A 134765-nucleotide genomic window follows, 5' to 3' on the forward strand; every position below is an offset into this window, starting at 1 on the left:
GCGATGCCATGATCCCATCCCCAACGACCGCGGGGCCCTATCTAATAATGGCCTTTAATGGCCGCTGATTAATGCACACAATGAAAGGCCATCAATAGCAATAACGTGCGCGGGGTTGACCGGTGGACGCGGTCCGGTCATTCCACCTACAGCTCGTCAGCAAAAAGTGAACCCGTGACACCTTTTTATTTACACCTCAAACACATCATTTGCCTCCCCGGCCTGCTGTTGGTAAATTCCCCCTCTCTCCTTTTCCAGCCAAAATGTATTGCCATTTAAACATGACAAAGAGGGCATTGAGGTGGTCATTACAATAATCCATCATGTCTACCAGTGGTTGGATCCAGCCTTGCGGTAAATCCAATCTAAGCAGGGTCAACACTGTTTTTTCTTCTTTCCCCTCCTCAGTATGGCTGACTGCTGTGTCTGCTCGGCTGTCATCAGTCAGCTTTTGTCAACGTGAGGCCACCAGAGACACATTAATGCTGCAGACCTGACACACACACACACACACACACACACACACACACACACACACATGCACACACTCATGTTCACATTTTGCAGCTTTGCTTCAGCTAAACTTCATCCAACATGATTTACATAGATTTATGTGCGCTTTGGTTCATATCTGCAAAAACTGGCCAATGACAACAGGAGGTTCGCCTCCATCGACGGGAACAAAAAAGGACGTGTTGATGGCAGGGTGACGTGTGACTTTTAAAGGGTGGTCGATTATGTTCAGGAATCCTTCACACACTTGGCTCCGACAGGTGAGAAACGTTGCAGTTGCTATTGCCCAAGAAGCTGATAGAGAGCGTGCCCAGTGTCCCCTCTCGCTCAGGCTGGTTTCCAGCTGCCATATCTGCAGTCTCTTCTCACCGCTCAGCAATTAAATGTGTGACTCTCAGCACAGCCTTATCATTAGCGGGGCTGTCTGAGACGCTGTGAACCCACCCAAAGAAAAACCCTCTTCCAACACCAGGAGGACTGACATGGTTGCTGGCTGGTTTAAAATGCTTTTCCTTTGTAGTAACATTTCATTTCATTGATTTCTTAGATTTCTAGGGTTAGATTGCTGCAGCTGGTTGCTTTGGTACATATCGTTTTGCCCCCACACGTCATTGCTGCCATTATATATGTGATATATTCCTCATCCAGAACCTGCACTTCAGCTCAACAGGAGAGGGCTGAAGAGTTTTCTTCAGAGGCGACGCCACTGGATGACAGCGGAACGGAGTGAACAGGACAGGTTCATCTATTTGGAGATAGACAAAGCTCCCACACGGGGGCAAACAGTCTATAAGAGAATGTAAATGAAGTAGCCTGTGCCAACAAACTAGTACTTTCTCTCTATCATGAATAAATATTAGTGGTTCCCGCTCGCCAGGCTAGCGCGCTTGTTCTCTCGCATTCCTCGCGTCCTGTTGCTACACAGTGGAGCTTCGCCTCCGTCGTCTTCGTCGTCCTCGGACACGGAGACACGGAGGCCGGCTGGTTATCAAAGAGCCTGTTGGAGGGTAAACATAAAGTCATTAACCTGCGACCTGCCGGACGGAGGCGGGCAGTCTGGGGCGGCCCGGCTGGACTGTTTGGAGAGGAGATTCCCTGGAGTCTCTGGAAGGTGTCAGGAGGAAATGGGCTCTTCCAATTGGCTTTACCACCAAAGTGATAGTGACTCTGGTTAACCTGCAGGTATTCATGTCTGAAAAGCCCTCTGAAGACAGATAAAATGTAAAATATAGTTCAGCTAAGAGGATGATGCCATTTAATATGAGGTCTTCAACACTCCCACAATCCCATACAGTAAAACAGGATATCAAATATTCATGTTTCCCACAGTGGCGCCAGAAATTCCCAGTTTTGGGATGAATATAGTCTTTGATGTGATGGGGGGGACCACCCTCTACTATGCTAAGAAATAAAAGAGAAATGTTCTATATTATTTCTCCTTTTGTTGTTGTTGTTTTGTATTCATGGTCATCTCTCCAGATATTCCTTTACTCTTCCTACTTTCTTTGGCTCTCCAAAAAAATTCTGGTAACTCAGGAATCAAACCCGCAGATGTTTACAGTGAAACGTGCTGACATTCCCTTAAAGACTGACCAGTAAAGCGACCAGCGTGGTGCCTTGAGGGCCTGCTGATGGTTCACATGCATCCTCCCCAGGCCTCTTCTGAGTCCTCCAAAATTCCGCTCTGTCGTGGAATAATCGAGGACTGTATGAGAAATAATTTTGGCGTTTTTTCCCCCCTTTGCAACTGTTTTTTTTATTTTTTAACGTGCATATTGAAAATGTGCGCCCAAACGGACCATCGGCAAACACACCTCGTCCGGTTCCACATGAATTTGGCAGTGGTGTGCGTGTGTGGAGGGTTTCCTGGCAGGAAGGGGGGGGATAATCATGCTGATGTGAAGCAGAAAGTTGGAGCAGCAGCATGTGAAGAGTTGATTTGAACGCTGTCTCTGGTGACAGACTGCTGTCTCCTCTGCGCTGAGCTTTAAATTGTTTCTCTGTCAGGGAGAATGGAGGGGATAAACTGCAGCCTCCAATCCCCAGACCCATTTAGGGAGCAGATGAAAAGGCGGACGGACAGGCTATACATGTTCCTCCACTTTTATTCAGCGGCAGCCAGCTGATAAACAAAACAGCAAATATCCACTGCATTTTTTGACAGCCACTTTTCACCTGCCACTGCACATGAAGATGCCAGACTCTCCCTCTTCCTTTCCGCTCTCCCGCTGACATCCATTCAAATTGCAATCTGAGAATAATTATCGCATTATGGGAACAGAAGTCATTATTCAGAACATGATTAAATGTTTCCGTGTCTATTGACTCTCAGCTGTGTGATTTATACATTTGTTTAGTCAATAGTGTAGTTGAAACGATGCCATTAATTATGTATGGAGAGTCTAGAGGCTGCCTCCTCCTCCTCCTCCTCCTCCTCCTCCTCCTCCTCCTCCTGACAGATGTAAGAGCTGGAATCATCAGAGTTTAGGGAATTGAACAGTCCCCCAATCTATCTCAAGCTCCATCTTTACACTCTTTATCTCCCTTTTACAACATCCCTGCCTCCCTCCCTCACCCATCCCTCCCTCTGCCTCCCTCTCAGCTAATGAACTGTAAGTCCTTAAAGCTTCATGCTGCAGCTGAACAGTTTCTTTAAAAAGGTATATACAGTAAATGATTGGATTGATTTATATTTGACATACTTGTCCAACTACGTCACTATTTTCTCCCTTGAACGGCATCGGTGCAGTTTTTTTGCTCTCCTTCGACACAACACGGAAACAGGGTTTCGATTCATTGACCGAGGTGCGATACGTCCACCTGTAGCATTTCCAGGGTGACTGAAGGTAGCTAGCAACAATATTGGTTACATTTTAAATGGTCAGGGGTCATACTGTCATACTGGGCATCAAAACCAGCTTCTCTGCGCAGCAGTAGCGGTGGTATCAATCTAGCATCGGCCGTCTTCTCCAATTTAGGAGAAATACGCACAATTTAGGAGTTTCAGTCATTTATATCAACTGAATGACAACTAATGGAAGACGGTGGAACAAAATTTTAAAAAAGAAAAATGAAAATACACAGAAGATTCTCAGATGACGAGACAAATGTGTTTTCTATCCTTTAGTCCTTTTATCTGAGCTCCAGCTCTAACCTGCAGGCCTACATGTCACAATCCTGAGCTGCGATAAAAGACGGCGGGTAAATCCATTATAACTCAGAAAAATGACCCATTATTCTCCATTGTTAATGTAGCAGGATCTCTGGTCTCTGCTGTCTGTCGCTGAGAGATGTCTGTGGTCTTACTCAGAGGTCAGAGGTTGTCACTTTGTCAAGTCTCCCCTGAGTAATTTCCATTTTAATGTCACACTTCCAATCCATCAAAGATGTGACGGACATCAAACAGCAGCTTTAAGTCTTCTTCCCCAGGGCTCTGTCCCTTTAATCAGGTGATATTTCTCTGTTTCTGCCCTGACAGCCGCTCTGCAGCGCTCGTTCCATCAGCGCTTCTTTAGCCTGTCCTACACTTAAACACTGAGGAGATGGAAATGCCAGAAGATAAACTACTTATATTTGGGTATCCCCCCCCCCCCTGCGTAGCAACGTCTGAATGTACATGTATACCCGAAGACTATCTGCATCATGGGATAAAAAATGACAAGTGAATTTGAATCTGTTTACTGATTTGCTATGAAAGAACGGAGCCTCGGTGGTGACTGAGGACCATTATTGGTGTGTAGAGCTTTGACAATCAATCAGGTGAATGAAATAACACATCAGAACACTTAATAGGCAGCAGCCTGTATGGTTGTTGAAGACATTTTTGTTGTTTATATGGAGAAAAACCAGGATATTACTTGGACATTAGGAACAACTCCACATAGTGTTTTTTGTAATTTAATTGAATTAAATGAGGTTTAGCTTTGAGGGTCTTCCGTGAGAACTACAACTGAAAGAACAGCTATATTTACATATATTTATATTTAAAGAGTCACAGTTGGAACAAGTAATACTTTAGGATAATGGAGCACATCTTCAGGGTCCCCCAAGGCCACAAATTGTCCACCTAGTAGGACAGAAATTCCGGCTGGATTACGACCTGGATTACACTGGGAGTCAAACTCATTTGAGCATTAAAGCTGGTGTTGCTGCGTCATGATCGTCATGATTGAAGATTTGTTTTTGTTTTTTCACTTTGGGACAAAGGTGTGCGGCGTATGTGTGTGTGTGTGTGTGTGGCTGTTGACCTGCTGACTGGGGATCTGCCGCTTCACGCACCATCATTCTCCCTGTCAGTGTCAGCGGCGGAGGAGCACCACATCACGCCACTATTTCACAAACAAAATGATGTTTTCGGCGCTGTGAGCGATGGCCAGTTCCAGTCGCTGCGTCCCCCCTCATGCCTGACTCGGGATATTAATGCGCTCCAGTAACTGTTAATTTCACTTTGCAGAAGTGATTTATGGGTAGACAGAGAGGAGAGGCATAATCTAATTGAGATCAGAATGGCTGTTTCTCACACAGTGGCTGCTGCACATTCCAGATGGGACGCCATGATTAATGCATAATGAGCAAATAATCCATGAAATTAATAACAACAACAAAAAGCAGCAATGATTCTGGAGCTCTTTGTGGAAAGGAGAATAAATATAAATAGGAATCAGAGTTGTTGGTTTTTTTATTATTGTAGCTGTGTTTCACTCTGAGTGTATTTCTGTGTGGCGCACACTTGAAGGGAGAGCAGCAGGCAGCACAATCAATGGAGAGGAGCAGCATAATCAATCTGAGATTGGACTGTCTGTCTGCTCGCTTTATAAAACAACAAACAGCCGGGCGGGGGGGTGGGGGTGTGTGCAGCCTTCAGTCATGTGACAGGAAGGAGCCTCTCCACACCAACTGAGTGCAGCGGTGCTGATTTTAGACTGTGAGATGATTGAGGAACCTTAACAGGGGGAAAAACTGGAGCTCTGATCAATAAAGAGGTTCGCAGCAGAAAAGCAGAGGAGGAAATCGGAATAAAAACACAGTATGAATCCAACCAAAGAGCTGAAACCATTTTAAATAACTGATGACATTATTCTGATGCTGCTTGATCAAAGGTGAAGGCATCCGTCTTCATTTTATTGGAAACCGACTTTCAGGTTTTCACCATTTTCTGACATTTTACAGCTGAAAAGGATGAACGGCCTGAACATAAGCGGGTCCTTTTAAGCCTATGAATCGCCTCGGATTGCCTTGATCAGCAATAAATGGATAAACGTGATTTAAAATCTTCATTAGAATATCTCGGCGCTGGGCATTAGCCATCTAAGTGTACTTGAGAAGATGAACGCCGCGCGAAAAAGGGAAGATGGTAAAAGAAGTGGGCCGTTAATCGATTGACAAAACTATAATGTTTGCGGCTTAAAGCAGCAGCTGCCTCTTCTGTCACAAAGGATCCATAACGCTAAACGCTGACACCTTTCTGGAGAATTTGCTCTATTGATTTTTACATAAGAATTCATCTTTCTGCATTAGAACACACCGCAGAGCCATCAGCCATATTTATCAGCATTTGATTGATGCGTTGTCGTGCAGATGAGAATGCGAGGTTAAAGTGTCTCAGAGGTAATGCACTGTGTGTTTAATACAGAGGTGAGGGGTGGCCGGGGTATTACATCGCCGCATTTATTTGCCTGCCGTGACTTCTGGCTGCACTGACCTGCATAGCTCACATTTCTCACACAGCCCATTTGCACAGCTGGAGCGGAGAGGCGCGGAGCTGCTGGCCGCCGTCAACTCCTGAAACCAACAGTCGAGGTTGGACTGTGGGATTTTCTGAGGTTCCGCTTCCATCCGTTACAAGGAGGAAATCTGAATGATTGGTATTTACACCCAGACTGACCTCCAACATTACAGGCGCTCAAACTAAAGGGGAGAGATTTTCCCACGACTTCACTGTTTCCTTACCACAGAGAACATTTTTCATTAAATCTAATTCTTTAACTCTGCCTTTTTAAATCATTGAGAGAGGAGCATCTTTACCACTTATGTGTAAGCCGACACACTTGAGATGACGACTGGTTGCTCTGTTCAGCTCGACTTTATTTATGTGGCGCACGTTAAAATCAAGTTTGTCTCTATCGGCTTTACAGAAACCTCTTTTAAATGGAGGAAACTTTGAGCAGCTGCAACTAAACATGTTAAATATTGAATAAATGAAATAAACGTGGAGTTAAGGAGTACGAAACAAGCTTAAAACGGTGAAATTGTCTCATGCTTCCTCCTGGAGTCCACGCGGGTCGTCCATTATGATCCTGGACCCGGGCGGAGATGAAGTCCCAAAGGAGGGCAGCGATTTCACCTTAAGTAGAGAGCAGGCGCACGTTTCTCTCTCAATAAATACCTGAGGATTGGATTGGACACACTTAGAGTCATTGGCTGTAAATGAGAGAGAGCCTGAGGTCACCAGGCTTTATAGACCCATTATAATCTGCCTGGGAGGGACCAGTAGGGATCCACCTCAGCACCAGTTATCACATGCAGGGAACCCGTTATTGACCCATCGCTGGCTGCCACCGGGCTGTGATAGTTGCTAGAGTTTCTTATTTATAATTAAGGTAAACGAACCTACTATACTTTTAACAATATGAACTCAGAATTGTTTTAATTCCTCTCTTTTTTTTACAAGGGATTAGGAAAAGTGTTTTCATTTACTTTAATGTTTTCTTATTCACAAATTAGATCCACATTAAAGTCCTCCCTCCGCCGCCACAGTGGCAGTTTGTGCTTCCGACCTGCCGTTTGACCCTTCCAGCGGCTCCTATCTGATTTCCCAGAGCCTCTTTGTCCGACCGACCCCTCCCTCATTCTCTGCTCCTGCCCCATGGAGATGCCCCACAGGGGCCTCTTTGTAATCCTGTAATGTGGAAAAATACCAATTTGTAACAATTTGTCTCACAGCAGTGTTAAAGTGCGCCGCAGTCACTCCCCTCTTTAACCAGCCTCCGGGACCTGGCGGCTACCCAGCATGCACTGCGGCTGCAGCTTTCAATAGACCGTGGTCAATTAAAATAAACAAACGGTTTGGTTGTAAGTCAATCATCCGTGAATACGGATCAGTGGAAGGGGAAAAAATATGGATCAGAAAAGAAAAATGTTTTAAAACCTATAGAAACAAAAATAGTCTTTTAGGAGACGTCTCGTTGTAGACTTAATCAGACTGTGCACTAAATCCAGAGCTGGCGCAACATAAAAGCAGGTTAGGAGCCACATAAAATAAAGAGTGATAGATGGAGTATGCCCGGCAGGACTTCTCCTGAAGGATTACAAATTGAATTACTGCATCATCTTAAGAACAGATGAAGAATTTATAATTTAATGATAAACAGATTCTAATGATAATGGCAGGGAGAGCAACAAGATGGACATTCTTAAAGGTAACCTTCATTCAATTAAATACTTAAAAGTCAATCCAGTTTCCGAGAGGAAGCCGGGTTAATGCACGCAAATCCTTCCAGAAGAACTCCTCCGGGGTGGTTGCAGCAGGAAAGATCTATTCTAAGATGCCAGATAACAATATATAACTTTATAATTTTCTGCTGCGACAGGGAAGAGGTTTATTTAGTCTATAAGTTTTTTTATCAGCTTCTTTTAGAAGAGCAGGAAGTGTGGAGGACTTTGGGCTGGATTTTACTGCCCTCCTAATCACCCAGGATTTGGCTTTAATGGGGTCTGAGGAACGTCCACGCTGCTCTGCCTAAAAGAGCTCCAGTCGGGGCTGACGTATCGGTGTGAATGTGAGCGATCTGCACCCCTCTCACTCTTGAGGTGACGGGCGGGGTTAACGAGACAGAGGCGCCTCCTCAACTTCTGGGGGGGCGACATAACTAAAGAGGCATTAACGCCCAGTTGCGACATCACTGAACAAACGGCGGGGCCTCGGCGAGCATGGGAAAACAGCATTATGGTCCCGTGGTGAATCGACGGGGGAAAACAAGGCACAATCTGAGCCTTGTGTTGAGCGGCGCGTCTCCACCTAGGTCTGCACCGAGCTGACAACTTTCTATCACGTCCACCAACTTTCCCAGGCGGTGTCAAACCCCCATGAATGGAGCCGTTCCTGACGCTCAGCTCGTAAATCAGACTCCCACCCAGGAGACGCAACGTGTTGACACGGGTGCGGTTTCGCCACGGCGCGGTAAACGCGGCGCCGCGTCTCAGCCCTCACCTCCGGAATCAATGAAGATCCTTCAGTTTTCATTATAGAAATTCACGGAAGCCGTTTTATCAGAGCCTTGAATATCCCAGAGCCATTCCGAAAGTGAAATAAGGCACCTTTGGCTCGTTCGATTCCGTCGGGGCCAACTGCAAACACGTGCTAACCGTGCTAGCAAAGGAAAACCATGCACGCGACGGTTTGGGTAGCTGAGGGACACCGGTTCCAGGTCTTTGATCGGAATCCCCCCACATTTGAGAGTACGAGGACGGAATGCTACAACTGGACGCCATTACTCAGTCACAAACAAACAATTGTGATCGTCTGCGGCTGAATTTGAGAAACTACTGTAACCCCAAAGAGCAGCTTCGTGATTTGTGAGCCGTCACACTGGCCGCTACAACAGAGGCGTTTAATTACTTACATCCATTAAAAGGCAGTGCTGACGCTCTGATAACCGGCGGGGCCGCCGTTAACGTCGCAGATGCGGGAGGAGTCATCAATATCCGCCCGTATTGACGGAAGTGTCCGGATAAGATGTGCGTTTGGTTTTAGTGCGGATTTCCTCTTTGAGCCCGAGACGGCGCCGTGAACTCGCTTCACCCAGCGCTAATATCCCAAATGCTTCTTATGACCTACTTATGAAGTCAACCTCTGAGAAACTATTGATCCGAACGCCACATGATGCGACGTGTCTGTGCCAAGTCATGCTGGAACAGAAAGGGGCTTAAGTGCAAGGAGGGTTGCAACCCCCCCCCCCCATACCACCACCTTCATTTTCCTTATGACCAGACGCTCCTGCGGGTCAAAGGGCAGAGGTCATTCTCCCGCCCAAGGTCGTCCCGTATTAACATTGCGTTGGAGTTAATTCAATTTCAAAACAACAGCCATTAAAGACAAATATGAAATCCTTTTGAGCAGTGGCGGGGGTGGATGGGGGTCGGGGGGGGGGTGATCGAATGCCCGTCTGATTTAACTGCCAAAGTATTTTCCTCTGCATATTTAATCAATGCTTACGACTCATAATAGCCCGGGTCAGCGGCGTGGAGATTTCCATAATCGATGAGAAGAGGTTCCGGGGTTCAGCGGGTTATTGCGCCCCCCCCCCCCCACCTCATTTTTCATTGAGTTATTTATTGCCGGGGTGTCTGTCAGATGGCAGAAAGTGTGCCGGAGCTCAGAAGGGCTGTTTTCCTGGCCGAGGCACTTACTGAGGCAGCCAGCCCACCTGAGGTCACCGGCTGTCTGTCTGAGGACTCTGCTGCTCTGCTCCCACTCAGACGTGACTTGTGTCCTCGTCTGTCTCGCGTTTAGACTCTTGTCCATGTCCCAGCACATGCAATAGTGGGCGATATGCCCCTTTTACCTTATTTCTACAGGGGTTTTTCCAGTTGTCCAACACAAAACTTCTGCCTGAAGCTGTAATTGGACCTCTGGTTTGCAGTGGAGTTCCTCCTGTAGTTTTCAGCCTGATTTGCCTCTAATTTAACAACTAATCAGTGGTTTTACTGTTTACGACAGTGCTAGTGACCGTTGTCAGCCCCAAAAATGAACCGAGCAACATATACGATATTATTTTGCTTGGTTCAGTCTTTTGGGGGGGTTGAGAGGGACCTAAAACTGGCGTTGTGAGTCCAATTGATTTGATTTGATCCTGTTTGTGTCGGGACTGTCCAGTGTCCAGTGTCCAGTGTCTTGTCCTCGCCACATCGCGTTTTATTTTGAAGTCTGGCGTCTTCCTCGTCTTCCTGTCAAGTTTCCCACCTGTGTGATTGCCCATCCAAATGTGTTCCACCTGTGTCTCATTGTGGTCCATCTGTGTCTCATTGTGGTCCACCTGTGTCCTCGTTGTGGTCCACCTGTGTCTCATTGTGGTCCACCTGTGTCCTCGTTGTGGTCCACCTGTGTCTCGTTGTGGTCCACCTGTGTCTCGTGGTCCACCTGTGTCTCGTTGTGGACCTTTGTGAAACCTGTTCCTTCCCTTCTTGACCTTCAAGCTGCAGGTGTTTGACCTCTTGATAATTGACCACTTCTTAATAAATAGCCTCTGATTTCGCCCTGACGTCCTCGGTGGTTCTGATGCCTTTGAGCTCCCGACAGTTTGATTTTTACCGCAGCTTGTGAAACAGCTCCTGATGCTGCGGAGGCGTAAAGAGCCTCCACAAATCAGCAGCCTGCCAATAAAGGAAAAAATGAGAACCTGTTTAAGCCGGTGGAGGTGCAGCGGTGCCTCCGCGGTCGGTCAATAAACCAAACAACAGGCCGGCAGGTTGGATCAGCCCGGTCTGGCCACAAGGTCAGCGAAGACGTGCGAGCGAACGCTTCAACAGACACCGAGAACGGGCCGATTTAAATATCAATAACTGGCTGCTAATTGTCACGACTGTGACCTCTGCGTGACGACGGCTTCATTTGGTTTAAATTTTTTAAAACTCTCTTCCTGACCGACTGTGCTGAAGATCGGGGGGGTTTCATATGGTTCGGACGCGGGTGCATGGCTGCTATCACCGTTTTAGCACCACGCCAAGATGTTATCTGTGGTCACCGCCTAATTATTCGGCCCGAACGCGGGAGTTCCTCTGAACTTTGTGACACACAAATCAGGTGTACAGACGAAGAGGGAGCAGGGAGGCAGCCGACCTCCAACTGCGAGAGGGCGGGAGCCATCGTCGCTGATTAAACCTGTCTCACCCTCCGGTTTAATTAAAGTCCCCTCAGTCAAAACCAGAAACTTTGAATTTCCTCCCCTACCCTCAGTTCTTGTATCGTGTTATTTTTGTGTGTTTATTCGAAACGTGCACACCGATTGTTCAGGAACACCGAGAAGGATGATTTCTTCCTGCCTTTAGGGGCTTCGAAGTGATTTATTCTGGGGCTTGTTCATTAATGTGGGCCAGCGATTGATCTTCTCCTCGCCGTGGTTTATTGTTTGCTCTAAAAGACCATCGAAAGTTTCACATTTTTTCCAATAAACGCCTCTTAAATCTCACTTCTCCCGGCAACATACTGTAATTCGGTGTCCTGCTGAGCATTTCCTGTGAATGATGTCGAGCGGCTCTTCATTTTTCATCCGGGAACTTTACGTTTAATGTTGTGCCCCCCCCCCCCAAAATAGTCACACAGAAAAGCTTGTCAATGCTCATGTGTCACCCACATATGAGCCCTCCCTCCTGTAATGGAGTGATGAACACCCCCCCTTCCCCAAACATTTGGTTAATGCAATGGGACCCCCTCCTTGTTTATCATGTGAAGCATTCAGTCTTGGACTGGGGGGGGGCACATTGTGCGGAGCTGCATTCGTCAAAACAGAGATCTGTGCGGGGGGCTAATGATCCCTGTGAAATTAATGAGTCCATAAAGTCGAAAAATCCACAGTTCACGCGGGCGTGACGAGATCCTCTGACTTTGATAAACCGTCAAATGGCGGATAATCAGCTGGGAGGCGGCTCGTCGGGCCCCCGCAGCCCCTCAGCCGTGGGAGAAGGTGACATCTCCCTTCGCTCCCTCCACAGGACCGAACATCAGAGGGCAACATTCCACCGCCGTTGCACAGTTGTGCTGCATTCACGCAGTAAATTATTGGGTGATCGGATAATATGAGCTTCAAATGTATTTAATTGTTGTTATTCGCAGTAGTAGTAGTAGCAGCAGCATGGAGCCGGTCACTGGCTCTTACCATTGTTTTACTAAACTAGATGGGGGGGGTGTTTGTTTTGCTTTTGTTCAACTCCACTTTGAATCCATCAAAACACTAAAAATGATGTTTTGTTTTCCTGATTTCAGTCCTCGAGTCAGTCGTGACACGTGCTCAAATGCTCCGCTCCTCCTTCAACTTTCCAACCGCAGTGATGAAATACCAAAAAATGCTCCTCCTGCAAAATAGAGCCCAAATATGTGTGTGTTTTGGGTTTGTTTTATTAAATTTGTGTCAGTGTTTTCCAAAGTAGTTCCACTTTGGTGAACCAAAGCCTGACAGGTGACAGTAGAAGGGGACAGAGCACGCGCGCCGATACTGTAATTATAGCAGGATGCCGAACACATTCCACTTTATATTCAACTTTATTTACGCTGCATCTGTTACAATCAAGAAACCCAACACGTGACCCCTGGAGCGAGCCCGGAGTGACTCTGCGTTTGTGTATCCAAGGATTAATAACACTTGAGTCGTCATAAAACCGCCGGCGAGCGTGATGAGGCCCCCCAGTGTTCATCAGCGTCGGCCTCCATTGCTTTAATTCCATTTAAGGCCGATTCCGTTTATTACCTGATGAGTGTCATCAGAGAACCACTCTGCACTGGCAGAGGTGCCAACAAGGAGAGGCTAAAGGAGGTGTGTGTGTGGGGGGGGGTATACCAGAAAAGCCCCCCCAGTCCCACCTCCACCTGCCGAGATGAATGGATAATCAGGCTTTGATTTTGTGGTCGGCGTCCGACAGACAGGAGGGATCTATTACTTCACTGCCATCTCCTAAGTGTTTGCCCCCCCCAGCCTGACCCTGCCACTTTATCTGTTGCTTTTTATTTGCAGAGTGCATGGTGTCCATATGTTACGTTAATAGTTGCTATAATTCTTGTGCAACAGGGATCGTGTTTTATAAGAGCAGAGTAGGAAGAGAGCGGCAAAGAATGCATTTTAATAAAAACCCCGCGGCGACACGCTAATGGGCCGACCCCCAGATATTTGCATAGAGATGAATTACGGCGGGACGCCTTGACGTGACTTTTAAAATATGATTGAGGAGGTTATTATTGCTGCACAGTGATACACGTTAGCAGGTTATTTTAGCGTGGCTAGTGCTAATAAAATTCCGAACAAAAGACTCGGGTGATGAGGGCGGGTTTTTTATTGCCAGAGTCTGCTGAAGGTGCTCATTGTGTCATTACTTCATCCTCCCCTCCCCCCCACAAACCTCATTCCCACAGCATGAGGAATATTTGCAACTTCCTCCTCAAAGGAGGCCGTGAAAGAGCGGAGTAGCGACTTCACACACGGCCGGTTAGCAGTCTGGACGTTTAAAAAGGTCACTTTCATAAGTTACTGTTTCTTAATTTTGCTGAAATGAGTTGAAGGCCAGTGTGGGAGTTCTGAGGGCTGTGGCAATAATTGGGATATTTACTGAGCCTCCGCGAGGAGAGATCGTTGCTATAATTACCCACAATGCACTGCCACAAGGACATTAGTAGTTTTGAAAAATATGCTCATCATGGAAAACAAATTACAAAAACGTCCTCTTAAACCACCCAAAATCATTTTCAACTCCATCATGGTGCACAAATGTGTTTATTGGGATCTTGAAATTGATTCAATAAGCCCAAGACAGAGTTTACCTGAGTGTGTGTGTGTGTGTGTGTGTGTGTGTGTGCGTGTGTGTAGATGTTAACCGATGGTCTGTCAGAACAAACATGTGGTTTCTGTTGGTGGGTCTCATCGTGTGAGGACACCTGCTCACAAACCAGCACGCAGGAGAAGAGGTGAAACATCATTAAAGCAGATTATCCCCGAATAAAGACTAAATGAGGTTAGCACCCAGAGCTGAGGGACCTGCTGATAACAGATTATATCTCCTCCATCAGTTGATCCACGGCAGCCAGCAGGTGAGCTCCTCCTCTGGAGGAGCACCTGCTATTAAAGCCCACATCAGCCCTGGATTCCCTTAATGACTCAGATAAGTTGTCATTTAATTGCCGGAGCAAACACAGCAATTAACAGTGATTTTACTGGCGGAAGCCTCTGGGCTGCTGATCGTGGCACCGGGGGAGCGGGAATGATTTAATTCTGTAAGAACGCGGCTCCACAATGTTTTCGCTGAAGCGTGGACGTGTGTTTAAAGGGAGCCGTGTGAGGGGATGCTGCTGCCGGGCCTGTTAGCTTCTCATAATGGAGGATCCCAAGGCACTCCTTATCACAGGACTCCAGGCGGCACCGGGAGATAAGAGCAGCATTCATGACTGTGGGATCTGCAGCCCACCGCGACACATGTCCTTGTGTGTAATCTCTTGTACTACACGGTCAACCGAGAGCCCGTCAATGGGCTCTTTATAAAGATCGGCCAACGCTAACACATTAGTCATGCCGGCAAACAGGAGAAGATTTAGTGCAGAGTCAACAGGTAGCGCAGCGGGCGGCTAACAGGTCGGCTGTTTATCACAACAGGTTGTCCCACTCCCACGCTGGAGGTCTAATCTGAGTTCCAAACCAGACAGCGGGTTCGGATTTACATTTGTTTTATGGTCAATGTAATTCAAGAAAGAACCAAGGGGATCAGGGCCCAGCCCCAGTGATCCAGGTCATGTGATCCACAAACGCGGGATGAAGCGTTGGCGCGCGGAGAGAAAAGCTAGCGATGGCACAGGAAGTGGCGGAACAGATGGCGCGGTGGGTGACCGTGGGGCTGGGGACGTGCTGGTCACACCTGGAACACATAAAAGTGATGTTCGCCCGCAGCTGGAGTCAACAGAGAGCTTGTTAACTCCGCCTGGAGACGCACAGTGCCGACGGCGTCAACGTTAGCGCCTCGGAAACGACTTTGGCAGCACCGGCACGCATAAAGTTAAATGATGCGTCTCCGCCGTCTCACAAAAGTGAATCCGAAACATCCAACACGCCGCCGTCGCCCTCTAAAATGGCGGCTGGAATGGCGCTCTGACTGACGCTCCCTAATTCTTAGCATTAGCCACAGCGCCTTCGCTAAAAGTTGGACATTTAAACACGAGGTTTACTCAAGAGTGTATCATTTTATGTCCTTTCAAAGGAGCACTTCCTGTTTAGGTTCTGCTGGAGGTTGTCAGTAATATAAAAACATTTATACGATCATTTCTTTTTTATTGTCTCGCTGACCAACCCTGGCTTTAATGACTTCAATTAAAGTGAGTTTTTTTAGATTATTTGAGATTTAAGAAAAGACCGAGCTTGAATCTGCCATTTCAGGGTTGTTGTTGTTTTAAAATCAAACATAAAATTCGGTGAAGCAAAGAAAAAACTGATTTTGGCTTTAAAAACACAAACCTCAGCAGCAACATTCTTTTATGTTTTTAGAAATTTTGGCCGAATCTGTAAAAGCTGTTTGTTTGAAGAAAAAAAAGTCAATGTAAAATATTAAATGCTAGAAAACATTAACATTTAAATAAATAATTTTATTTACAAAAAAGAAGCAAATATATTCATACACTTATGAGAGAATAAAAGATTCAGATTAATGAGATTAATGGGCTAAAATATTTAAATAACAGTTGTTATTATTCATTTAGATGGAGATTAGTCGAGTTTGTTGTGTATCCAAATAAACGGAAGCTGTTGAAGTTCTTCTGTGCTCTTCATCCTCAGAGACACACGTTAATAACCGTCACCATGGAAACGTCTGCACGTTCTTAATGGGATTTTTGATTTAAATATATTAACCATTATATATAGATACTTTATTTCCTGTGTCCTTTTTTTAAAAGAAAAGACCTAAAATATATTTTATATTATATTATTTATATTATAATATAATATTTATTATTTTAATATTTCTTTCGACGAAAGCTGAAAAACAAAATAAGTGGGTGAATTAACCGAACTTTTAACTTGAATTAAGGAGAAGCTGAGAATAACCTCGATGTACTTTGATAGAATCATCAATGATTTAGCAAATTGGTATTTTTATACAAAATAATTTGTGTTTGCCACAAAAAAAACTCAAATCCTAATTTTTAGTGGACACCAGCCTTCACGAAGCTTCTCCAGCTTTTGTGGCCTTTCAGATTTTGACCAAAAACAAAAAAGCTGGAGCTGGAACAAGATAAATCACGAAAGATCAGCATCAGTTGGTTGGAAGCGACTCAGCTGGAGAATCATTTAATTATAGTGAGGTCAAAGGGAATTTATTACAAATTATGTTCGTGTTTAACTCACTGAACTCTGTCCTACTGGTCGACAGATCAGGGTTTTAGGTTCGAATATATTCCATCAGTAAGATACCAATAGCATCTTTTTAGATCTTAAAATGACGTTTAGAAGATCGGAACTTTGTTTGAAATCAGAAAAATACAATTTAGCAACAACTATCCCTTCAAAATCTGATTAAAATCAGATAAATTCAAATAAAACGACTGTCTTCTTTAAAATACCAACGTCCTTCAGAGAAGAAAATTGCACCTCCTAACAAACAAATGTGCTGTTTTTCTGGGATAAAAAGCTTTTTTGTTTGTTTGTGGTCAATTTCTGAGTGTTTTTGTTCACGTCCTTTAATAAAATCGAAATGCTTCAAATCTGTCCTGCGTGTTCTGCGGCAAAAGCCCGCAAACGTGCACCGATCTGCGGCTGAGGCCCGCCGGGAACGCGCCACAAACATCTGTCTGTCCCTCAAAACGGCTTTTACGCGCTGGTTTATGCTGGCACACGTGACCTGCGGCTGCAGCCACATCTGGATCCGCGTGTGATCGACTGGGAATGAGATCACCGACCTAACAACATCTGTCATGTTCACTGGCTTCAATTTCTCGAGGAAAATAGAAGCTAAAATCACGCACGGGCCGATTTTAGATGATCATCTTGTAAAGATATTTTAAAAGCCTGTGGGTAGTGAGATATGACACTTAAAACCAATAATAATAATAATAATAATAATAATAATAATCAGGATTAATTACAGCCAAGCGAATGAGAGCTGTGCTTATTTTAGCCCGCAGATAATTAATTCATTAATCAATCTGTCACCAATTAATTCTATACCTGCATTAATTAACATTTACGGGCTGGAAACAACAAGCAGACCTTTCAGTTTTTATTAAATAAAAGTGCATTACATTAACCTGCCAATATACACAAGTGCGCAGGCGTCGGTCACAACTGAAAACATATAAATAAAAATGCGGGAATTATCTGCGTGTACAGGTGCGTTGCGGTGCGTTCAGGGTCCGAGATTGGTGCGTCGAGAGGCCTTCGCTGGCCCACGAAAACAAGACTTCGGAAAGAAGACTTGCGGTTATTTACGAAGAAAAATAATAATAACTGAAGGTACAGAAAAAAAGAAACATAAGTTATTCACAGCCGATCGTTTCTATGGATACGACTCGCGTTTTATATTTACAAGTTTCGTCCTCAGTCCGCGTTTTCAGAACGAAACCACAAAATCTTGGTTCGTCTCCTCACCTTGTCCGGATACATTAGCGTTCCCGTCAACGTGCAAAAAAAAAAATAATAATAATAACAATAAAAATTGAATTCTAGGGTGAAAGCCAGAAGCGTCCCGCTCCGAGAGTCCGTCTCGTTTCCACCACGAAATATAAAAACGTCGCCGTGAATTAGGAGCTGTCGTTCTCCGACGTGTGCAGCAGCAGCGCCGAGCCCGGTTTGTGTTTCTTCAGCAGCTGTGTGATCTTCTCGTCGTCCGAGTTGGGATCCAGAGGCTTGTTGTAGTCGTCGTCCTCGTCCTCGTTGTCCGAGCTGCCCTTCAGCCTCTCGGTCTCCGAGTCCTGCTTCTTCTTGGCCGTGGCCATCTCGGCTGCGTGCTTTTTCCTCCATTTGGTTCTTCTGTTCTGAAACCAAACCTGCGCACACACACACACACACACACACGCATCATCGTTTTTTCCATGTCACATCAAAGGGAGACAGTTGAAAAACGTAGAAAATGGGAAATAAAACGTCCCGATCACATGGAAGCGCGGAGGCCTCCTGCGTAAAATGGCATTTTAATTAAAGGAACGACGTTGTGCGTTTGGATGATTGTGGGGATATTCGGGAAATGACGACAGAAATCATCAGGAATCTTCCTTCTACCTTGACTTGGCTCTCGGTCATTCCCAGGGAATAAGCCAGCCGCGCTCTCTCGGGCCCCGCCAGATATTTCGTCTGCTCAAAAGTCTTTTCCAGCGCAAATATCTGCTGTCCAGAAAACGTGGGCCGCGTGTGTTTCCTTTTGCCGTCTTTGTCCAGTAACACGGAATTCTGATCTGAAATCACACACAAGATGCTGCATCAGATAGAAGTTCCACCGATTCACAACTTTTATATTAAGTTTACTATATTAAGACAAAATAAAAGGATGCAAGGGGGGGTGAGAATATCCTGATAGAAATATCATCTCGTTTAATCTGGTTTTAATTTACCACATTCATTTATGAGAAGCTCGGGAATGTGTTTCAGCCAACACACACACTCACGGGGCGAACACGCAAATCTGGCGTCCCTCCAGTGCGGACTCTGCATGACTCCCGGCCAGAAGATCGGCGTCCTCCCCGGGAGGTCCGCCAACGGCTTCGGGTACCGGGCCACCGCCACCGCCGCCGCGCCGGGGCTGAAGTAAAGTCCGGGAGGAGGCGGCGGGCTGAGGCTGCTGAACCGCGGGAGCCCCGATAGAATCCCCGTCGAGGAGGAGGCGGCGGCGACGGCGGCCGCCGCGGCCCCGGCGATGGTGGCCGCGGGCCGGTTGAGGATGTCATTGATCCCGTGAGGGGTGGCGGAGGAGGACTGCTGCGGAGAAGCGAGCCCCGAGGACAGCACCGCGGAGCTTTTGATTCCGGGGGAGGACACCGCCATGCCGCCAGGGTTTGGGGAGGTGGTGGCCGGCGAGGTGGAGGAGAGCGGGTACGCCGGGTACAGCGGGGTCTTCATCTCGGTCATGCTGTGCAGAGCTGCCAAAGGAGGGGTGCTGAGGAGGAAGGCGCTCTGTCGGGACCCGTCCATCTGACCCACCGCTAACATTACCACTACGGGATCCGGGAGCTCTGGAGCAGCTTTCTCTGGCTCTTTAGGGCCCTGAAAGTGTCCAGACTAAACAAAGACCAGATCCTCTCTAGAGTCGCTCTCAAAGCCCATGTCAAGATCAAACTGACAGCCCGATCACAAATATTCAACGCGCAAACCCCAGAAGCCGAAAGAGGTGATGGGTGAGGGTCCTCCGCAGGGCCAGGCGGCTCCGGGTCCACTTTACAAGGGGGCGAGAAAACACACTTTGTCTGCTCAGCTGAACAAGTTGTGTGAGATAATAAAACATGATCATCTGCTCCTTCTGTCTATTACCTCCAAGTCCAAACTTTCAGAGGAGGAAGCGCGGAGCACAAGGGCTCCCTCTGCTCCTATTGGCTGAGAGGGCGGTGACGTCAGGCCCTGCGAGCCCGCTGATTGGCTGAGCCGATCGGCCCGGACACTCGAAGGTGAAATAATCTTTAAGATTTCATGGACTTGTGGGTCTTTTTTAAAGGTCAGCGCAGAACCGTGATGATGTTTGAATGAGCATCATTAGCTGTTATGTGTAAGGAGACAGCAAACTACTTAATGATCATGATCAAGCCGATTTATATGATTACTAAAACACTTAAGTTACGTTAAATCATCGGTGTTCTATCTTTAGATTTCTAGGGCACTCAAATGTAAAGTATTTGCAATACGAAATAAAGAACTAAAGAATTAATTCTACATTGACACATATTTTGTCGAGAAACGGAGAGAGAGCATAAATGATAAGGCCTTTTTGTCCTTTTACTGCAATATAGAGAATTACTCCACCGTGAAGACAGATTATTAGTCAGTTTTCTGGAATTCAATAATATATCTTCTAATTATTTGACAAAGCTATGATTTGTCCAACTAAAACATGTTAGCCTAAAGATCATGTCACCTGTGTGCTGCACATGAAATAGTTTAAGGGAATTTAAAATTTAAAAAAAACGTGGACAAATATCCTTTAAGTTGGTTGGGTTTTTATTCGAATGTATACGTAACTGTAACTATTGCACATTCAGGTAATTTATCCATGTCTCATAGCTCCTAATTGCCTGAAGTCTTGAAATTCATATTTTTATTGCGTGTAAAGTAAAATCTACCACCAAACAGAAATGTTTGTACTGTATTTCTAAGTGCAAAAAAGGCACTTTCAATACACTTTTAACGCAGTTTAATTCAAAAGCTTTTGACATTGCTATTTATCACCTAATGATTTAAGCGTCCCTTTGTTAAGGTTAAAACGGTTAAGAGGGAAAAATCAACGTCGCTATCTTAGTTCAGCTGATCGTGTCGTATCAATTATTTTACTGTGATAAAAAATAGTGTAATTGTGACAATCTCTCACTATCAGTGGGAGATCGTGTTGTTCTCTCCATGAGAAAAGCGCGTTGCCCCAGTAAAGGCCAAACGTTGGAACAATGGCGACCCCCCGTGGTGATTTGAAGGATTGCAACGCCAAGAAAACCATCAATTAACGATCTAATTGAGGTGTCGCGGACAATTCCAATCTATTTATTTTAATCTCCAACCGAATCCGCCCAGATTTCCTGAATCATTCTCAAAAATTCAAACTTTGAGATATTGCAAAGTGGGTTCTTTTGTGGAATGTGGGGCAACACATGACCACGAAGCACCGTAAAACTGTAGTAACCAACATTTAATATTTTAACTTATTTGCAATACGTGAAAAGCAATTTTTACCAGGGGACATATCCAAGACTAGCACATTACTTTTAAACAGGGCTGTCAGAACCAGCGTTTTTTGACCTTCCAGGAATATTCACCTGTGTTCCCACCTGCGTTGGTCAAACCTATTTCCTGTATAAAAATTATGGCCAACGAGGGCCGTTTTTTAATGAGCATTTACTCCAAGTGGGTGAACAGTGCATTGAAATTCTGATCATAAATTTAGGACAATGAAAAACCCAGTGGTCAATTTTATTCTAAACAGAAAGAAACATTGTGGATATTATTCACCTCTAAATTTGCCCATTATTGTGAGCGTTTGATATTAAAGTTCACTCAAGATCTCAGCAGCCGAGTTGGTCAAAAGGCGTAAAAATAAGAAGCCCGACGCTCAACTGTTATTAACAAGTGTTGACTTTTATTCAGATTCACTCCCGTGCCATCAGTTTCTGCTTCTTCAGCTTCTTCTGTGAAACCTGCGGAGCAAACGCAGCGTTAGTGGCCACACGGGCAGAAACGGCGCCCGTTCAAAGCGCAGGCGTGCTGCTCAGGTTCAACGGTTTGTTTTCATGGTTCATCCAAAGGTGTCCTAAGTGGTCATCAGTGCAACATCTGTGGGACACGGCCCGTCTGGACGCCCTGGTCGCCCACGCACTCGTACCTTTTTCTTCTGGGCGATCTCCTCCTCTGGTTTGGGGACGATCTGCTCCTTTTCGGTCAGGATCATCTCGATGTGGCAGGGAGAGCTCATGTAGGGGTTGATGCGGCCGTGAGCGCGATACGTGCGTCTCCTCATCTTGGGGGCCTTGTTGACCTGGATGTGTTCGATGACCAGAGAGTCCACATCCAGGCCCTGGAAACAAACCCGTCCAGAAAACCCGTGAGAACCAGAGTGGGCCAAATATGCCTCGCAACAGCAAAAAGTTAAACACTTCCCGTTTCCTCGAGATTCACAACCTTAGAATAAGAAACGTGTTGCCGTACCTTCAGCTCAGCGTTGCTCTCAGCATTTTTAAGCATGTGCAGAAGGAACTCGGCACTCTTCTTGGGCCAGCGCCCCTGAGTCCAACCGAACTGTTTGGCCTTGAGAAGAAAACAAATGTCAGCAGCCATTTCTGTGTGACAGGAAGAGTCAGCGTGTCCTCAGAAGGAGCTCAGACAAATGATTAGTTTCATCTTTTATCCAAAGGTGTCCTAAGATGGTCATCACTGCAGCTTCCTCAAACACCAATAACCTGTCTTAAAGAGAACTCCTTGAACCCACCTGGGCACACCTGCCGACGCCGCCATTGTAGCGACGGAAGGGGACGCACTGGTGTTTGACGACGACGTCCCTCAGGTATTTGTTAGCCTTGCGGATGTGCATGCCCTTGATGGCCTGGGCTGTCTCACGGGTGTTCTGGTGGGTCAAAACAAGCAAACATCAGCTACAGCTGCACAGAGAAAAGGCAGGAGGTGAGGAATTCTGATGGAAAGGGGACATTCTCAGAATCTGCTGTGATGAGTTTTAAATGAATGGTAATGATACAGTACATAGAATACACACAACAGCTGGCTCACATTCTAGCAACTGACATGTAGTTTAAATGGATACTTGAAAACATCGTTTTAAATACCTGAACCTGAGGTTTAGTAACCTAATAGGACCAAATGTCAAAAAAATCTTACCTTGAAGTGAACCCGGAGGTTGGAGCCCCTCGACTTGCATGCTGAAATACATGTGAAGTATTAGAAGGAGCTCTAATAACATACAAATATTCTTGCAACACGTGTTTGCTCAGGTTATTCGGTTTTATTTTCATGGATCATCCAAAGGTGTCCTAAGAAGTCATCACGGCATCCGCGCAAAGGTTTTAGCAAATGAATCTCAACATTTACTCACATTTCGTCGGGTTCTCGGGGTCGAGAGAGTAGCGGACCATTTTCAGATATCTGCGGGGAGAGAAACATGTGGTCAGTACTCAAGGAAAACTCCCAAGGTTGGTATATATGTTAGCCACGTTAGCATTAGCTTGAGTTGGCAGCGCAACCCAAATGTCGCGATTGCCACCGAGACGATTGATTTTATGAGCAGACGTAACACCATAGAACCCGGGTTAAACAGTAAAGAAGTCTTAATTTAGTTAATTTATCATCTAATCGTGCCAACATGGCGGATCCATGACGCGCAAACCGGCATCCTCACAAAAACCCAGTTAAAACTGAAACGCCGGCTCTATATCGAAACATCTAACATCTTTTGATGCGTCTAACACTGATGTATAGATCAGCAACGCCGTGAAAGCAGGATGGTAAAGATTTAGTAAAGATTAAACATAGATTCTTGTCTTCATATGCTGGACTAGTCTCCTACCTCTGAGGCCGCAGAAGGAAGAGGAAGAAGCGAGGGCAACGCTGCGGTTATTCTGATTCTCGTGGGGTTGACTGCCCCCTGCAGGATGGGAGGGGAAATGTAAAAAGCATGTAATGACGCTATTTGGACACTAGATGGCGACATCTGCACTATAAAACGACTTTATATTTAGCGTTTGTGAAGCCTGCAGCCTGCGTAAATAAGTATTAGTAAATACTGGAGGGTCCGGTAAAGTTGAAGAGGAAAAAGCTGGGAAATAATTACCAGTAGACAGTAATAGCAACGCAGTATTAATAAATAATATTAATAAACACTCTAGAGTGGTACTAAAGCATTTATTGGTTTATTTTTATTTGGTATTTCATGTTGCACTGTGAAATGTTGGATTTAGCTACATTACAAAAAAACAAAAAAAAACAACCTTATGTGCACTCTCACCGTGAGTCAGGCACAACATTGCACTGTAAATAATGTCCAAGCTGGAGGGGGTCAACATACAAAAATAAAGATATTATTTACATCAGACAAAAAAAGTCCTCCCAACAGAGTTCAGCATTTGTGAGATACATCCAGAAATATAATTAAAAGAAAAACAGCCTGGAAAAAGACCTGATGCAGTTTTCCACCTCTTCCCACGGTTTCAGGATCGAAGCTCCTAGAGGACCGTGTCAATAAGTGTCTGTACAAATTCCTCATCTTTTGCATAAAAGATTTTTTTAATTTTACATCATTTTTCAGGGAACAGCTGATCACATGCTCGACCAAGCAACAGTGCAGCAGAGTGAATGACTGTAGTTGTGAATCAATGTATGTGTGGTGAGGGACAGTTGCCCCCGTCGTCCCAGAGGGGAGACGTAGCCGTGTCAGTCCACGTCCACCTTCGTCTGCCTCAAGAATTCAGCAGAGGTGAAACAAAGGTCAACCCAGTATGCAACTACATAGTTATGTCCACCTATTGATTTTAGCTGCAATCAGGATCATGAATTTTCTGTCCTTCTCTAAGCTAGGCTAAGCTAACTAGGCTACATTGGCTCCATGCTTCTTTGACAGCTGGAATGATTCCTGCAGCTGCATTTAAGTGAATACAGACACAATAACAGCCCCAGTCTGTCTTCAAATGTGAGCATGGACAAGATATGTACACGTGGAAGCAGCAGAGGATCTCCTTGATAACTGAAACTCAGCACGTTTGCACATTTTCCTGCTTTGTTCAGAATCGGCCATGAAGTTGACGTTGACGTTGCAGATATTGCGACGTTTCTCAGCCGGGAGGCGCCAGGAAAGTCCAGTCAGCTCCTTCTAAGTTTCCCAACGCTCAAAACAACTGAAAATCCATAAAGTGTTTACAGATATTTTTTTTTCAAAATGTTCAAGCTACATTTTTCAAATGCAAAATAGTCGAGGCAGCAGGTTCAGGTCCGAAAACAGGAGCTGGTGGGTCACGGTGGGTCAGTGACGGGACTACAGCCCAGCTCAAGCTGCACTTTGTGCTTGTTGGGTTCGGCGTCGCCAGCGTGAGGCACCCGACGGAACCTGGAAACAGAGCAAAACGTCCACTTAATATCGACCTCCAATTTGTAACTGAAGCCACTAGAGCTGCTTTAAATATCGATTCCATTTTTCCGACTGTAGTTTCCTACACAATCACAGGTGAACTCACATTTTTAGGAACTAGCCAGCGTTGCTGTGCAGCCTTCAGCATTAAGGGTGGGGGGAGGGGTTGTTGAAGGTGCATGAAGCAGTCTAATAAAGAAGGCTTAGAAGAATACACTGAAGTGGAAGCGGAGGCAGAGGCCCTGGTGATTGGGGAGGCCCATAAGCCACAGTCCGGACATTCGGGTCATTTCGGTGAGGGGCTAAGCGCGGTTGGCATCGGTGGGTAAACCAGAGCCACGTTGACGCGTTCGGAGCCGTTCTTTGGACAAACGATCTCGGTCAGCCCTTCGGGCCGCGGCTGGCTCAGCAGCTCACCTGCAACATAGAAGACACGGTTACAATGAGCGGGCAGGACAGACACGAGCATTTCCCAAAGCTATCGACCTGTTTACAAACGTGCGCGCGTCCCGACATTTCCCAGTAGGGGGCGCTGCGTCGCCCTATGTCTGTAGAGACTGTTCCTAGCTGGTCGTTACACAGATGTTGGGCAGAGTTGAGGAGCAAACCCTCATTTATTTACCCTCTTCTCAGACTTGCAGGCAGAAAATTAGCTTCTACAAGCTCTGCTAACCAACCACAGAAGAGCACAGATGATTTGACAGCTGCACACCTGCATATTTGGACCATAATTCCTTCAAACCCTTTTTTTTTATTCTGCAGCATATCAGCTTTTACATGTATGCTAACAAAAACAAGTAAAAGAGTATTTTTAAAAAAGACAATCAATCTAAATGAGGATCAAATATTTCGCCCTGATGTAGAAAGATGACATCTAAGATGACAGCCTGAGTCGTCTGTGTGCCTCATCTCTAGTTTCCTGTGCACAGAGTCCAGAGTTGTCACAGCAGATATCCATTATTTAGACATTCCTGCTCCATTTAAGTTTGAAATAAGATAAAATATGAGAAAGTTTACACCAGTATAAACTAAAGCACATCCCCTAATTCTTGGTGCTTCCTGGGGCTTTTCCTTGAGCTACAATACCCAGACAGCTTCTGTCAACAGAGGCTGAGACACACACACACACACACGCCCTGGCCTATTTTCTTCTTCCTTTAGCGGTCCGTGTTATCAAACAAGAGGGCTGTCCCGGCTTAATGACCTTAATCTGCCCTTGTCTCAGACGGCTACATCTGCCCATGTACCTCCTGCATCAGGAACCAGGCTGAATCCTCCATCACACGCAACCTAGCATCAAAGCTTCAGGAGCTAATGAAGCTAACGAAGGCAATTTAATCAGGTGCTACGCGTACCTGCTGTTTAAAGGTGTTTTAGTTTCATTGCACTTTATTGCAAAGTGCAGTTTATTTACTAATCTGACTGTCACGCAGAGAGCGGCTCAATACCAGAGGTTATTCTTCACAGCCTGGATTATATTTACATTAATACCTTGATTTTCCAGGACATGTGCAGCTCAGTGACAAAATCAACAGGACTCATTCTGATCGGGGTTTATCAAACACACACACACACACACACACACACACACACACACACACACACACACACACACACACACATGCACTGACCTGCTTTCTTAACCAAAATCATACACACATTCTAATCCAGCCTCTGACTCTCCTCCAGTTTGTCTGCAGAGCCAAAAGCACAGATCATTATAACCCGGATTTATTCCAGGAGTTATTAAAAATTGGAATAAAATCCAAGGCAAAAAGGATACGAAATAAGAATTGAATTGCATTAAACGGGTCGGTACCACCGCCCACCACTAGAGGACGCGACCGCCAGTGACCTTCAGAAATGAGGAGTTGTTTTTTTTCTCTGAATTTTTCAAACCACGTGGCTTATTCTCCTCAAGACTGATAAGGATCATATTACTAATCACTAGTGTTACCAGTATGGATCATATCCATAAATCTATCAGTCATTTAAACTGCAAGATGCTTCTTAAACATCATGAAATTCAGAGAAAAACATGTGGCACTTTTCTTCACTTTTGAATTATTTGTTGTAATTTGAGCTTTAATTTAGGGAAAAGCAAGTACATTTTACACACAGACATTCAACACGGAGAAGTCTGCCTGTATAAATATGCAACACCATTAAAATCGAACTGTCTGGCTGTTATATCCTGATGAGTAACACTTCCTGATGGAATAAACCACACTCTGGAGGAGTCATCTCTCACACACAGACACAGACACACACGCACACACACACACACACAGTGAGAGTCTGCAGCAGCATTTATACCATTAGCGTTATTGATCGTTTCAGCTCCCTCTGGCTTCACTTGTGCAGTTACTGTAAATGTTCCAGTCCACATCGTCAGAGCTTCAGCCTGGAAAGAAAGTTTCTACGAAGGTGGAAAACATACGACAAACAGCGCTCACCCCAAACAACCCCGACGGAGGTTTTCACCTGAAAGCACAGAGGAATGCGATGAGGATTTTTGAGCCCTGAGTTAACGTCTGCAGGTGTTCTTCACAGGAAACAACCTCCAGAAAGAATTTAGATGAACCTGTTCACCAGGGTGATTTCAGACTTTGACACCTGATGAATTCACCCTGGGTGGGGTCGATCTTTCACCACCGGCGGAGGATCCGCTCCTGCGGCGCCGCGAGTCAAACGTGTTTTTCATTAGTGGAAGCAGCTGACAGCTCACACATCCAGCTGTGTGTCCTGAACTGGGTCACATCCTCCAAACTGCTTCCTCCTCCCCACCTCGTCTGCCTTTCAGTGACTGACAATAACCTGACAGGACCAAGCAGGAATGCACACTTCTCACATCATTTACACTACCCCCCCCACCCCCCCACCCCCACCCGCCCACGCCACCCCCGGCTCCCCTTTTCCTGCCTCCAGGAAACTCCCACTGGGACGCTGGATAGTTGGAAAAGAAAAACAGCGAAAGAATCACATTGAGCTTCATTCATAAACGGAGCCGAGGCATCCCAGCGAACTTCCTGCTCTATTGTGACGGGTCTGGCGTGGAGGAACCGAAGGATTTTAAGGAATTCTGAGCTAAAAAAACATCCAACCAACCTCCCTGCTTTAGAGGTTGGGGGCTCACATCCCCAACATGCTCTTCAAAAGCATCAGAGGGTTAAAAAAGAGGTGCTGGGGGGGTAAATCTCAACTTCTGTGAATTTAAATGAAAAAACCCTGGTGTAGTATCACGCCTGCAGCCCCTGTTGGTGTTTAAATATTTACTCTTTGACTTAAAATAGCGATCCATCTGAAGGAGGAGGAAGCCTGAGTGTGGTGACAACGTCGGCCTCTGCCGGGTCCTCCGTTCTGATGGAAACATCCTGTTAGGCAGGTGGCCACAAGAACAAAAAATAGAAAAATCATATGTGTTTAATCGGCTTAGAGAAAAATCTGATCCAACTTAGTGGACTTGATTTTTTTCTGGCCTCATCTAGGATGGAACTAATAAAAGTAATCTGCGGGATATCTTTTTGTTTCCATGGTTACACGGTGAAACGAAGGCGAGCTGCTGACGGCTATCTCAGCGTGCCTTTAACAGCACAGCTGCATCATACATGATGAATACCTCCAGGATATGTGGTATTTTCCTTTACTTGAGTAACTAAAGTATAACAGTTCTGTCCAATGTTGAAAGCTGAACCTGGTTGACCTCCCTGACACACGCGAGTTCACCTCCACCAGATTGACCCCAGTCAAACCCGACCTGACAGTCAGTAATCAGTCGCCACCCAGTCGCTCCACAAATAGTCCGCAGCTCCGGTTGCAGACGCACAAACGGCGCAGAGAATCCGGACCGTTCGGAATCTTTGATTTGGTTTGGGTCTGTTTATACGTGTCAGTTTGCGGCGCGACAGACGGACGGACGGAGGAGCGGAGGGCGCAGCAGCTGCCGGGAGACGGTCAGAGGCCGAGGGCTCAGCTGGAGGATTAACGCTGTAATGTGTTGAAACAGGATCAAACCCAGCACACAATCAACGCCGTGCAAAAAAAGGCTAACGTGCTCAGATGGCAGTTCTTTGTACGCCTTTTTACAGCTTGTGGAACATCCAACGGCGAGCAGTCGCCTCTCCACCACCAGCCACGATGCTCACAAGTCGTTTGGGCTCATCCGCTCGCTTACAGGACGGTTCTGTGGAAACCCGAGACAGAGACTAACAGGAGAGGCTCCCGCACACCCCGGCGGGGCTCCGGGAGCGCCGATGAAATGATATCTTTCACACATCTCCTGGAGCTTTGCTGTGGCCTTTTACTGCAGCTCCACAACTCAAATAACAGGGAGCAACAGGAGCTCGGCGCCCCCAGTGTGCACCCGCACTCAAATCAACGAAAACAGGGTCAACATTACACAGAAACCAGTCGACCGGACACCTTTTTAATAATGGCCGAGCGCCACTTTACATCAAATATTTGCCGACTCTCGCCGAACCCAGGGTGAACGTGAATGTGTCGACACAGCTGAGATCTCAGGCTGGAGCGAGGGGGGAAAAAAAGAAGACGGGATATGTGAAATGGAGCAGAATCAGTCGCCTGGATTAGGCTCAGAGACTCGGCCTCGGTCAGTGTCTAACAGACTACAGTTGATAATCCCCTGTGATCAGCAGCTGTACAGCCACAGATCCTCAGGAATGCGCGGCCTCCTTCCACTGCGTGGAAAGCCGACCAGAAATATCTCAAACCAGTCGCTCAAGGGTCCCAGAGGCCAGCCTACCTGCGTGTGCGCTGTCTTTTATCAGGATTGAGCCTTTAAATTACAGCCTTTTATCTGAGAGGCTGCGAAAATGACAAAGAATTCAAGGAATTTCTCAGGCTTTCAAAGGGGAACTGAAATTTGAGGAGGGTTTTTTTGGCGCTCATGACTAATAACCCGCTTGTTGACATTCCAAAGACTCACAGTTTGACCACAAACACGAGTTTTAGTCTGATGCACGTCTGTCCGTCCCCACAAAGCTCCAGGTTGCTCTGTAAAACCGTGTGTGTGCTCCGTTGTTTAGAACATCTGTGCTGTAATAGGATAAACGGCATCGTGGTGGTTAGCCGGGATCTGTGAGTCACTCTCCGCTCGAGTAGCTTCACGGCAAAATAAATGCAGGTTTGTGGACTCGTCATTGTATTCACGGTTTTTCTTTAGCCGCGAGGCTGCCTTTAGCGGCAGAGCCGTCATTACAGCACTTTTCACTGTCCAAGTTCCAAATAAACGAGCATCATCGGTCCACAGGGTCTTCAAACTCCATCTGCAGAACTTCTTAGAATAGAACCTTGACCTCTGGACCCTGCAGCCTGTGTTCACATGAGCTCGCAGGGGTGTTACATAATCACATCCAGGGATTTAAACAAGTCCCACTTGCAAATTGTCCAATAAATGAGATGCAAATGCTTTAATTTGCCAAGTCATCTAACTTCTGGACACTTGATTATCAGGTTGCTCCGTTCAACATGTCACCTGACCGGGCTGCACGCCGCTGCGAGAGGACAGATCGTTCGGCCGGTGGCAGCTGAACGGCTTCAGGCCTGTTGACAGGGACGACACATCCGTCCTCACGTCCACGAGGACTCCCTCATAAGAATAGAAACTGTGATTTGAAACCACTGAAGATGGTGTTAAACTCAGGCCAAAAAGGTCAGCAGCAGAGTAAAGCCGACAACTTAATCTTGCATCGAATAAACTGTAATCAAAGGTTCTCCAGTCGGTGTATTTATTATTATTTATTATCATTAAAATGGACAAAACAAACCTCTTTTATTTGGACGCACATATCGAGTCGTGCTGAAACAGCATGTTAGCATGTGTGTCTTAGCACTGCTGCACACTGTTTCTCTGTGGGTCACCCTGACAACAGCAATATTGTCCAGTTCACACGTTATAAAAACCACGTTGTTCGAGCACAACTGTGCACATTGTTCACAGTAGCTCTGCAGTGACAATGACCGCAAGACACTGACAGCCTGGTCAACGTCCTCATAAACTGCATTTCCCCCGTTCAGTTAAAAAAACAACAAGCAACGAGCGTTAATGATGTACAACGCACAAAAGGTTTGTTGTTTGACGAGCGGAGGAAGAGGAGGAGGATGTTGACTGGTCGTTACAGACTCAACCATGCAACGTATGGTGCATAGCACAGAACTGGTGGCACTAATTACTTCCATTGTAGTAGAGGGTTTTTCCCCCTCAAATATTTCGCATTGTTTTCCCTTTTCATTGACTGCTGAGCCCTCTGGCATTGCGAAATTGTGTCTCAGGTCTCAAAGGGGTACATTCGATATGCAGCAGCAGCCTCCTTTCCTCAATATATATGGGATATATCCCATAGTCCCAGAAATATGTGTCTATTTGCAGACCAAAACAAACGGGGAAGCTTGTGTTTCTCTGACATCACAGCTCAGGTGAAGTCGGCGGAGGTGTTTAGCAACTAACCGCCATGACGGACCCACCCATTGATCCGGTGTCTCCTGTCACGTGGCTGAGGGAAGACAACGGCCTCAGCGCGGGGTGATGTAACAGGATTCTGATCCTCTCTACAAGATTACCCCTCAGCACATTACGCTCGGACAACTAAGCTAAGCAAAGGCTACGGCGCACAGCGATCTGGCTCTTTTACCCTAAGGTTTAGCTAGCGTCATGTCTATTATTAGGTCCACACCTATGCACGGATTAATTCTGTTTACCTGTCAATCATGACCTTTCACGCATATATCCAGATAAACCGCAACATAATGACTACTGACGAGGACGGAAAACAAAATTGGAGATGTTTAAAATATGGGAGGAGGGCGGAGCCTATTCCACTACGGCAGTCAGCCACCAGAGGGCGGTCAAAGATGCTTTGACCCCCCTTTTGAGATGATATAAGTCCACTTTTCCACATGTATCTTATTAAACTTTCTTGGGCCGTCCGTTAATACTTAGAGTAAAAGGACCTTGGCAGTATTTGTGACGTTATACTGCGAAGGAAGATTAGCACCTCAGCTGATCCACAAACTGTTGTTTTTTTCCCCAGGACTTTGTTTCCGTAACAACAGCTCCTTTATGCCCGTGGCCACGAGTTACTAATGCAAAGTCATCCAGCCAAAGAACTCACTTTACACAATTCTGCTAAATTCAGAGCACAATTTCCTTGTGCTCTACACCCCCCCCCCCCCCCATACAGGGTTTACAAATCTTTCATCTATGAAACCTTGTGTGAGATGGTCCCTCATCCCCTCTCACCATGTGTTATATTTTACACCTTAATCTGAGTTTATGTGCTCAAAGGACAAAGCAGTGACCATGACAAGAAAGGATGCTTCAACCTTTGTCTTTGTCTCCTTATTTTGACTCCTGCTCTCCTCTCAGTTTGCATCATCGCCACTGTTACCTCGGGTTTCCTCTAAGTCGGTACCGGACAACGTATCCATATGGGCCCAGATTTACCACCAACCTGCACATGTGTGGCTGAAAACAACACAGCGCCTGGGGTTGAGGCCAGTCCTCTAAACTGCTGTGAGTTCAATCCGCTCTGGCTTGCTGTTCATCCACTGAAGCTGCGGCTCGCTTTAATCCCGACTGATCTGGCAAACAGAGTTAAGAGGCGCAGCGGAGAGTCGACCAGAGATCCACCGAGAAAGTGCTGACTAAGTTTGGGATCTGGTAGTTAGATGACATCACGTGTCACCACATCAGTATTAGATAGACAGATTTGAGAGTTGTTACTGGATGCTGTACACCTGCTTTGTTCTGCATGTACGGATGAACAGAGCGAAAGAGTAAAAGATCTGAAAAAGCCCAGGTTGCTGAAACACATTAGAATTAAATCAGATATACATATAGGTCGGCTTTGGTGCCTTTCCTCAGGTTCACCAGCGCTTTGCACCATCACACACAGAGGAGCAAGGCTGAGAAAGCCCGAAGGAAGGAAACACATAAATAAGATAAAACGGATAGAAAAAATCAAAGGTTTGATAGAAGAATCTAGAAACTCCAACAGGAGACGACCTGTGTTTGGTCTGTTGGAAGCCAGGGAGCCAAACTCTGCATCAGCGGGCAGCACACAAAGATCTTGTCCATAAAAGGCCAAGTTAAACACTCTGCACGTTACAGAAGTGTGTGTGTGTGTGTGTGTGTGTGTGTGTGTGTGTGTGTGTGAGAGAGAGAGAGAGAGTCAGAGGATACACGTGTACAGTAACCGGTACATATTAAAACATTGGGCCTGACTTTAAAAATAGGAACTATTTGAATGGGAACTATTTGAACGCTAGTGTGATTCATGAGGCGTAAGTATACGGAATTGAATGTGTCGCCCCACCCGTGCATACAAATAGCGTCTGTGTTGTGTGGTGGTGATTAGAGGAGAGAAATACAGATAAATCTTATCATTGTGTGTCAATAATTAATAAAGGTGGTGTCATTGTCATCGCCTCTGAAATCACACATCAAAGGATGGCGTGATGAGACCTTCCACATCAACTGACTCGACCTCACAGTCCTTATTTCCACGCAGCAGGTCTCCTTGAGCTAATCGGTGAGGTTTCTACTGAATTAAGATCTAATCCATCACATGACACTGTGAGGAAATTCCTGCACAGCTGCCTGCAAACAATCTGTGATTAAATGCTGAGCTGTTTCCTTTCTTCAGCCCCTACGAGAAGAACTATAAAGGATTCTCGTTCACTGCCTGAGCGGGAAGAAAAAGAAATCTCTCTGATCCAGACTCTTATCAGTTCCAGAGAACACTGCAGCTATGAAGCGATTCATTAAACCTCACTGCTCTTATCACTGCGTGTTTATAGTGAAACTGTTTTACCACATCCGGGGTCAGACGCCACAATAGAGAAACATTTCTTTGTCATGTTGACAGACATGGGCCCCTTCTGCCGAGCTAACACTTTTGTTAAAGCTATAAAACATTAACGGCCTGTTCGTAAAATCCCCAGTTCCAAAGAGTCCATCATGACCCTTTAGAAAAGCAGAACGGAACGGAAGAGTTCTGCTTAAGGACTTCAGAAAAAGTCCAACTGAGGATCCGCAGCAGTGTGAACACCTCTGAGGAGAGACTCTCCAATGTTAAGGGAGCTAAAGAAAGCTAAGCTAGGAAATTATCCTAACATCATGACATAAAAGACCATAGCCATGTGATTTTATTTTTTGAGGAAGAAGGCATTTTATTGTTGCCTAGCAACAGCTCTGGTGCAGTAAAAACCATAGCTGAGCAAACAATGTCGTCGTTGTGCTGTATTGTTGACTTTACACATCAGCTTTAAACAAGACGCAACATGTTAATCTGCGATCTTTGGAGAAACAGTTGGGTGGATTCTGTTGGAGCCGAACTGGAAATGTTTGGAATCGCAGAACCAGCATAAGACTGACGTGTTTTTATTGAGTTCAGCGATGAACATGTCAACTCATTAAGGTCTTCCTTGTTTTAATGAAATAAAACCACATTTGCCTGGTCCATGACTGGTCTGAGATCAACACTGGGGTCAGGTTAAAGCCATGACATCATAACCCAGGCTCATTTTAACCATGCAGTAAAAACAGGCCAGCCCATCATGATGACCTAATCCATTACCACACCAGGATTATCTCTGCCCCTGTACCCCCACCCCCACCCCCTCCTCTAACCCAACATCCCTAGCCTGCCTTTCTAACGCCCCCACTCACAATGATGGCTTCCCAGAAGAGTTTATCATCATCAAAATTCTTATGCGAAACTACTTAACTTACACACACGGACCAGTGTGAGCGCCACTCCAGACAAGAGTGTAGTCTGGAGTTGTAATCAAGAATCACATATGAAACACTTTCATCATTTTTGGGAATTTACAGAAACTACGCCTAGGCTACTGACATGACGTCTTCCCCGTCAAGTTAGGATAATCTACTTACCTGGAAAGGCATGTGGGCTGGTCGACCCTCTCTTGAGGCACTTGGAACACAGAATCTGTACAGTGTAATACAGGCCAGGCCACTCCTGCAGCAGCGTGTTCAGCTCCTCCACCAGTGGAGTAATGGCCTGCCACGCAGTCCAGATGTTGGGCAGCGAGGCTTGGCTGGCGATGGACAGAGTCTCCGCCTGTAGTTTCCCTTTGGAGGGCATGTGGCTGATCACCACAGGGACTTTACCTCGATAGGCAAAGATCTGATACCTGCCGTCTGACCTCTGAACCACGTGGCTGTTGATCTGCACACTGAAGCGTGCAAACAGTCCAGGAGGAAACAGGAAAGGGAAGCTGTACTGAATGTGCAGCTGCTCTACAGAGAAAAAGTGGCACAGAGGCAGCGAGCCAGCACTGGAGGCCTCCACTTCGGGCTCATCGTTGCTGATGTAGCTGGGGAACTTGTACCAGGCTGTGGATCCATTCAGGGGTTTGCTGCGTGGTTTATTGATGCAGTAGCAGATCCCCATCTTCTCCAGCAGCTCCATGATTAGGTGGAGATCCTGCTGGGTCTGAATGAGTGGTCTGAGGAGCAGTCGGATGATGTTGGATGGTAAAAGCCCCTGCTGGAGGAAGCCTTCCACAAGATGCTGCAGATGGGTCACCCTGAGGTTCTCCCCCTTCTCATCCTCTATAACTAAACTGACCCTCCCCTTGTCCCCCCTCTCTCCCTCAGAGAGGAGCCTATCTAACAGAGTTGACTCATCCCTCTGGAAGAAAACATTGAGAATTTCAATGAACCTTGGAAGATTATGAAATACATAGTCCTTTAGGGTGAGGCTGTCCTCAAAATAGAGCAACTTCCCACTCTCGTGCAGGTAGGATAAGGCGCTCTGAAGGCGGTCCTCTGTGAGACCTGACTGGAGGCCCAACCGGGCCGAGTCCCACCATGACAGCCACAGGTCTTTGGACTTAAAGTGCAACTCCTCCAGCATCTGCCAGGACTTTGGCAGGACGCGATGCAAATTAGGAAAGATCTCCCTGTTCTCCACCATAGACATGAGTTTTTCCTTTAACCTCTGAATGTTTCTCTGGGTCTCGGTGCAGCTGACACCAAGTAAAGGGGACAAAATCTGCAGCCGGTGGTTCAGCATGTACTGAAGCTGGGACTTCCTTCGCCTCAGATTCCTGTCAGAGACTCCATAGAAAAGGACATGAGGGCTAGATGAACGGACACTGTAGCCCTGCTCCAGAGCCTGATCAACTAGCAGGGCCAGACTCTTCAAACTCTGGATGTCCCTCTGCTCCTGTAGGCCGATCTGTCTGTGAATGTCCAGAGTCTTCTCCTCTACTTCCTCCTCTGCACACAGGTCTGTGTGGGTTCCCACGAGGCACACTACTGCATGGGGTACTTTTGCATTCAGGAGGTGGAGGAAATACCCAACATGAGCATAAAAGTTCCTGGGAGAATATGCTTTAAGATTCACCACAAGAGTGTACAGAGCACCGGCAGAGAGGAAGAAGGGTTTAATGAGGTCATAGTTTTGCTTCCCTGACAGATCATATACTAGAAATGTAAGCTGGCTATCAGTGTCTGCCACCCAGTTAGTGACTTCAATGCCTTTGTTTCCCTGGATTCTTTTCGGGTCTTGTTGTGTGCTCACCAAGCTCTGTCTGAGCTGGGATTTCCCAGCACTTTTCGTCCCCATCAAGACCAGTTTCAGCCGTGGCTTTACAGCGAGTTGGGAATTTGCGAGTTCCTTCTGATAGGCTGCAATGTAAGGGATACCCTTCATACAGACCTCATATGGTGGTTGAATGAGTGGATTATCTTTCACCTTCCAGATATTCACTCTGGACAGCTTCCCAAAATTATCTGGAAGTATGGCTATTTGATTACCCTGTAAAACAAGTTCCTCCAACATTTCCAGATCCACAATGGAATCTGGAAGATATGTGATGTTGTTGTTGTCCAGCCAAAGATTGTCCAATTTCTCCAGGTGTCCGATTTCCTCGGGAATATGAGAAAGTTTATTCCTGCTCAGGTAAAGCTCCTCTAATCCGGTGATGCTCAGAATGACATCCGGGAAACTCTCAAACTTGTTGGAGGACAAATTGAGCATCTTCAAACTTTGCAGTTGACCAAAATTGACAGGCAGTGCAGAAAGGTTATTTCCATCCAGCATCAGGCTCTCTAGGTTTTGGAGTTGGCAGAACGTGTCAGGTAGGATTGGAATGTGAAGGCTACTGAGCCAGAGGATTTTAAGGAATTTTAACTTCATGATGTCAGCCGGTAAGCTTTCAAACTTGTTCCCAGAGCAGTCGAGCTCCTCCAGGCTACCGAGGGCTAGGATTTCAGGAGGGAACTGGTTCAACTTGTTGTGATCGGCGTCCAGGGTCCGCAGGTTGACGAGACTGGAGAAGAACCTGGGGATATCATGCAGGTCATTGAAGCTGATGTCGAGCTCCTCCAAAAGCTGAAGCGCTGCGATCTGAAGCGGTAGATGTTGGATTTTGTTGTGACTGATGCACAGCTTCTTCAGCCCTTTCAGCTGACCCACGTCTTCAGACAGGCTTCTCAGACAGTTATGGCTCATGTCTAATTCCACCAGCTGGCCCAATTCAAACACCGCACGGGGAACCGCTGTGAACCTGTTCCTGCGGAGGACAAGGATGCGCAGGTTGTTGAGGGTGGATCCCAACCCATCTGGCAGCTCGTGGAGAGAGTTGTTGCCCAGGTTGAGCAGCTCTATCTCAGCTATGTCCTCCGGCAGAACGATCTGGTCATCTTTGGAGCACAGTGTGAGCTGCCGCAGGTTGCTCCTCAGCTTCCTGGAGCGGAGGGCGGCATCCCTCCACAACCTGACCGTTTTCAGTTTGTTCTCCTTATCCTCCATGGCGCTGCAGCCGAAACCCTCCGCCTCCTCCTCCTTGTTTTCATTGAGAGTTTTCATGGATGCTGAGCTGGCGGCATGTCGGACGGTGTGCCTCGAATATCAGCGCGCTCCCGAACAATAAAGCCTCCAGCGCAGAGGAGATAGTAGTCGATCTGGGTCGAGAAATCGGCGAGCTTTCAGTCGCGGACGGGAGGAGGGTCCGAGGCTGTGGAGACATCCTTTCTCCTGCGCAACTCAGCACACAATGAAAACAATCCACCGCCGTTGAAGCTCCGGGTCATATCCACGGGGCGATGGCGCGCATCCGCTCCCTCTGACCCTGGACTCCACGTCGCAAAAACATGCCCCCTTCTCGGATCTGTGCGCTATGGCGCGTAGCACGGTGTTCCCGACCAGCCGAACCTTGCTGGGAACAGGGAATGAAAGCGAGGCGGGAGCAGCCGCTCACCCACACTGCGTCAGACAGCCGAACACTCCCTTTCTCCTCCCTCCTGCCGTGCGGAGAGGGGGGAGATAGTGTGGCCCCCCTCACGCAGTTAAAACTGCCTCTGCAACGACACAATGGTGATAAATATAGGAAAATAATGCAAAATATCTGTCGATTGCTGACATTTGATACTTTGTATTAGTTCCAAACAAGAGCATGTGCGAAATCATCTGAAAAAAATCATCTGAGAGGGAACTTTAACGCACAATGTACCGCTTTTACTCATGTAAAAAGTTGTTTAGATCTTGTTATAATACGGGACAGTTATACAAAGTTCATGAATGTAACAATGTTTGTTTTGGGTTTTTAAAAAAAAATACATGTATAGATTTTGGATATAAATATCCACATCTTCCATGATAAGTTGCATGTATTTTGATCTTGAATTATTTATTTTATGTTCCACCCATCAAGACAGCATTTCTTGTTTCACGAGGTTAATATTTTTTCGTGCATTGTCCCGTTTTAAATAAATAATCTGGCCACCATCAGTGGTTAGCCTGCCACCTGCTGATTAACAGAAAGATTGACAAGTCTAACTAGTGGCTCCTAAAACAATATTCCGGCAAAATAACATAACAAAATTTAAAGATCTGGGTTTTTTTAAATTTGTTTCTAGTCATGATGCTTTTAATTGAACGGAAATGGCTCATAAAACTCTCATGTATTACTTATTACAACCAAGTATAAAGCGATAATAACTAAGTATGTGATTGTAGTAATGCACTGAGTGCGTTTTTTTCTTTAATTTACACATGTGAGTGGTTGCTTTGCAACATTTCTTAAATACTTTGGAGTATTTCCTCTCTAAAGTGTGGATCTGGTGGAGCATCCTATTTACCTTGCTCCATAAGGAGGAGCGATTCAGTCTCCACAGGAAGGAATGTAAGTGGCCAGAAATGCATCATCCATTAGTGACGGACCTGCACAGAAGGGAAGATGCAAGAAATATTTAAACGTAATAGCTGTTATTAATTCATTTGTTATGGCAGATCAATAAAATACAGTCACAAAAATCTACGTTTGACAGGATCTCGTGATCTTCCCGTTATATAATAGTTAATTGATTTTTTTGGGGAGGCTTATGCAACTTCTCTCGATCCGTTTGATGCATTTGTTGAGTGGAAGTCTGCGCTCAGCGCCCCCTACCGGCAGAGACGTCAACAGACGCCAAACTGATGACGTGGTTCGGTCCTTCGACCACTGAGCAGCAGTATGGCCGATCAGAGCAGGCAAATTAAACTCGCAGCAGCAAAGAAAAAGGTAAAATATATGTATATTTCTTTCAAAGTAGTGATCCGTTGTTTTACGGAATAATGGGTCACATTCCCACTGTGTTGGTGGATTGTTTCTGCTAATTGTGTCTGTTTCTTCGCTATAAATCTATTGACGTTGCCGGGGTGTTGTCATTACACGTCGACCGGCCACTGAGCTGTTGCCAGCGCCGCCTCCTTCGCTCCCATGTAGGCCTCGAGATTTACTGGAGACCGGTGCTTTCTCCGGGCCTTTGTTGTTAGCATTAACTTTTCTTGATACGGGGGACTATTTGCGGCACCTAAATGCTCGTAATGTTTGGTATTCCGTTTAACTACTTGCTAACTGACCCAAGTCATTCATTTGGTCAAAACTATCATGTGTCGTTATTGGCGTAATTGTTAAAAATGGGGAAAAACCTCAGCATGCTAAGAGGCAACTTGACGTTAGCAGCTTTTGGCTAACTACTGAAGTTGGCTGTGTGAGTGTCAGGAATGGGAGCCTATATTTAGGTGGCTCTCTGATTGATCTGATCGGTGGCTCAAAATCTACCAAAATGCGCAACCAGAAGCAGTTTTCCACAAGCCCCGGGCTCACATTTGAGCCTTCAGCTCGGGGGAATGACGGAGCCTGTTTTGACAGCTGGCATCCCCTCTTCCCTGTCCTGCTGTGTCCTTTAGCAAGAGGCTAATTCGAAACATGGCCCGATCAGCTGTGAAACAATGCTTTAGCAAGAGGTTAGCAACGGTTCCGGCTGCTTTAGTTTGCAATTATCCTACACAGTGGTCGTGGGCATAACATTGGAGGTCCTCAGCTGTTCTCCTTTGGTCCCCAACGACAGCTGACAGGCCCCATCCCCATGCATACAGAAACTGGAGGTTTCCTATAATAAGCTAAACTTTATCACCGCACTGTGATTTGCCAGAAGGTCATCCTGTTTGTGCAAGAACAGGAGGCTTTTATGCAAACATGCCAGATGGGGTGATTGTATTTTAAGGTTTGGAAGATGCACATTTGTATTAGATGGCGTATCAACTGTTCATCTGGGAAAAATATGATCAGGCATGCAATTCTTATATATCGACTGTTTCTGTGTGTCGGTCAGCTGAAAGAGTTTCAGCAGAAGAGCTCCCCTGCTAGCATGGTGGGGGAAAGGGGGAGCAGTACGGGGGGAGCAGGAGCCAAGAAGAAGAGGAAGGTCAAGGGGCAAAGCCAGACTGATGCACCTTCAACGGACAGAAGCTCTCCGGACAATGTAAGTCCCAGTCTTTTGGGGGGGGGGGGGGGGGGGTACTTTTTACTGTATTTCAGCCCTTTGTCAGGCAGCCAGTCAACTGCCCTTCTGGTTTATCTATTGACATTTTAGTCTTTATGTTGATTTTTACCCATTGCTTTTATGCTCTAAGTCTGCGTCAGACACTGGAGAACTGACGGGTTAATCGAGAGTTGGTAACAATGAATTAAGCAAGGAATGTTGTGGTGTTTATGTCTGAAAACTGATTGGTAGCTCCAGTGGGATGAAATTAGGCATTTGATTACGTCACACATTTGGTTTATAGCATCCATCTGTTGGTTTTTTTGTGCGGAATCTGTAACCTAACCCTGATTTATTTAGTTTTTCTGGATAACCACTTAGTGCGAAGTAGGGTCCATCGATAGACACAGATGAGTACCGTAATTCCTTAAAATGTGATGTGCACGGCCCCTTTGTACTAGTGCCTCATTGTGAGCCTCCTCATTTCATTATTCCACACCTTGATCATGTTTTAGCTCCTTCCTTCCTGCTTGGTTCTCTTTCCCTGTGTGTTTATGTCTGTCACTTTCTAATTTCCTTCTCCTTGCTTTTTTCATCTCCCTTAGTTTGACAATATTCTGAAAGCACTTAGAAAAAGCAATGGAGTAGCCCTGCCTCCTTATAGCAACAGTCAGGTGAGCTTTCTCTTTCTCTCTGTCGTCTTAAACACCACGTTCCACTGCTCCTCATGTGCTTTTAATACTCTTCCTTCTTCCTTCATCACTAGTTCCTTCGTCAGTGCGTTTTAGGTCATCAAATTTACCATTTTATTAGCTGGCTGTATTGACAGAAGTGTTTTTACTGCGCTGTGACTGCCCGTTCATTTAATATATTCCATAATACTGCAAGAAATCCTCTTTGATTAGATCAGGTGCAGTCATTTCTCTTGAGTTCTAAGTAATGTGAGGGATACATTTTTTTGGTTTTCAAGCAAAATAGTGCAAAAATGTCACTAATTTTGATGAGACTGAACTGAAACACAGCCCCTGAGCTGATGAGGGTTTGAGGGTTTGCTCAAAGGTGATTTGCTCTCCAGAATTACAGCATTTGCAGTTTGCTCTGTGGGAGGAGAAAGAGCTGTTTAAATGATTTATTTATTTATTTATTTATTTATTTATCTATCGAAATGCAGATCTCTGTGTGTTCAGATTTTCGGACCTAGGCTGGTTCGTTCCACTGTTGTGTACTGGCGGATTTTTGCTCATCTTCCAGATCAAACAATCTCCTTTCGAAACGTTGACTCTGAATAAACAGCATGCACATTTTCAACCTCGCCTGCGTGCATGAACACCGTGTTGTGCATTGCCGTGTGATCAATGAGCCAAACTGAAGAATACTTCTGTTCCCTTTTTTTTTTTTTTTTAGTAACTTTGTGGTGTTTGTTGGTTTTGTGTTTGATTCACATCCAAAGCCTTTTGTTGCTCCTCCATTGGAACAGCTCTGCTTCCTGGCACTCAACCAGTGTGCATTTTTGTTGTGTCACCTCAGACGTTGGCAGAAGCAGCCACCATCGGGTCGTCTGTTTCCCAGATGCTGGAGGAGCCAAAGAGCGAGCCCGAGTCTAACCCTGCTAATACTAACACAGCTACTAACCCTGAGCCTGTCAGTCCACACACTGAACCACAGGTGTGTCCTTCACACTCTTTATGCAGCTTGTGTTGGAAAAGCAATAATACATGTTCAGAAATATCCCGGCCCGACAATCAGTGTTTTTTTGTACGTGTGTGACACATGAGTGTTTGAAAACAGCAGAGTTCCCTGTTTGTAGAAGTGAGCTCAGACATTAAATCTGTTTACGCTGGATTTTATCTTCTTTCATTTTGAGCTTCCTCTCTTTTTGCTTTGTCATGACTTCCTCTGCAGGACTATCATGATACCAATGGTGGTGACAACTCCATGGAAGAAAATAGGTGCGTTGACACGCATGCGTGTTTCAAAGGAAGGTGCACGTGTTATTCTAAATTCAATGGAATGAGACAGGATGTTAATGCGATTGCGTGTCATCCTGCAGACCGCTGTCGTCCACCGAGAGCCTGCGGCAGCTCTCCCAGCAGCTGAACGGCCTGGTCTCTGGGGTATTTACCAGCACCACTTTCAACTCTGTCAAATTTCATTCCTCTGGTCAAATCGCGCTTTGTCATATAGCCACTGGTGTGTTCTTCAACTGGGGGTGTGTCGCATCTATTTTGGGCAGGAATTCACTTGAGGCATTTTCAGATTTGCCAGTTGTTGCGAGTGGCCACAAGTGTCTCGACATCATCCTACTGGTCCAGCAGACTAGATAACCTAGTTTGGTTGTGATGCTTTTGGGATTGTGAGACACTCCTCGTTATATCAGTTACTCCATTAAACACATCTAAAATACAGTTTCATGAACAAGAAACATTCGTTTGACTCAGCGCAGCAGTTTCTTCAGGTTTTGAGGTGAAGACTTGTCTGTTTATTCAAAAAGGGATTTTTCAAAATGATGTTTTTCTCTTTCAGTCGTCTGTTGCTTATGTGAACGGTGACAGTGGATCTTCTGGCAACGAGAGGGAGCTAGAGGTAAGTTAGAAATCTCATTGTGTCTCGATAACACCTGTTTGGTCTATACAATATCAAGCTAGTTGCTGCTATAAATGCTGCTGTAACCTGCCTGGTGTTGATCAGGATTTGTTATCAGCTCTGGGCTCTTCTGTAATATTTCACACATCCGGGAGTGACCGTTTCCCAATTGTGGGTTGTGTGGAACTAAATAAATATTTCAAGCTCAAGTGTTTCGATATTCAATAAATAATTGGTATATAATATCTGGTATATCTATGTTAAGTTATAAATGGCATGTGTATGTTTTCAATCTGAAATCTAGTAATCGTATGAAATTGAGATCCTGAGGATCCCACCTTTGTAATCATTCGCCTCTCAGCTCTCGTGAAAGTTTAGCTCCACTTTGTTCCAGTGTTGTTGCTTGCCATCATATCGAAGAGTCATTTTTGATTTGTTTTCTTTATTCTTGTCCTTCTCCTTGTGTTTTTTTGGCATTTACCATTTCACCGTATGCACTCTCTCCTATATTTCCCCCTTTTTTGTGATGCATGTGTGCACGTGATAGACTCGGAACCAGGAGCTGGCAGCCGCCCTGGACTCCAGCAACCTTACAAACTCTCAGCTCAATACCAAGCTTGACCAGCTGGTAAGAAGCTGCGTGTCTCTTAGTTTTTGTGTACAGAATCTGACGTTTTCTTCCTCGGTTCATTGAACGGTTGCATTCTGCATGGTCTGTTTATCCTCCCACTATACTTGGCTGCACATCTAAGTTGGAGTCCTAATCGGGTTGTTGATGCCTGATTGTTCTGACATTTCCTCACTCGCCTTCAATACTTTCAAAACTTTAAACAGACACACAAGGTTCATTAAAATTAATAACTAGAGCATGTCCACTCATTAAACACCTCTGTCCTCTCAGGCGTGCAGAGGAGGCTTGATGTGCCAGATTTTCATTTTCATTTTCTCCACAAGCAGAATTGTGTAACACTGTCAAGGTCCGGAAACAGTTGTTGCTCTGAAACTATTTTCCTTCTTTGCAGACGCAGCAAACTCGAGGACTGACAGAACAGTTACAAAAGGTATATCGATGCTGATCTTTGTCATTTTCAAACCATGCATTTTTTTCTTACATTTCTGTGCTCATTACTTCAGGAACGCAAAGAATTTGAAGATAAACATTCCAAAGAACATGGAGCCATGCGGGAGCAATTGCAGGTAAGACGAGCAGCTGAGTTCAATTGGATGAATGTGAGAATCATCCCAGAAAGAAATGAAGCTCAATTATATTACCTTCCATGCTAACCTCCAGCCTGTTGACAACTAAAGGTTATAATTTGTCCATCTGATGGGTGACCTGATATAAAACAAGTTGACTCTCTTCTCCCAAGGTTCACATTCAGACTATTGGTATACTAGTGTCAGAGAAATCCGAGCTGCAAACAGCGCTGCAGTACACACAACAGGCTGCTCGACAGAAATCAGGTAAATGTGCACTTCTTTTAATGCCTTCATTCATGTACAGGAGAAGAGGTCAACATGTCCCCTCGTCTCTGTCTTTCTGTGCAGCCGAGGCCGAGGAGTTAAATAATCGTCTGCAGTCGTCAAAGCAGAGAGTGTCGGAGCTGGAGAGAACGCTTTCCTCTGTGTCAACACAGCAGAAACAGTTTGAGAAGGTGAGACACCCTCATATTTAGCAATCCCCTCAAATGAAAAAAAACACTGACGGATGAATGTTGACACAGGCGTAAATCATCATTTGTTATTGTTCACGTCATTTTAGTCACCTTATTTTACTTTTTGTACCCAGCACAACAAAGAACTGGAAAAGGAGAGAGACTCCCTGAGACTGGAGCTGTTTAGACTAAAGTGAGTCACTTACCCAAACCCTGCCATACAGTAGACGTGCACACCTTCCAATTCCTAAATGTCTTCACGCTTCTCCATTCACAGCAATGTAAGCGAGGAAACCAAGCAGCAGAACTCTGAGCTGTCAGAGCAGATAAAGCTGAGCAATGAGGAGAAAGGAGCAATGAAATTTGAGGTGGAGGACCTTCGCAAGCGTCTTGAGTTAGCCGATCTCATGTTGCAACAGGTGCAGTAATACAAAGATGCAGATTTGCAGACTGTTCGGCCATTTTTTCCCCCCATTTATTAAAGTCAACCTTGATTATTCTTTTCTGTCAGTGCTCCAGTCAGTCTGATCCCACCAGTGCCACCCAACAGGCCCAGTTGCTGCTTGAAGAGAAGCAGCAGCTAGAAATGCACAATCATCAGGTCTGTACACATGAATGCCAAGCAGCCGCCATCCGCAAGTGCTGTTTTGATCCCATTCTTTATACGTTTCCCTGTCGTAGCTGTTGGAGTCCATAGGCCATCTGCAGAAAGAGAGGGATCGTTATGCAGAACAGATCCAGGTGGAGGGTCGTGTCTGGAAGGACAAAACAGAACAGTTGCTTACACAGGTAGACTACGCTCACATCAGCGGAGTCACTGGTGTTGGCCAGCTCTGAAGCCAAACGCGTCATCTCTGTATCTATACAGGTGGCTTTGGTGGCAGAAGAGAGGGACCAAAACATTAGCCGAGTTCAGGAACTAGAGGCTGCCATCACAGAGCTGAAAAGTGCTGCAGGTAAAACATTTAAATGGTCTTGTTGACTTTCTCCACATGGATAGCCAGGATACTGGAATAATAGTCTTGTTACATATTTACCGTGTGTTTAATTCATTTCTGAACCCATTTGTGCAGCACTGTTGTCTCAGGAGAGAGAGGCCCAGAACAAAGCAGAACCTCAGTCCTCGGAGCCATCGGAGCGCGAGCTGGCTCTGGAAGAGGTGCTCAACACTTTACAACAGGACAAAGATGCTGTTACTGCACAGTTCCAGGCCCAGGTAGCCATTAAAGTACTTCATGCTTAATCACTCCTGATTTACTCATTAACAAGAAACTGATTTTAGTTTGTTTCAAACGATTAAAATAGAACTTTGAAATGTCAGTTTGCAGCGTCTATAATGGGCTTTTGCCATCTTTCTTCCAGCTGCGAGATAACGAGCAGTTGAGCCGCCTGTGTGCAGAGCAGGAGACGCGTCTGGGAGAACTGGAGCGACGGGTGGAGAACCAAGTTCAGGAGGAGGAGGATCGCCGGCGCATGTTGGAAGATGTTCAGTCTGACAAGGCCACAATCAGCCGCGCTCTCACCCAGAACAGAACATTAAAAGACCAGTTGGCAGAGTTACAGAACGGGTTTGTGAAAGTGGTAAGGCGGCCTTTTTTCCCTGTATGACTCGTTTAGTGGATAAATATATCCACATGTTTTAATAATGTGGGTTAATAGTAGATAAGTGAAAGTAAATCCTTTTTATGCAGACTAATGAGAACATGGAGCTGACTAATGCCATCCAGTCAGAGCTGCACGTGAAAAAGGAGCTGGCACGTCGGATGGGTGAGCTGCAGGAGGAGCTGCACAACATCAAAGAGCAGGTGGAGTCATTTATAGGCAATTACCAAAGGGATCACAGACAAAATAAAATGCATTCCAGAGAATTCAGGATATACTGTACATTCAAACATTTCTTTATGCCTGAGCCAAACAAAATTCCCTTCATGGAAACAGTAGATTCTCATCTGTTTATTGGTCTTAGTTGGAAGTGAAAAGTCAAGAGTCGCAGGGCCTCCTGGCACAGAGGGAGCAGCTTGTGGCCCACCTGCAGCAGTATTCTGCTGGTTACCAGGCTCTTGCTTCAGAGCGGGAACAGCTTCATCACCAGTATCTGCAGCAGGTCCAGCTCATGGACAGGTTGCATCATGATGAGAGCCAAGGCCGGGTAGAGCTGGAGATCAGTCACAGTCAGCTCAATCAAGCACAGGTGAGGTTTTCACGAGCGTCTCAGTCCTCCAATATGTTCCTTGAGCATTCCAGGGTAAAATTGATCCTTTTCTCTGTACGTATCATTCCTCATGTATCATGGCTCTCGTCACTGTCTCCTGCAGGAGCAGTTGGAGCTGTTGGTTCGAGACAATGAGCAGCTGAAGAGTGAAGTGAGAGAGCTGCTCAACAGCTCTGCTCTTGCCTCATCGTCCTTAGACCATGGTAGGATGGAAAACGGTTTTCTTTCCAGGCAAAATAACACTCAACTTCCCTTCATCCCTAAGGATCTAAATCAAATGTCACATTCGGAGAACTAATCACTCGCTTTCATGGAAATATCTACATATATTTTCACGAAGACTAACAGACTTCATATGTCCTCAGGAGAAGGCAGAGAAAGCCCTCAGCAAGAGGACTCAATATCAGCTTCCATCATCATCCCAGAAGACTTTGAGAACCAGAAGGAGATGGTGAGAATTATTCCTCCAAATGTTCTTTTCTTGAAACAGTTTGGTCCATCTTAAATTAGATTCATGCTGCACTAGTGTAAATCATTAATTTAATTAGGACATTAGCCCTCAAAAATGTGCTATTACCTGGGTTTATGGAGTGTCTTCTTTTATCCCACCTCAGGAGCAGTTTATTCGAGGAGCTTTGGCTCAGGTGGAAGCAGAGAGGGACGAGGCCCGGAGACAACTGGAGGAAGAACATCGGCTTCACCTGGCAGCCAGGTACCAGGCGGCCGTGGCCCTCAGACTGGAGCAGCAGCACCAAAGCCACAAAGCTGATCACGACCAGCACGATCACGCTCACGCTCACGACCAGCACGCTCACTGTGACCACGACCACGATCATTCTGGTGAGGACGCTGCAAAGTTTTGTTTGTTCAGAAGTTTCAAAATGAAAATCTTGTTTTTGACTCTGTCCGCTGGCTGCTGGTGTTGTAATCCTATGAGTAATGATAGATGGTGATGATTTATTCTTCAGAAGGAGGAGTGCCGGTGGAAGTTCACCAGGCCTTGCAGGTTGCCATGGAGAAGCTCCAGCACCGTTTCACCTCTCTCATGCAAGAGAAGGCTGACCTGAAGGAGCGGGTGGAGGAGTTGGAGCATCGCTGCATCCAGCTCTCCGGAGAGACCGACACTATAGGTGAGACGGGAATCCTGTCGTATACCAACCACAATGCAACTGTTCCCCCATTTTTGTAATAACTTCTGGTACTTTCACTGTCTCCAGGGGAGTATATAGCACTGTACCAGAGTCAGCGCGCCATCATGAAGCAGAAGCACCACGAGAAGGAGCAGTACATTAACATGTTGGCCCAGGACAAGGAGGAGATGAAGGTACTGCAAAGATTTGGATTATTATGAAAACATTATATTGATGCACCTCATTTTATGGCTCCCAATCACTATTAGGGTGATTTCATTCATGTTTTGTTTCCTCTGTCCTCTCAGATGAAGCTGGCAGAACTGCAGGATTTGGTGATGAGACTGGTGGCAGAGAGGAACGACTGGTACAGCCGGTACACCGGCGCCGTGGCCGGCTCGGGCACAGTCAACCCCGACCTGCTTCCTGTCGGGCAGGACCACGTTGGGTCTGAGTACCAGGCGCACTTTCAGACAGAGCCCAATGCTGTGGGTGGAGCAGGTACAGGAACAGCTTCAACCTGAACGTTTCTGTAACAGAAATGAAGAGGTTTTTCATGGCGGCTCTCTCTCTCTACTCTCTCTGCAGAAGCCATGGAGATCATCCCCCTGTCGGAGCCCGCAACAGGTTCGGAACCGTCTCAGCTGTTTCCATCTGGATCGGCCAACCCTGATACCAAATCCCTGGGGCCAAAAGAGGGCGGCACAGCTCAACAGATCATGCAGCTGCTCCACGAGATCCAAAACCCCCAGGGAACAGCAAGATCACCCCCTTTCCTTGGAGAGAACCCCTGCATCCCTTTTTTCTACAGGCCTGATGAACAGGATGAAGTGAAGATCCTTGTCGTTTGAGGTGTGTGTGTGTCCGTGTGTGAAAGGACTGAATTGTGGGAGATATTAAACTCTAGCTTTAGCTATAAGCATATAATATCCAGAAACACTTACAGAATTGGCTCAGAGTTGTCTGGGTTTGTTCCTGTGACATTAGGACGGCCGTTCTGTTCATTTGTCGACGTTACCGTGTGTAAAAATGACTGACTTGACCTGCAAAAGAGAAGAATTCCTCTCCTTAACACATACAAAATGTGTGATTTCCATCCTTCCTCTCATGTCCTGTCTTACATTTAAGTGCAATAAATGGGCCTTCTGACCCCCCCCACTGATTAAAAGTACTAACAACGTTGAACAGTTAGCAGCATGCTATGTGCAACTTTGGTTTAAACTCAGTTCACTGTTCAAATGCCAAAAAGAAAGAGCATCGCGTCTGAATGTAATAAATTATTTATCCGTATGTGTGTCATGAGAAAATGTGAGCAAAAAGAGGTGAAGACAGGAGGAAGGAGGTGGAAAATCGGTGCACATAACTTTGAATTGATCGCTCTCTATTGACACGGGGGACGGAGGAACTGTCGATTGGTTTAAAAAAAACAGCTATTTTTTTTCTTCCAAACACTGAAAATTCTGTTTATACGCCGTGAAATGTTAATATATGTGAAATGCTTGTGTCGTTACCAAGTCCTTGGCGGGAGAGATGCAATTGAAAGACCACGTGAAGAGAAAGTTACCAGGGCATTACTTCCTCATCTGATGCTCAGTGTCCTCAGTCCTCGTCCCCTCACTCGCGCTGTCCAACATTAAAGTCCAGTAAGAACCAGTTCTGTTACACGTCTGATCCTGTACGACTGGACGGGATGTGTGGCTCAGTTTCTGCTGTTTTTTCTAGAGTTCTATCATATCCTATAAATAAGATTGCACTAAACTTGTACAAATCCCGTCATTCGGAATAGGGGAACCCGGTGAAGCCGCTCCGTGAGGCTGAGAGTTCCGTTTCTGACCTTTGTGTGTCGTGTTGCACTCGGAGGGTAAAAAGGTGTAAATAAGAGGGTGAAGGAGGTGAAGCTGAGGCTTCAGGGGGGCTTTTTAGTCCCAGAAGTGGAGGACCAAAACCCAAATCAGATTTTTTTTTATTTTTGGGGGGCGCAAAAAAGCGCTAACAAGAACGCGATGTGGAAAAAAAAAAGTTTTGTTCTGTTTAAGTAGTGCAGCTTGAGGATTTAGCATTACAGCAGGAAGGAGTGTTATTTAAGAGTATATTTGGAAAGAAAAGCAGAAAAATACATAATTAGAATTGAAGTTTTTTACAGCGAAGTTTTGCCAACCTTTTCTGTCTTCAGTCGTTGCACTTGGTTGATCTTTTTTTTTCTTTTTCTTTTTTTAAGTCCATGTTTCTTCCTTTCTTTTGAGTTTACTAGGAGTGGGCTAAAAAAATCACTAAAATATCTGGTCACAGAAAAGTCCTTTTGTTTCTGCTGTTTTCAAAGCTATGAAACGATGATGGATGTGATGACCTCCGAGCTTCACTGTAACACGATTGACCTGGAAACGTATCATCTTTGCTATAAAAGGTGGTGTATATACTGTAACTCTGTAACATATTGTATATTCATTATACCGGATGCGTGTGCGAGCATGTGTGTGTGTGGGAGTGGAGGGGGGTGACATCGGTTCACTATAATGATTTATTTATTTGACTACGTTAGCATCTCTACTAATCAGTTTTAATGTAAATTGGGTGTGGTTGATGGAAATGAAGGATTATTCTCAGAATTGATTTATTTGGGGGCTGCTTCTGACAGAAGCTTGCTGATTTATTTTTTTGGGTTCCTTGAATTGATTTTTTCTCCCCTTTTTCCTGAATAAAACACAGTAAGCAGCTTAAAAAATGTTGTCTCGATCACATTTCCTTAAAGGGATTTGTACTGGCACAAATCAAAGCCTCAGATGATCAAAGCCTAATCTTAGATGTCGGCCGCTTTCGTCCGTCTTGTAGATGCTTTTAGGGAAATCTTCCACGAGCTGCTCTGATCACATTGGCAAAGACGAAGCAAAAACCACAGCTGGATTCTCATACACAGACTTTTAATGTGACGTCAAAGCACAGCGGTCCTGCACAACAAAGACTCGGTTCTGGTTCCGTCTGTGGTCTTGGCCGCTGCAGGACTTCCACACATCCGACCCTCTCTGCCGCCGACCACCAACAGCCTACCAGCGTCCACACGCATCAGTGCGTCACAGACAGCTTTTATCACAGATTTTTCACATATACTCATTTATTCATAGTTTAAATATTCATAGATTCCGTACGTTTCGCACTATAATCTCTAGACAGTGAAAGGATGCACCACACATATACATAATAACACATATAGATCCACTTTTTTAAATAACCTTTTATGGTGTGTGTGTTTTTTTTATTTAGCTTTTAGATGAATTAAGATGCACAAGGGTTTATGGAAAAGGGCTTTTTCAAAGCTTGGATGACAACTGAGGTACAAGAGGTGTTATTTGTTTAATGGCTTTGATGGGGGGGGCCAAGGAGCACATCACACTGACAGCAGAATTCTGTGGCACAAAAATGTCGCTGGGGGGGGATCGGTTGAAATCACAGGCTCGGGGGAGACGGGAGTGACACAGGAGGAGCGTCTGATAGTTCTGTGCATAGACTGACACGTTTTTGTGTTCTCACTCACCCCCGTGACCGCTGAGAGATAAAGAGAAGAAGAAAACAGAGGATGAAATGCAGATTCTGGACAGGCGGGTGGAGTTATTGCACCTTTCCCTGCGTGGGAAAAGTGCAATAAGAGGCACCTTTTTAAGCCGGTAAATAGCAGGAAACCCTTAGAGTTGTTGCATAGGTCCTCTCGAAGCGACACTGAGACCAGCTTTATAATTATGCGAACCTGTGTGCGTCTAAGAAGCTACAACAAGGTCGGAACGTCCAGAAAAAAGTCCTCCTGCGGTCCTGATCCGAGAGGAGGAAGAAGAGGAGGGAGGGAAACAAGGAGAGGATGAAGAGCGGCGAGTCTGTCTGTGTCGGGGGGGTTCAGAGCGTGTTGCAGCCTTCCTCCTGGGAGGGATTGATGAATGGTGGAGGTGAAAAGGATGATGGGAGGTTTCCATTAAGAGTCAAACGGCGGCAGGGGGCTCTCGGGGCGAGGAGACCCGCCTCTGCTCGGCCTGCTGTTTGGTGAAAAGCGTAAACGGAAATGACCATAATGAAGAAACTCCGGAAAAATAACTCCACCTGATTCTTTCATGACCAGTGGAAACGTGATTCGACGCACTCTCAGCGTCGGGGGGCCACCGCTAGGTTACCATGACGCTGCTTCAAGAGCATTTGGACGTTTAACGCATCTACCACGGCGGTGGAAACGACACGATTTTAAAAAACCAAAATCAAAATCCCATTTGAATTTAACCTCCAAGTTCCAGTCTGAGCATATAGCCGGAGGCTAAAAGAGGAAAAGCAACTCGCGGCCCAGTTAGAAACAGACGGGAACTCTTCTGATTTTACGCTTCATTTAAACGTTTTTAACGCCACCTCTTCTACTTCCTGGGAGCTCTAATGTCATGTGTTTTTAATTAGAAGCAGTAAAATAACCCAGAAACTGCTTATATTTATGCTAAATTTGCACATATGCCTCGCTTTTATTCTTCAATAGCAGGAATAAATAGTCGGTATGGATTCCCTCCATATGTGCAGAAATTAAACCCCCTTTGTCTTCAAGGTTTATTTGGATTCTAAAGTGTGCTATAAGTTTGAAATTCTCTCATGCAGGTGTGTCTCAGTGGGGTGGAGGGGGTCGTTAAATGCAAGAGATGGAGGGGCTTCTTCCAGTTCAGGTGAGGTGTGGCAGGGAACGGCAGGTAGGCGGCGCTGTTGCCCTCTTATCCAGGGGTGGGGTGGAGGAGAGAGGAAAGGAGGAAGGAGCTCAGAAGTCTTAGTGGGTTGGAGAAGGCGGGGGTCTCCGACTGCCGGGGACACACAGACACAGAGACGGGATCAGGGGTCAGATTAGAAAATTCCGAGCTCTTTTTTATGCGCGCATGTTATTCATGTTCCAGGGCCCCGTGTGTGAACTCATGCACATCCACAGAAATACGGTTCAGACAACCACCGACGACATACGACACATGGAGGGTCCTCAGCCGCTCAGGTCACATGACCTGACCACACGCGCACGCACACACACACACACACACACAGAGGTGTGTTCCCATTCCAGTTCACACACGGAACATTGAATTTGTCTTGCAAGGCCCGTGTTAGAGTAACATGCACTTTTATGGGTTTATATACGGAACATCTGGGCTCGAGCTATAGAAATTTAGCTGTGTTTACATTAGGGCACTGAAAGTGTCGTCTTTAGCAGGTTTGGAGGTGTTTTCCTGGGAAAACGGTTCAGTTGAGAGACAGTAGCTGCGTTATAACCTCTGATACCAGAAGATCAGTGCGATAAAAACAACAGATAAAGTTTGGAATGAGAGGTGGGATGTGACACCAAATACTGGCACACGCACACACACGCGCACACACACACACAACACAACATTACACATGTGTGTTTTGAGCTGAATCCTGTCACGAATCTCCTTCAGATCACACAGAGACACATGAGCGACACCATTCCTAACACAGATGCAAACACACACACGCCATCTGAAGTGGGTGTGTGTTTTTATTTCCCCATGCAGCATTTTGGGAAGAGAAAATGAGAGATGCCAGGATGAGAAAGGAGGAGAGTGGCGATGCCGATGATGGCGGACTGCCCACAACATACCGGAAACGTTACTCCTCATTGGTCAGTGATAGTGATTCTGTAAGAGGAACGGTAATCGTGTGCGGGGCGGAGGTGAGGTGAGGAAGAGAGGGATGAGGAGTGTGGGGGAGAGAGAGAGAGAAAAGAGAGGGAGGGCAAACAAGTTAGAGCGCCGGTCAGGTGTGGCTGCGCGACTTCCAGGGCGGAGAGAGGGAATGTGATGGGGAAGGTCAACATCCAGGACGTGGACGGGTGGCTTTCCGGAGCATTTCTACACATCCAGGGTTTGCTCTGGAAAGCTCTATCCCGACTTGCTTACAGCACATAGATTAGTTATTTAGATGTAACAACAGGTGTTGGAGTCCATCAGGCGCCGTCTCTACGTCTAAACAGGGATCTACTCCTCTATCACTGTTGTTTACCTCCTTGATCCCCTCATCCAGGTGTCTTCACATCCCCCTTAGTGACACAGAGGAGCCACACTTAAGGATGAGCTTTGCATTCACAGCTTTTATCCTACCTGTGGTGTTACTTATCGGCCAGGTCGGAATATTCATGTAATCTTAAAGATTTTTGTGTCCAATATCTCCCCCCAAAAAGAACAACCTGGCTCAAGCTGGACGGTGTAGCCGGATGAATAACACGACAGGTAATGCGCACGCGCGCGTGCCAGGAAGGTTTCGCTCACCTCGGCACGCTGGGGGGCGCACGGTTAGGCCGGGAGGGCACGTTGGGCGGCTGGCCGCTGTAAGGGTCTGGAGAAGCGCCCGGGCGAGACGGTACGGGGGGTCCCCCGGCCGGAGGAGGTCCTGGTGGGGGCCCGCGAGAGACTGGGCGTGCCGGAGGTCCTGGTGGAGCCCTGCGGTTTGGAGTGGGGCTGGTGGCCGGAGATCTGGAGGAGGAGAGGACGTCTTTCTCCTTTAATTCCTTTTTTTTTTTACTTTATACGGATTGATTTCATTTCCATAGGTGCCTGTGTGTGTTTACGCTGGATATATGTTATATGGGGGCATCTTAACGCATCAACTACCATCATTAGGCTTTAGTGTTTACCCCAGGAAGCTTGTTGTTGTTATTTCTTATTCCAGAGGGGTGGAAGCTTATAAGAGTACTTCTCACTGTTTTTTGGATATATTTATGTCTTGTGTTGAATGTTTTTTGTCTTAATTTATTTTACTTTTGTCTTTCATATTCAAAATAAACTTGAATCCATCCATGTTTAGCCATCATTTCTGCCACAATCAGTTCCACCTGTAGCTCCCGGTCATCAGCCCAATCGCACACACCTGTTCTCCCAGTATTTAAACCCCTGATTCACACACACATTCTGGCACAGTGTTTTTCATGCCTTACTAACCAGCACTCGTCCCTGGACTGATTTCTGTCTTCTGTCCCAGCCCCTGTAACCTCCTGAGTCTCTGTCTGCCCCCCGCCCGGTTCCCCTCTTACCTTCCCCCGGAGCCGCCCCGCTGCACCTGCAGCCAGGAGTCATCCACCGGCGGCGGCATGGAGGTGCTGACGGTGGTGGTGCTGATATCGCCGATGATGCTGAGGGCCTCCTTCAGGGCGAAATACATCCTCAGCATCTCGTCGCGGTGCTGCGCCTGCTCCTGAGACTCCTCCATCAGCGTGTTCTGGTCGCCACAGGAGTACAGCTGAGCCAGCAGCTCGGCGTTGATGAAGTCTTTCGTCTGTCACAAAAAGGTAAACACAAATGTGAAATTATGGGGAGGAACTCCCCACCAAATACCGGCGGTTGTGGACCCACGTTGTTAATCATGAGGTGCATGATGGTCTTGGGCATCAGGTCGCGCACGGTCTTGTTGACGATGGCCATGTAGGAGTCGACCAGGTTGCGGATGGTCTCCACCTGACGCTCCAGCTGAGGGTCCATGCTGTGCATCAAACCATCAGTGCTGTGCTCGTCACCGCCGTCGCTCTGAAGGGGAGAAAATGAGCGTCAAACAACAGTCGCTTTTTCTCCCATGTATTTTTAGCCAGTTGAAATTTTAATTCTACCCTCCTTGGCTGTAGATACTAAACTGTCGTCTACAATTAAGACTCACAAGAAACTACTATTGAGTCAAGCTTAAATGTGATCATGATGTGGGACAGTAACATACCTTTCCTTCCTTCTCCTTTAGTGTCAAACAGCAATGAAGAAAACATTGAAAAAGGACAAACGCAGAGTCACAAGAGAGACTTGACAACGGCGGACAGACAACAGGTAAACATCACAACAGCCTGCCAGTAGTTTTAAAGCTTGTAAGACACGGCAGCGGGCGCACGTAAAATCTCACCGTGACCCTTTCGGGATAAACTCCGGCTCTGAGGAAAGACGCCTTCCAGGCATCCACATCTTCCTGACTCTCACAGGCCAACTCCAGCTGACGATAGTCCTTGTAAACATTCCTGTCAGGCCAAAATCAAAGCGCTTGGTGATTTTTATTTATTTATTTTTTCCCATGAAATAAAACCAGTCAGTCTACAACTGCAGTAATTATTTCCCTTTTAGGTTTATTGCTATTTTATTCCCTGTGTTTGCATATTTATACCTAACTATGGAATCTATGTAGGTATACCTCTGTTCAGTGTTGAAGAGGGCAAATATATGCTTGCTGGACATGAAACCCTTCTCCACGTCACGCAGCTTCAGGTTGTCCACTTGTAGCATGTACTTCTTCTCCTTCTCCTGCAGGGGGCGACAGACCAACACAATTATTGTAACGCTCGAAAAGAGGCGATTTATAAAAGCTGATTTTGTTCTCCCAAGTAAAAAAAGTGATCTTAACAACATTTGTGGTTCCAAGTAAAACAAGCCATAATCAGAGAGATCAGGGTTGCCACGTGATTATGTGTCTATTTCAGCATATTACGGCATTAAGTCGAATGACAAAACAATTAAATTGTCCAGGGTAAACGGGAGTAGATTCTGAAGTTTTAAATCGACAATATATGAGAAAGAAAGAAGCAACACAAAAGACAAAGAGGGGATGAATGGAAAATTCATGCTGTAGTGCATTCAGCCCCCATCTGTGGTTTTGATTACAGTTATGCAGAATAAAAAAAAAAAAAAAAAAAAAAAAAAGCCAGTAAATGAGAAACACACACACAGAAAGACGGAACCTGCATTCCACCGTTGAAAGGTTTTGCACTCCAGACTTGCAACTATTTATGAATCAGTGAACCTCAAAGTAAGTCAACTCATTCTGACACACGCCAGCACCGTCCCTCCTCTGTCCCGGTGTCTCGCACGCACGCGTACACACACGCACACACACACACACACACACGCAGGCACGAGTGGTTCAGTCTCTGGACGTCTGTTCTTACAGAAGATCCTGCATTTGAATGTTGTGAAAATTCTGACAGTAAAGTTTCTTTTTATTATAATAAAGACGAAACACCAATTTTAGAGTTGATTTAAACATTAAAGCGCACACACACGTGCACACGCGTGCATGGCTTGCTTTAGCTGCAAACACCTTTGAGTGAAGTCTCTAACTAACCTCAAAACCATCTGGATAGAAAACCACAGACCTGCCCTGCCCAACCAAGTGTGTGTGTGTGTATGTATATATATATCTTGTGTGTGTGTGTGTGTGTATAAGAGTGAGAGAAATAGGAAGGATCTGGTCCTGTGTGACCTCTTATCAAAGGATTTATGAGCTGCACTGCCAAATGGACTCATCATAAAATCACACACACACACACACACGCACACACACACACACACACACACACACACACACACACACACACACACACACACACACACACACACACACACACACACACACACACCCTCTTTACAGAACAAAATGAACCCGAACAAGCAGTCTGCGCGCTGACACGGTCTTTTATTGCAGCGCCATCTCTGCTCAGCGTTTCTTCATCTTTCCCCTTGTCCTTTCTCTCACTCCCCCCCCCCCCCCCCCCTCCCCCCCCATACCACCCCAACCCCCCCATCCCCTTCTGTCTGGCTTTCCCCTCTCACTGTGAGTGAGCAACCTTGGACCAATTCTTACATTTTCCTCTCCGCTTGCCAGTAAATCCAGTAATTTTTTTTATTTAATTTTTTTGAAGGGGGGGGGGGGCTTATGTGTGATTGCGTGCATGATGTGAGAAAAGTAGAGACAAAATCAAGACTGAGTGCACCGACAGGAAAGAGACAAATATTGATATCATGCACAGGTCACATTTCTGGAAAGTTGCTCTCTGTCCTGTGTGTGTGTGTGTGTGTGTGTGTGTGTGTGTGTGTGTGTGTGTGTGTGAGAGAGAGAGAGAGTGATAGAGAGAGAGAGAATTTAAGTACTTTGCCATATGCTCCCATAAAAGCTGTCTGCAAGAAGTGGGCAAACATGTATGTTAGGGCACACACACACACACACACACACACACACACACACACACACACACACACACACACACACACACACACACAGACCTAGGCATGCATGTTGATGCACACCTGATATGCTCCACGTCATGCATGTGCATGAGCATTTATACACACAGGGAAGGGTGTTCCTGAACACACCGCCGGTGCGGTATGGACCCGTGATGGCTAAACCACTCCTGGTTTGTGAGGAAACTTCCTCTCCGGTCGTAACGGCGTGCGCTACAAGTGGGAAGGGGAGGTTTGGAAATGTGGAACAAATCCTGTCAACATAAAGGAGCTGGATTTTGAGGGAAGGAAGCAGTTGACCCGAGCTGGAGCGAAGAGACTTTGTGGTATTTTGACGGTGCATGTTTGGCCCGTTGACGTTCGCAGTATTAATCCAGTGAGTTTAAATGAGCGATACCTGCGTTTAATTTCCACTCTGTGGGCGGAGTTTGATGGTTGGGTCCAAGATCTCGGTCCGGTTACACATCCTGGGTTTGTCCCCCATGCACTCGCACTCCGTGTTCAACCTGTGGCGTTTGGGGCTGCGTGCGAGGCGAGTTTCCATGGTTTTGTTTTGTTAGTGAGTAATGGCGGGCTCATTATGAAGAAGAAAAAAAAAAAAAAGGTAAAGGAAGTTCACTCCTGGATTCATGAAGCCACTTCACCATCCAGCACCCCATCCAAGAAAAATCTGAGTCTCAAACATGATTCCAAAGTGCAGATGAAATATGGCCTCCTTTCCTCCCTCCACACACACACACACACACACACACACACACATAGAAGGAAACACTACAAAACATAAACACACACCTGTGGTGATCTTATTCAAACTGTATCCAGTTAACACTGAAATAAATCAGATTTCTCTGCTGGGGGAAACCAAAAAAAAGGGTCATTCGAATGTTGGTGTGTTGGTACATGTGTGTGTGCGTGCGTGTGTGTGTGTGTGTGTGGTTCTGTGTATCTTGATGGGAGGCTGATAGAAAAGTCCTGGTGACTTGGGCCGTGCATCAAAGGGCTGCAGAGAAGCCGCACGGCATCTGGGAGCAATAACGCTGCCTCTAACCCTTCATTACCACAAAGAACGGGCCCTGGGTGGCAGCCAACGGCAATTTTCACAACCCTCCTCCTCCTTGCCTCCCTCCGTCTTTCTTTCCCTCCATCCTCCTGCCGTTTCCCCATTGAGATCTCGCTCTTAAACGCAGACGTGAAAAAGAAAAGCTGGAACTCTTACGGGGAAATGTTTGTCCTAGCGTCCACATTCTAATCTGCACCAAATTAAATTAAGTGATATCTTCAGCGCACGTTATGAGACGTCTGGGAAACTGTATCTAAAGGCCCCGAATTTGACTTTGGGTTTACTTGGTTTTATTTATGGAACCATTTAACAGCGAGAATAACGACGGCCAGATTGGAGCCATTTCAGGGAGGGGAAAGCTGCTAATGACTCACATATAAAGTTACGGGGTCGAGCGATAGCGCTGGTAACAAATCACGGGTGTCGGCGTGGTTCACATGTGGCGGGGAAGAGACACGAGATAACGCCGCGCACGCACACGCGCTCCTCTCGCTGCGGACCAACGTTCCGGGAAAATAAACCGGCTCTGAAATATGAAGTTTCGCGAAGGATAGAAAACAAATGTCACATTTTCGTCCTCTGAGAAATATTCGGGTTGACATATTTAGCTTGGCTGCTTTTTCGCTGCTTCGCCGTCCTCCCTCCCAGACGTTTAATCCCAGCCGACTACGCTGATGCTACAAAAAAAAAAAAAAAAATGGAAACGACAGCCGTGGCGAGCGCAGACGGAGGCCCGATGGTCAAACCCGAGCTGGCGTTGCGCTGACACCTTCCTGTTTTAGAGGCTAATTGGCGGCCGGTTAATGATCCGCTCTGTGGACGCTCAGTCTTACAACCCGGGGGCTCCGCAGGACGTGTGATCAATCACCCTGTGACCACCAAAGAGTGAAGGACGGAGGGGAAACGGACCGTAGCCCGCTAACCACATAAACATGTGAAAATCCCCACATGTCCACTGATGAGTGCAAAAAAACCCCCCCAATACCTCTGTGCTGTTTGGGATCTTTGACGGTGGCTCGAAACACACAGAAGATCTCAAAGTCCTTCGTAGAAAAGGGTGAAAGCCGTTAAAAGTGGAGGCAACCTGCAGCGGGGGAGGGGTAAACCTGGAGAACCTGGGACACATCTGAGGTGTGATGATGTCAGAATGCATGAGCTAAAGCGTTAGCATGTGGTGCGCGGTTCCAGGCAGATAAATGCACGGAAACACAGATGCAGCCGCCACCGCCGCTCAAAGCTGAATCGAATTTGGGCAGAAAAACTAGAAAACGAATCAAAGGAGGAGAAAGGTTGTTTGGAATAAATACAGAAGAAGTAGCCGCACGTTTGAGTTCACTGCCCAGGCTAGAAAGCACTGCGGCAGTTTGCTGAACACCCTGTAAAACAAATGCAGCCGCCTGTCAAACATTCCTCCTGTGGGCCTGCAGAGTCTCACGTGCGCGCGCCAAAATTGCAAACCAAACACACGCACGCGCTCGCGGGCTTTGTTTGTCTAATGATTTTTGTATTGACGTTATGCTCTGGAAAATTTGGGGAACAATCAAGGTGGGGGGGGGGGACAATTTACAGAAAACAAAACATGCATTAGTCATTTAACTCATCTGGGCAGAGGGATCAAATGAAGGATCCACAGATGACCTCCGCAGCTCTCGCTTCCCTTTTACCAGCTCTTCACCCTCTTTTCCAGCCCCCCCACTAGACTCTTCCTCTTTTGCCCTCTTCCTCTCTCTTCTTCTTTGAAGAGGAATAAAGACGAGATAAGAGGATTTTATCTCCGACTCTGATATTTGCATTTTAAAGACAGCGGAGATAGACGCCTGTTATCTGTGTGTGTGTGTGTGTGTGTGTGTGTGTGCGTGTGTGCGTGTGTGCGTGTGCGTGTGTGCGTGTGTGTGTGTGTGATGCCTAAAGCTCTTTGAGGTTTCTCCAGTCTTTCTATGGCCTCAGATTTATCGTCACGCGTCCGTCAGTCAAACGTTGAAGATAATGTAAATGTCTGCCTATGTGCTGAGTGGCGCTCTGTGACATTTATGTGTCGTCTGACAAGAAAAACACGATAAATTGTGGCCTTCGGGTGTGACAGCTGACGGGTGTGAACTCGGGGGATCGCGTTCTGGGTGTTGAAATTGATGGATTTGGCTGGTGTGTCACACACTCGTAAATAAATCTATAGGCTTCAGTGATGACTTAGCATATAAAACTCTTAATCCTGAGCTAATTCTCACTTTTCCTACACTTTCATGTTACATTTCAGCCCCTGTTTTTGGGGGGATTTGCTTCCCCCCTCCTCTGCTCCCACTCTCCCTCCAGCTCTCCCAGTTCCTGCTGACTGGTCTCTCCTGGGATTGGGCCTGCTTTGATTTGGAGCTCAGAAACCGTAGCTAAAATAAACAGGCGGCCTCGGCTACCTCTGCTCACGCACACGTTCACCTGGAATCAGTAGAGGAACGTAGCTGCCTTCACTGAAGGACAATTTGAGGTATTTGTATTAGAAGATCATTTTTCTGCCACTTCAAACGTCCACTTTGCTACATTTTGCGAGACACTCGATATTTATTTACCCTGTTACTCATTTAAGGCCTTTAGTTGGAGGCTTGCTCTGCAGAGCCCATGAAACACCGGAGAGCACTTTTAGGCCCCTTTATAGGATTTGACTGCTTGGATCATATGAAATAAACCTTTTTTTTTTTTTAGAAAATACAATATTCACAATCTTCTAATCCGCGTTCAAAGCAAAAAAAAAAAATCTACTTGAATTTGCTTATATTACATTTATGACTGACTTTTATGTTTTACCAGGTAATTTTACAACTCTTTTTTTTTTTTTACTTTTAGTCTTTGAATAAGAGTTGAGGTGGTTTTTACGACATTTCATGGAGGCACTGATTACCCCCGTCTGGATGTGAACGTTTATGAGCGAGGGAAACAAAGAGGGTGAAAGAGGAAAACTCCGACTACTTTATGTTTCAGCTATGAATCACACACACACACACACACACACACACATCTTTTTTCGCTCTGGTTCTGATTTACCAGTAGTATGTCACCCTTCACCGGCACCCCCCCCCCCCCCCCCCCCCCCCTCGGTGTGTTGGGAAGGCTGCGGAGCTGCATAAAGGGCCCTTTATTCGAGCCGGACAGGGAGAGGAAATCAGCTTTAGAAGTAAAAACAGAGGGAGCAGGAGAGAGATGGAGACCACAGGGCTGCACATCTGGAGTTATTACAAGGCTTCCTCCTGCTCGCCAAGAAAACGCAGACATTCCTGCCCTCGCTACAAAGGCCATTGAGCCTCTTCTCCCGACCAGCCCCACTCCTACACGCACATCCATCACTGATAAACCGCCTGTACCAGAAGCAGGGATGTGCGAAAGTGCCGGGCGGGAGGCGTGCACGGCCTCCCCGGGAGCGCACGCGGGCCGATGCGCGCCCCTTCGCCGGGGCAGCCGAACGTTACGACGCGCAAGAGCGAGGCGTCACACTTCCTGTTCAACTCTGACCTGCCACTTTCTCCAAGAAAGACAGCGAGGAAAAAAACATAAGAGGGGGGGGGGGGCAGAGAGAGGGAAGGAGGGAGAGGAGAGGAAAAAATGGGGGGCCGGCGGGCTCCTCCTCCTCCTCGCTCCATATCTCCTCTCTCTCTCCCTTTACTTTTCTCCTTCTGCTTCTCCAAGGGGGGAAACTTGATGGCCAGTCCTTTGCCACGTCGCGCCTCCAGCCGGTCCATTTTGCTCACGTCCAGGAGCGACGTTTTCGGCTGTCTCAGAAGCCGGTCCGAACGCCGCCGCCCGGTTCCCCCGTCGGAACGACGACGGCGGCGGTCTGGATTTGGGGAGATGAACTGAGGGCAGCTGGGCCAGACGGGAAGACGGCAAACATCATCGGAGATGTGCCAAAGAGATGTCGTCTTCCAGGTATTCCCTCCAGCTCCTTTCCTGTTTAGCATGTGAAGAGTTTGGGTTTTCAGGGGCCTCTGCGGGAGGTGTTGTGTATACTCGGAGTATTCCGGAGCGTCTGGTTTGAAATGTAGTGTTTTTAGATTAAATCTGGCAACTTACATGATCGTATGCTCTGCCTGACAGCGGGTGGGAGCAGGTTGTACTAAACGGGACGTTTGGCGCGGTGATCTTTTCAAAACGGTTGTACACGAACGCCTCAAAAGAGGCGATCAGAGCTGATTCAATCAAGGATTTGGTTCATGGAACGGATGCGTTTCAACACCTCTGCACCGTTCCCAAAAACTGCCTGGTGTTTTTCCTGCGGGCTGGAATGCAGATTCTCACAGCAGGAAACAGGAGGGAATGTCATTGAATCTGCCTGTCAGTGGCTAACACATCTGTCTAACCTCTCCTCCTTCCCCTTCACTCCCCCCCTCCCCCCTCAGCCATCCTCCAGCCCTGCGCGGATCATCCCCCATCAGCACTTTGTAGCGTGACTCTGGAGTCCCAAACTGAAGTGAGTATGAAACCCGTGATTGAATCTGAAGGGACGGTTGGCGCCGAGCTGACCCGCGACGCCACCGAGGACAAAGGTTCTCCACCCAGCCCGCCTGCCCAGTGTTCAGACTACCTGTTCAGGAAGTAGTGGTTGTACAGTAGTCTGCACATTGGTTAGGCTGGCCCGGGTAAGCGCAGGACGAGCTGGGAGGTTCCTCTGAGAGGTCCAGAGGCACAAGAGCGTCAGGACGCGGGAACATGCAGCACCACCCTTGTTCCGGTCCAAAAAAAAAAAAAAAAACCACCACAGATGCCCGGCACCTGGATTTATTAATGAAAAAACTAATTGTTAATTGTTGTTATCGTACTGTACCTTGATTTATTGTAAAAAGAAAAAAAAAAACAAAGCAAACTCTGAAACGGTTGGAATAAAAGGGATGGAAGTGTGGTTGATGTCGTGGTTTCTGTTAGAAAGGAATTTAAAACGTCCACTGCCACCTAAAAATAGGAAAAATGCTCCATTCTCCTAGAAAACACTGCTTTTATCTGAGCCCCCCCCCCCACCCATCACATACCAAAGTGTGCAATTATGCTTCTGCCTTCGCTGCAACAACTTGTGGCCGCTTCACCTCAAATGACCAGATAATTTGCAGAAAGGCAGGAAGCCGCCATGCAAAAATATTGAAGGAGCAGCTGCGTCGCCGTCCCAGAAAAAGGCAGAAAGCGGCTTGTGGCTAAAGTGTTTGCAGGTGACGTCATGTGAAAAAGTTACAAGTTTAGCCCCGTTCCCCCAGCCCCCCCCCCCCCCCCCTGCCGCCGCTGATCGTCTTTTCCATTATGTTTTCTTTTCTACCTGCGGCAGGGCCACGGTTTGTTTCCGAGCCCGGCTGTCTTTGATAAAAGCAGACCGCAGCGTGCCATTTTAAACTCCTCCTCGACTGCAGCAACTCTTCCCATCACACAGCATCGTCTGAAAAAAAAAAAACCCGCAAAACCATCCTGTTTCCATTTACAGCCCTACCATCGTGTCACAGCCCCGGGATCACGGGTACGCGCAGGGTGGGGGGGAGGGCAGGCGTGCGCGGACACAAGCGCTTCTGGTGAGCACGTTGAAAAGCGGCGGTCTGCTGTTTCTCCCCAGGATGTTTACAGCTGGGATCACCAGGCAAGTCTGGCTTTCTGGCAGCTTTACAACAGGAGGAGGGAAACCCAGACACACACGGATCACTCAAGATAGCAAAGGTCTACCTGTGTGCATACATGAACTTCTGAACACGCGTGTGGTTGAAGTCTCTAAAGTCCTGGTTCGGCGGGTCTCTCTGATTGACCCTTTTACCCTCCCTTTCTCCCAGCCTCTGACAAACACACACCCACACCCCAATCTTTTCATGAGCAACTCAAACCTTAATGGAACCTCAATTTACACCTCATCCGTTGCCATGAGCCTTAACTCTGAAATCCAGTGGAAAAGTCATGGGGTTCAAAATTCTGGCTCCAGAAAGTTGGTTGGAATTCCCCCGAGTTGTGCCCCACATGTGTAGGAAAGCACACGCACACACACGCGCACACACATGCACTAACCAAAACATCCTGGCAACCTAAGTTAGGCTGAAAGTTATTATTAGTCAAGGGTGGTGTGTGTGTGTGTATGTGTGTGTGTGTGTGGGTGTGTGGGTGTGCGCTGCGGCAAGGGTTTTCCCCAGGACGGGAGGCAGTCAATAAAACTGTGTTGGACTATTTTGCAAGTTGGTGTAAGTTTCTGGCTAAAATCTGACAAAAGAATTGGAGATTAAAAGCTTCTATAGACCCAAAACCCATCTGTGTGTGTGTGTCTGTGTGTGTGTGCGTGTGTGTGTGCATGTGTGAGTGAAGAAGTAAAGGGAAAATAGTGGGGGGGGGATAATACAAGATAAATGGAGAGACAGATGAGGTGAGGGTAGATGGAAGAACATGCTGCTTTAGAGAGAAAGGATAAACCTCTGGGAATGCATATGGGAGTAATAATACGTGAGAGGAAGAAAGTAGCAAATACAGGAGACGTGAATGCAGCCCCCCCCCCAAATACACCTATCAACCCTCCCCAACCCCACACTTTCTCTGCTGCCCCCTCCCCACAATCAGGTTCCTTTGCTGTTCTGCACGCTTTGAAATTAAATGAGTTTATTAGAAGCAGCTTGTGTGTGTGTGTGTGTGTGTGTGTGTGTGTGTGTGTGTGTGTGTGCGTGTGTGTGTGTGTGTAATTGGGAAAAGGGCAGGCCGAGGGGCTCTGGTATGCACATGTGTGTGCCAGCTTTGGCGTCCGACACAGTGGGGGGTCCTGACTTTTTGTGAACGGAGTTCTTGGTACCCTACACACACACACACACACATACACACACCCAAAACTTATACAAACTTATGTCAGCAAGCATAGCAGCTGTGGCTAACGTCTGGAGACAGCAAGACTGTGGCTAACTCCTAATAGTTCTGGAAAGCATCCTGGGATACCACTCTGACCGGTAACAAAGAGCGCCGGGTCAGATTTTCTCAGTGGGCAGAGGATCAACAGTTGTGCTTTTGCCAGTGGGATGAACTGGAACTAATTTTGTACCAGAAAGTGGAAAAGAAACTCTGACCTTAAGGAAAATAAACCCCCAGAGCCAACTGAAATCATTCCGCTGGTATTGTGATTTGTTTATTGGCCCCCAGAGGGGCTCTTAATGCCTCAGTGCACGTTGCAGCGCAGGACGCCAATACAGATGTCCAAAATGAGAAAATGATAATGTCTTATTAAACTGCGCCATAGTAAACATTCTGGATTTATCAAATAAATGAAAAGTGTGTACGTGCTTTACGTGCGGCTCACGTGCAGCGTCTCACCTCGTCGTCTTTGTACCAGGACAGAGACTCGGCGGTGAGGACGAACCAGTACTCCTTGGCCCCTCCCTTCATGATCCCGATGTTGTTGATGGTCAGCCAGCCCTTCCTGATCACCTGAGGGAAGCACAGATGCGTCAGAATCATCACATCACTGGTAAAAACTCTCTTTTTTTTAAAAAAACCAACACCACATCTGTCAACCTGTGTATGTTAATCACTCATTCATATATGTGACAGCACAGGAAAATATACTCTGGGTCTAGTGAAGCAACACAGGGGGGATTCCTCTCGTTCTTTTTAGATCTCTTCCTCCGTCAGGCTTCATTCTTTCCACTATTCACACAGACTGAACACAGAGTTGGTGCGATTTACCTTGAACCGATCGTTAACTCCTCTCTCAGGCTGAATGAGAATTTGGAGAGAACGTTACAAAGCTGTGCCATCGCCAGGCAACACACAAGATTGTCAAGTCACAGCGAACAGCAGCTGGCTGCGGGGAGGGCAGCGGGGGGGTGAGGTTGCTATGCGGGACGGCGGCAGAGGGAAATAAGGGTGCCACGGCCAGAACGGCCCAGTGTTCCCATGCAAGGCAGCTTTTACACATCTTATTCACTAAAAGACTGATAAATGGCCGCGGGGTTGTGGAGAGGGCATGTCTATTTTAATCCTTTCTATTTAGATGAAGCTATGATTAAACAGATGAAAGCGCTTTGCCGGCCTATCAGCTGAGGCGTATTATATCTAAATATTTAAAGCCGTCCCTCCTCCTTTATCTGGGCGAATGAGTGAACACAGAATAACACGTCTTTCCATCAGCACGTCTGACAATGAGGGCAATTTTCAGCTCGGAGGTCGAGCCCGCTGTTGAATCTGGAGCACAGGAGCCACAGGGGTCGACCACATCCATCTGTAAACAGGAAGTGAGCATCGCCACGTTGTTTACACTGCGCCTCTGACCTTTGACCCGCAACCTGGGTGGCTGTTATGACTACTGACGACTGCAGAGACGAATAACCGCAGATCTGCCGCTGCTTTGGGCGACGCGGAGAGAGACAACGAGCAGGGCAGACAAAGGGAAGAAGCACTGACGCTGTGGCCATCCCATAATGCAATTACACCGTTTACATGAGTGTTTTTCCACTTTAAACTACTGTTTTTGCAAGGGGGGGCCTCAGCATCTCCAAACTGTACGTCTGTACTAAATAATTACACCACAGTCGAGCAAATCTTGTCGTGAGTTTTGAAGCGAGCGTCAGTGTGCGCGTGCACGTGTGTGCGTGCACGTGTGTGCCTGCAGGGAAGACGCAGCTGAAAACCAAAAGGAAGGGAGGCAGCCAAACACCCCCCCCCCCCCCCCAGCAACAGCCACCTGCCCCTCCAGGTACAAAGCTCATCTCACATCCGTACATTCACAAAATAAACCAACCAGGACCGATGGCACATACGAGGTCTAATGCCAGAGCTCGCCGCCACGCATGCACGGGATCACGCACGCCTGCAGCACTCGTGCACGCTACTCACCATGATCTCATCCTGAAGCAGAGAAGCCACAGACAGGAGGACCACACAGCGGAGAAGAGAAACGAGACACGGCAAACAGAGAAGTCACTCAGAGGGGAAAAACAGAGACAGCTGAAGAGAAAACGATTAAAGGAAATATAGAACACGTGCACGTGCCGCAGGAGGGCAACGGCGTCACTCGAAACCTTGCCCGAGACCCATGTGACCTTTCCATCTTGGTTGTGTTTTGTGCCGTACCTGGTTGCCAGCTGCCTTCTTCTTGTTCATTTGGTTTATCCTCTGCTGGGCGCTGCAACGTGAAACACATGACGACATTTAAAGGAGCTCCAGGTAAAAGCTAGACGATAACAGCACAACAACGAGAACTCACTTGGCAAATCCAATAAAGTCCTCGTGGTTGGTGTTCATGTAGGACAACTCGATGTCTATCAACAGCAGCACCTGACCAGGGAGAAAGCACATTCCTTTAGTTTTTGGAGCGGTTGACGCTGCGAAATCTCGGCGTATTCCGCACAATTACCTGGTCCTTAGTGCGGTTTTCTCTGTCCCTGATATGTTGGGTGACGATTCTCTCCATCTCCTCCCTCAACATGGGATACTGAGCCAGCTGTGAGCACGAAACACAGTAGGTAGGCAGGAAAGAACAAGAAAAAGAGCCGCGCACATGCCAGCACACAGTCCACGCACACTCAGACGTCCGTAAATCACTACAGTGTTTATCTCACTGAACCACAATACCACAGATTCACTGGCACGACAAAATGCAGTACAGAAACATGGCCGAAGGGGTGGCGTTGATGTCACAGACTCTGCACAACACTGCGGGTGCACGTCAATTAGCTGCCGGAACGGGCCGAATGTCGGGGACTAGCGCGGAGTCTGTGATATTACCGCACAAGAGCAGAACAAACAGTGTTCCTGGCAGAAAGAAAGCCTCTTTCCCAGTAACACTGCAGGTCTTTTTCCATGAGCTCATTCCGAACCCACGGACGCCGACATTGATGAGCCTCCAATGTGACACGTTTGGAGGAATGTGGGAAAAGAAGAAGAAGAAGAAGAAAAAAAATCACAATGCGAAAAGGGAACGTTGCGCAGTGTTCTTCCGAGTTACAATGCAGCTTCGATGGAGGTGTTGTGAGCGAGCGGATGTTCACAAAATCTGTTTCTTAAATTAAAACAAAGGACCAAAAAATTGGGAAAGCTGGATTTTGCCTTAATGACAGTCAGTTTTTCTTCTATTTCCTGAGATGAAAACTTTGTGGCGGCGGGAGCATGCTTGGTGGACTGAAACGCTGTTTGACCGCTATCATAATTTCTTGGCATTTAAAACAATAGTCCCTTTGAAATGAAACCTGTGAGAACATTTCCAGGCGCCCAGTGTTGTTGAAAAGCGATATTCTCTCCTTTAAAGCGGTAATCCCTGCTGAAAACCGCAAACGGAACTCATCGGAGAGCAAGAGTCGGCCGCCCTATTGTGCGCAATTTCTCACAGGAAGTGGACGACTTATATTTACGAAGGGGAACCTGGCTTGTTGATTTGGAGCCACGGTGGGTGTGATGACACATCTCCACTTCCTGCCTCTGGACAAAGGAAAAGAGGCCTGTTGTACTTGAAAACAGACCAACGGAAAGCTCGTATCTTGCAAAGATGCATTGTAACTCGAAGAAACGCGAAGGCTGCAAAGCGTGTTGGTGACGTACTGTAGATGGTGGCACAGAGGAAATCAACTTTTTAGCAAATGAGGCGGCAGGCAGAAGCGCTCAGGCTGATTCAGGGAGCCATGAGAGGCGGGAAGGTGAGAAGGGAGGAGGGATGATGGCAGAAGACTTCAAACTGACCCCTTTGTGGATTTTCCCAAATCCCGTTTAATGCAGTACGCTTCATTTTAAAGGTATATGTCTGTCAAAGTGAAATAAAGATATAAGCCTACACGGTGGGACGGAGAAATCCAAAAGAAGGTCACGGCTTCTTTCTAGTCATTTGCTTTGTGAGGAAGAAATTGGTTCAGAGGGTTAGAGGACGGGATGGACAGGACAAAACAGAAATAAAAGGAGGGGGGGAAGCGATGCTCAAGTATTTGTCAGTGAGTGAGAGGACTGAAAAAGACTTATAAATAAGTTTTTAGACATAATGGATTCAAATACCGAATAACATTATCTAACATGCAAGTCGAAAAGCAAAAAAAGAAATAAATATTGGTCAATTTGTTGATACGAGGCCCATAATAGACATAAACAAATAAAAAAAAAAAAAGCTTAATCAAAAGACATATTTTAACGAGAAAATCTGGAGTAAGGATAGACCGATATGTGCGGTAATGAACGGGGTATCTGAGGCAAGACATGTCGTTCGAGTTATTTAATAATTTCCCTCGTTTTTACTAAAATGATCAACTTGTCTTTACCAAATTAGCACTCTCATGCTAAACTACCTGCTAAAAATCTACATGAACATGCTAATTGATAATGCTAATGTAGTTGTTAGCGTGTTTAGGTAAAAGGTCACCTGTCTTGACTTAATGACTAAAAGTTTTAGCATTATTTTAGTCAAAATTCATCCTCCAAATACAGCCTAGTGGTCACCTATGGTACTTCAGCAAACATGACCTGTTCTGTTTATTTAGAATTTATAATAATCTCAAAAAAATAATGCAACCATACCCAGTTGCACACGGGTTTTGGAGAAAATTCCAACAGAATATGGATATTTGCGTTTAATACTGTCAAGCATTAGTATGCCACTGACATTAAACTAGAAAAGATGGGTTTTTTTAGCCTTTAGACTACAAAGATTTAAATAAATCATTGACAAAAACATCGGTCTACCCCTACCTGTGCAGCTGACACAGAAACTAAAAGTGGCAGATTTCTTTTCAGATTGTTACCTTTTGGCTACACTTTTGTATGGTGAAGGTGAGCTCGCTCACTACCATATCTATACACTTCAGAGTGGGCTCCTTCAGCTTTTGGATCTGCTTTTTCACTATGGCCTCAAAGGCCAGGTCAGGGGTGAAGAGCCCCGTCCTGCAAGGATAGGCAAGTGGCACGGGAGACAGGAGTTTAAATAAATGGATAATGGAAGGAGGAAGGGGGAAAGATGGGGAAAGTTAAAGCAACAAATGAAGACAAGGAGGAAGAGAAAAGACGGAGGGGGGGGGTGGTCAAGCACAAAGGAGGATGGTGAAAAAACAGAACAGAAGAAATAACAGAATGGTGATTTTTAAAAAGGACAAAGGGGGGAGTCATGGAGTTGGAGGGAAACAGCTACAGATGGAAGAAAATGCAAGTGAGACATTTTCCCTGGAAGCCAGTTTAAAACAGGACGGTGTTGGAGTCTCTCTCTATCAAGAGAAGACAGAAAAAAGACAGAGAAGAAGGTAGAAACAGAGAGAAATCCCAGCCTGCAATCTCCACCAGCCACAGACTCAGAGACCGGGCTGTGCACCCAGACGTCCTGCAGACACCCACAACAGATTCAGCCTAGTTCACTTTGGTTTGGACCCCACTCATCCAGCCCAGACACAGCCTGGATGCAGCCGGAGGTCTCGGCAGTCCTCTGCAGGGGGCACAGCCTCGGTCTCCCGCACGACTCGGTCCGGAACCTGAGGTCATCCCACATGGCTGCCTGTCCCACCAAATGACGGGTGGACGTCCACCGATGCAAAGGGGGAGGGTTTAAAAAGAACTGGTAACTGTTTCTTGAAGATGCAACAGTTCCCCCAGTTAAGCGTCCCGATTAACCACCAAACCCTCAGGAACAAATCGAATCAAGAAGCTCGCAGGCAGCCATTTTGGGGACGACAGCTCAGCCTCCAAACTGGTTTTCATCAGCACAGCTCTCTACCACAGCCAGCCAGACCAGCACCACAGCGGCACAGTAGGCAGGCAGGCAGAAACACCACAACCCCTCCACCCCCGCCTCTCCAGGGCCCCCCCTCCCTCCCCGCGAGGGCTGGAAAGCGCAGGGGCAGAGACAGGGACTCTGTGGATAAGGGATGAGCACAACAACAAAAGCTCTGACCACTCTTTCCTGTTCTTCTTTTACCTTCTTGGTACACTGCCTAACCGTAATGACTAGCTCAGAAATGACCATGTCCACACATTTGGTGCAAGGCTCTTTAATCTTCCCAATCTGCCTTTTCACAATGGTCTCAAAGGCCATATCCGGGGTGAAGAGGCCAGTTCTGCCCGTCAGAGAGAGAACCAGCCACGGGGCCGAATAAAGACGAGGGCGGAGGAGAGAAAGACAGAAGGAGGGACGGGCAAAGAGAAGAGTGTTAATTACAAAGAAATCGCCTCGGTTTCATTTCATCCAACACACACAAACTGGACGGGGGGTGGGGGGTGGGATGGAGCCACAGATGCAGTGTCGATGTGTTTGATGTGAGATTTTAGCGAGCAGCTTTACAAAGCTCTACTCTTTATTTGTTCTTAACCTCTACGATATCGAGATCTCGTCAACTAGACCAGGACTGATGGGCAGGATATGGGGAGAGAGATGGAAGTGAAGTTGGGGGGGTGAGGGTTGGAGGGCGGACGTGCCTGATTCCGTGAATGTTCTTGATGGCGTAGCTGATCTCCCTGCGGAGCTCTTTTTCATCAAACTCCATCTGCAAGTAGAGGAAAAAGTGACGACTGGGTTGTTTCTGCTGTGAAACACGCGACTGACTTGCAGCCTGCACGAGCGCACCTTGACCAGCTCGAACGGGAAGCGCTCGTGGAAGATGCGATTGATCCTCGCGCCGCCCGAAAGCTCCGCCGTGTCAATCTGGTCCCCGGATCCCTCGATACACTTGTCAAAGTCCACGGAGAACTGCTGCACCATCCTGCAGGCGGAGGGGCAGATAAGAGTGAGGTCCTGAGCCCTCTTTAACCAGCTATCCCAGCTCGTACTCACTGGAGCAGAGCCTTGGTCTTGCGAGACGGGTCGTCGGGTCTGAAGTTCTTGTACTCCTCCACCTCCTTCTCTATGGACAGGAGCTGACTCTGCAGCTTGGCTCGCAGAGCCGGTAGAGTGTCCCGGATGTGGTTGGTCAGTTGCTGAATTCAAGAAAATGAACCTTTAATAAAGCTTCAAAATCCAATTTTCAATCAAATGGCAGGTGACACACCTGATTGAGGACTTTCTGCAGGTAGGGGGTGCCCATACGGTCAGCCAGGTGTCGATAGGAAGGATGTGAGAGAAAGAACTTCCTCTCGGCAGTCATCGCAGCCGTGATGTCTTTCCTTCCATCGATGTCCTTCTGGCTCCTGTTGACCACACCGATGTAACCTGGAAGCAAGGTTTCAAGAGAGTCCCTTTACGACAAAGGCGGCGAAGTCCAAATGATGTTTTTGGAACTTTTTAACGTGCCCAAGTGGGATTTTTATGAACTGCAACAAGTCATATGACTGAATTAGGCGGTCGACCTCACGGCCGGGGAATTCTGTTGCTGCAAGTCTCGGAAAAGTCGGGTCAAACAGCAGGAAAGATGATATCCAGACACAGCAGGAGAGGCAGATTCGGTGAGGCAGAAACATCGATGGAGGCACAATCCTGATGGATCGATTCCAGGGACAGTTTCACACCTCCACACGTCTCACACCACGAGGAAGGAGGCAACACTCCCCCTCCAAGTGAGGGGCAGAAGCATAAGAGGGTGGGGTTCCAAGAGAAAGTCGTTATTGTTTCTTTTCTGAGCACGACTTTATGATTGAGCGTCGGATGGCTCAACGTCAACCTGTATAACTAATTTTCTAGAAGGGATCCAACTCCTTTTATCGATTCCTGGAATATTTAAGATCACACTGGAGCAGATTCAACACTCGGGCGGTAATTTAACTTGAACACGGTCTAATCCGGCATGTTGGGTAATGTTCTGGGCTTTTGGCATATCAGCTGCACTGGGGTCCCTCACGGACTTTAACCACATTTAAGGGAGGCAGCTCAAAGGAAAGAATAGAGAGTAGATGGATGAATAAACGTCTGCATGTGTGCGACTGAGTTTTTATGACGCGGCAAAAAAAAGGGGAGTCGAGGTCACACTGATCCTGTTTCACCTCTGGTTAAGTTCCCTCATGCATTACTTGGTAAAAGGCCATTTCATGCCCTATAACCAAAGCAACTGCTAGCCAGCGGCCTTGTAAAATTCGAGCATCAACACACACACACACACACACACACACACACACACACACACAGGGTAGAAGAGAAGTTGAAGGAAAAACAAAAGGACGTGGAAAATAGTCAAAAGCACATGCTTGGTCTCTTACCAAGTGCAAATGGAAAAGAAAATCACTGCATCAGCAAACTGAAATAAAGCTCAGCTCACAAGCTTCATGCGGGCTTTTTTCCAAGGCAGTGTTTTTCTCTCCCACCACCCTTTCCTGGCTTCTCCTTTATTCTCTCTGTCTGGACTTCTTATAATAACCTTCCAGCATTCCGCCGCCGTCTCCCTCTGTTTTCTTTGTCAGCCTTCTCCGCGTACAGCCGCTTTGCTTCCACCAGAGGGAAACAGCGCGTCAGGACCCTCACCTCTCCTGAGCGGAAGCAACTTATTCTCCAGGATGTCCCTCGCGTCCGTCCCCTCGTCCATCAGGTCCAGCTTGGTGATCACGCCGATGGTCCTCAAACCTGTGTGACAGAAAAATAGAAACAGTGGCTCAAACAGACTGAAATGCACAGAGAAACACAAGTACTGTGTGTATGTGTGTGTGTGTGTGTGTGTGTGTGTGTGTGTGTGTGTGTGTGAGTGTGTGTTACCCTGAGGGTCGACCTCTTTGGCAATCTTTAAAGCATCAGAGTTGGCCAGATCGGAGTTAGCCGGGGACACAGCCAGCATCAGGCAGTTGTCCTTGGTGACGAACTGCATCAGCATTTCTCTGATCTGGGCCTCAATGTCAACGGGCTGGTCGCCCACTGGGACCTTGGTCATGCCCGGCAGGTCCACCAGGGTCAGGTTGAGCACTGGGAGAAGAAAATAAAGGGGGGAATTCTGGTTGTGTTCAGCAAAGCCCCATTAATGGCGTCATACGACAGCAGAGCCGCACCATTAGGGGAATAGACCCGCAGGTTGATGGGGACTGGAGAGATGCCCTTGTTGGCCCCGGTGATCCGGTCTGTCTCCGCTTCGATCTCCTGCCGCACCTCGTCGAAATCTGTGAACTTTTTGCCCTTACAGTGGAGGAACTCTGCATATTCTAGGGGGCGGTAGAAAGGAAGAGTTTCAGTGGATGGACTATTTCCACGGGCGGCGCAATAAAGACGTTAAACGTTTCTGATACAAACTGCAGCAATCTGGCGCTTTGAGGACTTTTAGAGCCCACCTCTGCCATCAGGCAATGATCAGGCATTAAAAGTAAATGACCCTGTTCGAAAAGATTTGCAGGCAGGGCTCATAACAAGCTAGTAAAAGATAACTGCAGGAGTATGTGGGAGTTCTCATTAAAGCCGTAACAAGTCTGAAACAACAAGCTAAGAACAACCTGGAACACAAAGAAAAGCCTGCACAGATGTTTGCGTGTACCTGTTGGACAGTTCATCAGCTGCAGAACCAAAGGACGACGGGTCACAATTCCAGAGCCGCGGGGAAGGAAATCCCTGTAACGCAATGGACAGGTAGCAAGGACAAAGGTCAGGGAAGGTCGCAGACCATTTGGATGAGTATAACCGGGATCATTTTGCCTCGCCCACTGGGTCATCGCCTTCGAACGGACCGGAGATGGGACGCGTGTGCACGTGTGTCTACCTGTGTTTACCTTTGCAGACAAAGACAGCATTAAAAGCAACGTGATTTAGCACAACTGTTTACAGCTCAAGGACACTTTCACATGATGATTTAAGAGGCCTTAAGAAAGTGATTCAATGAAAATGCTCAAGTGAGGAGCTGGAAAACTGGTTTTAATTTAGCCTTTGAGGGAAATCCTTTGCTCTGATCCTGATATTTATCTGTCCATCTGCTGCTCTACCTGTGTGTGTGTGTGTGTGTGTGTGTGTGTGTGTGTGTGTGTGTGTGTGTGTGTGTGTGTGACCCTCTTTTCCAACTAGAAAAGACAGATGGCCCGAACTGCAGGTCTTTCTCTCCTCCACTATCTCCTCCTCCTCCTCTCAATCTGGCACCATAACGAAGGAGTAGCTCATTCACTACGACATGATTTACTGTTTGTTTACATCCATGTGGCTTCATTTTTACATAAACTGCACTTTTACTCAGCCAAAACAGATTACATGCTGTTACAGTGTGTACCAATGTGAGGGTTTATTTTAAATTCATTTACTTGTATTTGCAATCAGAATTAAACCTTGTTTCTTAGAATTTTAAGTGGTTTACATGGTTTAAGGTGCTGAGAATTATCTAAAGCCACGTGAACACAGCCATAACAGACTTCACCAGCATGAACCTCAGCTTGTTTCACTACTGAATGGACTTCACACACACACACACACACACACACACACACACACACACACACACACACACACTGATGCCACTGTGACCAATGAAATGGTCGGTTGTTGGATGGTGGAGATCCAGATTAAACCAAAAGATCCTCCAATAGGAGTAGTTAAAGAGGGGCCCAAACACAGATTAGCGGTAATCCTCTTCTCATACAGAATGGTTTCTCACACACACACCGTGGCCATAAATGCTTCAGTGTTAGCATTTATTCAACATTCGTTTCAATTCAATTCAGCATAATTGGCAGAAATTGAGCTTGAACAAAGAGGGAAATTAAGGAAATTCACTTGAATGTTAATTACACAGCTCAAAGCTTTAAAATGGAGAATTATTTGCTATTTTATGAAGCAATTTTCAGACTTTGAAACGTTCTGCTTCACAAAGAGTTGAAAATCGAATTAAGCTGAACATCACAGCCAGAAAAGAAGGTCATCCTGCCATTAAAAGACTCTTAAAAGACCATGTTTCTCTTCTGTTGTCTCCAGATTTCCATTTGAAAACAAGAAAAGACCCGTCCTTCGCATGGGAGAAGCTGCTGCTCTTCTTCACATGCCCGCAGCCTTTACTGCATTATGTAACACGTGAAAACCAGCAATATTACATCAAGTTAATCTCTGTGTGGGGGTGGGAGCTGCAATGGCAGAAAGGAGAGAGAAATTGAGTGTTTACATTGCTGCAAGAGCCTCCTGCCCTGAAGTACCCTGCAACATAGGGTGACTGATCTCTGCTCTACATGAGCTCATCGAAAGGAAACGTCATCTGAATTTTCCCGTTTCTGTCCTGTTTTCGGCTTAAGAAGCTGTCCAGGGTGCTGAAAATCCCCGAAACAAAGTAAATCGAGGCAAAATATGCTGATAGAATCAGCTGCATGTTATCATTTATCCTCCAGGAGGACAAACTGCACAGATCCTAAAGATCCTTCACGCTTTTTAAAAGCCATTAAGGATGGACGTCCTTGTCTCTGCCATGTCTGCCGGAGGGGCAAACACCACATTCACGATCCTCCGCTGAAATAACGCCGTCAAGGCAGAAGACAACGCGCACGCAATAGATCGCTGACAGCGTAGAAGACCAGAGTGACGTCAGTGCAGCTGCACAAACACACAAATGCAGATATTCTGCACTAACAACAGGCCGCAGCTCTGTTGCTAACGACCCGTGCGGGCTGTAATTTCCTTCCCTGTCTGCATCCTCTTAACTGCTCCTCTGTCAGGTGATGGAGCTAATTAAACACACGCTGTTACTATGGATACCACTGAGTACTGCGAAACATGACCCCGTGACAACACTAATCATGTCTGCCATATGTTTTTGACGCTCCGTGTTTGGAGATCTCTGCAAACATGATGTCATCTTTTTTTTCTTTGGGAAATTCTGCAAAACGAAGGCGATGAATTGGACGTAAATGACGAGGTTCCGATGCTCCCGCCGGACGAAAATTTTAAGATCATCTCCGCCTCGACGGGCTCTTTAAAAAATAGTGACTTATATTCAGGGGACTAAAGACACATGGGGGCATGGAGGCATTAAACAAGCATGAATGAACATCTTGCTGGAGGTTTTCATGTTTGATTTGCGTCATCATTGGGAAATTTGTGCAAACACAGCCGAGTCCAACTTGTCATTACACGTGCCAGATGCAGTGTCGTGCACCACAAACACAACCTGTAGAGAGGGTGAAACAGTCGCCTCTGCTGGCAGACAAATGCTAAACACCAGAGTGAAGGTAAAGAGGTGGCGATGCTGGTGCGTTAAGCTGGACCAGAGAGACCCTGACAAATCCATTAACAGTCTCCGAGCTGCAGCGCGAGGATACTCTTGCAGTGGGGGACCGAGCTGGCGTGGAGCCACAGGACAGCCAACAACACACGCTGAAACCAGCACAAAACTGTCTCTTCAGGGCAAATACAGGCTGGCAGGGCTGCCTGATGCTCTGCCCGGGGTCACCTGTGCATGCAGAAAGCTTCACCTGTGGTGTAAGTACTGGCAGGCAGTGGGAAAGGATGAGCAGGAAGGGTTTGGAGCTCAGATGGTCTCCCTGTCTCTCTCTCTTTGTCTCACTCTGCAAGGTCATGCTGCAGCAGATCATATTTGTTCCCCCTGCACCATCAGCTCTGACACTAGAACGAGACCTCCCTGCAGCCATGCAGAGCAGGAGGATTAAATACTGGGGATTATAAAATACTGGTAGCGCCATAAGGACATTCAAAGCAACACTGGTGTCCAATTGTGTGTGTGTGTGTGTGTGTGTGTGTGTGCAGCACAGGAAGTCGGCATCCTTGCATCAGAGTGAGGGCTGCCAATCAAGATAGAATGGTAAATAACTCTTGACGTTTGCTTTGATAACTAAAGGATCACACGCAGATTTGGTTGGAACAAATAACACTGAAGATGGCCTCTCCTATGGACTCCCAGGCTACCCAAGAGACTTGTTTTGGTTCGTGAACGCATCATTCAGCAGTGAGCCTGAACCTGGCAGGGATTTATTTAGGCCGTGGAAAATAATCTCCTCGCCTTCACACTCAGTGTATCCCCGAGATAAGACAGGTGAAACCAGCAGGACCGTCCAATGACGCCTATAAAATGTCCGTGGAGCCTGTGTTGTGGATTTAAACCTGCAGGAAAGGGGGATGGGGGGAGCTGTGACGGAAAGAAAGCGCTGGTGCGCCGCACCGGGCCGCACCGACGCGCATTACAGCCCGGAGAAAAGCTACTTACTTCCCGACGAAGTTCTCAAGCACCGAGCTCTTCCCCGCACTCTGTCCACCGACAACGGCGATCTGGGGCAGGTCCAGGTTCGCATTTTGACCGATGGCAGAGAAGGCATCCTGCATGCGGTTCACCAGAGGAATCAGGTCCTCCATTCCCCGGTTGCCCATCTTGGCGACGCACCGAGCTGTCTGTCTTCCTCCTGAAACCGGGGATGGATTTTTTTCCTCGTGTTTCTCCCTATAATCACCTCCACCCTCGCTTTTACAGAGGGTGTTTCGGGTTATTCCGGGCTCATTCGTCGGTTCTCTGCTTCACTGACTGTCAGATCACCTCGGAGAGGACTCGTCCGCTCCTCCACCGAGCACCGCAGGAGGGGAGGACGAGGATGATCTCCCAGTTCCCCACAGCCACCGCTTGGTGGTGACATTCTTATACAGCATAATGCGACCGCGTTGTCTTCCATGTTGCGCCTTTAAATCCCGCTGTTTTCACCTCTTCAAATTTCTCGAGGCCAATTCAATGGCGTGAATGAAAAGGGCTGGGTCCAGGTCTGTGATTATTAACGGGAAAATGGAGAATTGTGTGCGAGGCATAGATCTGTCCATGGTGCTGAACCCGTTACTACTGGAAATAGACATTGCATGCTAATCAAGTCCCATCACGTCAGTATCAACAGCGATCACATCTAAGTGGCTTCGCTGCAGCTGAAAACAGACAATACAAAGCATTTGCATGCACAACCTGCTACCTTAGAGCAAGGCATTGGCACATTGTTTCATAAATCAAATAGCTGTTTTTTCCCCCTTCAAATAAGCCGCCTTACACTGGAGCAAAACTGGTTGTTTTAAACTGAGGTTTAATATTTTCAATGACGATTCCTAATGGCGCCCACCAGGGGGCGACAGGGTGCGCTGGAAGCTGCGACCGTCTTTCCACAGTTCAACTTGCAGTCGGGCTGACAGCAATTATTTCACCGTGTGCCATGATTCTTGTGAGATAATCCGCTCAAAAACACTCCTTGAGGTAAGTCTAGACACAATCCCGGCAACGGCGGAAAGGCATCTCACGAATCCTGCTAAACTGGGGACCGCTACCTCAGCCGTATGCTAAGCTAACTCGTCTGTTTAGTGAGTGCGTGTTGGCTAACGTAGCTGCGTTCATTTCGTGGCAGGTGTAGCTTGGTCGTTGATGTCGATTTCCTCCTTGGTTTTCGCTTCAGGACGGCGCGCTGCTCTTGTGCTTAATGCATGTTTAACGACACGTCCGTATGGCGACGTTAGTCAACCGTCCCGAGGAGTTAATATAACAGAAGTGAGCGTCAACGTGACGTGTTGTTATCCTGCGTGCTAACACTAGCTAGGTGTTATCTCGTCATAGGAGCGTGACCTGTTGTCCCCGGAGCTGCGCACTGTTGCTGCATGCGTCTTTAAACACACACATACACGCACGCACACTAAAGAGTGGTTCTGGAAAATCGGTGGCTTCATCACAAGTGTCTTCCCTCCCATTCGAACCAGGGATATTTTTACTCCGAGGACTGTCATCTGCAACTCGCGTCGCAACTGAAGCTATTTGAGTCCGTGATGTTCAACCCACACATTCATCAGCAACAGCAACAACAGCAGCAGCAGCAATTCCACCAGCACCTGCGGCAGCTCCAGCAACTTTTCCAGCAACAGCAGCCTCCGCCTCCTCCTCCGCCACAGCCGCCTCCGGGGCATCATGTCCCGCACCACCACCACCAGACACCACGGTAAACCTGTCAACTCGAGAGCGGGGATTAGGCGAGGCCCGCCGGGTTAGGTGCGTTTGTCTGGCCGTAGCCGCGCCAGGGTTGCAACCCGGGGGTGGGTGGATGCGTATTGGTGCGGGGATTATTCAAAGTGGGTAATTGTGCAGCTGTAATTCAAGAATTTAGCCAATTCAACCCAATGTTCTGCGATCATGCCTGATCAAAGGTAGCGCAGATAACATGCAAATCATCCAGATTGTGGTGCCACTGGCCCCAGACGGAATGACAGAATAAAATCGACGCTATTGTGCCAATAATTGCTGCTTCAGGTCAACTGGTCTATTTCCCCCTTGATGATTAACAACAGGCACATTGTGACTTTCATGGTCACAATTGATTGATTCAGTTTTTTTTTTTTTTTGAGAATACACCTGCATATTCAACTCTCTTTCTCTTTTACCCAGACCCATTCCAGGTCCTCCCCAGACAGCTCCTCCTCCCAGAATGGTTAACCTGTGCCAGGCAACCCAAACTACCATCCTTGCCCCCAATCCAATGCTGCAGGGGGCCCTGCTGATGCAGCAGATGCAGGGTAGAGTTCGTCCTAATGAGCGGCAGAAACACAACCTGCCCTCCGTGTTTTAATACTGATCGTGGTTTCTTGTCACCCAGGCAACATGCGGGGCTTTGGAATGGGTGGGCAGCAGTTCCGTCAGTTCTTCGCAGCGTCCAACAGGTCCTCTCTGCTGGGTCCTGTTCCCATGGGCATGGCCATAAAATCCCCCATCATGGGTTTCCCAGCTGCTCGACCGTTCCACCCACACGCTCGCTTCTTCAACAACAACATTCCCGCTGCTGCCACCACGGCTTCTTCCTCCTCCTCCATCTCCACCACAGTAATTACCACAGTCATTAAAGCTATATCACATAGGCTTTCACTCCCCTAGATGTGCTGACATAAGCACTAGACTGTAAAAAACATAGGCTTGTAATGGAAGGTAATTTGTATACAGGTCACTCAGGAACCATATGCAAAGCTTATGCATTGAGGCGAGACCCTTATATGCAAATCTGCATGCAGGAGAAGTATATTTCTGGTTTAATGCCGTGCAAACAGGAGTCAAAACAAAACAGGATGTCTTAATAATTCTCTTTTAATCTTCTTTAGTCAGTTTTCAAATTAATTGCCCTTTTCTTGTTGCAGGAGGCTGCTGCTGCTCACGAGATGGACAGAAAGAGGGACAGCGAACAGATGGCAACAGAGAGCAGTGATGACCACCAAGCAGGAACCGACACCACCCTTCAGTCAGAAACAGGTAAAGCACCAGAGAGGGTGTCGTATAGTGGTTTGAGTGTCTTTAGGAGACCAAGAAGACCGCTGATTCCCTTTTTTTTTGCAAACAGAAGGTAGCGTTAGAGGAGTGGAAGGACAGACGCAGCCCCCAGAGGACCAAGCTGAAGAGCCTGTGTTAAAGAAGCAGAGGACAGATGGGTGTGGAATATTATCAGATTATATCTTCACTTTATCTTTGTCAGTCAGTCATAAACTTGGTGCAGTGACTATTGAGCTCATGGAGCCGGAGACAGAAGTGCAGGCACGAGGCATCGCAGCAGAGTGCGCCACCTTGTGGCCACGTGTGATCTGTTGCTGCTGCTGGAAGAATCAAACAAGCCCCCCAACTTATGGATAACCACAAAAATAAATAAATAGGTAGAGATCCAGGTGTAAATAGATGGATTTATTTCCTCAGGCCAGAAGAGCAGTGTGCTGCTGAGGCTGTCGCTGCACTTGCTGATGAGGAAGTTCTTTCTTCAGACTCTTGCGGTAACACAGAGGACATCCAGCCTGAAGGTACTTTAACGCCGGCCGAAACACGGAGTTCGTGGTTTCCAGTGGACAAAAACTAACTGAGGTTCTTTTGGCCTCCCAGATGACCTCCTACTGGAGGACGAAGGCTCTGGAGAAATGAATGTTGAGATGCTGGAGGAGAGCAGAGCATCTGAGGTCAGTGGAGATTTTATCAGCCAGCTGAATCACAGCAGGGCTACTCTGAAGTTACTCGTCCTTCTGGAAACCAAACCAGGGAACAAGCATCGTTGCAGACCCCTGAAAGCGCGTTTCTTCATCTTTCAGCACCTGAGAAGGATTTATGACAGCAGCATAAAAGAGTGCACTCCAGAGAGTAAACTCTGGTTTATTGACCCCTTTTTCTTGTCTAACTTTGTAATCAAAAGTAAATACACCAGCAGATATAATTCACTAGTGCTTCCATCTAAAGCAAACAGTTAATAATTATCTTGGCCTGCTTTTACCATTTTAAATAGCGTAAATTATTTCTTGTTGTATATGATCATGAAAGTGAATAAGTCTGGGATTAATCCTTAACTTTGGCCTCCCTGCAGGTTCACACCTTCCCTTCAGGTCCGTCTCCATCCGGCAGACTGGTTGAATATGACCAACCGGATCATTTACCTCTGGAGGAGATATCGCACGTCAAAGATGCTCCTTTGGCTTCACCCAGTAACCAGGAGGAAGGAGAGGAGGGTGTAGCAGACGGTGCAAACAAGTTCTACTGCTACCTCTGCAGCATCACCTGCCACAACCAGCAAGTGCGTCGCATTCAAAGACACGGGAGAGGTGCAGGAGGAGGGATTTACCTCTGGACTCTTCTGTGTGTCTGCAGAACTTCAGGAGCCACATGAACAGCGTTTCCCACCAGCAGAGGATGATGGAGATCCAGCACATGAGCAACGCATGCCTGGTGACCCTTCTGCCACGAGTGCAGGAGTCTCTACAGGGGACGAGCAAAGAGGGGTCAGTTCAGGATGAGATCCTGGGTTTGTCCACGAGAGGAGCGACAGGAAATCTGCTGTTGTACGTTAAATTGGATTTTTGTCCCGATTCCAGAGAGAAAAGAGACGAGCAAAAGCAGTGGTGTCCCACCTGCCACACCCACTTCACCAGCAGCGTCGGAGAGCACCGTCGCACCGAGGAGCACAAAGTAACCACCGTGGGCAGAGGTTGTATGTGAGAGACACGTTTTAAAACTGAATTTCTGCTGTTTTCCCCTCTTTAGCTGGCCAGTAGAGCCATCATCTCCTCCTGCACCATCTGTAAGAAACACTTCAGGAGTTCTCAGGAGTTTGTGGAGCACTTACAGTCGCTGGAGCACAGACAGAAAGTGGAAAAGGTTACTGTTCAACTCAGGAACTCGCTCACCCCCTCACTTCCCATAATCCTTTCATTTAACTCGGTTGTTATATGCTCACTAAAGGAAAATGAGGGTTGCGAGGCCTCGAGCAAGCTGCCTGCCATGGAAGCTGATGGCCTTTCCTTGGAAGAGGGGGAGGAAGGAGAGGAAAGTCTGGGTGAAGGAGAGCAGGATTCCTCTGTAAAACAGGTGATTTAACTTCAGTTTAATTCTGAAAAGACTCCAGGCTTGTCCCGCTGTAACAGTTGCCTGTTTGTGGTGCTGCAGGATGGCTGGTCCCCCATTAAAGAAGTGACTCTGAGGGACCTGACCAGCGATGACCAGTATGACCCCGACACAGTCTACGGTACCTCCCGACCCCTCCGCTCCCTCCTCCATTTGTCGTCCTCTGTAATTTGACCGTGGTTCCGCGTCCCGTAGGGTCCAGCTTCCTGGTTCCGGTGGCCGGGTTCATCTGCAGACTCTGCAACAAATTTTTCCATTTCGAGTCTTCGGCCCTGCACACACACTGCAAATCAGTGACACACTTTGAGAAGCTCAAGGTTGGTCCTTTTTGTTTTCATCCGTTCTCAGCGTTTGAAAAAAAATGATTGTAGAGACACTGTGATGTTTGGTTTTTTTTTCCCCTGCTTTAATTCTCAGAAGTACAAAGAGACGCTCAGTCCAACAGAGGGAGAGAACGCGTCTCCCAGAGAACCTCTCAGCCCCGGGCCTCCAGCGGAATCCCCCAGCAGCTCCTCAAGGGAGAAGCCTTCCTCTGACGACACGGGCGCAGCCACAAATGTAAACTCTGAGCAGTCTACGGCGGCAGTCTGCGGACTCATTGAAGCCCAGCGACCGGAGGATCACGCAGAGCCTGACGCAGCAGCACAGGACCTCTGCAGCAGCGCAGAGGAAGAGCTCCTCAGCATGGAGGAGGAGACTGTATCGTTGCCCAGCGGAGTTCAGGAGACGCCCGCCGAGGATCCCGCCGGCAGCACAGAGGAGCCACAACCGGGAGCTGCCGCTGAGGATGACGATGAAGAGGAGGGGAAGGAAGTTCCTGCTGTCCCAGGGAAAAATAAGAACGGCGGGAGGGCGAAAGCTGCCCGCAAACGCAGGTCAGGGAGGGTCACAAACAGACGCTGAGGTAATAAAACATGATTCATCACATTGTCAGGAGGTGCTTTAAAGTAACAGAGACCAAGAAGTGAAGAGCATAAGATGAGAATGCTGAGTGGTTGTCGACCGCGGGGGATTTTCTTCTTACTTTTTCTACCAGGGTGGGAAATTAATAGCCATCAAACAGAAGTCTAAACAGTAAAGTTTAGCTGAAACAGCTAAGTGGAGTGTAGTTATTCTCCTCAAGTGCCAGTGTGGTTGGAAATGTTCAACAACCTCAAGATAAAAGGCACCCATCCTTTCAGCGATTGCAGATATACCTGCAAAATAGTTCACGTTTAATGATCATGATCAATGCTCAGCATGCTAATATGGTAAGAAATCCCTGGTACAGGTACCTGTTTCCTTTGTGTAGCAGCTTCGTGGGCGTTTTGGCTCACAAAGCCTGGATGTAGCATGGCTTCTCTTTTAGTTATTGTACATTGAAACAGTCTCACAAGTGCAATTAAATTGAACAGGGATGCAGACGAATGAAGATTTCACTTAAAGGTGGTATCAGTTGTGGGAGGGAAACGGGGATTCAGCATCCTTATTTATTTAGTTTTGAATTTAATATGTCTGCTATTCTCACGCATTGAAGTTGTTATAATTGCCTCGGAGCTCTAAACGGACCCTGTCCGGGCTGGGTTTAGAACTGAAGGTTAATTTCCCACCCTGAAGTCTGTCGGGACCAGGTTTGTGGGGTGGGGGGGGGGGGGTGGGGGCGATCGGCTTGTCCTAATTCTCTAGCTAGATGTGATGAAAGATTGTGAAGCACAGGCTTCTAGCAATGGTAGAATTATCACCGTATTACGTGTTTGACCTGCTGGACCTTTGGCTTAAACGATGAGAAATGCTGACTCACTAAATTCAACAAAACCTGCACATTCAGGTCCTGAGCTGAAAAACCTCAGCGTCTAAAATCATCAGCACACGTTCGCGTGGAAAGAATTTGTCCTTAAGATGTTGGAGGAGCTTTGAAGCGCGTCCTTCGGCGCCCCCACCAACAGGTTCTGTCATGTCTGTGGCTCCGGTTGTGACACATTTCTGCTCAACTGACCGCTGGTCAGCGAAGACGAGTCGATGCTGCTTGAAGCTTTAAACGATGTTTCAATGGATCATGTCGATAAAAACACTGAACAAATAATAGAACTTACAGGTTTGGGCGCTTCAACATTCACAAGGTGTAAATAAGGACACGTTTCCTCTGCTTTCAGTGATGTCACTATGGAAATACCCCATTGTCCATATGATATTAAACCCATGTAGCAACTCTTGTTGCCACGGCAGCAGCCGATGAACACGATTAAAGGAAAACATCGTCAGAACCACCTTTTTCGGTCCGGAGCGGAAGCAAAGATTGCATTTCAAACGAAGCTGTAGGTTTCTTATCGTATTTTTATTCAGCTACTGACAAAATAAGAAACAACCAGGTGATGTTTTGGGTTTTTTTAACTGCTGGAAGTTTCATGTATTTTTGAATGTTTGTTTCCTGTTTTGTTTTTTTTTGGGGGGGGGGGGGGTCATTTTAATTTATATTAAAATGTTTGACAATTACTATGTTTTGGTTTAAAGTTTTTTTTAATTTAGTGGCTATAAAATACTTACTGTTATATTCTACATACTCTCATACGGTCATGACATGAAACCCTAATCACACATCTGGAAAGGTGCTTTTATATAAATACAACACAAAAAGACGGCAGAGGGACGAGACTTTAGACTCAAACACACAAACAAAAAACAAGTTACTAAGAACAATTAACAGGTTTTATATTCACAAAGAAAGCATATTTAAGGGCCTAAAGTCAGGAGTCTAGTGGGCTTAATATTTATAACCCAGCCTTGTGATGAATTTAACTTCCCTCATCTATTTTCTTGTCATTTTCCCACCCGGCGTCCCCACCCAGCTCCTCTTTGCTCTCCCCATCAGCACTGTCTTCTTGGGGCGTGTGGTTGCTCAGCTGGGCCCTGAATTCCAGTCGGGCTTGTCTATTTGATTCCATTAGTTCATGCAATTTGCCATTAAGTGAATCATTCCGTTCCTCCAGGTCGTCAAGATAGGAGTTGATCTGGTCCAGCATGGAGTTGATGGCTTCATACTCTGAATGCAACACAGACGGATTAGTGTTTTTGTCGGACAGATAAATCACTTCTTTATAATGAGATGATTAAATCCCGTTTATATCCTGCAAACCCGCATCAAGATGCGCAAGTACTAATACTAAGAATCAGAACAAAAGTGCGTTTATATAATGTGTCAGTGAATTGACGCGGTCGGTTTTTATTTACCTTCACTGCCGAAATCATCATCGTCATTTATGAGACCATCTTCAACCGAGATGTTGGGATCCCCATTTGGACCAGACATTATTTTAAATTTAGGTTTGGCTGCCTTACGCTAGTAATAATAACGACGAGAAGTTAAAACGTCGATTCCCTAGCAAGATATTGCATCCGCCAACTAAGCAGCAACTTTTCTGACTAAAAAAATGTAGGTGCGAATGTGCACACTAATGTAAATCGATAGATAATAACTGAGAATGTATTTTCTATGAATGGAAGCCTTAGTTGGCTAGCTTGACATCCGCATGTGTCAGCTGACACGGAGTGACGTCAGAGATTTGTTTACCACCCTGATGCATCATGGGAGAATCTAAAAGATCGTATTCATAAACGAAGAGCCGTCACTCTGTAATGTCAGCTGTCGATAAAATATCGATTCCAAGGGGAGAGAAAGCAGGAATATTCTCGTCCTAATTAAAATAAAATAAGTTGTTTTGAACCAGCCAGATTTGACCCGTCAGATTTCTGAAAATCTTCTGTAGTGTGGTGATGTCTCTTGGGGATTTTTTTAAGTCTAAGATTGTGAGTTGTCATATGACCTCAGTCAGTCAGCTGACTGAAAGCAATGTAGAATCTTGAGAAGATTAAAATCACTACGTGGACGAAAATTATATAATTTTGTTATTTAGTATGACATGTATTTTATAGGACAAATGTGCTGATTAGAATACCGATCTTGTTTCCTCACTTTGACCAGTGGAGGGCGTGCAGACAACAACCATTTCCAGCTAAACGCACGTGTGGACACATCCTGGACTAAAATGGTGTCATTGACGAGCTGAAAACCCCAAATTTTAAGAAATGGACGAGTTACCCGTGGATCTTAAAGCTTTTCTCCTTAACCACCCTTTCCTTCAGCTTACAGATGGCAAAAAGGTTAGCAGATTACAGCCGTAAATGAGCTACGTGATGCTAGCCGTGGTGCTACTTACTTCAGGAACCGAGCAACGACCCTGTCAATGATTGCTAGTTTTAATGCTGCACGGGGCTGAATCACGCAAGTCATCATGTTAAACGAGCCACGTTTGTGCCGTTGTTGTTTCCAGATCAAGTGCACGCTAAACGGCCACGAGTTTCCGTGCAACCTGCAGGAGCTTGAGAAGTTCACTCAAGGGAAGAAGTATGAGAAGCTGAGCGCTGCTGCAGACTTCAACTACAGACAGTATGAGCCACATATCGTGGCAAGCACCAAACAGCCGTAAGGAGCTACTGTTCCCTATTTGCACGGGGGGGGCAGACACCTGTAATTGTGTCGTTTGTTTCTCCAGCAACCAGCTCTTCTGTAAACTGACCCTGAGACACCTCAACCGGCAGCCACATCACGTCCTGCGACATATTCACGGGAAACGTTTCAAGAAAGCCCTCTCCAAGTGTCAGTATTGAACCAGCAGCTTCTTATTAGAAATACCCATCTTACTATTTTACGGTGAAGTTGTGGTGTGCGTGAGGACGCCGGCGGGACTCGATGCACCTTGGCGGCAGGGTGCTGTTGCCTGCATCACAACATTCACTGGGCTGGATCCTGAGGATCTGAGCAGACAGCGTGATCCTCACGGCACCTTTGCCAATTATGGCGCTCTCCACTAAACCCAGTTGAGCTGAGCCATGAGCCGGCTCCAGTCCTCCAGTCACGCGACATCGCCCAGCCCTGCAGCGGTCCGTAGGGCTCTGGCAGCGCCCCCAATGACAGCAAATGAGCCGTTCCTGGTCCTGCTGCTGGTTTGGTGCCAGGTCTGCTCTGAATCCTGGCATCAGTGCATGTTCTAGGGTCTCCCTGTGGGACCCGACTGAGGTTGTGGGAACAAAAACACAACCGTTGGCAAGGGAAATCCAACCTGCTGTCGTTTTTCCTCCGCAGCTATTTCATTCTGGCCACTTGTGCAACTGGTTGACGGGTCTCATTTCTGCTTTAGATGAGGACTGCGTGCAGAAAGGGATTGAATTCATCCCAGCTCGACTCATGCAGAAGAGGCCCAAAGACGCCAGGGAGGAAGTCAGTCGGGGGAGGACCTCGAAGCAGGGCAACGGCACGTGGGCGCCCTCTTCGAGCGAGGAGGACGGCGACTCGGAGGACAGCATGAGTGACCTCTACCCCTGTCAGTCGCTCTAATTCCAAGCAAACGCATCAGTTTACCGCGTGTTCCGGTTCATTTTTGGAACGTTGTGCTCCCACAGCCCACCTATTCACGCTAAAAAGCCCCACAGAAGCGACCACGGGGGGCGACGGGAATCAGGAGGAGGACGACTTCCACACGGACGACGGCGAGGACATGGAGGTGGACACGCCGGCGCTGCAGAAACGCAAAAAAGTGCGCGTGAGATTGATCAACGTTCACTTTGACGGCGGGGGGGGGGGATTCGCCGGGACCCCCTGATTGAATAACCTGTAATAACTTGTTGCAGGCGCAGGGTGGCGGAACGCAGAAGAAATTCCGAAATAACCACTGGAAATCTGGGCGGAAGAAACGTGGGAGTGTGAAGTGAACGCCTGAAAAGCAGTTTGAGGTGGTGTTGCGGTGTCTAAGCTAACGAAAGTTTGTGTAAGGAACCGTGTTCAGGCCGTTCGTGTTTCCTGGTTGGTGTTGAGAGAAGTTGTATTTTCTGACCAAGAGCCCCAATATAAAGAAAAATACATCATAGACTCCACTGAGCCTGTGTTCCTTTATTAGCATGGACAGTATGGATGGTTCTTTTTTAGATTCCTGTATATTTTAGAAAGTGGCTTTTCCAGTTGCTCTGTAAATGTTTAGTGGGTTTGTGGATTTTTCTGGGGGGGGGGGGGGGGGGGGGGGGGGGGTTGTTGATCTACAGCAGTTTACAGACTGATTCCAGTTTTTACCTGCTGAATCTTTACAACCAGTGAGCGCTAGCTTGCTTTTTAGATCTCACCATGTGTCTTTGTGTACTTTGTGTGAAGGCTGCTGTGTTTGACCAACAGGGAGGGTTCACGTTCCAAATGTTTGATCATGAAAGCTACGAGCTTTCCTGCATTTTTTTTGGTATTTTATTCTGGGTTTGTTTTTGTTTTTTTGACAGGGTGTCTCGTCCGGTCGCACATGAAGTCACGTTAGCAGAGAACCGTCCGAGCTGACGGGGGATCTTTAAAAAAAATACTCTTTTTATTTTCAAAATTCAGAATAGGTGTGGCTGATCTGCACAGGCTGTTGTCAGGGCAATGTAAAACTCCAGGTGTGTGTGTGTGTGTGTGTGTGTGTGTGTGTGTATAAAACAAAATCAGAGCCAATGGTTTGCTGATAACAAACAGCAATGAGCATGATGTGATTTGGAGGATGATGATAACGCCCCGTTTCCACAGAACAGCTGGTAGACTCTGGGTTTTGGCGCCAGCGTGCCGCTCTGTGTGGCACTTTTCTGAGAGGTCACAGCAGCCATGTGTCTCATTTACCTGATGTCTCAAGACACATGAAGGGACCGAGGCCCTGGGTGTCTACACGAGGCTTCTGTTACGATCCACTATAGTTGAGCAATCCTGGAATCCTATAATCTCCTGTGATTACAGGGAGAAACTACCCTTTGCTGATGACGCGCCAAATCTCCATGGTGATTATTTTAGGACAGTTTACAGGTGTTGCTACGTGCTGTGCAGAGCTGACTGTAATATTCAGATTGTTTCTCGTGCCTCTGAATTTCCCAGATGTGTGATATCAGCCATTTGCCCCTCCGCTCCCCTATTAATCCCCTTGCCCACCAGTCCCATTTATGTACTTTTATTCGAACCACCAGGGAGTGATTCACTTTAAAAGAAACGGGACGAACATCTGCCACAAGTGTGGCATCTGCTCCCTGCGCGTGGCATTTGGACGCTTAAAAAGCGACGATCAGAGGTAAAAAAAAACAACAAGGCCATGTGCACAGGCGTGTGCTTGTTGACATGCCTAAAAGCTTCGCGGAGCCGCTTCCTCGGATCGGTCTACGTGGCATGCAGCGGTTGCAGCTCCGCGGAGGGGGGCTCTGTTCCGCTCGTCAAATCGCGGGGCATTGTGGGGCGGAGACGGCCGAGGAACAGTGCGAGCGCAGCCTGCGAAGAGAAAACCCCAACACGCACAAACTGGGTCGCGTTGAGCCTTAACTACCATTAAACGCCGAACCGCACGAACATGGGGCAGGAAGACCTGATGAACAGGGCCGAAGACGTGGCGGACCAGGTAAGTTCGATTTTCACTTGTTAGCTTTAGCGGCTGTTAGCATGCTAGCTGCTAACTAGTTTCTCTGCTGGGGGGGGGAGAAGAAAAAAGTAACGGGGGCACTTTTTTTAGTTACCCCCGTTATTGAGTTGGGTTCGGTTATTGTTGCTTCGTCAGGAGCTACCATGACGCGACATTCTCGTAAAACTTTTGGGGGTTTTAATAGCTGCCTGCTTGTGTCATGTGTCTGCAGATCTGTTAGCATCGGTCGCTTACAGCTGACGTCTCTTTGGAAAGCTGCGATCCGACCGCTTTAACAGGGGGGGATTTGGGGCAGTTGCTTTGGGGGGCATCTCGCTGGCGTCCCGGCCTGTTAAGAATGAATCAGCGGAGGACAGACAGTCCCAGACAGTGTTGGGAAATTCCTTAAGCCCGGTCTGCCTCGCTGCTAGCGGTGATTAGTCACATTGGGTTTTAGCGACCCGGTTGGTGCTCCGATTTGGGGTCCGGTTTCACAAGATATTCCAAGACAGAATCGCCCCCCCACCTTTGTTTTTGTGGTTGCTCAATACGTTGGTGTCGAGGTGCGGCCGTGTTTCTAATATTGGGTCAACCTGGGGGCATTTTTGAAGCCATTTCCAGGAAGGTAAAGTGGGATTATGTGGTGGTTTCGAAGCTTGCTGGCGGTTCGGAACACACAGACCCGGTGTTAACAAGCCCACCTCACAGATGGAGTCATGCTCTGCGTTTAGGTCCAAAGAGGAATGATGCGGATCGGGGGTGTTTCTAAAGAAATGCTCCAGAAGTTAATGGGGCTCGAACTTATAAGTTAGCCGACAAAATGGTCTATTTCGAGGCTGCTGAAGCCTCCTCGGGCTTGTTCGGATTGGCTCTGGCTGCTTCCATTCATGCCCCGCATAGCGGTCGGTGGGGGGGGGGGGGTGGACCGTGATAGGCTGCTGGGGCCTGACAGTGCTGATGTGGCCCGCTGAGGAGGCGTGACAGCGGGCAGGTCGCGGTCATCACCCGTCACTGGTGCAGGTGGAGAGAAAAGAGGATGTTCGACGTTCTTCTCACTTTATATGTTGTCACATTTAAGGGGGGGGGGGGCAGTTTTCACACTTAGCACCTCAGAATCGCCGTCCCGTTCCACCTGTCTGCCCTGATGTGATGATGTTCCTTGTTTCTCCTCTCTTGCCCAGTTCCTGCGGGTAACCAAACAGTACCTACCCCACTTGGCGCGCCTGTGCCTCATTAGCACCTTTCTGGAAGATGGCATCCGCATGTGGTTCCAGTGGAACGAGCAGAGAGACTACATCGAGGCTACCTGGAGCTGCGGCTACTTTCTGGCTACGTGCTTCGTGCTGCTTAACCTCATAGGACAGCTGGGTGCGTGGACATGTCTGCTCGGGTTTATGGCGAAGGACGGGAGAGGAAGTGCATGTTGACAGTAATGACAGACAGCTGACTGCACAATTACTCTGTATTTGCTTTAAAAACGGCGTCGATAAATGTCAGAACTTCCCCGTTGGCGGTGGAGTGTAAACGCTGCGTCTGTTTCCTCACAGGTGGTTGCGTCCTCATCCTCAGTAGAAATTTTGTACAGTACGCCTGCTTTGGATTATTCGGCATCATAGCTCTACAGGTCAGACACCCACCCCCCTGTTGTGTTCCTAAATTATCACAGGAAATGTGTTTGATTGTGGTCTGAAAACTCCTCCTCTTCCTCCACCAGACTGTCGCATACAGCATTTTATGGGACCTTAAATTTCTGATGAGGTAGGTGTCAGCAATTCGGCCTGATGACGTGCAGGCCCGTCCCCGCTAACCCGCCACGCACCCTCTCCCCTCACCCAGGAACCTCGCCCTCGGGGGCGGCCTGCTCCTGCTGCTGGCCGAGTCCCGATCGGAAGGGAAGAGCATGTTCGCCGGAGTCCCGTCCATGGGGGAGAGCTCGCCCAAGCAGTACATGCAGCTGGGCGGCCGAGTGCTGCTGGTGCTCATGTTCATGACTCTGCTGCACTTTGACTTCAATTTCTTCTCTGTGAGTCCCGACAGCCGAGTCGGCCCCCGTTTAACAACAGATAACAGACGTTGCAGAACATTCACTGTATCTCGGCGAACCATCAGCTGCCTTCCAGTGTTTATCAGCACTTCCCTGGTAGATAGATCTGCTATTTCCTGTGAGCCACTTAATACCTTCTACCCAGGTCACGGGTGCATCAATTCAGATGTAACGGAGCCGGACTAGCTAAGCTAACGGCTGATGCTAATTTATCAGCCAGAGATAAGACTATTTTAAGAAGTTCTAGTCATTGATAAATACATTTAATTTCTCAGATTCTCATTTCTTTATTCATTTCTAAGTGTGCAGCTCACTGTTGATCTCATCCTCCTGCCGTACCCCCCCACAGATCCTCCAGAACCTGGTCGGGACTGCGCTCATCATCCTGGTTGCCATCGGCTTCAAAACCAAACTTGCAGCGTTGACCCTGGTCCTGTGGCTCCTGGTCATCAACGTCTACTTCAACGCCTTCTGGACCATCCCCGCCTACAAGCCCATGCACGATTTCCTCAAATACGACTTCTTCCAGACGACCTCTGTCATCGGCGGCCTGCTGCTGGTGGTGGCTCTGGGCCCCGGCGGCGTGTCGATGGATGAGAAGAAGAAGGAGTGGTAGGCAGCGCGCGGTAAGATCCGAGGAACGCCACTAACTTCCCACAAAGACCGGGACACAAAGACCCTCTCTGTCCTCCTGTCGTCCTCCCCCCAACACAGTCCGCTTATTTTCCAAATTCATCCACGGACTTTTTATTTGTATTACTTTTTTTTTTTTTTTTTTTTAAATCTGTAAAGAAAACGGTCAAAAAGCCCCTTTTTGGCTTTTTTGTTTTTTGTTTTTGACAAACATAAGAGGTGTTTCAAAATGATACTTTAAGATCCACAAGATTTGTTTTGTGTACGAGGGGGGGCAACAAAAGTAATTTATTGTATTTTATGGGTGTCGCACCATAAGTTATAATAGATTAATGTTCATATTTTCTCAATAAAATCTGCAAATTGGATGAAGAGCGGCGGTTTTGTTTCTCCCGTGAAGACACGGAACATTTTGTTGGTGGATCGTGTCTGAGATCTCAACGACGTCCGGACCGGTTTGACCGCATCCCATCCAGCCCCCCCCCCCTTCCCTTTCCTGGACACTGTAGCCTTCCCATCCATCCGCACACCTTCCGTCTCTACCGACCCCCGGACGTAATCGGGGAGGACGGGAACATTCGTGGTGGAACGCAGCCACGCTTGATTGAAAATGTCATCACATTTGTTAGATCCAGGACTTGTTGTCAGGCACTTTGTACTCTTAAGTCACTGGCCAACGCCTAACTAGTGAACTGTATGTGATTGGGGTTATTGGGGGGGGGTTGATGTTTGTGAGACGCCATATTCCGCAACCTGGGGAAAAAGAAGTGCACTCGGCAGAGTCACCATCCAGCAGGAAATGATCTTTGCTCTGTGTCGTTTGCTATGTGTAAAACTTAAAGAAAAACTATTCATTGTACTCGTTTTCAGAAGTTTATATTGTATCATTTGTTTTTCTTTTTTTTTTTTTTTGAATTTTGGAAGTTCATGGCGAAGAAATAAAAAAACAACAAAAAAACAACAAAAAGATTTAAAGCACCATTTTGACCACAGTAGTTTCTTTCCAAGGGGCTGAAAGACAACAATCTCAAAACAACAGCTCAACGGTATCAGATGTTCCTCAAAAGATCACATATTCAATATTTAAAGTTTTTAAAAAAAATGAGGCCTTAAAATTAAGTGCATTAATATTTAGTGTGTCTGAGAATAATAAATATGGGTATTGGGACTAAATCATGGAGCTGTTTTCCTGTTAAAGTTCATGTTGGCCATCATGGCGCGCCAGCGTCGCGTTGATTCTACGTCACCACCACGCTGCACTCCTATTGGTCGGCTGGGGAGCGTCGACCAGATCTTGAGTCGAGCTCTCTGCATCTGAATTGGTGTCAGTCTTTTATCAGGAGCTCTCTTTATTCCCAAGGCCGCGACCTCGCCGGTCCATAAACGTGTCACTCTGCGCGACGCGTGACCGCCATTTTCAGAGCCACGTTGACGGTGATGTTTATTGTCTTTTGCCCAAAAAAAACAAATCGCACTTTGCAGCGCCGGACCCGGGCTCCACCTGTTGCGCCGTGCGCGGCGCGAGCTGCGGGGGATCCTCCAGATCTTATTTTGACCATGTGACATTTACGCTGCGCGTGACGTCATCATGTGGACGGGCCCTTTTATTCGCTTAAAGAGTCAAACCGGTTCTGGTGAAGCCGCAGGGACGCGTGATCTTGCATCAGTCTCGTAACTGGTGAGTACGAAGCTTTGACGCCGGTCTTTGACATTTTTTTTATTTATTTTTATTATTATTTTTGTCATTTCTGGGGTTTTATCTTCGCAAACGGTGCGGACTCGTGTTGTTTGATCCGAATTTCCAAAAAGACCTGTGGATTCAACAAAACGCGCTCTCTTGATTTAAACTGAAATTCTGCGTGGAACCTGGGCTGGTGCGCTTGGAGGGATGTTGTGATTTTACTCATCATTGAAATAACGCAACATTTTACGGCTGAGTTACCAGTTAGACTCCATTTTGTGTAAAATCTAATGTCCTCTGATGTAATGGGATAGAAGCCGAGGGAGCATTGCTGTTGATATTAAAGTAAAGGCAGCAAATGCAAATTATATTCACAGCCGGTTTTGCTGCTTTAAATCCAAAAAGAACTTTGTGTTCTGAGAGCATGTTGCATTAATGGTCCAGTCTGTCACTTGTATCAGCATGTTTTCCCTCTGCCACAGCCCCCCCACCGCCACATCATGTCTAAAGGAACAGTGGTTCTGGCCTACAGCGGAGGTCTTGACACCTCTTGTATCCTGGTTTGGCTGAAGGAGCAAGGCTATGATGTCATCACCTTCTTGGTAAGCTTCCCCTCATCTGGGCTCCTTTATTTTGCTCCCTACAGTCCCCAAAATGTCCCCCCAGAGCTCCCCTTCGTGGAAGCTGCCTGCTGCGTTTTTTGTCTTTTTTTTTGTGTTTGATTTTTTTTTTTTTTTTTTGCCGGCTGTGCAGTTTAGAACTGCACAGCCGGCAGATTTTTGCAACTGTGTAACCTTTCAGTGAGGGGTCCAGGGGGGGATGGGCAGAGGTTTACAGTCCATTTTCAACCACAGCAGAGTCCAGCAGAGCAGACAATCAGTAATGTAGGACAATGTCCTCTCCCTCAGAGCAGAAACTGTTGATAAAGCTGTATAATGTATGCTTTAGCCAGACGGCCCTTTTCTGTTCCTCCCAGGCACCAGCGCGTGCAGACGTTTGGTAATCGATGTGCAGTAAAGCCACAACTTTTTCAAGTCGTTAATTTAAAAGAAAATGTCCAAAGTTGCATCACGCTCCTGCAAAGTCCCGCGTTACGAAATTCTCCGAAGAAGCGTCTTGTGACGAGCTTTCCTGAAATAAACTGTGATTCTCCAGGCCAACGTCGGGCAAGACGAAGACTTTAAAGCTGCGAAGGACAAGGCTGAAACTCTGGGCGCCAAGAAGGTACCAGAAAATGATTGGTGTGTTGTTCCGCTGAGGTTTTTAAGCTTGCCTTTCATGTTCACACCTGCACACGTGTCAAACAGGTTTTCATTGAAGACGTGCGTGCTGAGTTTGTGGAGGACTTCATCTGGCCGGCCCTGCAGGCCAACGCCATTTATGAGGACCGATACCTGCTGGGCACCGCCATCGCGCGGCCTTGTATCGCCCGCAAGCTAGTTGAGATTGCACGCAGGGAGGGCGCCCAGTTTATCTCCCATGGTGCAACAGGAAAGGTAAAACGACTGCAGGACACGCAACTGAGACCTATTTATACTCTCTGTTCACATTCATCCAGCCTGTTTTTGCAGGGTTCCTTTCTGAATTAAACACACATGTTTTTTTATGCATGTTAATACAGTAACTGTTCTTGTTTTTCTTGTCTAGTTTTTTGTTACACTTTAACTGGGCTGTACAACCAGTTTGAGCTTGGGTTGGCGCCAATCATATCTGTGTCTGTCGGCTCTAGAACCTAAAAATTTTTTAAACTGGATCTGCTACCATCAGAATTTTCTTCAATTTCTGGTCAAATGAGCACAATCGGGTTGAGTTGAAGTGCAGTGCGCATGTTTGGCCTCTAGATGGAGACATGCGTCTCAATCGTATTAAATTCATGGATTAACAGGAATGAACTGAATGACTCAATGGAACTCCTGCTAAATCTCTGCTCCTCAGGGTAATGACCAGATCCGTTTCGAGCTCTCGTGCTACGCTCTCTACCCTGAAGTTAAGGTTCGTCTGCAGCGCCGTTTTTGCAAAGATTGTGCTGCTGGCTCGAACATTGAAGTCTTTCATTCCTCTCTTATTCAGGTCATCGCACCGTGGAGGATCCCTGAGTTCTACAACCGCTTCAAGGGTAGAAAAGACCTGATGGAGTACGCTCAGGTAAGGCCAGACCACAAACGGCCTCATCCCCAAATGATCAACAGTCCAAACGTGGCATTCCCAAAACACCGTATCCAAACAGCGTTTTTGTAAGAACCAAGAATTTGGAATGCTCGTGATTCAAAATAATTTGTTCCTTGTGATCCAGGACAGCTTAACCAAACTATATTGAATATTGAAAGATAGCTGTTAAAGTCATACTAATGCATGCACGAAGGAACGCCTAATTTACTCGCTGTCTGTTACGTTGAAACACTTTATTCGTGGTTGAATCGGTTTGTCACACTGCTGCAATGTACATAACTGGGCAAAACTCCAAACCTAATATCCTTCCCCACCACAAGAGTTCTCACCTGTGCTCCTGCTCTTTAGTTTGAGTTGAACTTTGTCCTTTGCAGAAGTAAACCCCCACAAAAAAATCAAGAAAGTAATCGAAAGTCTAATATTACTAAGTACCCATTTGTCACCACTAGAGGGAGCTCGTGTCGCGTGGGACAACACCTCTGCCTCGCGTCTCCCTCATAAACCAGTGAATGACCCGTCTAAAACGGGCTTTTCTTGCCAAATATTTTTGTTGTTTTTACTGCAGACTCTATTTGAAGGGACAAATGCATTTTTATTACACGGTATGCCATAAAACCAGTCCAGAAATCATCCCGTTGGTACTCGTTGGCAGCTTTCAGGAGCGCTGTGTGAGGTCTTTGAGATGAATATAACATATCAGCTCTGTCTTTTATCCGGTAGAAACATGGAATCCCTGTTCCTGTGTCTCCTAAAGCACCCTGGAGCATGGATGCCAACCTCATGCATATCAGGTGGGCTGGTTGCATCTTTTTTTTATTTCTGAAAGTCAATTGGAAATCATGACATTCTTATACTCTAAATGATTTTACTCTGCAGCTATGAGTCTGGAATCCTGGAGAATCCCAAGGTAAGACTTGTTCCTACTGGTTTTTTTAAAATGATTCAACACTTTTATCAAAAAACCAGCTGTGAATCCTGAAGCAAGAGTAATAATTAATAATAATCGGACATTATATTATTACACTATATTTTGCACAGATGCGTCCATTTATAGGCTGCCTCGCTTGATGAACATCTGTATTTAAGGCACCATGAACATCTGGACATTATCTCTTATCTGTTGGTGAGCAACAGTAGTAGGCAGTAAGGCCTCCGTCCCCCCAGATGAGCCATGCCAGCCATGGTACAAACTCCCACACTGCGTCTCATGGGTGAGACAGTTTGATCTCTGTGCGGGGTCAAAGGTCAGAGCACTACATACAGGTTGGCCCCTGTGACCCCCAGAGCTCCCATCTTTTGGTTGCTGTGTCTGTGTATGTGTCTGTCCTCACCCTGGGTCCTCGCCGGGCCCTGGGAAGAGCCCGGGACACACAGACACTGACTTGTCGTCAGCAACGCTTCGACTAATTCCCAATTTCATGGGAGCCAGGGAGGGGGAAGGGTTAGGGCGTTGCGCCCAGCTGGGGCCTCCTGAGTTCTAGCCCCAACTCTTCGGGACCTTATTGTTCCACTGGTTGCGCCGCCGCGGGCTGCGACGTGGGAGGGGAGCCATTTCACCGTGACACCGTGACACCAAAATGTCACCAGTAACAGTAAAGTACAAAGACAGCGCGCCAGACAGATGAGTCCCCAAATGGAGCGGGGATGCAGGGGCAGGGCCGCTGTAACTCAGACCTCCATCCCTCTCACTCTTCCTCTGGCCCTTTCCCACCCCTCCGCTGCCTCTTTAGTGGTCGGCCTGTTGAGAAATGTTTTGAAAAGAATGAGATGAGCCAGCTCAATAGCATAGCGATGCACGATGACAGTATTGTGTAAGTGATTTTATTTACCCCCCTCCCTCTTTTTTGGGGGGTCCTTTTACTCCAATTTTGAATCAATTGATGGCAGTAAATTCAATGAAATATTTATGATGCAGGACTCCGCAGTGGTAAAAGGATTTGAATATATTATCCAGGGCACGAAATGATAATTTCAACTAATAATTAAGCAGTTCCACGGCCACTGCTTAATGTCTTTACAGGTACGTTTGCTGCGTACTTTTATTGAATAAAGGAACCGCATTTGGGGGGCAGTTTCACCTTAAATGAAGGAGCTGCAACCAGAAACCAATAAGAACACAATAATTGCAAAACAAGTGAAATTCTCAAGATTCTGAATGACCTAGAAGGTCACCTGAAATAGTTCACCTTGTTCTAAGAGCCCTCTTCTCCATATCAGCCCCTGTTCCTACTCTGGTTACAGCCCTTAAGGCTCAGGGCAGACCTCAACTATTCAAGCCCCTCAGAACCCCCCCACCCCCCACCTGTGTTACAAAGGCCCCTCTCTGCTCAATATACTCAGATTAGGAAACGTCCAAATGGTCGCTCACGTGTTCTGCTGTAGATAAGAGTCCTCAGAGCTCTGGTTACTCAGTGATTAACAATGCATCCTTCCTGATCACCCTAAACCATCTCGCCACCAGCACAATTCCTTTTTTTATTTGCTCACCTCCAGTCCGGCGTTTTTTTTCCCTCGGAGGGGACGTGCGCCACATTTGGGGAGGTGGTTCTGAAGTAAAAGGCTTATTTAAAGAGAACAGCGAGCTTTATCCATATCGCATCGTCAGGGTCAATTTTCTTTGAAATGTAGAGGATGTTTACCTCCATTAGTGTCATGTGGAACTTTGAAAACGGCAGAAAACAGCTAATTTAGGGAAGAACGGGCAACTCAAGTCGTTGAAATTCTGGGAATGCTTCCAATAGAATTCCATCAGATATGAATTCTTTCCATACAGTATTCCCAATATTTCAAGTTAAATGTTCCTTCATCTGTTTTTTCGACATTATCTCAGGCCCTTTTCCCAGAGCTTTATTACTCACCGTGGCTTTTCTGTCCATCTTTGAGAATGTTTATCCAGTGCTCCAACTGTTGGACCTCGCTGCAGCCTCCCCCCCCCCATGTCCCTCCATGCATGAGCAGTTGTTCCCAGCCTGAGGCAGCCTGACACTTGTCCCGAGTCATTAAAACATCACCTCAGTCTTAATTATAGCCTCTGTCAGTGAGCTTCCCCGCGCCCGTCGCCCCCTTTGATCAGTTCGCCGGCGAGCAGAAATAAAGAAGCGTAACGCACAGGCCCCCCCCCGCTCACCTAGAGGAAATGAAAAGTTGTTTTCTCCTGGTCGCATGGCTGGCTGGAAAGATAGATGGATAGAGGACTGCCTGTGGGGAGAGGAAGTGGGCCTGCAGGTGGATGTGTGCACGTGAATGTGTGCTTTGAAGCGGAGCGGCCGGCGTTTGTCGGGTGCCTTCGCTGCCCTCGGGTCTGATTGGTCTGACCCGTCTCCCTCGGCGAGTGCGCCCCGCGTCCACCTCGCCGTTACTGTCATTTGACTCCGCTGCCGTGGCTGTGAAAATTCCCCCCAGCGTTAAGGATGGAGCGATACCCCCGGAACGTCGTTGGAACGTTTCGTGTTTGTCTCAATTTGCCGCGCTTGCATTTTAGGGAGAAGGACAGACTTGAAACATGGTGATTTAGGCGTCATTTCCGAACCATTGCGCCACAGTCGTCATTTCCTCAGTTCCCCTCTCGACTCTCCCTTTTTCCTTCTCCTGCCTCCCCCTCTCCCTCCTGTCACCTCAGCTTCTTTTGGGCTCCGTTGGCTCCGATTGAAAGCCAATGAGGCAACTAATGTGTGGAAAGATAGAAATTTACTTTGCTTTAAGTCCGTGCGTCAGCCGTCTCCACGTTTAGCACAACAATGTCTCGGAGGCGAAGGTGTCCAAAGGAGCCGCTCGGTGCTACACGATGGAGCGCTTCATGCCCCATTTCTCACCAATAACCCCCCACCCCCCCCTCGCCTCGCCTCCCGCCTTCTTTCTCTTTACCTTTCCCTCTGTTTCTGGGCCGTGGCTTGGGGACAGGTCCACCTGCGGGGGGCTTGAATTGAAATGCATTGATCTTTCGCTCACTGGAAACAAGCTTATTCCACCTTTTTTTTTTTTTTTTTTCTTCTTCTGTATCAAAAAGCCCATCAAGTGCACGAGTGCACGCTTTCCTTTCAAGCGGGTGTTTTCCGGGATTATTTACCAAAAAGGCATTTCTACAAGGTGTCCCAAATTCATATATGTATTTAACTTTAGCAAGAAAAGGGAAATTATTGGATGCTTCTCGAGAATAATGAGGATTTTTCTTGGATTTTAAGTCAACTAAAACTCATTTTGGTTGTAGTTAGGACAGATAAAAGCACACGGATACGACATCATCCACAACAAATACCATCACAGGATGTTGCGTGACACCGCGTTCGGACACCTATAGCAACTGTCAAGTTTTAGATTCTTCAGGATTTAAAATTCAGATCCTTTCCCCCCCAAACCATCAAAGGCTTTTTAGGCTTTTTCTCCCCCTGTAGATTTGCTCTCATTTGGCATCTTTCAAGGCGCTGAGGCAGAAAATAAAGGAAAGGAAGATGGGCCCTTTCCCAGTCAATTTTGGTGTTTAGTTAAAAGGAAAGGAAAGTGATTGCGCCGCTCGTTTTCTCCTGGGTGACAGGCGACGAGCAGATGCCGATTAGTTATTGTATGATGATTTACTGTCTGGTAAAGCTTTCCATTTAAATGCACCCAGTGGTTATTTTGCATAGTTCCCCCCCCTGCAATTTGCCTCAGCTCAGAGGACATTGGCCGCCGTCTTGTCCTAATGCTGTGTAATTGTTGCAGGGCCGCATCGCTGGGCACACGCGTCGGCCTGTCACCCTCGCTCGGCTCCCCCACCAGGAGCGAACAAAGTTGTTTCTATGTGTAAAAAAAAAAAAATGCAAGCGCGTTTAAATTTCATCAGAGGATGAATAGATCATTCAGGGGACGGATCTGTCATAACAGCAGGTGTGTTTGGAGTGTTTCCCGGTCTCCTCCCAGTATTCCCAGTCTTTTTTTTTCCTTCCTGGTGAAAAGTCAATGTGAGGAAAGTGAAACCAACCAGAGAAAAATGTAGAACGTGGGTTTCCTCCCACCTCTTGATGGCTTTCTCAGCTCTCCTTTGCGTCCATCCTCCTCTCTTCCTCTCCGCCTTCTCTGGAGACGTCGGCGACCTTCTCGCCACCGTGTGTGAAATGGAGTGAATTTGTGTGTTTTTCAGCAACATGCTCCGGCTGACCTGTACATGATGACCAAGAACCCGGAAGATTCTCCCAATAGCGCCGATGTCCTTGAGATTGAGTTCAAGAACGGTCGGTACAAATAATTTTTCACTCTTTTTTTAAAAAACAACAACAACACTTTAATAAGAAAAGATTCTGTTTTTTCCATGTAACACACATGAGCTCCATAAGAGGGGTCTCACCACCTTGTATCTCTTGGCTTTGGTCAACGGTGGCGTTTATTGCCGAGGGGCGACGGCTCCGGCGCTGACCCGGCTGCACATTATCGCCATTCCTGGCCACCCAGACTCGTCCTCAGCTCCACATGACATTACTCGTCCCAAAGCTGCTGTGTTTGTGCCCAGGGGGGCACAAACAGGCCGGAAGCATTAAGTCCAGCTAATACACCAAGCCCTGAGGGGCCAGAGAAACATTCATCAGATACTTCGCCACGAGAGTCGGCGGGAAGTGGAAAGTGTCACATGTTTGCACAAAGGGAGGACGGAGAAGAAACGTCCACGCCTGAGGCAGATGGCACAGACGCTTGCTCTCTAGCGAGCAGATCAATCGGCGGAGGGACACTGGAGGACTCGCTGGACAGTTTCTGGAGCTGTAATGGTGATTTGCAGGGAGCATTAGTGAGCGTTGGAATAACGCAGCCCGGAGATCAGATGTGTCTGCGGTGGCGCGGCGATGCCTGGGCCGCATTTTCGAGCTGTTTTCACACACGTCCCCTGTGCTTTTTTTATTGAGCACCCGATGACAAAAGCTGTTTTAGTTGTCCGAACAAAGGCTGGAGCCTACTCCTCCCTCTGAGCACAAGATCAGCACAAGAATGTTTCATTGCAGTCCCCCTCCCACCTTTTCATCCCTGCCCTTTCTCACCAAAGTTTTCTCACTGATTAAAAAAGAATATTTAACAACAGGAACCTTTTCCCCCTGTCAAACACTCCATTCCCTGTTCCTCTCCCCCTTTTTTCAGGAAAATATTTTCATCCCTCCCTCCTTTCAGGCCAGAGAGGTAGAGAGGAAAAATGTAAAGCAGTAATTTTTCCTACAGCTGTGTCTGCGCTCCTATTGTCTGCACTGTTAGGCCGCGAGAACCTGAAGAAAAGGACCCCGGGGGGAAAAAAAAGAGCCCTCGGTGAATGACAGAACCCGCACGATGGAGACAGCGATGGAAACAAGGAAGAGAGGCCGGCCGCTTTACTCCCACGTTTAGACATTTGATTTATTTAAACTTTTAATCTAATTATTAGACATGTGGGGAGGGGCGTTTTAGCAGCGCGTCATCCGCACGGGCCTTTCGTGCACTCTGAGGCGCCCGTTTCACGTCCATGGGAGCGCCGGGATTCCCGCGATAAGAGAATGGGTCGGCAACAAAGCATTTTTCAAGTCACTCACATGTGGGGGCAGAAGAGCCTGACAGCTGGAAGTGTGTATACAAGGAGAGGGAATATCAGCAGGTTTCCTCTGAAGCTCACACACACACACACACACACGCACACGAGTCGTTGCTTTGCCGCCACCTTTGGCCCGTGTGGCTCATTGAAGGCCATGAACGGAACAGGTCCTGACAGTGATTGATGCGTGATGAAGTGTGTGTGTTGGAGACAAGGCGCTAACAAGAGGCTGCGTTTAATATGATGAGGCCGCACATGCGCAGAAACGTGCACCAGCGCCCAAAACGCCTCGGCGAACAAAGCCGCGTGAGTAATTGAATTAGGTAAAGGCCTGCCCACGATTTCACAGCTTTCAAAGGAGCAGAGCCTTTGAATTTATTAGCTATTCTCTCTGACCCCTTTTTCTGGTTGTTGTCACTTTTCGCTGACGGCCATTGATTTCAGGGGTTCATGAACGTTTCTTTATTGTTTTTTAAATAAATTTCATATAATGCGGCTGTTTTCTGTTTCAGGAGTGCCGATCAAAGTGGTCGATGTGAAGCAGGGCACCTCCAAGAGCTCTCCGCTGGATATTTTTTCATATCTCAACCTTATCGGGTGAGAATCGATCTACTACATCTCATATTAGCCCCCCCCATTAATTAGCATAACTGAAACACCTCGGTGGTACCGACTGGATTCATGTGCAAATGAGTATCGGTACTGGAGGTGCTGTTGCTGTGGTTGTTTCTGACTTGTAGGCGAGTTGAACTCTTATCCAGCTCTAAGTGCTTCTTTGTGAAATGGCCGTCCTAAAGGTGAAATTAACGTGTCCCCGCCTGTCTGTCTCGCAGCGGCAACCATGGCGTGGGCAGGATTGACATCGTCGAGAACCGTTTCATTGGCATGAAGTCCCGCGGTAAGAAATTATCGAAAATTATACTTCAATTCGTTTGTCATTTCTCAATTTGTGCCAATTTAGCCTGCATTTACGCGCCGTGAGTGCAGCGAGGTAGAGGGGCTTCGAGTCCCAAAAACACCAGAATATTTTAATTTTATCGGTTCAAAAGCTTTCCTTTCAGTGAGCCGGGCTTTCACGCAATTTGCAGTTATTTTACATGAGTGCTTTAGGTGTCACACTTTCTATTCTGCTTCCATCAAAAGCCGGCTGGATGGCAAACGCGCTCTCTTTCAAAAGGAAATCTTTTCCTCTGGTTCACCTGGAATCATGGACTTCCCATCACTTATGCATGCACACACAGAAAGAAAACACACACAGTGTGAACAAGGTATCAGTGTTTGTGCTCCGCTGGACACAAACAAATACGCAGTTGATGGTGCAAGTGCACACGCAGTCACAGGGAGGTTTTTGTCTCTGTCTTTGGGATCAACAGGCAGCAGCGAAAGGTTATTTCCGAGGTCTCTACATGCGTTAGGACAGCACACACACACGCACACACACACACACTGTGATTGCCAAATGGACCGGCCAACGCACTGCGGCTGCAGAAAAACTTGGCAGGTAGAAATTGGAAAATGGGAAGCCCACATTTCGAGCCCTTTGGCTGAACAAAAGCTCTGAGCTTTTTTTCCCCCAATCTCCAGCTGTATCGAAAGGTGGTGCGCAAGGTGTCCGAGCGGCTGAATGACTGCCGCGGAGTGTACCCGCCAGTCCGCTGCGTAATGGCAGGCGCCTATACGCACAAAAGACGATGGGAGGGACTGAATGGGAACATGTCAAACCTATTTGTGAGGGGTCAGGGAGGTGGAGAGCGCTGAAATGGTTTGTCAAGAATGTTGTCACTGCTGCTACAAACCATTCGACAGACTAACATTTTCCCACCTGTCAGCGGGCTGTCAGGTCCGTGACCTGTGCGTCTCGGAAGAGTCGCCCCTTTCAGCAACAGGAAATGCCTCTGTCCGTCGATGTCCACTGTCAAAATCAAAATGAAGTTGTTGTCAAAGCTAAAAACTTTCAAGGCATTTCTTCTGTACGTCTTAAAATTGAATGCATCCACCAATATCATGGTTGTTTATCAGTCCAGGTCTGATCAGCCTTAAGAAAGATAGAGATGCTTCATATTTAAACCTCGGGACTAAATATTCACATCAGTGAATCCTTTTTACCCAAATGTGAAGGTTTTGCCCTTTGATATCAGACTGCCAGTTTGCTCCAAAGGTCAGAGGTCATCAGCTCAAGAAGATATCCCCCCTGACCCGAACCACCTCTTGCCTGCAGCGCGGTTAGCATACCTGCACTAACCGTATAAAAGACTAAAACTTTAAAAACCACTGGAGGTGCTTTCCATTCAGCTTAACTAGCCAGCCTCAGATGGAGCTTAGCCAGATAGCATTTCATTGTTTGCCCCACACTCTAAGCTAGCTCTTTGGAGCTGTTAAGCCAAGCTGTGTTTGAGGGCAGTTTTAACTTATTTATCTGATAGAGCAGACGGAAGTGTCCCTACGTGTCCTGTGCGGACCTGAATCACTAAAAGCCACGAGCCATTGTCACTCAGGCGACAACCTTTTAAGGCTTAAGACAATTAGCAGCTCGGCTAAGCTCAGCTTTTGGCCACTAGCATGAAAGGCTTCTCCATTTTCAGACCCCGGCACTGTAGTATTTGGGGTCAGACAGATTTGGACTCATAAATCCGGATGGAGTCAAGTAAAAAGTTCTAGTTTTCTGAAAAGATTGCTTTTGAAGTTTTGATGTCTGTTTGGCAGCGCGGTTTGAATTGAGGGGGAGTTCACCGTCATACAGACTGACACATAATGTGAAGAACCATGTTTTCAGAATCATTGCTCAGTTTTTGAACGTTTCAGCTCGAGCTAAAATGGATGTCATTGATAAAGCTCCTATTTGGGTTGTCAGATGCGTCTGGCAGCATTTTCCTTTGTCCTCCTTTTGTTTTTGCTGACACTTGATTGACGGCTTCATTTCTCCTGTCATCTACCTCATCTTTTCTCCTCTCAACCCTCCCCCCTCCTGTCCAGAGGGGGTAAATTGCAGGGTAGGCAGAGTCCTGGTCCGGGCTCCAGGCTGGCAGGGGCCTCCTACCCTGTCATTTACCCAGGACAGGCTCATCCGCGGTTCAGTGAAGGCTTGTCTGTCAAGACAGCTGATGGATAATCAAGCCACTCGCGGTTGCATAAGAGCTCGGGTTGGTTGTTGTTGTGAATTGCCTCTGATGGAGATAATGATGATGGAGCGTTATGGTTCTGACAAAATTAGCAGATGTATTGGAGAAAACTACCCGCACCCTTTCTGCGTGTTCCACAAAAAGTGTCATTTGGGTCTCACAAATGCGTAGATCTACATTAGAGCTTAAATATGACGCTGGGAGAGACGAGCATTTCTCTGCTAACAGCAACAATAACAACTGTGTTTCCCCTCTGCGTCAGGGATATATGAAACCCCGGGAGGTACGATTCTGTTGAAGGCCCATTTAGACATCGAAACCTTCACCATGGACAAAGAGGTGCGTCGGATCAAACAGGGACTGGGGATCAAGTTCTCTGAACTGGTGTACAACGGTAAGACCCTCGAATGCATCACCTAAATGAGATCGTTTCACTTCTTTTAGCCTCGGATTTTTACATCTTGTGGTGGTTGTTGTTGTTGTTGTTGTTGTCGCCACGCTGGAGCGTACCTGCACCCGCGGCGCGTGTTTGCACGTGTGCGCTGAGCTTCTCTTGGCTCAGGTGTCTTAATCCTCCCTTCTGCTCCGTCTTCACTCCTCCTGTACTTTTATCCACATAATAGGATCAGCGCCATTAGAGACCGGCTACTGGGCCACTTGGGTTAGACCCTCCAGAGACGAGAAGCAAACGCAGGCAGAGATTAAACCCATTGTGGATTTAAATCATTTATAAGTGCAGAGAAATGGCAGGTGGATTGTTAACATAAACCCCAGCCAGCCTTCTGTCTCGCATCTGTTTCATCCGAAGAAGTAGAGGCGTAAAGGTTTAACCGTGGTGCACTTCAGTCTCTGGATAAATCAAATTTTAAAATCTTCAAAATGATCCTGTATCTATTTAAACTCAGTCATACCGTCATTGTTACACTTTCCGTTTGGACTGTAAACTGCGCGCCGTTGTTATGTCTGGTGCCAATGAAAGCGGGGAAAAGATTGTCTTTGAACGTGGCCAGACGATGAGGTGGAGGTCAGCTGCTGATGAGAGGAGGACCCCTGCTGAGCGAGGCGTGCCTGACCTCTGAACATACACAGACGCATCCCTGAACCATCTGTCTCAGAGACGGATGGCCACGTCTCTAAAATGGGACAAAAGAAACGGGCTGGATGAACTTCACCTGGCCCGCCGACGCCCAGTAACCACCTTTTAGAGCCCGCTGCTGCTAATTGGAGGGTTTGCGGTGTCTATTTCAATTTGTCCTCACTGCACAACATTGTGTTGAGAAACTGTAGCCGTCTCTTGTCCTTTCATACGGCAATCCGCGAAATAATACTGGAAAATTCTATATTTTCCCTGTCATCATTGTTCAACAGTCTTAAAAATAAATATGAGTGAGGGAAGGTTTTAAATGGGTGTGATCTGCATTCTCACCGCTAGGTGTCGCTAAATCGGGTATAATAGCTATAAAAGCCCTTAAATTTTACAAGACGTCTGCGTTTTCTAAGGGTTTTTATATTCCTAAAGACACAATTAACAATGTTGGATGGATATTCTTGTGTTATATTTGTACTTTTCGTAATTTCCTTGTCGTCTTCAGGTTTCTGGTACAGTCCAGAGTGTGAGTTTGTGCGCCACTGCATCAACAAATCACAGGAGAACGTGGAGGGCAAAGTCCAGCTGTCCATCTTCAAGGGCCAGGTCTACATCCTGGGACGAGAGTCACCCAAGTCCCTCTACAACGAGGAGCTGGTCAGGTGAGCGGGGGCAGAATCAACACGCGTGCGTCACTCGTTGCGACGTGACATCTGCTTCTGGCTGCTCCGGGTGCAGCTCAGCTATGCCGCGTTTTCACCAGATACCTTCTGGTTTGCTCAGTTTGCCCGGGTTCTCTTTGACCTCCTCAACACACTAAACTGGCCCTTTCTCACAAAGACATCAGAGATGTGTCAGGCTCAGTTCCTGGAGGGCAGACCGTAACCCCAGCCCTCCTCCCGCTGCACCCCCGTGGCCTCTTAAGTGTGGTAACAGTGGGTTTGTTCAGGATGCTGACCCCTGATGCCCTCTGGGCAGGCTCAGCACTGACCAAAGTAAAAACCCGTCCATATGCCACCGTGTCTCCCCTTCAGTCACACACACGCTCCAGTTGTACCCTTGAGTCAGAGAGTTAATGGCATTTTTCAGCGAGGAAAGAGAGAGAAGGGATTTTAGGAGGAAAGTTCACAAGCATGACGCTAGTTACACAGGTCAGGAGCAGTAAGAAAAGGGTGTCTGTCGCACAGTCGACCATTCGATTCTGTTGCTTGATGGATCAAGCCTGTATGCAGATGTTCGGCCACTTGAGATCTTTTTACTGCTGTCGTTTCAATTAGTTGATGTTTTGTTGTTGTTGTTGTTGTTGTTGCACGCCAGCGTCATACTGTGGCGCCACGCTGCTGCTGAAAAGCTGCTTTTGTCCACAGAGGATGGCGGCAGACAATAGTTATTAGAAAAGGTTTATTTTATAAAACCTACCCCATATTTACCGTGATATTGGTAAAAATGTGAACATTTCCTGCACCTCTACCTATTGAGCAGAGAGAATTTAACTGCTAAATGCACATAAAATGGAGCAGACAATGATATAGGAAGGGAATAAATCTGAAGTTTTGAAGCCGTGGGCAAGTATTTAACTTTACGCAGGTCTACACTCGATTTTCTGCCAGAAATATGAATTGAATGCTAATTTCTATTGATCGGAAATGAGACATAAGCTGCAGTATATGCACTTTCCCTGGCAGCCATACACCTGGAAGCAGCGATCTCACCTTACACACACACTTGTCTCGGCATGACAGCCTGCCACAATCGCTCTAATACACACACAGAGCAGATTAGGCATGAACCCCCCGCTGACACCCTGTTGCCTCTCCGCAGGTAACAGTAAACGGCGTCATTAACACAGTGGTAACACGGTCCGTCACTGCGCCCATCTGAGTCACAAATGTCACCCTCCTCCTCGTCCACTGGCTCCGCTCTCAATTAGACTGCAGGGTTTCTTAAAGGAGTACATGAAATATCCCCTGCTACACACACACACACACACACACACACACACACACACACACACACACACACACACACACACACAAACGGGGTACCGTATTCTTTCAAGCCACTCACTCATAATGGTTCTCAGGTGCCGGGCAGGGAGTCTTGTATTGAGAGTTGATGATTTAGTTGTCGCTCGTTCTTTTTCAAGTGTTTATCCTATCATTTGTTGGCAATTTCCTCCTTTGCTAAGTGCTTTTGAAGAATAAGTGCAAGCTGTACATCAGGAGTTGGGGGTGTCACGGGGAGGAGAGGACTCGGTGAGGGAGTGTATTAAGCACTGCAGGTAGAAACTGCTGTAATTACACAGCGCACGGATGGTCTTTGTGAGGCGCACGCAAAGAAGAAATGACTTCACAACGAGCGGCCGAAAACAAAATCGAACACGCCAAGGCACGAGTTATTGTTTCAGCGTTGGAATAGAAGAGCCGGATAAAAACATAAACCTGCGACTTCAGATTACAAAATCATCCTGACATGACAGCTCGGAGTTGATATGATGGGATTGTTTTTAAAAGAAGAAAAAAAAGCCTCTTTAGTGTGCTTGTTTTTATTCCACATCATTGATTCTATTCAGGACAGACAATGGTCCAGAAACCCAAAAGAGACGCGTTCAGACGGAGATCGATGAGAACGCCATTTTCAAAAAGAACAGATCATTTTAAAAAGTCATGTTTTCCTGGACATCGACAGGGGGCCTCTTCATCCCTGCTGCTCTGGCACCGAACATTTTTAGTCACGTCATGACCAGAATGTCTCTTTTCTTCCTCCAGCATGGACGTACAGGGCGACTACGACCCGTGCGATGCCTCCGGATTCATTCGGATCAATGCTGTCAGGTTAGCATCACCCCAGCCTGCACAGAGCAGTTTATCAATGGAGCTTTTCTAATTGTCCTACCGTCTCCTCGTCTCCGCAGGCTGAGAGAACACCACCGCCTGCAGGGTTTGTCCGCCACAAAAAATTAAAGAGGAAGTCGCCTCGTGTTCCATCAGTCTAATTCGCATCAGGATAGCTACAGCCTTTTGGACAGGTTCAGCAAGTGTTTTCAAAGTGTCTTTCTGCTTTAACTGTTCGCTTCTCATGTTGCCTGAATTATCAGCTGCATTCGATGCAGCCCACCACCGTATCCTTCCCTCCATTCTCCCCGGCGTGGGCGCCGCTGGCAGTGCACTTGCCTCTCCGGGGCTCATCCAGGGCGTCGTAGCCAGGTCGGCGTTCGGCTGACACGGCTTGTCATACCACTGCTTACAGATGACGCCCAGCTCTACCCACAACATGGACATCAAAATTGGCACCTTGTCTCTTGCTGCTACCGAGGCTGTTCAAAAATTGGGAGTCACGATTGATGACTTTTGTCTGATCGTGTAGTCTCGGTGTCCCGGTCGTGCCGCTTTGCCTTATTTGACCTCAGAAAAATCAGGCTCTTCCTCGCCCAGCACGCCACCCATCTGCCGGTGCCCCCGTCCGTCTGCAGCCGCTCCAGATGGTCCAGACAGGGGCGTCGTGTCTGGTCTTCAACCAACTGAAGCAGGCCCACATCACCCCACTGTTGATGGCGCTCCACTGACCACCTGTAGCTGCCCGCATCAAGTCAATTACTTCTGCTGACCTACAGAGTACGAGCTGGATCCGCTCCGCCTTAGCCCATGCTACCCCTCGTCCACTACGTTCTGTACATGAGCGTCATCGGGCAAAACTGTCCTCCTGAGCTCTGTCACCGCTACTTCTCTCCTCACAGCTTTACCTTCCTCATCTCTACTCACTTCCACTCTCTTCTCCTGTTCATGTCCCTCTTCACTGCCTCTCCATAGCTCCGCACTGTTAGTTGCTAGTAGGTAGTAGGAACTACTACTAGGTAGTTCAGGACTGTAAGGTAGTATTTTGGTCTCGACCGCATAGTGGCTTGATTGTGTCTCTCACTATATGTCGCTTTGGACAAAAGCGTCTGCGTCTTGATGACTAAAATGTAAACATTTGGCTGAACCGCGGGGGCGAGAAAAGAGTTAATTGCTTCGCAAATAAAATCTCACTCATGTGTCTTTGGATTCATTACAGCAGTAAAAGAAAATATTTATCATCACTGTTGAATAGGTGAGCACAGTCCATTTATTAAAGCCTGCCTGTTTAACTCCTGGCATTTTTACAGTTACTGCCCCGTGAAGACTCCAGGGCACCAATAAGACCGTATCATATTTACATTATGTAGATGAGGCGGTAGAGGCGCGTTTGGCTTCGTCTGAGGTGAACACGGTGGCTCAGATCGCCGCTGGAGCAAAAGTAATTGCAGCCATTTCTGAGCTCAAATGCCACAAGATGGAAAGAAAACCACTTGACCATATATTTATATTTCTCGGCTCTGCGAGGGGTCTCTGGCTTGAGAGAACAGAGAAAATGGAAAAAGCCTTTTGAAGGAACAGGTGGAGTATTGAAGCATTTACTTTTTTTTTTTTTTTTCCTTTTTGAACCTGATAAAACCTGTATGGAAAAATACTCCTCTGCTTTATTGATTTAAGGTTGATCTCTTCATATTTTGCGACTGTTTCTGGGTTCAGCTCACACAAACCTAAAAAAGGATTCAATATTTTGAATTGAAATCACCCAGTTTAAGGCCAGCTGCATAGAAAAGTGACCAGGGTCAGCGGTTCTCCAGTTTGTAGCAACAATGACAGCCCTGAAGATGGGCTGGGATCCTTTTACTGGTTTTCCCCTCTTAAAACCAGCATCTTAATAATGTGCCAGCTGTTTCTCTGCAGACGCCTCCCTGCTATCTGACCGCAACCACTCCTGTCCTCCTGGTTGTAGCGCTGGTCCAAAGGTAGAGTCCACAGACACGGGAGACCCCCCGCCAGGTCTAATGGGCAATGAGGGTTCCTCGGACCCTTTCAGTCCTTAAAGGGCGCCTCAGCCTCTGCTCAATTACACGGCAGGCGTCTCAGTCTTTCCCTGGTCAATTACCAGCCAGCCCCTACATTTACTGTCATGCACACACAGGTTGCAAGATAATCAGTGTCCAAAATTGCTCACTCAGAATGAAGCAATGGATGGAGAGGTATTCAGATTAGTCAGTCAAGCTGAATGGGGAGGTAGGAGGGATGTGTGGGTGGGGGGGAGGGGCAGCTATCAATCTCAATCTGGCTTCAGTAGCTGGAAGTAGGCGGATCGTGGTCACCTTTCAAGATTTATATCCGGACAGATATGATCCAGAGAAATACTCGTAGGTGTGCTCATTGTTTCAAGGACGATCAATGTTCATTTTAGGCTCCGTTTTTCTTTTCTGATCGCCCGCCCGTGCGTGCGTGCGTGCGCATACGTGCACACCTGGATCTCAGGTGGCTTGTCTGGTGTTCCACTCTCCTCCGCCTCCCTCTTACCTGTCTCCACAGCCAGTCAGGTATGAAAACTGGCTGACACCTGACCAAGGGAATTAATCATCCTTGACCCAAGACCAATTACCCCTCATTACCCACTCTGGCCCCCTCTCTGGGGAGCGCCACGTAACAATAGCACGACATGAAAGTCGGTGGCATCACACAGCCCTAATGGATGCTCCTGCTTGTCCGCATCTCCTCGGGAGCCCAGGTCAGCAGACCTTCAAGTTCTACAACAGCAGACGCACAAAAGGGGCCCTTGTTCGGGGTCACCGTCCATGACCTCTGGAGGTGAAGCATCAAGGCGTCAGTGAACGCAACACCAAAGCTGGAAATGGCTGAAAAAAGGCGGTTAGTAATGCAACAATAAAAGGATATTAGTCACTATTGGATGGTAACTAATTAGAAAACAGACACTTTTCAATTGATCTTGTAAACACAATCACGTCAAATTTTGCTCAGTAACAGTGAGAGTCCTTTGTAATTTTGAGCACAGAAAAAGTGTATCAGGGTAAATCTGTGCTTTTCATCTGCCTGTCAGCTGATCTCTGAAAACAAACTGATGCGGGAACAATGACCACAGGGGGGGGGCTAATTACCGCCAATTCGAGGCAGAAGCTGAAGTGGCTCCTATCCATGTAACTCAACCTCAGCGAGCTCTTTTTAAGGCTCTATTGTCATGTCAGTCCCGCTGTCCCGACCCCATTTTCCACGCTGCGCGTTTCACCCAGGTCACACACGGCCGCTTATCTGGGCTCTCAGTATCTCAGGTAACTGAGCTTCCTGCTTTAAACTGTCTGATACTTCCTACTGTCACACACCAGCCTTGTGCACGAGCCTCAAGATACTCTGATATCTCTAGAAACTCTCAATTATGCCTAATGTCTCCATGTTTGGCTTAATGCTGCATCACTTAGCCAGTGAGGGGTTGTTGCCCCAGTCCCCTGAGCTTTATATAGGATGCTAATGGCTGCTGGGGATGATGAGGTCACCCACTTATGACTAAGAAACAATAAACAAGTAACGGGCAAAAACTGGGCCATTAGGTGGACTAATAAAATACATTATTCATATTTTAAATGGATAGGGGGATAAGACAAAAATGTATGATAAAACCAGATGTCCAGCTCACCTGTGAAGGATCCGAAGCTCGGATGGCGAATTTTAGGTTTTGCCAAAAATTTCCAGGCAGCGCGAGTTGGCTTTGCCGGAAATGTCAGTGCTGCCCTCCGACAGAAGTCATCTGTCCTAATAGCTGAAATGTCCATTCATTCTCCTGAAACTTGATCTGCTGCCACAAGATCAAGAGACCATCTGTGAGGAGCTTTCATGCTGACGCAGGATCCACTCTGTGCCTCCCAGGCTGCAGCTAACATCCATGGATCCTGTGGGTGTGAGTGCACTGTTTACCTTGGTCGTCGAAGCCTATTTTCTGGTGTCAAAGGACACCCATACGCTGATGTCCTTAAGATCTATGGACAGATGGGACCATTATGCTCAAAGCCCCCGGCTTTGTTTGGACTCAGCCGGTGATGAAATATTGATGGAAAAATAGAAATATTTTGCCTGCTGCTCAGTGTTGCCCGTTTAAAAGGGTTAATGTGTGTGAAGCCTTTTCCTGTCTCCTGTTACAACCAAAACGTCGCCACACAACGTCCACTAACATCGACTGGAGCGGAATCAAAAGGCTCTGTGGAGCGAACGAGAATCGATAAACTTTGCAGGTGGATTTAGTTACTCTCCTCAGGTCAACAGCTGAACTTGTGGTTAGTTGAACCCCCCCCCACCCCTATCCCCTTTATTTGGGATCAATAAAAAGTAAAATATTTTACAAAAAGTCCTGTGTTGCAAGTGGCTTCCAAACTTAGATCGTGGTTATTGTTGGGATATTTCCACCCATTTGCCGCCATCTTCATCATCATTAGATCTCTTCAGGCAGCAGAGGTGCAACCTGCTGATCTCAGATCAATAGATTTATCTCCCTCATTTTAAAGGAGGCTTGGCTCCTGTTTCTCCCATTCCCCCCCCCTCTCCCGGGGGGTCCGCTGGTGCGTTTTGTTTGCTGCCACTCACTCTTATGTTCTTCGATCTGTTGGCGTTTGAGGTGGTGAATGGCCGAGAGGCCCATCAGGCTCACGCTGGCCGGTGCTGCTAGTTTTGTCTGCCCTGCTCTCAGGAAATCCCCTGGACAATCTAAATGTTTAATAACACTGGTTATTTGGTTGTTATGCCACGAGTTATGATGGACGGTAATGTGTACGTTCTTTCCGATTGTGCTTGAATTGCACCGCTGGGTATGCAGCCTGTTTGGGCTGGGTGTTTAACTGGCCTTCAGATAGGTTTTATGACATCATTTAAACTGTTTATGAGCAGCAAGCCGATCGAATGTGCGCTAATGCCGGCTGCACCTTTATAAAATGCAGCCCAGTCTGTGAGGATGTGTGGAATAATGTCATTTCCAGACATTTCCCATGTAACAGTCTGTAATACAGCAACGCAATGCAAAACTCAACAATGTCGCCTCCTAAATGTTTGACTCCTCGTACCAAATGAGCACGTTTTGGCTCCAGTTGATCGTTTCTTATCACTTTTCACAGCACAGCAGTACGTTAAGGGTTTATCTTGAGGGTATGTTCAACAGCAGCAGGATCCATCAGAGACAGAATCCACTTTTAAACCCCCCCGGACCCCAAACAAAACAGGTTTAAAGTGCTGTTGTAACACTGCTCGGCTTTGAGCGGATAAAAAGAAAAGAATATTCTGGCCCACCAACTGATGCGCTTTTATTTCTCTTTGACTGCTGCTTGGATTTGAACATCTTTGTGTGTCATCAGACTCTTTTCTGCAGCTTGTTGTGTGGTCACAACAGAAGAATTACCAGGAAAACACTTTTTGTCAGCTCTCCGTGCCGAGAGCGCACAAACAAGACCATTTAGCTATTATTTCCTCTCAGTCGCAGAAAGGCAAAAGAATGTTTATCGGGGGGGGGGGCGACGGTGTGAGAGGAAGAAAATAAAGACAGGTGGATAAAAAGGAATGGAGAGAAAAGGGAGGAGGGGGAGTTATTGGAGCCCTGGAGGGGTCACGGTGTCCCGGCGGAGAGAAATAGTGGAAAACATCCGTAATTTTCACTGCAGGATCCTGTGTAATTGAGTCATTTAAAATACAGATACAGAGCAGAATCAAAGCAGAGAGGCTGGAGGAGGGAAGAGCAGAAAGTGACAAAGCAAAAGTGGCATCGATGGGAGAAAGGGGGGGGGACAAGGAGCAAATTTATCCCATTCGGCTGTCACTCTCCTCTGTCAGGCAGGATGATCCCTGTTAGCGGGCTGTTTGTGTGTCCTGGTGACGCTCTTCTCCTCTCACATGTTTCTATCACATTTTAACTCCTGTTGTTATTCCAGCATCTGGCTTTCTTCACCCCTCTGAAGTAAACCTAATCCTACCGCCACCACGGACAAGACAAGGTTTATAACAGGTTGGGGTGTGAAAGTAAATCCCAATTACTCTCCATGTTAGTTAATTGATCCTATACGGCACAAACTCCTTGTGATGGATTTTTTAAATTCTTGTTTTAAGCTATGAGGGGGGGGGGGGGGGTTGTACTGTAAATCAATCATGAGACAGCCTAACAAAAGAATCAATAGTGACACCTCAGAGGAAAAAGGTATGAGTAAATGAATAAGTAAGCAACCTAGCAAACAGTAGCGCCCGCTCTGTCTCGGCTCTTTAATGTTTTTAACATTTCTTCCTTTCCCCAGTTTCAACTCCAAATATAGTTACAGCCTCTGCACTCAAAACACCATCTATTTCTTGAACCCATGGCGATTATAGAGCAATTACAGCTTCATAAAGCCATTTCATTGCAGATTGGAGGATAAAGTAGGAGGTAAAAGCTCAGTTGCTAAAAAAAATAAGATTAAAAAACATGGGTAAATATTGGCTTTTTTCTAGAAAATCATGATGGTCCAGCTGGGTGTGTATTCCACTTGGCTGACCACAAAAACATCAGAAGCAATGCGTACAAAATGAAAGCCAACAGAAAAAAAGGTTCAATTACTTCTTTTGCATATTTTCGCAGTCTTTATTCGAAGTGCTCATGTGCACTCAATTGTCGAGAGGCCCCTCCGGTGAACCCTGGGAACGAGTGCTTGTGTTCTACAAGAGAGCGATGCGGAGGAAGCTGAATTTGTCTTTGACACTCGATCGGCCTGCGGTGGTAACCGCAACACACACTCGCGTACACACACAAATGCAAGCACACAGTTACTCAGTTCCCATTGTTTGACTGGCAGGAAGCCAGACACCCACCTACATTAACTGACTTCATCATCTGTTTGACTCAATGGTGAAGGCAGAATTTATTAGAAATCCTCAGCGTGTGTGTCCGTGCTCGCATGTGTGTGTGTGTGTGTGTGTGTGTGGCAGGGCCCCGTCCGACTTCCCCTTTGATACCAGAGCTCTCAAATGCTTTCCCAGCCACCTTGAACTCATTGTACAGCACATGGTAGCAATATGTCGGAGGCCAGTTCATGCTTCACTCATGTTAAATTGGAGGTCTTCATCCAAAAGTCTGGAAACAGCCATCGTCTCCCAACTGATTTGTCTGCTTGGAGAGGTGCTAACATGCCCAGAGGCTGACAGACTAGGAAAATAGTGTTTAAGACGCCCCACACCAACACACTTGTCTTCAGCTTTAGGTCAATCTTGACAGGTCAAGTAGAATGAAGCGTTAAGACACGATACATGTTTTTAAATATATAAAAGTTCCACTGAATGTTAAACAAAAAAAACCAATCATTGTTCTAAAGGCAGGTCATTACATTTAATTAGAATAGAATTCATCTTTTTCAGCTTAACTAGAGAGAGAACTTGAATCTTGACTGTTTATTCCTTAAGGTCCTGATATCTGCTGTTCCAAACTTGGGGGCAATTTATGGAGCAGGAACTGTTTTGCATAAAGAGTTTGGAAATTTAAAACAATTTCACTGTCTTCTGTCTGGGTACGGGCATTTTCCAGATGTGCAGTAGATGTTTCCACATGTGCAGCTCCTGCTCGGATTGTGTAGCAACAGAGAGAATTTTCCTCTTTTGTTGTTTTAGTCAGTGAACATTGCAAGATTTGGACTTTTTTTTGTTCTTTTTCTGTGAGCACTGAGTAAATGTACAAAGAATGGTGATGAAATAAACACAGATTTGATCGTTGAATGTAAACTTTTTGCAGTCAAGATGAACTTTAGCTGAAGTCTGGAACACGTGATCTTTACCATATTATGATCTGGGTTTCCGGCCTTACAGTCACTTTCAGTTGCTTTTTTGCTTGTGGTGTCTTTCCATGTTCAGTTTTGTCTTCAACAAATGCAAAGTTGCTGTTTTGTCTATGATACCAGATGACTAAGAACATTGAAGACACTGGGGACATTGAAGACAAGTCTGTTTCTTCGCCTTCAGAATCTTTAATAAGGTAAATTTACCTGTGTGATTTGGTTACTATTTTTCTGCCGTTTATTTTTTTGCTATTTTTTGGCTCCAACCTGTTGCTCCTGTTTCAAGGAGCTCTTTGGGTGCGTTTTTCCACCATCGACCGGATTCATATTGAGGATATCGATTCAAAACTTGAAATCATCCAGAAAGTCTTAAAACGCTTAATTTGTCTTGAATTAAGAGGCCACCCCATATAAACAGGGCATTGCATGCCAGATGGACAGCTGAAAAACACTGTTAATTGCAATAAAGAGAAATTATTTCCAAATTCATTAAGAGCTATCTTGACTGGCCTGACATTACTACACAATTCTTTGTGACTTTTCCCCCAACATGAGACATTTCGTTTTTTTTATTTATTTTATTAAACCTTGGTGTTTGTTGTATAACATATATATTCTCTTCTTTTTTTTTTTTAAAGTAAACTATTCCACCCGTTTTGGCAACAAAGACACAATATAGCACAAGTTTTAATGACTCTTAGCCCTTATGCTAATAGCCCAAATGAATCACGTGGGTTTTATTAGCAATGGCGGCTATGATGCCGTCAACTCGCGAGATCGTCTGGCTCGCGGAGCTGAGGCTTGGCACGTGTGCTGTTCCTGTTTTTTTTAAGTGCGCTCTCACTCTCAGCTGCCGAGGCGTATGGTGATGATGGCAGGGCTGGTTCAGGAACAGGCCTCGGTGGCTCAGCCCGGATCTAAAGATGACTTCGCAGACACTATACGCCGAGTGCGACAGGTAAATGTCGACCAGCGAACACGGGGTCGGTAGTTTCGGTCGACAATCGGCGTACTTGCATGTGGAGCGGTGCCGAATTTTGGTCTGGCACCCGGGGAACCTACAAACTACTCACGCTCACAGCGAGCTAGCACGCTAACTTTAAATAGCCGAGACGGCATAGCTGAGGGAGCAGATTATAGTTTACACGGCGGAGAGGACGCGGTAACTACACGTTTTAGAGCCGCTGGGATGCGTTAAGGAGTTGCGCCCGTTTGAGATAACGTATAACCTCCCCGAAAAAGAAGTTTCCAAGTTCCACCAGTTAAGACGGCGCTGCAACCTGTTGTCAACTGACAGAAGTTGTAGCTAGCCTAGCTTCCCAACTTGGCATCCCAAGTTTGAGATGCAGCAGCTCCTAAAAAAAAAAAGCGTGACACCAATATTAAATTCGACATCGAGTCCCCACCGCCGGGCTGCCCGACACACACGCTCGCTTGTCGGGTTCGAATTCACCAGCTAGCTTAAGTGAAACTGGCTGTTGCCTGAACTAAATACTTTGAGCTCCGCCGGTAATCAAACGCACAATACCAAGGTTCTGAGCCGTGAGTTTCTTTTATTTGACTATGAAACACGCTGCAAATTTGAGATTTGAACCAGTCTTGCACATATGTGGTACATAATGCGTCAGAGTAAGCTAGTAGCACTCGGGCTAGGTGGCTAGCTTGCATGGTATGCATCATGACTGGCTGCGTTGGAGTAAGGCCATGTAAGTAAAGGTAACGTCATCGGTTCAAATACCCCCCTCCACCCCCGCCGAGCACACTTGGACTCTTTTCTCCATTGGCCTGTGTAAAATACCTGGCAAATCTGCCCCTCTCTCTTTCCCTCTACCCCAGTTAGTCTCATTTTACCCAGACAAGTTAGCAATGCCTGTCATTATACAGACAGGACTGTCTCGACTATACAGTGAACATACTGAAATCACCCATTAAAGGAGTTGACTGCTATATTTCAACATTTGTATATTCATTTGTGCACCTGTCCATGTGTCATTATATTTTTCTCGACCGGCTAGATGTTTTCAGAAGCCCAAAGGTTGGAAATCTACTGACTGCTGTTATTTAATATCTTGTTTGTATGTTCTCACAGCAAAGATTGCATTCAATAAGTAAGTTGGTCTTGGAAGGCGGTTTAGGCCGCAGTGGTGTTTGCCCAGAGGCCTCGGTGGACATTGAAGGTTTTCTACCGTAGGATAGGTTTTCCACGAGGTTTCCTGGGCTGCACGTCTGTAAACCAGACCCAACGGTTATGTAAGCAAGCAGTCGATGCATGTCAGATGAATATTTATGTTGCAGCAGCTACTTCAACAGTAGTCTCTTTGACCTTTTTAAGTAGGACCGCAGAAATATGTAGAGGTAACGAGAGGTTGTTAATCACCCATTACCTGCATCTCATTGATGAATTGCAGAAGCGACATCTTGGAAACGCCAGTTTAGCTGTCTAACAATAGTTCTGTTGTCACATCGGATCCAATCCGAGGGCTTTTACCTCCTCCCAGGAGTTTGTGACAGCCATTTGACTGAGCAGAGTGACTCCAAAGGTTATGAACAGATTGACTTGGATCGTTTATCATCCAAATTATGGATCTATTGATTGTTCTCTTTGAGGTAAAAGCCATCTCGTAACCTCGTACATCTTCCCATACGTATTAATGCAAAGTGGAAACTACTGTTGCTGCTCTTTATGCAAAGTAACAGATTTAAATATCCATTACTGCACAACATGAGCCTCGACGACCCGCAGCTGTCGTTCTAAATTAGGGGCGAGACACTTCTGATCGTCCGCTTCATCAGTTTCTTCTTTTTCGTATTTGGCAATAAGAGGTGCAGAAACTCTGTCGTCTTTGTCTGTTGTCTTTTCAGATGGCAGCCAAGATGGGAGACCAGCCCAACATGAACAGCTCCCCTCCGGTCATCGACCCTTCCCTGTATGGCTTCGGAGGCCAGAAACGCTCCCTTGACAATGGAGGTCAGCCATCGGCACATACGCCAGGCAAAAACCTTATCTTGGTCCTGATCGTTCTATAGCACTTAGCCTGAAACGCAGACCCAAGGACAAAGTATAGTTTCTGTAAAACGGCCTTATTGGTCACGAGTGGCGGCGGCGCCCACACCTTCCCCGTCAGGGCTGAAGTGACCGCAGCTGTTGAGTCGGGCTGAGCCGCGTGGTGTTGAGCCGCCACATGGAGGAGCCATCCCCTCATTATCTAAATGAGAGAAGGGCTCCTCCAGAGTGGCGCTTGTCTTCTGAGACCACTGAGCTGGACCTCGGGGACGACCGTCGCCTCTCGGGGAACTTGGTCTCGTACCAAAGTGGTGGCGCCGGAGGCGTGTCGGTTTGTGTTCATGTTGGATTCCAGTTTCCCCAGTTAATTTCCCCGATATCAAAGGCAAATGGAGGTTTCGTGCTGTTGAGGTGAGAGTGGCGCCGGGCGTCGGCCGGGGGGCAGCTCAGTGAATGGTGTCACTTTTAGTGAACAAAGGCTATTTTCTTCTGGGGGAAACTCAACATTAGAATGGTTAAAACGGTTATAAAGCACTCTGAAATGTGGAAAAGGGCCGTTATCAACTCCAAACGGGCCTCAACGACCCTGAGACTGCAGCTGTTTTCCAAACGGGACCTTTAACTTTAATCTTTTGGCTGTAGGCGGCTCTTCCGCTTGCCCGTTTTTTATTTTTTTTAGGTTGTTTAAAATTGAGTGAGTGCAGTAAAATGGGCCTTCAGTGACTCGGCACGGCTGGCGTTTGCGTGGTTATCTGACGCGGTTGTAGCGCGGGCGCGTCTGATCGCAGCGTCCTGGAAAGGCATCGAGAATCGGACCCGTTTTGCAGCCTTGAAGTGGCAACAGTTGTCATTAATCCCATCCTCTTGTCAGTTATTATAGTTCAGACTCGAATGCATGAATAAATCGCACGCTTCTCAAATCTCAGAATGTTTGATGCTCCGTTTGCTGTTCACAGCAGTTTGTCCTTTAGTTTCTTTGTCAAGGTCGTCCCCGGTTTAAGTGGGCAATGCCAGAAAATGTCCGTTTGTGTTTTTGCTAGCTCTTCCCATTAAATGTATACATTTTGTTTCCGTCTTGTCCTTGACTGAGCTCCCCTGTTTTATATTCATAGCCGCTCCGATCTCGAGCTTTAACCCCGGCGCCTTTCCAGAAGAATTGAAATCGTAGCAAACGAGCATAAAATTGATGGAAGCTGCTAGATATCAATTCCGGTTTTGGCGTCCACGCCGGCCCAATCCTCCGCTGACCCTGCAGGACCTTTATTCTGCGCTACCTGTCAAAATTCAATCTAGGAGCAGCAGCCGCTGACCCAGCTTCTGCCTCTCTGTCTGAAGGGCTGTGATTGAAACACTCGCAGGCCTGATTACCGTGCTGCCCAAGGCCCCCCGCCGAGGGTCAGACACGAACACGACAGATTGGCAGCGCCGCCTTTGTCCCCTCACTCAAACATGTATTTTAATGCATTTGTTTTCAACTCCTGATATCAAATGGCTTCTCCCGTGCTAATTGGGTTCTTTTTCCGTCTCCTCTCAGTAGGGAACCACCTCGGTTCAATGGTACATCAAAGGTGAGGCAGTTTTATTTTAATACGTTTAAATGGTTTCACTGCGGCTCGAATAGTTTTAATGTTTGCTTCACTTTGAGAATCGGTTATTTGTATAAACTGAGCTCGCTCAATCAGCCGATTGGGGAGGATGTCGCACCTTTTGACTCGTGCAGTCATTTGCGTCCGTAGCTGCATTATTTTCTCGGGTCTGCCAGTTATTGATCCCATTCTAATCCCTTTCAGGGCTCTGGCAACAGAAGACTTCAAAGTGCCTGATAAAATGGTCGGATTCAGTAAGGAGCCCTTCAGTTCATTATTTTCAGCATGAATGTCATCATCAGTATTGATGTTTTACTCTGTGTTTGGGTCACTGCCTCAGACCCCTGTCTAAATTCAAAAAAGGCTTAAATCTGTCTCATTCATAGTCATTGGAAAAGGAGGTGAGCAGATCTCAAGAATTCAGCTGGAATCTGGATGTAAGATCCAAATAGCTTCAGGTAAGTTGTTCAGAACATTCTGGAAGTATTTTTCTTCTTGAGTTGGTGCCATTTATGGGTTCGAATGAGACGAAAACCCACTCGCACGTTTGCCAAAAGGCAGTTTGAAACCCTTGAGGTGTCTGTTAAATCCCTGGAAGTTGCACTTATTTCACAGCTATTCAAAGTTGTGTCCATTTTGTTGTCCACATTTTAAAGTTAATTCACAAGAGGTCTCAATCAGACCTTTGGAATCTGGTCAAATGGGACTTGCACCTGAGCGCTTATTAACGGTCTTTGTAATGTCTCGTCGTTGTTCTGTTCCAGACAGCGGAGGCATGTTGGACAGGCCGTGCACCCTGACAGGGAGCCCGGAGAACATCGAGTAAGTGTCTCCTCTGAGCCCGGAACCATTCCGTCAGTTTGCACACGAGGTTTGTCAAGTGTGTCCTGTTGTTGTGTCGCGCTGCACCAACTCAAGGTCCCTTCTCACCTCTCCTTAATCACTCACCGAGTCACTGAACGCCTCATTCACACATGGCAATGAAAATATGTAACCACCCCCCCCTGCCCCGCCCCTGAACAGGCTGGCCAAGAGACTGTTGAACGAGATCGTGGAACAGTGTCGTTATGGCCCCGGCTTCCACTGCGACATGGACGGCAACGGCTCCATCCAGCAGATCCTTATCCCTGCCAACAAAGTTGGCCTGGTCATCGGCAAAAAGGGAGAGACCATCAAACAGCTGCAGGTGTGAGCATGACGAGCACTTCCTGTTTACTCCACCCCACTAATGTGGCCGTCTTGAAGATAGCGGTTGAATTATTCTGCTGCCTCTAAATGACTGAATAACCCACAGCAGCAGGAATCTATCAGACTATCAATTTCTCCTAAAATTGCTGGCTAATATCATGAGCTTGCATCACTTGTTACAGTTTTGCCAGGACACATTTGCAATAGGATGCTAGGATTTGTCGTCGAATAATGATTAAATAATCCCTTTGGCCTCCGTTTCTGGTCTGATTGCACCCCTCCAGGAGAGAACAGGAGTGCAGATGATAATGATTCAGGATGACCCCCTCCCCACTGGAGCCGATAAGCCCCTGAGAATCACCGGGGATCCCCAGAAAGTGCAGGTCAGTTATGGGGGAGCTTTGTCTCTGCCCAGTTTTAGGCCTTTTTAGGTGCAGCCCTTTAAATCTAGACGTCTGCGTCCGTTCCAGCAAGCCCGTGAACTCGTGGTGAAGCTCATCAGAGACAAGGACCAAGGAGACTTCAGGGTTGGCAGAGCAGACTTTGGATCCAAGATGGGTGGAAGCACTCTTGATGTAAGTGATGCCCTTCTGTCTCTCACTTTAAATATTATTCAAATGATTTTAGTAGTCATCTTAAAATGGCCTCATTCCGTCCAGGTGGTTGTGCCTAGATTTGCTGTTGGAATCATCATTGGCAGGAACGGCGAGATGATCAGAAAGATTCAGAACGATGCGGGTGTCAGGATTCAATTCAAACAAGGTTAGATGCTGAAATAAGGCCTTTATTTTTGGACACTTACAGGTAAACACACATGGAGCACAGCTGCTCCATTGTAGTGTGGAATCCCGAATGACTTTCACTTTTAATTCGTACGTGTCACACAAATGTCCACGTGTGAGCGCACCTGCAACCTCTTTTGTTTGTGCTCCAGATGACGGCATCAGTCCAGAGCGTGTTGCTCAGGTGATGGGCCAGCTCGACCACTGTCACCATGCGGTCCATATCATCAATGAACTGGTTCAGACTGCTCAGGTCTGTTTGTGTCCTGTCCCTCGTCTTTGTCTTAGTTGAGAAATTGTAGAGAACATGAGACGTTCAGCCTCTAATTTAAGACATTAGACAGTGATGCATTTGACAGATCCCATTTAAACGGGAAAGAATTCTCATTTAGCTGAGTTTGGCTAAAGCAACGCAGCTCGAGGAAAATTTAAATTTCATTACAAGTGAACTACACAAAGCATTTGACCACGTGGTTTCCTGCCTTTCGCACAGGAGCGAGATGGTTTTGGGGGCGTAATGGGTCGCCGAGGACGAGGTGACTGCAACATGGGAGGTTCTGGAGGCCTGCAGGAGGTGACCTATGCAGTACCAGCAGACAAGTGCGGACTGGTCATTGGCAAAGGTGAGGAAAGTGTCCGGCATTCCCCGTCTCTAGGCGGTGACATTGTCTCCCTAATCTCGCTGTTATTTGAATAAAAACATGAATGGTCCCTATAAGAGTATATATTCATCTGAGCAGATTTCCTTTCCCATTTCAATAACTGAATGCCGTTGGGTCTTCCACCACTGCGTGAAACTGATGAGAAGAGGGGGACAAGTGACCACCCTCCTATTCTCTCTTCAGAGCTCATGTATACAGCACAAGTGGCATTCATTGGCTTCACTAAAGGCTTAATGACGGGGATAATGCGTGTAATGTGACATTAATTGTTAAAGGTGCATAATAACAGCTCTCAATCATGTGGAAGGCTGCCTGGCATCTAATGAGGGTCTTTCAGCCCAATAGAGTGCAGTGACGGAATGAATAGGAGGAATTAGCTTATTGGCTATTCATGCCCACTCTATTGCCAGCTATTTAAAAGTCATTGACCACTGCAATGGAAGGAGCTGTGAGTGTGTGTGGCGTGTGCGTGCAGGTTGCCTTGGTGTGTGTGTGCGTGTGTGTGCGGTGGTGGGCGGTGTCACAGGGGGCCTCTTTACCTAAGATAAAAACATGGCAATAGAAATGTCAAGTGGCTTTTGTGCATGTAGTGGGCTAAGGGATACAAATAAACCTGGGCGTTGCGTCCCCCTCTCTGTGCATTAGCATATGAAGTGGACCAATATGGCGGTGGGTCTGGGTGCTGTCAGCCGTCGCTTAAAGGGTGCAGTGATTAATATCTTTACGATGCCATATGTAGCCTGTTGCCCCTCCGTTCTGACCCCCCCCTACACACACACACACACAAAGCTTGATGGAAAAAGCCACCCACCATCGCGATCACACGTGATTACAGGCATGAATTTAGTGCAGGAATCAGCAAAAGATCCCTAATTTTTAATCGGAAGGCTGGTTTCGTAGCAGCAGCTACGGCCGGCGCCCGAGCCTCGTGCACACTGCTGACTGCTTGGTTTGTTATCAGCTGCTTTGATACGCTGAACCTCTGGGGGGGGGGGGGAAGCATTGGTACCGTCAACTCGCCTACCGAGCTCGCTACCGCCAAGTCAGTCGCCTGGTTGCTACATTGTCGGGTGAACGTGGCCTAAAATGGATCCTTTGATCTTTTTTTATTTTTAACCAAGCAGATGAGGACAACGGTTCTCGCTGTGGTGAAGAAGAACTTTATTTGCCCGCTCACATGTGCAGTCAGAACGGACTTTTAATAGAAGCTTTCTGAACAATAGTGCGTGTGTGTGTGCATAGATTTTGGTTATGTTTATGTTCAGGAGCACACATTTTTGGACCCCCCCCCCCCCCCCTTCCCCTCCCCTTCAAAATGTAAATGGCAACTTAATGTGGTATAAATTAATGCCTCTTGCCCTTGAGGTCTTGAGTTTTCCCCCCACCAGCAGCTAACTAGTCCTTTTGACTTTGCCATCAATGCTGTCACCAGTTGCACTTTTGTCCCCCCCCCCCCCCCCCTTTCTCCAGCTCAGTAAACCAGTCCCATTAATAAGGCCTGTATTATCTGTCCTCACTCACCAGTCCATGAAATGAATAGTCCGGCTCTTCATTGCTCTCTGCTGTCTGACCAGAAGAGCTCATAATGGCTTCATTAAGGCAGAAGTTTCATTTGGTTGACAATGGGTTAATGGCCCATGTGCAGTCTGTTGGCAACAAGGAATAGGGCTGCGGGAGGGGAGAGGTTTTTGATGAGCGTTTTCATTCAGGGGTCAGCCAGGGTCACTCCAGTGTCAGCCACAAGTGAACAAATGTGTAATTGATGTCGGGCCAGCCCCGGTGTCCCCTCGGGAAGCACCCTCAGCTTTTTTTTATTTTCGTTCAGATGGGCACTGCAGAGGGAGGAGGGGGGGGGTCGAGAACTATGTGCCCCCCCCCTTCACAGCGGACGACACCAAGTCAAGAATGAAAAGGGTAAAAGAGACAAACGATATCCCAGAAGGAGGATACGCTTCAATTTCGTCTCTTTTCTCCTGCCAGCTATGTTTCATTTCTCCCCGCTGGTGTAATTGCTCTCCCCACACGTCGGGAAGTTGGCATCTGACGCCCTGGTGGGGGGGGGGGTTAGGGTGCAGGAGATGTCTCCTTTTGTTTACTGATTTGCATGGATGTTAGCACAGAATGGCAGATGAGTTGGGAGACGCATGCCAGCGTTCCCAGAAGGTAGAACGCCGCTTTAGGCGAGCGAGGTGGCGCGCCGGGCGACGCCGACTTCTCCGTGTCGTCATCGGCGCCGGGACTTTACACCGCTAACGAAGCACCCGTTTGCGAAAACGCTTCTAATCCGATCGTTTCCCAGGTGGAGAAACCATCAAGAACATCAAAGAGCAATCTCGCGCCCATGTGGAGCTGCAGAGAAACCCGCCGCCCAACACTGACCCCAGCGTGCGCATCTTTTCCATCCGCGGCACCCCTCAACAGTTGGAGAAGGCCCGTCAGCTGATCGATGAGAGAATTGGGGTAGGTGGTCCAGCCCCCCCCCCCCTTCCACCTCGGCCATTGTCCGGCCTGATATTCATGAGCATACGTGTCAATGCGGGGAGCCGCTGGGGTGAGGCTGGGCTGCCGTGGTCCTGGTGGCGAGCAGGATGTCGCCAGAGGTTAAACGTGAAGAATCCATCAAATGGACTTAATGGAGTGCATCGGTGGCTGGCCCTGCCCTTTGACCTTGCCTGTTGGCTCCCTTTAAGCACAAGTGTGGTGGTCTCTCACTCGCCTCTCCTCCCATTTAGGGTCCAGTCATGGGGGGCAACAGCAGCTTTGGTATGAATCCCTACAACCAGGGACCAGCCACTCCTCCTCAACAGTAAAAATGTTTTTTTTTAAATCAACTTTTCATTATTTTTACACTGTTTTGATGCAAAATGCGACGCCGTCAGGAGAGAATTGCAACAAAGTTGCCGACTCTTTTTCAGCGGTCCTCAGACGTTCATGACCGGAGGTTGGGGCACCTTTTTCCAGATCTGGCAGCCTCAGGGCCAACAGGAGCATAGTGAGTACATACCGTAAACCTCCTCCCTCAGACACAGGTGCTAATTTTATCCTCCTCGCCACGAGATGAAGCGGTGGCCGACTAGAGCAAAGGATGAGGAAAAAGGACCAAATCAGTCCCACTCTCAGTAACTGGTGGCGCTGTCTGTGTCTGGTTTCAGCTCACAATGGGTCCCAGACGGGCCAGATGGACTGGGAGCAGTATTATAAAAAGCTCGGCAAGTGCCATTCAAGCATGTCAACGTAGAAACGAATGGTGGACGGGGCGTTTTATGAGCATAAATCCTCCGGCAGTATAAAAAGCTCTAATTTAGGATTTGCATTTTAAAAGAAATTTAAAGAAGAACCCCCCCCCCCCCCTGCAGGTTTTGAACGGATCTCTCTCTTCCAGCAGGTCAGCAGAACCAGGCGGCCCAGAGCAGCGCTCCTGAATACAACAAATCCTGGGGTCAGTGTTGGTCATCCAACATTAGTGACCAGCTCCAACCTGCTTGTGTAACTTTGGCCTTCCGCCCTGTTTTCCAGGCCAGACAGCAGGTCCTGGATCTCAGCAGAACTCCAGTCCCGACTTCAACGCCTGGGTGGACTTCTACCGGCAGCCCATGGCCTACTTCAACCAGGGCACGCCACAGACGCAGGCCCCCAGTCTTCAGGTGAGAGGCGACCCTTTAGCCTTCCGGGCCCTCAGATCCCGCAGCAGCAGCCGGTTTTCTTACCATTTTCCTTGTTGTTTCTGACCCCGACAGGATCATTAGGAGACGGCCCGGGTGAAAGACTTGAATTAGAGGATGAAAACAACCCTTTTTATAAACAGGGGGTTTTAGATTTGCAGCGCCTTGCAAGACTTTTCTTCTTAGTGGAAAAACACTAGCTGTAGAATGACTTATGATAAAGTAATATTTCTAAAAATCAGGAAGATTTATTTGTTACTAAATGCTTGTGTACACTGTTATTTTATAGACAGTATCTGGGATCCCTTTTTGGACTTGAGAGCCGTTTTGTTTTCCTGTATTTTCCTGTCTCTGACTCGGATTGTTGCGCCAAAACGAACCCAAACGTTGTAACATTTCACACAGAAATATGTTCTATTTTTGCTAGTTACGTTGAAACGAGACCATGGTCGTGCGCTTAGCAGTCTTGAATACCGTCGTCATGTCGTAATGTTTAAAAAGAAAAAAAACTGTTTAAATTTATTTCTATTTTATGCGATTCAGTGAGATGAAACTGTGATGTTTTGTTACAGGAAATGTATTTTTGTTACAAAGCTTAAAAAAGAATAAGAATTCACGTCAGCCAGTGGCAATAGTTCTAATTTAATTCCTCACGTGCGTTGTATGCTGTGTGTTTTTCATTGCCATTTTATTGTCCTCTGGTTTAAAAGAAAAAGGTGCAATATCTTATTTCTCTTTTTGAAACAAAGATGGGTTTTCTAATATTTTTGACAGACTTTTAACTTGTAGTTTTAAGATATTTGTTTTTGTCTTTTCAAATGGAAATGTCATTGATAATTTATTACAATTATCTGATAGGATTTAGGGGGATGTTGCAAATAGCTTTGTTGCCTTTGCTACCTTGTAAAACTGTATATATGCTCATATATTTGACTGTTAATTTAAAATGTTTCATGCATACTTATATAATTTGTTTGCCCTGCGAGCAGCGTCGCAGGAAAAATTGTCCCTCATTTTCTGTTTTTCATGCTGAAAATGCTCAAAGATTATGAATGTGTGATTTGAAATTCGATGTTGCATCTTATTTGTTGAAGAAAAAACAAAATGAACTTTTTTTTTTGTGTGTTTGTTTGTGTACCTGAACTATTCAAGACTGCTAAGCCTCTGAACTTCTACCTGTGTAATGATTAATGTAGTATTTTTATGTTTTAACTATAATGATCAAAATCTCGTCTTATTTGGTACCTCCCAGTCCGCCGGGGCGTTCGGCGTCAGTGCTAATAACTTTTAATTTTCGTTTTTTATTTCATTGTGATCTAATATAAATGGTATAAATGATGCATCGTTATGGACAGATGATTCTGGTATTAATGTAATTTCTTAATGAAAAGGGATATAATTTGAAAATATCGACTATGGTGTTTTGTTTCCTTTGTGTACAGTTAACCATATAGTGGTATTAAAAACCCCAACATCCAGACTATATTGTGCAAATGTTGCGGCTGATTTTTCTGTTTGACATAATTCTAAACATTTGGATGTCTTTTGTTGTACTAAAGAAGCTTTCTGAGAGCTCTATTGTGTACATACTAACGGATGCTAAACATGGAGGATACGATAGGCCAACTGTATGTTTTCATGTTTTATAAGCTGAAAATATATTTTCTATAGTCTATTTGCCAGTTCTCAAAACTCCAATAAATTCTGCGCAGGCCAGACTTGTGGTCGAGTTGAAGTGTTAACGGCAAGACTGGCGGCTGCGTCCCGGTTAATACGGATTGCTGCTTTTGTACAAGTCAGAAATAAACCTGGTTCAACTTTTGATGCCGTTTGTTTGTCTCCAGTGTCCTTGAATGCCTCCGATTAGCCGTCATGGAGAAAATGGGAACGCTTTCGTTGCTCTTCTCGGGTTTGGGACGCTGATGTCGCATTTTCCCCGACAGGAATTCTGAGTTCTCGGAGTTCTCTGCCCCCTCCACCCACATGTTAACTGTCCCCCAGCAGCCTGCTGCACGGAGCCCCTCCAGCTTTGTCACAGCACATCTTTGCGCGCAGCGGGGGGGGGGCGATGCCGCTGCCGCGGCGGACCGTGCGCGGCCCCATGCAGCCCCCGCATTGATGCGCTGCAGCTGTTTCCAAATCCAGCCCTTGATTTTGATCCTCTTCCATCTTTTAAATATGGCCCCAAAGGGAACTTCAGTCTCGGTGGTCTTTTGTGTTGGTGCAATAGTTCAGTTGTCCAGATCATTCAGAGGAGGTTGGGGGACAATATCAATAAAGCTCCTTATTGAATATGTTGGGCTCTTCTTAAATCGCCCTCCTCTGGGGGTAAATTAACGCTTTAGCACCACGTCCAGTGGAAAGTGGTCTACACACGCCTGAATGCACGTTTATTTGTGTAAAAACACAGTTAAGAGCTGGGTAAATGGTAAAGATTTGCATTTTTGGCAATTAGTCCTATAGAATATAAGCAATGAAGCATCCGTTGGGAGTAGATTCCAGTTTATTCAGGAATGACGATGAGGCCTTAAAACAGTGACACTGTCACAGCAGTTGCACAACAAGCCTGACGTGATCTAAACACAAAGAATTCGACAAAACCCTTTTTTTAAATGCAGGAAACGCTCGGCACATGTGGCCAAATTTGTTTCCAATAAACATTCTTTTGAAATAATTATTCATTCCCTTGTAAATCAAATTAAAGTGGCCGCTGATTCGTCCTGGATGAGCCTCCACCCACCTACAATCGGATCATAGCAGCGCTTTAATAATTGCTGTAACCGGATCAATGTCTTTGTCACATTTGCTGCGTGAATAAAAAAAACCACACACACACACACACATACACACTTCCAGCGCCTCAGGTGTCCTGTCACCTTCTGTCCGGGGCAGCCGGAGAGTGGGGGGGCCAGAATAAAAGGCGTGGACGGGGGGGGGCAGCACCTCTCTCACCTTTGCAACAGATGAGCAGATCCTCGGGACCGCGCACGCAGCGGCGGCTACCTTAATCTGCTTTTAATGACGCTGCGGAGGAGCCCTGGAGACACGGTGCGGGTGCGTGCGTGTGCGTGTGTGTGTAAGTGTGTGTGTCCTGCGTTTTAAGGAGAGATGCATATATTCATTTTGCTAGAAGTAACAATGATCCTGCATATATATATATTTAAAAAAAAAAAAAAAAAAACGAAACCAAACGCGCAACGAGGAGCGAAATTTCCCCAACAAAAGAACGAACCTGCAGCCGGTTTCTCACTCTCAAGACGTGAAATTTCCACATGCGTCATTTTCGGATCATCCAGTCGAGTTCGTCCCCCCCCCCCCCCCCATCCAAAGCCGTCAGTTTCTCCCTTTTTGAGCGTGAACTTTCCTATTTAGCCACAAACAAATGCCCGCCTTTGATTGGTTTCCCAACGGCTCTTTGAAATACAACAATTACCGCGTTCTTTATGCAATAATTGTCAATCATCCACATTAAATTGATAAGCTTTAAATGGAGAGAATAATAGCTTAAATTGTTTTACAATGGAACAGCTAAGCAGCACGATTTGCTATTGCTGACATGCCCGCGGCTTTACCAGCTCCGGATAATGCCATAGGTTAATGCATAAATAAGCAAATCAAATCCATGCGTTACCCCAATTCAATTCATTTAATTCCTCTTTAATAAAGAAGCGACCCCGCCCCGCTGTCCCCACCATTTACCTCGGATTTGTGCGATGAATGCTATAAATGTAAATCAATCTAGATGAGAAAGAATCCCACTGAAAGAGCAGCGAAATTTCATCTGGGAAAAGGAGACAAACGAAGGAGGGGCCCGCTCATAAAAAGCAGCTGTTTCACAGTAATCTTTTTTCGTGCCCTGTCACTCACCTTGCCTTTTCACTATCTCTGCACCCCCCCCCCACCCCAAAATAAGAAGAGGGGGGACACCGCTATTGTGTTTAGTTGCTATATCTTTTCTCATTACATTGCCATTTTCGTCAG

At 46.9% G+C, this 134765-nt stretch overlaps 11 protein-coding genes, 2 long non-coding RNA genes and 4 other non-coding genes across 37 annotated transcripts; 9 read left to right on the forward strand and 8 right to left on the reverse strand.

Annotated features, from left to right (window-relative positions):
* Positions 1–17463: 17463 nt before the first annotated feature.
* Positions 17464–20061, reverse strand: nkx6.1 (NK6 homeobox 1). 2 transcript variants are annotated; one of them, XM_029837992.1, is made up of 3 exons: positions 18803–20061; positions 18474–18646; positions 17464–18241 (listed from the first exon to the last, which is right to left on the reverse strand). In XM_029837992.1, exons 1-3 carry the CDS (start codon positions 19395–19397, stop codon positions 17996–17998), a joined length of 1014 nt encoding a protein of 337 aa, XP_029693852.1. In that variant the 5' UTR covers positions 19398–20061; the 3' UTR covers positions 17464–17995. The 2 variants fall into 2 exon arrangements, with proteins under 2 accessions (XP_029693852.1, XP_003979334.1); XM_003979285.3 differs by having other exon boundaries at positions 18857–20055.
* Positions 20062–21500: 1439 nt separating this feature from the next.
* Positions 21501–23525, reverse strand: rpl17 (ribosomal protein L17). Its single transcript, XM_003965375.3, has 7 exons — positions 23458–23525; positions 22987–23036; positions 22773–22813; positions 22369–22503; positions 22089–22187; positions 21766–21957; positions 21501–21580 (listed from the first exon to the last, which is right to left on the reverse strand). Exons 2-7 carry the CDS (start codon positions 23024–23026, stop codon positions 21533–21535), a joined length of 555 nt encoding a protein of 184 aa, XP_003965424.1. The 5' UTR covers positions 23027–23036; positions 23458–23525; the 3' UTR covers positions 21501–21532.
* On the reverse strand, positions 21647–21713 carry LOC115250270 (small nucleolar RNA SNORD58). Its single transcript, XR_003888854.1, has one exon. It is a non-coding gene; the product is annotated as a small nucleolar RNA SNORD58 (small nucleolar RNA).
* LOC115250269 (small nucleolar RNA SNORD58) lies at positions 22254–22319 on the reverse strand. The gene has a single exon (XR_003888853.1). It is a non-coding gene; the product is annotated as a small nucleolar RNA SNORD58 (small nucleolar RNA).
* Positions 22877–22944, reverse strand: LOC115250264 (small nucleolar RNA SNORD58). The gene has a single exon (XR_003888848.1). It is a non-coding gene; the product is annotated as a small nucleolar RNA SNORD58 (small nucleolar RNA).
* Positions 23526–23781: 256 nt separating the features above from the next.
* Positions 23782–38365, reverse strand: mfhas1 (multifunctional ROCO family signaling regulator 1). Its single transcript, XM_003965463.3, has 3 exons — positions 34925–38365; positions 25118–25428; positions 23782–24990 (listed from the first exon to the last, which is right to left on the reverse strand). Exons 1-2 carry the CDS (start codon positions 37866–37868, stop codon positions 25298–25300), a joined length of 3075 nt encoding a protein of 1024 aa, XP_003965512.1. The 5' UTR covers positions 37869–38365; the 3' UTR covers positions 23782–24990; positions 25118–25297.
* Positions 38366–39446: 1081 nt separating this feature from the next.
* Positions 39447–51109, forward strand: golga2 (golgin A2). 5 transcript variants are annotated; one of them, XM_011604814.2, is made up of 28 exons: positions 39447–39561; positions 40658–40807; positions 41413–41481; positions 42335–42472; positions 42710–42756; positions 42858–42921; positions 43331–43390; positions 43938–44018; positions 44413–44451; positions 44525–44587; positions 44761–44854; positions 44939–45045; positions 45180–45238; positions 45323–45464; positions 45557–45646; positions 45727–45834; positions 45914–46001; positions 46119–46261; positions 46408–46626; positions 46737–46850; positions 47012–47236; positions 47361–47460; positions 47623–47708; positions 47872–48097; positions 48226–48387; positions 48475–48581; positions 48696–48888; positions 48976–51109. In XM_011604814.2, the coding sequence occupies exons 1-28, from the start codon at positions 39514–39516 to the stop codon at positions 49236–49238; spliced, it is 3285 nt and encodes a 1094-aa protein (XP_011603116.2). In that variant the 5' UTR covers positions 39447–39513; the 3' UTR covers positions 49239–51109. The 5 variants fall into 5 exon arrangements, with proteins under 5 accessions (XP_011603116.2, XP_011603118.2, XP_029693830.1 ...); XM_011604816.2 differs by lacking the exon at positions 43938–44018; XM_029837970.1 differs by lacking the exon at positions 42335–42472.
* A 1299-nt stretch (positions 51110–52408) lies between these two features.
* Positions 52409–79804, reverse strand: dnm1a (dynamin 1a). Of its 11 annotated transcripts, XR_003888823.1 has the most exons (25): positions 79425–79804; positions 75774–75847; positions 75298–75447; positions 75011–75214; positions 74783–74881; positions 73380–73540; positions 73166–73308; positions 72959–73094; positions 72811–72878; positions 72314–72452; positions 68789–68875; positions 68639–68709; positions 68506–68557; positions 68269–68280; positions 67120–67149; positions 66748–66861; positions 56569–56678; positions 56287–56398; positions 56110–56124; positions 55755–55925; positions 55436–55677; positions 54675–54878; positions 54409–54445; positions 54008–54044; positions 52409–53198 (listed from the first exon to the last, which is right to left on the reverse strand). XR_003888823.1 is itself a non-coding variant. In XM_029837973.1 (24 exons), exons 1-23 carry the CDS (start codon positions 79583–79585, stop codon positions 54023–54025), a joined length of 2577 nt encoding a protein of 858 aa, XP_029693833.1. In that variant the 5' UTR covers positions 79586–79804; the 3' UTR covers positions 52409–53198; positions 54008–54022. The 11 variants fall into 11 exon arrangements, 10 of the variants coding, with proteins under 10 accessions (XP_029693833.1, XP_029693835.1, XP_029693839.1 ...); XM_029837973.1 differs by lacking the exon at positions 54409–54445; XM_029837975.1 differs by lacking the exon at positions 54008–54044.
* On the forward strand, positions 63114–65755 carry LOC115250222 (uncharacterized). Its single transcript, XR_003888824.1, has 3 exons — positions 63114–63366; positions 63837–63907; positions 65030–65755. It is a non-coding gene; the product is annotated as an uncharacterized lncRNA (long non-coding RNA).
* On the forward strand, positions 63998–64070 carry mir199-2 (microRNA mir-199-2). The gene has a single exon (NR_105336.1). It is a non-coding gene; the product is annotated as a microRNA mir-199-2 (primary transcript).
* On the forward strand, positions 66773–78253 carry LOC105416566 (uncharacterized). Its single transcript, XR_003888825.1, has 2 exons — positions 66773–66901; positions 77192–78253. It is a non-coding gene; the product is annotated as an uncharacterized lncRNA (long non-coding RNA).
* Positions 79805–80310: 506 nt separating the features above from the next.
* On the forward strand, positions 80311–86847 carry ciz1a (cdkn1a interacting zinc finger protein 1a). Its single transcript, XM_011604820.2, has 16 exons — positions 80311–80441; positions 80936–81171; positions 81615–81742; positions 81823–82046; positions 82355–82466; positions 82555–82642; positions 82902–83002; positions 83082–83155; positions 83554–83760; positions 83835–83965; positions 84059–84152; positions 84228–84341; positions 84426–84551; positions 84630–84708; positions 84783–84904; positions 85005–86847. Exons 2-16 carry the CDS (start codon positions 81002–81004, stop codon positions 85488–85490), a joined length of 2256 nt encoding a protein of 751 aa, XP_011603122.2. The 5' UTR covers positions 80311–80441; positions 80936–81001; the 3' UTR covers positions 85491–86847.
* A 403-nt stretch (positions 86848–87250) lies between these two features.
* Positions 87251–88132, reverse strand: bbln (bublin coiled coil protein). Its single transcript, XM_003965467.3, has 2 exons — positions 87795–88132; positions 87251–87606 (listed from the first exon to the last, which is right to left on the reverse strand). The coding sequence occupies exons 1-2, from the start codon at positions 87871–87873 to the stop codon at positions 87359–87361; spliced, it is 327 nt and encodes a 108-aa protein (XP_003965516.1). The 5' UTR covers positions 87874–88132; the 3' UTR covers positions 87251–87358.
* A 282-nt stretch (positions 88133–88414) lies between these two features.
* On the forward strand, positions 88415–90489 carry surf2 (surfeit 2). The gene is made up of 6 exons (XM_003965468.3): positions 88415–88724; positions 88895–89046; positions 89117–89220; positions 89762–89944; positions 90024–90157; positions 90252–90489. The coding sequence occupies exons 1-6, from the start codon at positions 88650–88652 to the stop codon at positions 90330–90332; spliced, it is 729 nt and encodes a 242-aa protein (XP_003965517.2). The 5' UTR covers positions 88415–88649; the 3' UTR covers positions 90333–90489.
* Positions 90490–91798: 1309 nt separating this feature from the next.
* On the forward strand, positions 91799–95669 carry surf4 (surfeit 4). Its single transcript, XM_003965376.3, has 6 exons — positions 91799–92014; positions 93196–93382; positions 93562–93638; positions 93729–93772; positions 93851–94037; positions 94408–95669. The coding sequence occupies exons 1-6, from the start codon at positions 91967–91969 to the stop codon at positions 94672–94674; spliced, it is 810 nt and encodes a 269-aa protein (XP_003965425.1). The 5' UTR covers positions 91799–91966; the 3' UTR covers positions 94675–95669.
* Positions 95670–96050: 381 nt separating this feature from the next.
* ass1 (argininosuccinate synthase 1) lies at positions 96051–113301 on the forward strand. Its single transcript, XM_003965377.3, has 15 exons — positions 96051–96369; positions 96855–96974; positions 97528–97596; positions 97680–97868; positions 98308–98364; positions 98443–98517; positions 99262–99332; positions 99418–99448; positions 103658–103748; positions 105574–105658; positions 105895–105959; positions 108443–108574; positions 109773–109929; positions 112036–112101; positions 112182–113301. Exons 2-15 carry the CDS (start codon positions 96873–96875, stop codon positions 112228–112230), a joined length of 1239 nt encoding a protein of 412 aa, XP_003965426.2. The 5' UTR covers positions 96051–96369; positions 96855–96872; the 3' UTR covers positions 112231–113301.
* A 7389-nt stretch (positions 113302–120690) lies between these two features.
* Positions 120691–132606, forward strand: fubp3 (far upstream element (FUSE) binding protein 3). 6 transcript variants are annotated; one of them, XM_011604823.2, is made up of 19 exons: positions 120691–120858; positions 122763–122892; positions 124442–124472; positions 124695–124744; positions 124877–124948; positions 125255–125312; positions 125514–125676; positions 125963–126061; positions 126149–126253; positions 126338–126440; positions 126613–126713; positions 126954–127083; positions 129422–129582; positions 129855–129928; positions 130038–130114; positions 130275–130331; positions 130508–130561; positions 130639–130766; positions 130860–132606. In XM_011604823.2, the coding sequence occupies exons 1-19, from the start codon at positions 120763–120765 to the stop codon at positions 130866–130868; spliced, it is 1698 nt and encodes a 565-aa protein (XP_011603125.1). In that variant the 5' UTR covers positions 120691–120762; the 3' UTR covers positions 130869–132606. The 6 variants fall into 6 exon arrangements, with proteins under 6 accessions (XP_011603125.1, XP_011603129.1, XP_011603123.1 ...); XM_011604821.2 differs by having other exon boundaries at positions 120692–120858; positions 130505–130561; XM_011604825.2 differs by having other exon boundaries at positions 120693–120858; positions 122763–122868; positions 130505–130561.
* The last annotated feature ends 2159 nt before the right edge of the window (positions 132607–134765 follow it).

This window comes from Takifugu rubripes, chromosome 6 (genome assembly GCF_901000725.2).
Source record: "Takifugu rubripes chromosome 6, fTakRub1.2, whole genome shotgun sequence".
Classification (NCBI taxonomy): Eukaryota; Metazoa; Chordata; class Actinopteri; order Tetraodontiformes; family Tetraodontidae; genus Takifugu; species Takifugu rubripes.

Excerpts from the sequence above, each read along its gene's own strand:
- nkx6.1 (XM_029837992.1), bottom strand. The coding sequence starts at position 19,397 with ATGTTAGCGGTGGGTCAGATGGACGGGTCCCGACAGAGCGCCTTCCTC. Across the intron at positions 18,647-18,802 it reads GCTTCTCATAAATGAATGTG|ATCAGAATTCCGTGTTACTG; the intron begins GTAAATTAAAAC and ends GTGTGATTTCAG. Across the intron at positions 18,242-18,473 it reads TGACCGAGAGCCAAGTCAAG|GTTTGGTTTCAGAACAGAAG; the intron begins GTAGAAGGAAGA and ends GTGTGTGCGCAG.
- rpl17 (XM_003965375.3), bottom strand. The coding sequence starts at position 23,026 with ATGGTCCGCTACTCTCTCGACCCCGAGAACCCGACGAAAT. Across the intron at positions 22,188-22,368 it reads GCGTCGGCAGGTGTGCCCAG|GCCAAACAGTTCGGTTGGAC; the intron begins GTGGGTTCAAGG and ends TTTCTTCTCAAG. Across the intron at positions 21,581-21,765 it reads AGATCGCCCAGAAGAAAAAG|GTTTCACAGAAGAAGCTGAA; the intron begins GTACGAGTGCGT and ends TTTGCTCCGCAG.
- mfhas1 (XM_003965463.3), bottom strand. The coding sequence starts at position 37,868 with ATGAAAACTCTCAATGAAAACAAGGAGGAGGAGGCGGAGGGTTTCGGC. Across the intron at positions 25,429-34,924 it reads CAGCCCACATGCCTTTCCAG|GTGAGCTGCTGAGCCAGCCG; the intron begins GTAAGTAGATTA and ends TCTATGTTGCAG.
- golga2 (XM_011604814.2), top strand. The coding sequence starts at position 39,514 with ATGGCCGATCAGAGCAGGCAAATTAAACTCGCAGCAGCAAAGAAAAAG. Across the intron at positions 46,002-46,118 it reads AGAGCTGAAAAGTGCTGCAG|CACTGTTGTCTCAGGAGAGA; the intron begins GTAAAACATTTA and ends CCATTTGTGCAG. Across the intron at positions 46,851-47,011 it reads TGCACAACATCAAAGAGCAG|TTGGAAGTGAAAAGTCAAGA; the intron begins GTGGAGTCATTT and ends TATTGGTCTTAG.
- dnm1a (XM_029837972.1), bottom strand. The coding sequence starts at position 79,585 with ATGGGCAACCGGGGAATGGAGGACCTGATTCCTCTGGTGAACCGCATG. Across the intron at positions 75,215-75,297 it reads GCGGGTCTATTCCCCTAATG|TGCTCAACCTGACCCTGGTG; the intron begins GTGCGGCTCTGC and ends TTCTTCTCCCAG. Across the intron at positions 56,399-56,568 it reads CTCTTCAACACTGAACAGAG|GAATGTTTACAAGGACTATC; the intron begins GTATACCTACAT and ends TTGGCCTGACAG.
- ciz1a (XM_011604820.2), top strand. The coding sequence starts at position 81,002 with ATGTTCAACCCACACATTCATCAGCAACAGCAACAACAGCAGCAGCAG. Across the intron at positions 82,467-82,554 it reads CACCCTTCAGTCAGAAACAG|AAGGTAGCGTTAGAGGAGTG; the intron begins GTAAAGCACCAG and ends TTTTGCAAACAG. Across the intron at positions 83,156-83,553 it reads AGGAGAGCAGAGCATCTGAG|GTTCACACCTTCCCTTCAGG; the intron begins GTCAGTGGAGAT and ends GCCTCCCTGCAG.
- bbln (XM_003965467.3), bottom strand. The coding sequence starts at position 87,873 with ATGTCTGGTCCAAATGGGGATCCCAACATCTCGGTTGAAGATGGTCTC. Across the intron at positions 87,607-87,794 it reads TGATGATTTCGGCAGTGAAG|AGTATGAAGCCATCAACTCC; the intron begins GTAAATAAAAAC and ends TGTTGCATTCAG.
- surf2 (XM_003965468.3), top strand. The coding sequence starts at position 88,650 with ATGGACGAGTTACCCGTGGATCTTAAAGCTTTTCTCCTTAACCACCCT. Across the intron at positions 89,221-89,761 it reads CAAGAAAGCCCTCTCCAAGT|ATGAGGACTGCGTGCAGAAA; the intron begins GTCAGTATTGAA and ends TTTCTGCTTTAG. Across the intron at positions 90,158-90,251 it reads CGCTGCAGAAACGCAAAAAA|GCGCAGGGTGGCGGAACGCA; the intron begins GTGCGCGTGAGA and ends AACTTGTTGCAG.
- surf4 (XM_003965376.3), top strand. The coding sequence starts at position 91,967 with ATGGGGCAGGAAGACCTGATGAACAGGGCCGAAGACGTGGCGGACCAG. Across the intron at positions 92,015-93,195 it reads CCGAAGACGTGGCGGACCAG|TTCCTGCGGGTAACCAAACA; the intron begins GTAAGTTCGATT and ends TCTCTTGCCCAG. Across the intron at positions 93,639-93,728 it reads TCGGCATCATAGCTCTACAG|ACTGTCGCATACAGCATTTT; the intron begins GTCAGACACCCA and ends TTCCTCCACCAG.
- ass1 (XM_003965377.3), top strand. The coding sequence starts at position 96,873 with ATGTCTAAAGGAACAGTGGTTCTGGCCTACAGCGGAGGTCTTGACACC. Across the intron at positions 99,333-99,417 it reads GCCAACCTCATGCATATCAG|CTATGAGTCTGGAATCCTGG; the intron begins GTGGGCTGGTTG and ends TTTACTCTGCAG. Across the intron at positions 108,575-109,772 it reads CTCTGAACTGGTGTACAACG|GTTTCTGGTACAGTCCAGAG; the intron begins GTAAGACCCTCG and ends TGTCGTCTTCAG.
- fubp3 (XM_011604821.2), top strand. The coding sequence starts at position 120,763 with ATGGTGATGATGGCAGGGCTGGTTCAGGAACAGGCCTCGGTGGCTCAG. Across the intron at positions 120,859-122,762 it reads CTATACGCCGAGTGCGACAG|ATGGCAGCCAAGATGGGAGA; the intron begins GTAAATGTCGAC and ends TTGTCTTTTCAG. Across the intron at positions 122,893-124,441 it reads GCCATCGGCACATACGCCAG|GGAACCACCTCGGTTCAATG; the intron begins GCAAAAACCTTA and ends TCCTCTCAGTAG.